At 41.8% G+C, this 123,771-nt stretch overlaps 10 protein-coding genes across 18 annotated transcripts; 2 read left to right on the forward strand and 8 right to left on the reverse strand.

Annotated features, from left to right (window-relative positions):
• The first annotated feature begins 5,677 nt into the window (after positions 1-5,677).
• Positions 5,678-12,031, forward strand: LOC103186294 (neuropeptides B and W receptor 2). Its single transcript, XM_007905215.2, has 3 exons — positions 5,678-5,699; positions 5,954-5,977; positions 11,111-12,031. The coding sequence occupies exons 1-3, from the start codon at positions 5,678-5,680 to the stop codon at positions 12,025-12,027; spliced, it is 963 nt and encodes a 320-aa protein (XP_007903406.2). The 3' UTR covers positions 12,028-12,031.
• A 2,123-nt stretch (positions 12,032-14,154) lies between these two features.
• ncoa6 (nuclear receptor coactivator 6) lies at positions 14,155-31,827 on the reverse strand. Of its 8 annotated transcripts, none has more exons than XM_042341776.1 (15): positions 31,735-31,827; positions 28,182-28,455; positions 27,648-27,803; positions 27,074-27,172; positions 26,356-26,499; positions 25,086-25,829; positions 24,477-24,626; positions 22,721-23,798; positions 22,027-22,154; positions 19,016-21,484; positions 16,653-16,715; positions 16,270-16,335; positions 15,560-15,596; positions 15,255-15,418; positions 14,155-14,628 (listed from the first exon to the last, which is right to left on the reverse strand). In XM_042341776.1, exons 2-15 carry the CDS (start codon positions 28,408-28,410, stop codon positions 14,576-14,578), a joined length of 5,580 nt encoding a protein of 1,859 aa, XP_042197710.1. In that variant the 5' UTR covers positions 28,411-28,455; positions 31,735-31,827; the 3' UTR covers positions 14,155-14,575. The 8 variants fall into 8 exon arrangements, with proteins under 8 accessions (XP_042197710.1, XP_042197709.1, XP_042197706.1 ...); XM_042341775.1 differs by having other exon boundaries at positions 19,007-21,484; XM_042341772.1 differs by having other exon boundaries at positions 18,506-21,484.
• Positions 31,828-34,588: 2,761 nt separating this feature from the next.
• On the reverse strand, positions 34,589-50,510 carry LOC103186292 (glutathione hydrolase 7). Of its 2 annotated transcripts, none has more exons than XM_007905213.2 (16): positions 50,325-50,510; positions 47,906-48,099; positions 45,579-45,805; positions 44,708-44,859; positions 44,076-44,193; positions 42,372-42,439; positions 41,498-41,571; positions 40,432-40,625; positions 39,681-39,768; positions 39,119-39,246; positions 38,501-38,589; positions 38,084-38,236; positions 37,377-37,491; positions 36,935-37,072; positions 36,261-36,360; positions 34,589-35,678 (listed from the first exon to the last, which is right to left on the reverse strand). In XM_007905213.2, exons 2-16 carry the CDS (start codon positions 48,081-48,083, stop codon positions 35,515-35,517), a joined length of 1,986 nt encoding a protein of 661 aa, XP_007903404.1. In that variant the 5' UTR covers positions 48,084-48,099; positions 50,325-50,510; the 3' UTR covers positions 34,589-35,514. The 2 variants fall into 2 exon arrangements, with proteins under 2 accessions (XP_007903404.1, XP_007903403.1); XM_007905212.2 differs by lacking the exon at positions 50,325-50,510 and adding an exon at positions 49,108-49,238.
• A 2,852-nt stretch (positions 50,511-53,362) lies between these two features.
• cyldb (cylindromatosis (turban tumor syndrome), b) lies at positions 53,363-63,306 on the forward strand. Its single transcript, XM_007905211.2, has 14 exons — positions 53,363-53,476; positions 54,395-54,835; positions 55,449-55,581; positions 55,973-56,130; positions 56,545-56,713; positions 56,810-56,954; positions 57,592-57,705; positions 58,024-58,103; positions 58,578-58,644; positions 58,798-58,927; positions 59,470-59,578; positions 60,140-60,258; positions 60,811-61,015; positions 61,554-63,306. Exons 2-14 carry the CDS (start codon positions 54,401-54,403, stop codon positions 61,727-61,729), a joined length of 2,040 nt encoding a protein of 679 aa, XP_007903402.1. The 5' UTR covers positions 53,363-53,476; positions 54,395-54,400; the 3' UTR covers positions 61,730-63,306.
• A 1,414-nt stretch (positions 63,307-64,720) lies between these two features.
• rab5if (RAB5 interacting factor) lies at positions 64,721-69,687 on the reverse strand. The gene is given in 4 exon segments (NM_001292510.1): positions 64,721-65,252; positions 65,685-65,814; positions 66,650-66,753; positions 69,543-69,687. Coding segments are annotated over 4 exon segments (378 nt in total). The 5' UTR covers positions 69,645-69,687; the 3' UTR covers positions 64,721-65,210.
• Positions 69,688-71,158: 1,471 nt separating this feature from the next.
• On the reverse strand, positions 71,159-72,987 carry tp53rk (TP53 regulating kinase). The gene is made up of 3 exons (XM_007905207.2): positions 72,918-72,987; positions 72,117-72,390; positions 71,159-71,739 (listed from the first exon to the last, which is right to left on the reverse strand). Exons 2-3 carry the CDS (start codon positions 72,367-72,369, stop codon positions 71,261-71,263), a joined length of 732 nt encoding a protein of 243 aa, XP_007903398.2. The 5' UTR covers positions 72,370-72,390; positions 72,918-72,987; the 3' UTR covers positions 71,159-71,260.
• A 2,704-nt stretch (positions 72,988-75,691) lies between these two features.
• Positions 75,692-77,215, reverse strand: LOC103186288. The gene is made up of 2 exons (XM_007905206.2): positions 76,911-77,215; positions 75,692-75,750 (listed from the first exon to the last, which is right to left on the reverse strand). The coding sequence occupies exons 1-2, from the start codon at positions 77,188-77,190 to the stop codon at positions 75,725-75,727; spliced, it is 306 nt and encodes a 101-aa protein (XP_007903397.2). The 5' UTR covers positions 77,191-77,215; the 3' UTR covers positions 75,692-75,724.
• A 2,948-nt stretch (positions 77,216-80,163) lies between these two features.
• Positions 80,164-87,385, reverse strand: LOC103186305 (solute carrier family 13 member 3-like). Its single transcript, XM_042341955.1, has 12 exons — positions 87,275-87,385; positions 86,629-86,894; positions 85,973-86,130; positions 85,406-85,454; positions 84,641-84,802; positions 83,432-83,518; positions 82,773-82,877; positions 82,325-82,422; positions 81,836-81,933; positions 81,021-81,182; positions 80,602-80,739; positions 80,164-80,268 (listed from the first exon to the last, which is right to left on the reverse strand). The coding sequence occupies exons 1-12, from the start codon at positions 87,383-87,385 to the stop codon at positions 80,164-80,166; spliced, it is 1,539 nt and encodes a 512-aa protein (XP_042197889.1).
• A 3,514-nt stretch (positions 87,386-90,899) lies between these two features.
• slc13a3 (solute carrier family 13 member 3) lies at positions 90,900-102,105 on the reverse strand. Its single transcript, XM_007905204.2, has 13 exons — positions 101,809-102,105; positions 100,576-100,841; positions 99,924-100,114; positions 99,167-99,224; positions 98,284-98,469; positions 97,563-97,688; positions 97,152-97,238; positions 96,654-96,758; positions 96,288-96,385; positions 95,580-95,692; positions 94,666-94,827; positions 94,335-94,472; positions 90,900-91,711 (listed from the first exon to the last, which is right to left on the reverse strand). Exons 1-13 carry the CDS (start codon positions 101,917-101,919, stop codon positions 91,529-91,531), a joined length of 1,824 nt encoding a protein of 607 aa, XP_007903395.2. The 5' UTR covers positions 101,920-102,105; the 3' UTR covers positions 90,900-91,528.
• A 724-nt stretch (positions 102,106-102,829) lies between these two features.
• On the reverse strand, positions 102,830-118,412 carry LOC103186287 (solute carrier family 13 member 3). Its single transcript, XM_007905205.2, is given in 14 exon segments — positions 102,830-105,171; positions 106,859-106,996; positions 107,394-107,555; positions 108,296-108,408; positions 109,162-109,259; positions 109,393-109,497; positions 110,641-110,721; positions 111,311-111,350; positions 111,353-111,438; positions 112,429-112,614; positions 113,886-113,943; positions 114,989-115,167; positions 115,795-116,060; positions 118,048-118,412. Coding segments are annotated over 14 exon segments (1,878 nt in total). The 5' UTR covers positions 118,231-118,412; the 3' UTR covers positions 102,830-104,988.
• Between the last annotated feature and the right edge of the window lie 5,359 nt (positions 118,413-123,771).

Below are 123,771 nucleotides of genomic sequence, written 5' to 3' on the forward strand. Positions count from 1 at the left end.
ATCACAAATCCATGGTATTATTGATTGATTGACGGATGGGTGGATTGATTGCGATGACCCATTTCAGTAAATGTAGGTTTAATCAGTACATTTTGGAGCACATGATGAGAAACTGTGTAAACCATTGTAACCTATTCATGTGTGCACCAAACGTTTGTGTCTTTCTGAAGAATGCAAACCCAAACACCACCGATTAATACGCCTGGTAAATATATTCAACAGTTATGATCTCATAAAACTATTCTTGTATCAAAAAAATCACAGGGGTGTGGGATACAGGATATGGTTTGAATTTTTAATCTCGACAAAGATTATTGTAATAAATGTAACTGCCTGCAAACAGGATCATTAGCCTGCAATCTTTCTTTTTGCAATGCGCTATTTTTGCTTCTTTGCCTGCACGCAAACAAATCGCTTCACGCAAACTATGTTCATATTGCGATCTTCTCGTATGACGTCCCTGCTTTCGTTCAATCTACAAGGAATGTAAAATGCTTGTTTTTTTAAAATAACCTGACAATCTGTTTCGATGGTAACTTTTTATCCGAGACAGTCCAAAAAGTTAATACTGACCATCAAATGCTCTTAGGGAAAGAGATCAGAGCTGTAATTGAATAAAATGATGCAATTAAACATTACTGACAAGGCATGGTTTCAATATAGGCAGCCACTAATTTAACAAGTGAAATAGTGGAGCATGTAATGAAGTGTAGAGCCTTGAGCTTGATTCATTACACTGGGGGTCAAAACTGATCATTCATCTTCAACGCTGTAGGTCTCTTGTGCACACAAAGACAGAAAGATTTTAAATAGAAATTTGAGCCACGCTTACAGAAACTATCTTGCATAAAAACTGGCTGCCGCATTTTGCTCATAAAATATACGGTCCATTCACTTTACAGTATATTCCGTGAAGCGCTTTGAGACATCGCAATGACGTAATAAGGCGCTATATCAAATGCAAGGATTATTATTATATATAACATTTTTAAATATTTTTGCAGTGATTTCCTTCAGAGTTTTGTAACAATGTTTGTTGCAGTGATTTTTCTGGATTGCTTACCAGAAAGTAGAAATATCAGTGCTGAGAACACTTTTACCACTTTTAAGCATCAGCCATTTGTGGAACAGGTAGCGCCTAAGCCAACTGCAGAGCAAAACTATTCTGTCCCACCAGTAAGGCGTAACGCATTCCCTAGCCTTGTCAATTGCTAATCTAGAATTAGAGCAGAGAGCTAAGTGTGGGATCCGCAATCACAAACCAATACGAGATAGTTTCTCAGGTAAGAATTGAGACAGATTCTTGACAAGAATACCACGAAAGAGCCATCATATCAACTGTAAACATGAGCATGCAATAAAATGTAATAAAAGTCTCTCCACTTTACAGTATATTCTGTGAAGCGCTTTGAGACATATGTCTCAATGGCGTGATGCGATAAGACATTATATCAAATGCAATTATTATTTTTATTATGGGTTTCCAGACGTGAACCGTTACCTTGGAACTCTATCCCAAATACATCTGTTGTCTGGAACTCAACGCCAAAGTTCAAGTGTGGATTTGAAGTATCACTTGCAGAACCAAAGCTGTCAGGGAGTGCATCAAACTACAGAAAATCTATGATTTGCCTATTGGGTATCTCAGTGCAATTTCTTCATGTCTATCTGGGCTTTCAGCAGCCATTAAGGTCAAATTCATGAGACATTTGTCCTCGTTATAATTGCCTCCAGTTTCTCCCTACCTCCAAGGGTTATGCCACTTAATGTATCAAGAGCAAGAACTGCCGACTGCATTTGTTTTACAATCTGCCTTGTATCATGTCATCAAATTAGTTACACTGATATACACCATACCTCACATTTCTCAGCAGTAATCTTCCCAATCCCTAAATGGCTGGAACTCTCTTGACAGTATGTCTGCCTTCTCGGGTCAAACTTACTTCCACATCAGGAGCAGGTTCAGATATTCAACTTGCCTTTGTCAAAGTAATTACTAACCACTATGAACAGCAGGATCAAACCTTAGGAAACTACTAGTCACAGCTTCCCAATTAGAACCATTATAATTAAGAATTACTCGCAGCTTCCCCTGATCAGGTCAATTAGTAGTTCAATTTGTAACTTCAGCCCAGATTCCATAACCTTTCACTTAAGCAATTCATCTTCCTGTCAATTTTTTCCTGAAATTCGAGCTATATGAGATCCATCAGCCTGACACAACTCTGTCACTTCTCAAAGAATTCCAATAAATTTACTTGAGACGACCCAATTTGCTGTACTCCTGTTGGTTTAGATTTATTGCCCTTATTTTTGTTGCAAGGCTCTCTTGATTTATTTTCATTATATCACACTCCAATATCTTCTTCACTGGAGATGTTAAGCTAATAAACTGATAATTTCCAGACTCGTGATTTTCAATGTGATTCAAATCACAGTCAGTGTAATTGTCTGCTGAACTCTTTGCACAAACTCTTATGCCCGATCAGTTAAAGAAACATCTTTTCGCCATATTATTCCTAATTCCACCTCCATTTATTTTAGTTTGCTTCATCATTTTTTGGCAGAAGACTATTTCAATGGCAGATTTCAATGCTAATCATATTGTTTTCATAAACTTGGGTGAAAATTATAATGATTCTCAACCCCAAGACTGGTGTATTAAGTAACTCCTTTATATTCTCTGTTTCCAACAATCCAATACCATAAACAACCCTTGCATCTCTTTTTATACTTCCTTGACATCACTATGCCAAACGAATCAGAAAGTTGTCTGTTCAATTTCTGTTCTGTTCTGAGCTGTCTGATCTCAGGGCAACAATTGCTGCCCTACAAATTTGCCTCAAAGACCTTGTGAGCAGATGTCTCAGAGAATAGGATTGGGCAGTGGAACGACCTGCTGACAGTGCCACGTAATCTTAATTCAGCAGAGAAGATGATTTACAAGGACTTGATGCTACATTTCTCTTAAATTATACAGCACAAGTCTTACGAGTAATAAATCTTCAGGCCAGCTACATAACTAGAAAACACACTCTCTGCAACACAATTGCATATTTTGCACATTTATCTCAACTGAAGACTGTGAAAACTTTGGATCATTCAGGAGATAAGCAAGTACCAGGAAAACAATCTGTTGCTCATTGCTATTTGTAGCACATAATTCTCCCAGGCTGCTGAGCAGAGATGGTTAGACAGACCATTTGGTGTAAAACATTGAATTCTGCAGCTAAACAATAAATAATACTCATTGCATTTAGTGTAGCACCCTTTCTCGTTGGGAGGACCTGCCAAAGCGCTTCACAGGATTTACTGTGAAGTGGAGTGACTGTGTATTTGTAGGCGAACACAGCAGCCTAATTATGCACAGCAATGTTCCACAAACACCCAAGGAGTGAATGTCCAATTTTATTTGGGGGATTGTTGGTCAAGATACCGGGAGAAACTCCTGTCTCTTTTCGAAAAGTGCCACGCCATCTTTAACATCCACCTGAACAGACAGACGGGACCTTGGTTTTATGTCTCATCCAAAGGACGACACCTTCAACAACGCAACACATGCCCAGCACTGCATTGGAATGTCAGCTCGACTATGTGAATTGGCGTAAAGCTCTTTGACGCTGTTTAACATTAAAGACGCTGTAAGTGAGCTGCAATAGATGTGCAACTAAACCTCGGCTGAGGAGAGCAATATCAGCCAGGGTCTCCCTGCTCTTGATTGCCAAGCCCTGATCACTGCTGCAGGTGGATTTTGTGGATCCTGGGTCAGGACTGAGTAGTGCATGGCACTCACTGCCAACCTCACACGTGAAGAATGGCCACTTGATCAGTTGACTTGGTGTCTGTCACCAGTGGACCTCCCTTCTCCCTATCGCCACGCACATACAACTCTGTTCCCTGCTCCCTCGTGTACGCATCCACCAAATCTTTCGTTAAATGACATTCTTTTATGCCACACAAAACAGCTGATTCAATTGCAGTCACAGAGAGTTATGTGTGCATGGTCGCAGTGAGCTTTCAGGAATCATTAATGGTTATCACCCACTCACCAAATGGAAAGCATCTATAAGAAACAGGCATCATTTTAGACTAGCGCTAATTGGCGTGCTTCTTCACAGTGGTTATGAATATTCATTTCAGTTTATCATAAGAATTTTCTTCAATCACATTGTGACATTGTGAATGGCCGAGGGTTCGTTTCAAGTTTACGACTAATTCAAGTCGAGAGTATCACATCAATTCCAGAGCCAAGTGACATGGATAATAAATATGCTTCTTACATATTTTCTTTCCGTTGGCAATCTAGACTATTGCCATCAAATTAAAATAATCTAAATAGTTTTGTATGCGAAAGACACTTGCTTGATGTTATGATGCTGTGGTTAATGACTGATACTGAAAGCTAATGAAAGATGTATTATATTAAATGAACCCATTGGATTTCATTTATATTTAAAGCTACACTATGTTGTTACGAATTAGATTATAAAACAAATTATTATTGAGCAAACATAAAGCATTTTGTTGGGAAAATTAGTTTATTCCCCAAGTTTGGTCCAATATGAAACATTTTAAAAGGATCTGGAAACAGAAAAATGCAAATGTAACATTCTTTTAATTGTGTTGAAATATTAAAACTAAGTCTTAACTCCTCTCCCTAAAGTTAATCAAAGTTAAATAATAATAATATCCTCAAACTTTACAGTGAAATAGCTTGGATGTGGTAGACTAATGTATAAATGACAATTTAGGCAAATGAAACTTTAATGTTACGTTTGAATATAATGGTTTATTGCTCTCAATAGAATAATATTGTTTTTATTACAAATTTAATGGAGAGACAGATTGGAGTCATCAGTTGTAATGGCCAGGCAATTAGTAGGAGCTCTTTGCTTGAGGCATAGCGCCATTCCCCATCACATGCTGGTCAGCAGGAGCAGTACAGTAATAGGATCATAATAATCCTTGTATTCGATAAAGTTTTGTCAAGACGTCTCAAAGCTCTTTACAGCATTTACTGTAAAAGTTAGAGACTGTGTATTTATGGTGAACGTAGCAACCAATTTGCGCTCAGCAATGTCCCACAAACCACCATGGAATGAATGACCAATTTTCTCTTTTGCGTCTGCCACTGTGAAGCAATCTGGGATGCTCTCCAGCGTGAGAGTATAATAAATGCATGTATAAACGCCATGCAAATGCCAGTTGTTGTTGTTGAATCACACCAAGGCATCTTTAACGTCTGCCTGAACATTTGAACTATTGGATTCGTAGTCGGGAATCCTACCAACTGAGCCAGGCACCTGATACGATACGATCAAGAGGTTAACTTTGCTGATGTTTGATTTACCAACAGTCAAAAGGGTTAGTGCCATTCTGTTTTATCAGCCTTTCTTATTGTAAAAGGAATTAGAAAGTCAAGAGCAATCTGCATTTGAGAATATGAATCTATAATCTATAAGACTATGAATAATATTATATGAAATGTAAATTATCAGCCATTCGTGTATTAAATAGATCACTACTGACGACTTTCCTCTTCGACTGTGCTTACGGTTACCTCCTTCCTCCGCATCCGGCTTCATCACTGTGAAGCGCATTTATGTAGAGCCCCCTATCCTGCGTGAGGGGCTCTGTAAATACTTTATAACTGTATCTTGTTTTCCATCGTGAGGAAATGGGGCAATTGAACACTAGCGGTAAACATTTAATAAAACCTAACCATAAATCCTCTTGCACATGTTTAGCCCAGGACTGGACCAGAGTATTCAGACTGATCTCTTTTGTGAAACTTTCACGAATAAATAAGTTTTGTTAATCACGTTTTAACATAGCAGATGCACCATGTCTCTACCAGATACATTTCCATGAATCAAAATCCTGGCACTCAGTGCCTTATAGCTTTATAGATAATATATACTGAGAAACACTGCTTAGTTTGTTTCCCAAATAGCTAATCACTCCCGCAGGAATGAATATTGAGACAACATTATTAGGCATCAATATATCATGTCCAAAATGAAGGATGAATGAAATGCTGAGATGCTGTTTTGCATTTGAGGGATTTCTCCTTCTATGTTTTTCATGAGTTTTGCTATTCAAATTCTCCTATTCATCTACTGCCACCTAGTTTTACAGAGTGAGTGCATTTCCCTTTCACACGCCATCTATTCTGATCACTCAATCCACTCCTGTTTGTGGGACACTGCTGGGCACAATTGGCTGCCCACAAAAATATACAGTCAATTCACTTTACAGTATATTCTGTGAAGCCCTTTGAGACGTCTCGAAAATGTGATAAGGTGCTATATCAAATGCAAGGATTATTAGCAGTAGTATTTTCCTCTTCCCAGTTGCTGCCATTCATGTAGTATATTATTTCGGTGATTTTATGTCAGATGAATTGATTTGTTTGCATTGCAAACTTTTACCAATCAAAATCTCTGATTCATATATGGAGCTCTGTGCTATTTCGCCCACCCCACCTCCGCCTCCACAATCGATAATTATCCTTACATTTGGTACAGAGCCTTTCATGTTGAGAGGATATCTCAAAGCACTTCACAGGATATACTGTAAAGTGGAGTGACCGTGTGTTTTTATGGGCAATGTGTGCCAGAGGACAAGGGATCTGCATTTCTCCAATGATGCTGTGATTACTTTCCCTTCCAGTACATTATATTAGCATGAGTCGTGGAGCCGTTTCCAACCATTTGGCTTCTTGGTAACGCTACACACTTATCTGAAGATTTCTAAGTATTCAAAATGTACTCCAATTACACGTTGCCAATGACTGTTATATCATCTCAGTAATGTCGCTTAATCGTATAATAAGTACCTTGTTATAATGCAACCTACCTGGGCTCCAAATGGATAATTAATGTTGTTCAAGCCCATTTAATACATCTACAAATGAAATGTGCTACTAGAAATATCTTTGTGTTTTACGCTTGGAGTTCACTGCGGTTCTAGCTGTGAGGACCTGAACTTCATGACCATAAATTACTCGGTGGCCTTTCATTTTCTAATTATACTTTAATAACATGACATTTACAAATGGCATTCCTTCTGAAATGTCCTAATGACTATTTGGGATTCTTTATAAATGTATATGTCACAGTTTACAGTTTAAATTGCTCAACAATCCAGACTTAATTGTTTTCCAAAAAACAGCATTCTCTTTCTTAAATGGAATTACTGAGTCATCTATCTTTTTCACAGTGAAATAGCTGCTTGCCATTGCTTTAATTAAGCTGCATAAAAACTTCAGTAATTAAATGTTAATTGGTACTGCTTTGTCCCACTTTATTGTCAGCATATGTGTAAAACAAAGCGCAGAATTTGAATTTGAGTGACTAAAATACATTTGAACAAAGAGATGGATCAAATTAAAGGAGACTTTCAACATCCAAACATACTGCTTTACCTGGAATATTGAAGAGAAGACTAAAATGCCATGCAAGAGAATATCCTAAATGTAAAACAAAAGGTACTGGTTATAAGGCTCAATTGTCAACAATGATTTACTGCTTTCAACTTGAACTGTTCTTGAGTCAGTGAAAGAAATACCCTCCATGTGATATAGGTTTGAAAATCCAAACTCTTGATCTTATAAATAAGTCAAACAACAACAACAACAAAATTGCATTTGTACAGCACCTTTCACGTCGGGAGGACGTCCCAAGGTGCTGGACATTCAGTGATTCGGACCCGAGCTGGGATTGGGGAGGGTGGAGGGCAGTGCGGGGGGAGAGGAGAGTGATCGAAAGCACGATCGAGGAGGAGGGTTATGAGATGGGTCTTGAAGGAGGCATAGGAGGGCGCGAGGTGGAGGGACTGCCAAATCTGACCCAAATGCCCACAAGTTCATCAACCTACCATCAATAGCAGCTAATATAATGGACAATGTTGAAAAAGAGTTGTCAGTAAGAGTACTTGTTCAGCAATAGCAGGCTGCAAAGATCCTGCTTGACAAATGTCTTTGACTTTAAGGATGTTGTAAAATAGTTATTAGAAACTGACAGTGATAGACGGTATTTGATCTTCAAGAAAGCTTTTGATGAAGTCCACCCGAAAGAGTTCTAATTAAACTAAAAGCCACAGGAACCTAAGATAGAAGAGACAATTGGATAAGAAGTTGATTGAAAAAATAGGAAACTGAAAGGAATAGTGTTTGAGTGGGAGGTGGGTGCCAATACTCATTGGAATTTCCTTGGGTAGTGCTTAGATCCCTGCTGTTCCTAATCTACATTAATGACTGAGATATCAGTACTAAATGGAAACTCATCAAATATACTGATGACACTGAAATAGGCAGCAGTTAGAGACTGAGCAAAAGAGTGACAGGTGGTTTGAAATCTGCTAGGCAATTGAGGGGACAAGTGGCAAATTCAATTTAACATTGATGAATGTAAACTATCTCACCACAGTGAGAAATGTGCATCACAAGCATATAACTAATTGGATAGAATTGGCAGAGGGTGAGGTAAAAAGGCATCTGGGAAGGGTGATAGAATCATTACTTTCAATGCCAACTGTGGAGTAACAATTTGAAAAAAATCAAACAGGATGGTGGGATATATAATATAATAATGATAGCTGCATTTGATATAGCGCCTTATCATGTCTTCAAGACGTCTCAAAGCGCTTTGCAGAATATACTGCAAAGTGAATTGACTGCATTTTGTGGGTGACACGTGGCAGCCGATTGTGCACAGCAGCGTCCCACAAACAGACGTAGATTGATTGACAAATTATCACTATTATTATTTTTAAGGGGTTATTACCTCCTGAAACGTGATCTACCAATCGACTAACAGCCGGGATCCTACTTACTGATAGGTGAACAGAGGCGTGCGGATTTAGGAATCTTGCCCAACGTTTCGCCCTGCCCGGGAATTGATCCTGAGTGCAAGTGCTCTAACCACTGAGCTATAGGACACCACTATTTTACGGTGAAATTAATTCCAACTAAACTAATGCACAACAATAGGATGGGTCCTGCTTTAGGAACAAGTCACGACTGTTTGACCCATCAGAGCAAAACCTTTCATAGGACCTATCCTAATGCCCAATCTCTCCAGGATGATCAGGTGCACGTTTTCAATGACACTGTAGCGTCTCACTGCTTAGTTTATCTCAGTCCCAAATTGCTCTGTGCCCTCACTCACCACATCAAGACCTCTTATAACGTTGTATCTCATAGCGTCTCAATCGGATGGCTTTCCGATGCTTTTCGCGAAACTGAGCAATGGGAAATGTTCGGGTAAGATAATGCGATTCGTTTTGGGCGCAAATCAGAAATAGTATCACTGTCCATTCTACTTATAATAATAATAAATTGGTCATTTTCAATCTACCACTGTTTGTGGGACATCGCTGTGCGCAATTGGCTGCCGCGTTCGCCCACAAATATACAGTCAATTCGCTTTGCAGTGTGTTCTGTGAAGCGCTTTGGGAGGTCCTCCCGACGTGAAAAGCGCTATATCAAATGCAAGGATTATTATTATTATTACTTCCCCGAAGTCTCCTAAGCCATCCGCACAAACCACACTTACAGCAGCTGCTCAAAACAGCTTCAAACATGTCATCGCTGGACACAGCGCACCTCCTGCAAAGCAAAGTATCAGAGGTGCAATGGTCCCTTTTTTTTTTTGCTTTGCTTCTCTTGAATAAACATGTCATCTGATTCTGACTTGGCGAGCAAAAAAAATACATTAAGATGTACAGTATTTTAAACACACTTCGTTTCTTACACCAATGCACCAATGTTCTTGCAGTGGATGCCTGTAACTCCAGTTGGTTGTGTGTGTGTGTGTGTGTGGGGGGTAGTGGGAGGTGAAGGAAAGTGGTTTAAGGAGAGGGGGGGGTGGGGGGGGGGAGAGGATGAGGTGTTCAGTGAAATCCAATGGGAGTCAGACGTCAGTCGGTGTGACTGAGAGCGCAGCCCTTTCTTTAGACGCAGTTTGAGAGAGGTTCAGGAGAAGGTAATACACGCACTTGAGCTTCAGCAGAAAGAACTGCCTTCGGGACAGCTCACACCTGTGGTCCGAACAGCTCCACAGCTCCACATACCTCTGAGTAGAAATACTTAATTGTCATTACTCACTTATGATGTGATTGTGAATTACTTACTCGACCGCCGAAGAACCAGTGCCGTCTCTTCGCTAAACGATGGCATCTCTGGTGAGTTAGTTCTCTGCCTTTTCTTTTCCTCTCCACAGATCGCACAGTGAGTAGTAACTCCGGGAGTGGGGAGTCCTGAAAAATAACTCGAATGTTTTGCTATGAAGAGCGGTGGCTGTTCAGCACTGAATGGTGTGGGGTTTTATTTGCTGTGACTGTCGGGTCCGGTTTCAGTGGCGAAGGTGATGTGAACACAAATTAGACACAAACTTGTGTTAAATAAAGTAACTGATACAGAAACTTGGATTTGTTTTTAAGGGCGAGTGTGTGTGTGTGTGTGTGTATATATATATATATACATAACAAAAAAAGGAGTTATAATGGAAACCGTAATGGTCTGTGTTTTCCGTTCCTAAAGGTGAAATAATATTTCATTTAAGATGAAGTCGTAAACGGACAGAAAAGGTATCGACCGATCTACCAAAGGACCGACCGACCGACTTACCTTCTCTCTGAGAGCCTTTTGGCACCGGGGAGATGGGGAGTTGCCAAAGCCCTCCCGGGGAGAGCTCTGCCCCTCTCTCCCCGCGTTCCGGCACCGGCGGTGTTCCCACGGGGATGGACCTGGAGTTCGTGCAGCAGAAGCCGCGGATCCCGTCCATCATCTCGGATTGAACCCCAACACCGGGTACGTTTGGGCCAGAAATCCTCCGGGAACACCGGCCCTCGGCCCCGGGGGCAGAGCGCTCTCACACCGAAACCAGAGGCAGTGCCCGTGAGGGTCTGTGGGTTTGTGGTGGTGTTCAGGTGTTTGATTGGTTTCCTGTATTTCAGGGGCAGATACCGACACTCCCCCCCATCCCCCCCCCCCCCCCCCCCCGGAGACTACACCCCCCCCCCCACCCCCACCCCGTCACCATGGACCCCAATGGCTCTGAGTCCTGCCCCGGGCCCCAGGACCTCTGTGGCTTTCCCAATGGCACGGGGGCTAACTTCACGCTGCCGGAGCACTTCCCGGATTTCTACGTCGTCCTTCCGGTCATCTACTCGGTGATTTGCGCCGCCGGTCTGACCGGCAACACGGCCGTCATCTACGTGATCCTCAAAGCCCCCAAAATGAAGACGGTGACCAACACCTTCATCCTCAACCTGGCCATCGCCGACGACCTGTTCACCCTGGTCCTGCCCATCAACATAGCCGACCACCTGCTGCACCACTGGCCGTTCGGGGAACTCATGTGCAAACTGATTCTGTCCATCGACCACTACAACATCTTCTCCAGCATCTACTTCCTGACCGTGATGAGCGTGGACCGTTACCTGGTGGTCTTGGCCACCGTGCGCTCCAGGAAGCTGCCCCATCGCACCTACAGGGCGGCCCAGATCGTCAGCCTGTGCGTGTGGCTCCTGGTCTTCCTCATCGTGTTGCCCTTCACCGTCTTCGCCGAGGTCTACACCGACAGTTTGAACAGGAAGAGCTGCGTCCTGGTGTTCCCCAAGCCCGAGCGCGCCTGGTTGAAAGCCAGCAGGATCTACACTCTGATCCTGGGCTTCGCCATCCCGGTCTCCACCATCTGCGTCCTGTACACCAGGATGCTCTACAGGCTCAGGAACATGCGGCTGAATTCCAATGCCAAAGCCCTGGACAAGGCGAAGAAGAAAGTGACTCTGATGGTCTTTGTGGTGCTGGCCGTGTGCCTTTTCTGCTGGACTCCCTTCCACCTGACCACCATCGTGGCTCTGACCACAGACCTCCAGGAGACATCCCTGGTCATAGGTATCGCCTACTTCATCACCAGTCTGAGCTACGCCAATTCCTGCTTGAATCCCTTCCTCTACGCCTTTCTGGACGATAACTTCCAGAAGAGTTTTAAGAAGTTATTGGAGTGTAGAACAACTTAGAGAGACGGGGGCTGATATAATAATCCTTGCATTTGATATATATATATATGTACAAAAGCAAGGTGCCTATTCAAATTTGGCTGCTCTGGATTCCCCACTAAGTCCAATGTTCATTTTATTTGATAACCAGTGGTCCATGTACATGGTTTAGTAACAGCTGCTCCAGGTCTCTGTCGCCACCTGATGTTAGGCGTTGATTGTACTCTTAACCCAACTTAACAGTGAAGGAAATCCCAACTCATGCAAAGCCCTTATAAGGTAAATGTAGAAAATAATATATTTAACGCTTTATGGAACTGACGACTTGTGGTTAATTGAGCAGAACTGGGTATTAATATTTGCCCATTTCGCATCTAGAACAGTAAAACTGCACATCGCATCAACGCTTTCCAGCCTATATTACAGTAATAGACACCAGAGCTTTATTAGGACAGACTCGGTTTGCTAGCTTAAATAAAAAATATCCTTGCATTTGATAGAGCGCCTTATTATTTCTTTGAGACGTCTCAAAGAGCTTCACAGAATATAAAGTGAATTGACTATTTTGTAGGCGAAACACGGCAGCCGATTGCACACAGCAGCGTCCCACAAACAGTCGTGGATTGAGTGACCAAATCATTATTAAATGCTTGTATTCTGTGATAGGAGATATTCGAAAAGAAACTTGGTTCATATAATGTTTGTTTTCTCTCATTAATATTGTATGTCTGAAACTCATTTTACTTCTGTAGCAACGTATTTTAGGTTGGGAGATTTCCACCAACCCAACATGTGAAAGGAGGGAGCTGTATCTTTGAAACGGAGACACGCACTTAAATGACTTACGGAAAACATACGAAAGAAAACCATAATGCTTGGATCAATTTGAATGTTAGCTTTTGTGTGCATGATAGAAAACACAACATACAAAGAAGGTTGATTATTAGTGCTACGTTTTGCCTTTACATTGTGACTTGTAACGTACAGTATCCCATTTCTTAATATTCAGAAATCTATGTGTAAATCTGTGCCTCTTTACTGCTGGATACCAGTGATGCTTGTATTCATTGTCAGAAATTTTCCAAAGAGCACCATAAATAAATGTCACAGCAAAGATCGGTTTTGTCTTGTTCGGATTCTTTTTTTATATTAAAATATAGCCCTCGGCTGTATCTAATAAAATTAAGCGCTCCGAGGCACTGCCCCTCACAAAGGGCAGCTATATAAATGCAAATTGTTGTGGTTATATTAAAATATAAATCCAGAAACAGAGAATGGCTTCAAAGCTCAGTGAATTTTCTGACACACTGAGAATGTTAAACATCTTTAGCAAATGTTATATATTAAATATATATATATATAATACACACACACACACTCAAAACTGCGACCTTTCCCTTTACTCAGTGAACACTGACCCTCTTCATGTCCCCCACCTGCTTCAACCCATATTATGTTTGCAACAAGTATCTGCCAGCCAGTCCATCTCACACAACTGTTGAGCAAGACCCCGGCTTTTGAAACTTTCTTTTCCCCAGCAATAGGTGGCACTCTTGTATGACAAATGGAATAGTTTGAAAGTTTCTATATTGTATCTTTTTTTAGGCATAAAAATGTGAACTGTCATTCATCCCTGTGTCCCAAGGTCATAATTAGCTAGATTATACTCTTGAATGCTTGTACACTTGTTAAAAGGAAGTGTAACTGAGTGCTGTTGTTTCCTGAATTCAACCATAAAAGATCAAAATACTCCAAGGTCAGTCTCAATGTCCCTTTGTCTCTGTCGTGCTTATATGAACATTGGGCAAATTCCATCATTGATAGGAGTGGTACTCACCTTCAGCTCAGTCTTCCTCCTCTTAAGAAACTTCAGTAAATTGTCCATTCTTAACGAATGCAGCAAATCTCCCATTGTCTGAGACACAAATCTACTTCTAAACCTCCCACAGGCAAAACTCTCTCTTAGAAGATTGTGATTTCCACCAAACCATTCAGTTTCGGCCATCACCCTAACATATGCAAGGTGCGGGTGAGAGGGAGAGGGTGTAGGGAGGGGTACGATAAAGGAGAGAGGTGTTGTTGTAAAAACATAAGCGAAAGACAACTTTAATCTGACTGGAAATTGATTCTGGACTAGACTCAAAACTATCCAGTGGAGATGGGTTTTATTAGACCCTTGTACAAATATTCACATACAGTACTTAAGACTTAAACACTCACTTCAACACAGTCAGTAAATACCAAATTAAAAATAACAAATGCACTACATTCTAACAAGGTCTGTGACAGTGACAAAACATTTACTGGCAATTTACTTTAGCTTTGCAATAGAAATTACCAGTACAGTTAGAATATTCCGGTAGAGTTTTACTGGCTATTCTGCAGGTCTTTACCTTGTTAACAGTTTCAGGATTTAAAGAAATTTTTCCTTTTTTTTTTAAAGTCACATTTCAGTGGGACAAATATTAAAACAGTCTCCTATTCACAATTTCATGCTAAAAAAGTAGCTTGGAAAAAATCTATTTAAATTCACAAACATTTACACTTCACAGGTTTACAATCTTAAGTTTTATTTGGATTTCCTTCGTTTTGTTTGCGTAGGGCTGGTGCCTGTACTGTTATCTAGAAGGAAAAACAAGAGGGTTAATGTAATTTGAAAAAAAATGCAGGTATAAGCATCATAAATCTGTCTTTGGGTTATTTTTATTTATTTGTTTGTTTGTTTGTTTATTTATTTATTTTTACACACACCCAAAGAGTATAGGGACGTAATCTATACAAACCTTTTTGAAACTGACCATTATATTATAACCCCCATCCCCCAAACTCTAGTACACTACACAAGATTAATGTATTTATGAAGCTGGACCACATTGAAGCAAAAGGAACATAACAATGCAAAACTCAATCATTTTGCCCATCCATGTCCTCCCAAAAAATGAACATATTTAAAATGTATTTCTGTACATTATTATAAATTGGAAATCCTCCCCACATCTAAAATAATGAATTATTGCTTAAATGATTTATTAAAGTCACATTTCAGTAGGACAAATATTAAAGTAAGCCAGTAATAAATAAATTACTTTCAGCAATAAAAGTACAGGGTGACCAAAATGTCAAAAGTCATGATACCATTGCAATGTCTCATAGGTCTTAATTAATTTTTTTAAGAAAGATAATAGGGTAGATATCACGACTGTTTGGTTACACCGTACAAGCCAAACTGTGAGCAATAACTACGCTACCTTTTGCTGCGTTCGTTGAAGAACCTGGCCTCGATGGCCTCTTCCTTTGTCCGTTCTCCGAAGATTCTGGAACTGATGGACCCTCTTCACCTTCTTTTTCAGTCTTTGTACTTCTTCTACTCGGACTTTTTGACTTTTCTACACTCGTTTTTACTTCGTTGTTGCTGGAAGTAGGAAGACAGAAAGAGTTTCCTCTGATTAAAAAAAGAACTTTAATGGGAAGAAATGCGAAAGAATAAAAAAAAGTGAATGGGATTCATTTTAAATGAATCCATTTGAATAGGCATCACCGGCAACACACCCACCTCTGCCCAGTTTCTAATCCGGCAGTGGATTCCTCTCCTGCGACAAAACAAAATAAAAAAGTTGTCAATTGGAATGCTTTTATGGTAATTACGCATTAACAGTCAGCTATCTGCACCATTTACTAGTCCTATAGTAAAGCCACTCTGAAGCTGAAACTGAACTAATCCAGATAGATCAACAATTCTACTGTTTTGCTACAAAAAGGTAGTTCCCACAAACACAATACTGTCAGCATGAAATATCATTCAAATTAGCAGTCAGAACCCAGTAATCTCTTTCCTATGTCTGGATTTTTAGGACGAGTTTTGATAAAATTGTACAACACAGTGTTTACAAGACATTCAATAAGGACTAACATGCCACACAGGGAAGTATGGAAAGATTACAGGTGGAAAATTCATTAGAGGAGCAGATAAATCTGGAGTATATATAAATAAATCTTTATAGGTGAGATACAAGTAGGCAAGCCCAATAAAACTAAAGCAAATTAAATTCTGCTTTTATAAGTATGGCCACTATAAACCTTTCAGTTCTCTTTCTTGTAAAACAACTACACAATTCTTCCCAATTGGTTTTAGTTTAAACTCTCGCCTTGAGAAATTCACTGGCATAGGACCTCTCAACAAATCAGAGGGTCTGGCATCCAAGCACTATGTTATAAAATAACTATCGATCTGAAGATACCACATGCAGATTAGGACTGTCCTACCGTTTTTCAAAATGGTCCCTTGTTGCACTCTACTGGATGACTCCTGATCTGGAGCAACTTCAGGTACTGTTCAAAAAATAAGAGAAAAGAGTAAAAAGTGCCTAAAATTCAGGTACTAATTTGTTTATCTAACTCAAATGATATAAACAAACAAAAATATATAGCTCCTTTCACGTTGGAAGGATGTCCCAAAGCGCTGAGAGTTTGAAATACACTGTGTTATACGCAACTGATAGTTATTCTGTATGTCCTGAAACTTGTATTGGAAAAAGATCAGCGCTTCAATAAGAATTCAGTTTGAGTGAAGATTAGTTTAATCATAAAAGTTGCGCATGACAAGAAACTCTAAACACCATCTTCACAGGACCTCAAAAATGACTTACTTGTGGTCAAGGGTCCTTTCTCTGAAGACTCCAAAGTCTCTTTTTTCTCTGAATTCTCTTCACCTGTTAAACAATAGAAATATACAAAAAGTATGGATTGGTGACCATGTTTTTTTTAATGACTTTATACTTGTATTGATAATACAAGAAGTATTTTGAGAAGTGTCTGACACTTACAGAATGTTAGCAGTAAGCAATAAGTAAGGGGGGATGTAAATTTTGCAGTGGGATATTTCACAGGTACATCAGATTGGTTTAACTGCTGTACATATGTGTCTTAATATCTTCATAATATTAATTTAGGGTGCTATACTGTGGTGGTATTCCAACAATCAGAACCTTGCTAATAATGTTCTAAGAAGGTGAATGAAATGAAACCTTGGCACATACCTACAGAGATGGCAAACAGGAGGAAAACAATCCCGTTGTCTTAAGATGACGTTCGTGAAAATAGTTGGAACGAAAGCAAAATAATCAAAGAGAATTAAAACAGGTCACCTCCTGGCCTTCAAGTGGCAGTGAGTCACTTGGCTGAAGGGGCAGTTAACAATTTTTTAAAAATTTTAAATAAAAAACAATGGGAGAAATGGCTTTCTGGGGGTTACCTCACAAATATTCCACATGAGGTCACTGTCAACAGTTTACTCAAAGGTATAGCTTTACATAGGCTGTACAGCACCAAAACGTGCCATGGCCCATTCAGTTCAATTAGTCTGTGCCGTTTTTTCTACACCCAGTGTTGATTCTTTCAAACACAGATTAGATAGTTTTCTTTTAGGAAATAACATTATGGGATTAATACACAGGTAATTCGCGACATATGTTCATACGGGACCGCCAGGAAGGTGGGAGGCGATCTGAATGGACCTTGGTCTTTTTTTGTCTAGCATTTCTTATGTTCAATGTGAGCCTCTCCCTATCCCCTTCCCATACTCCTTCGTTCCCTTCACTCTTGAGCGTAGATTTTTAAAAGTAAGGGAAGATATAGAAAAAGGACAGAGAAATCCACACATATGGTTGCCTTACTAACCATTCAGTAACTTGAAATTAGACAAAGTTTAAGGCACAACCTGCTGATACCCATTTCTGTGGACATGGTTAAGCTCAGAAATATGTGCATTCAATAATCAAAACAATATTCCATGTTGCATTACCAGTATCCACTGTAAAACAGAAAACACTGCGATGCAACCAATGTTGAGGGAAGAAGAAAGGCAGAAAGAAATAAAAGTTAATGATCTGCACACAGTACTGGAAACTGCCTTAAATGTAATTAGGATGATGCTGGCAAACAAATGTCTAAAAATATGACCAGGGGTTTGCCAGAGCTAGAACTCAAGACTATAACCATTAAATGTCGATTTTCCAGGTCATGGACTTAACGAGGGGGCATGGAGGAGAATAAAAACACACGATACTGGAGCTAAACTTTAAATGGTTCCATATATATTTGGTGACAAAAGATAAACTATAATTTTAAGGCTAAAAAAACCATAAATTATCAACTTCAGATTCCTCCTGCCCATTTAGTGGATCAGGTGGACTTGAAATGATCCTGGTTATCTATTTTGAACATTGCTCATGCCCATATTCCTCCCTCATCCAAACAACTCAAAAACTATTTGTTGCACTGCTGAATGTGGGATAATCTTGGTGCAGATTAACTGCCATTTTGGCCATTGTAATATTCCACTACACTTCAAATACAATGTGATGCGCTGGGAGACATTTCAATGGAAGGCGTAAAATGATTCCTAGTCAGAAATTCAAATTGGAAAAAAAGACTGCAAGTTAATATTTACTTAGTTTATAAAAAAAATCCTGCAGTGACATGCAGAGTACCAACTAGATACCTGTATTTGGAAGATGTTCTTTATTTGTTCCCACTCTCTCTGCTGACATACATCTTCCCTCAGACTGTGAGAGTGCAAGACAGCTATCACCAACAGGTACTACAGGGTTCTGGGGAGAGATGGCCGACGTTACATTGCTTTGAGGAGTGCTATTCAATGAACTTGCAGGTGACGAAACAGAAACAGTAGAAGTAGAGCTGCTAGTTGTACCAAGTATGATGTTAACAAAAGTGCCTACGTCTGGATGACTAGCTGAAGGAAGATTAGTGGTCTGATTAGCTTCTGTAGGAGGAGCTCCTCCTTCAGCACTACTGGGAACCGTTGCTCTTTGCACCTGATCGTCAACACCTGGAGAAGCCAATTCAGATGCTGAAAGGTCATCTTTTTTATCAGGGGATGCCTTTTGACATGCCTTGGTCATAAGGAACTGACCAATCTTATCTACCTTCCCTCTTCCTTTCGTGGATGAAATTGGACTTCGTCTACTATTAGAAGAGCTACCTGGGCTACCTGACGTAGGTGACGTTGCAACTGCCGTTGGCTGAGATGAAGCTGGAGAACTTTGGTCAACCACGGTGGCAGAATTCTGAAGAGGCTCACTGAGGGCAGCGTCCACGGCTGGTCTGTGAGGAGAGGGTGACGAGGCATTTGGAGGGGCTGGAGAACCGGACAGAGGTTGAAGAGGAGACGCAGGTGATATCTGAACTGCAGTTCTATTTGTTGGTCCAGCAGTGGAGTTCGTGGAGCTACTGACAGATGATGCTGTGGTGGAGACTCCAGGGCATGATGAAACTGGAACATTAGGTGAGACCTGGAGAGCTTCAACTACAGCAACAGACTTCGATGCTAAAGTGGATGTTGCGGGCATGGATACACTAGGCACTGTGGCTGACTGAGATATTGGAGGTTCTTTCACAACCTTGAACAGAGATGTATTTAGAAAGACAGGTGCCGTTAGAAGTGTTGACTGTGAACTGGACTGTACCACTGGCAGGGCCTCAGATACTATTACTTTGTTACATATGGATGGCAATGAACTGACAGAGGAAACCATGGCGGGCTGGATTTGGGCTTGTGCAGGTGCTGAAACATTAGCTGTGGACCTAATAGGACTGGAACTTACAAAAACTGTAATTTGATTTGAAGCAGAAATGGATGCTGATACCACTGGTGTGGGTATCGTTGCCGGGCCACTTTGAGTCACAGAAGTATTTGATGCTCCTGAATCTTGTTGTGATGTGACTGAGCTGTTCTCACCAACGACTTGTGGTGATGAGACTGATGTGCTCGCGTTTTCTGTAACATTAGGTTGGCCTGACGTTACTGCTTTATCTTTGTCTCCAGAATGTTCCACTGGACTGGATCCAATGGGCTTAACTGTAACGTTGGGTGCACCAGAACTGTCCAGCAACTGATTTAGTGAAATTGGAGCTTCTCTTACAACTGGTGAAGCCACACTTTTCTCATCACTGGACTTGCTGATTTCCAGAGCTTTATTTCCGTTCTTTATTTGAGACTCAGAAACATTACTCTTCTCCTGCTTGCTTATGCTCAGAGGATTACATTCCAAACTCGTCTGTTCTTTATTAATGGAGGCCAACTGTTTCAATGCATCATTTCCAGGTGGATTATGAACTTCCTTGAGGTCTTCGGGAGGGTTACTCCAAACCCTTATAGAAACTGCTGGATTTTGCATACCTGAAGTGCTATTTATAGGATCGCTCGAGTTGCCAGTAACGGAACTCGCCGAAACTGGGCCAGAATTCACTGGAACATTCTTCTGTACATCCATACTCGACAAAAGTGCTGGATTCTGTTGAGGGGTTGAGGGGGCTTTCAAGGCTTTTGCACCTTGCCTGACTGGGATCTGACCAGTTTTTCTCCCAGAACCAGTGCTAGCCCTCCTGCTGGCACTGGGACTCGCTCGCTTCCCAGTTCCTTGTTTTCCTGAACTGACGATCACTGTATCCAGTTTGTTTACTTGTGAAGCAGTGGGAATGGGCGGGTTATTGGAGATTGAAGGCATGCTTGATGGTGCCTGACCAATTGCTTTCAGAGTGGTTGGGTTTAGACCTTGTTGATCAAATCCTCTATTTAGCGGGTGCTGCCGAGGAGGCGGGAGGATATTGATTGGTGGAGGAAAGAGACCTGCAATAGAAGCATTCAGCCTCTCAGGAGATAAACTGATCTCTGAGGGTTCGGTGCTGGATGGTCGGTTAGTGGGAGTATGAGGAAAGTAGGGCCTGGGACTTGCTCGGTTTGGTGTTTTTGGTCTAGAGGTCTGAGTATTCGCAGTAGAGTTCGGGAAATGAAGATTGTGAGCACCTTGCAAAGAAATAGTTGCTTGCTGCTGTTGGCCTGTGCCCTGAGGTGCTGTGATCTGTGAATGTCCTGGTTTTGCCCCAGTAATAAGTACTTGGTTAGGTGGAGGAACAGACTGTGGTCCTGAATTGGTTTGAACAACAGAAAGCGGAAGGTCAGGTCCCATTCCTTCTTGGTGTGTAGGTGGGTTTCCTTCCTCGGTTGCTGATGGAACATTCTGTAGATTTTCCTGGAAGGGCATTTTCCTTAGAGAGTTGCCAGTTTGATGGCCAACTAACAGGGGCATTCTTGGTTTGTCCGGTGAGGGAGGTACTCCAGTTTGGCCAGGCAAACTAACCATGACCGGCATACTACCAGTTGGGGTCATTGGCATTCTTGAAACATCAGGAGTCAAGGGAGTCTTCTGTGGATGTGGGCCTGGAGTCATTGGAATCTTAATGGCCTTAGATGGGTCCTGTTGCTGCTGCTGTTGTTGCTGCTGCTGCTGCTGTTGTTGCTTCATCATTAGCATCATCATCATCTGCTGCTGTTGCTGCTGTTGTTGTTGCTGCTGCTGTAGAGGCTGTAGTTGTGTCTGTTGTTGCTGCTGTGCGTGTTGCATGGGTTGAATAGTCGTAGGCTGCAAAGTTCTCTGATCAACTGCTTGCATGTGGAATCCTATAACAGAACGTAACATTGATCATAAATACACATGTCTACACATGGTAAATAAATATGAAGTTGGTTCCCTACAAGAAATTTTAATTTTTTTATTTATTTCATTTTAAAGTGATATCCTATTTCCTTTCTCAGAAAAATCCAGCATTTCACATTATTTTTAGCCATCGACATTTGCCGATTATTTATCAAGGATCTTAAACATTATTTTGAACGTTGGGAAGATGTCACTACTTTACCTAAAAAGGAAGTTTAATTGATTAGGGAATCAATTTTCTTAAAAGGGTGGGGGAAAAAAAATCCATCGGGGTAACCAATCACCTCTTCTGGAAAATGCATTAAGCATAAATGTCAGACGAAGACAATATCAGTTTTGATATCCCTCCATGGTGAAGTAGCTGGCCAACAATCACCATCTGGGATAGATGCAAAGTGATCGGAGATAGCACCACATCTGGTGCCCCTCCCACCACTTTTCATGTCGTCAGAATCCTCAAGAAAACAGGAAAAATTTATAAACTGTAAAAGAAAATGTATTTTACCTCCGGGTCGACTTGCAAATTCAGGTAATTTATTGGCTACCGGATCCATTCCTACTCCCTGTTCTACTGGTATTTGTTGTTGTTCTGCATCATCCAGACCCTGCTGCAGCTGATGGGCATCTGAAACTCTAAAACAAGTAAAAGGAGTGAATAATATTTGAAAAACACGTTATTTCAGATATAAAATTATTTGCTAGCAGGGTGGCAGGTCGGGCAAGATTGTTGATACTCCAGTACATTGTGCCTCATGTCGGATTCCTAAAGACAAACAATTCTCCATCTATGGCTCGATATCAGCAGTGATCAGCAGCAACCATTGGCCACGAGGGGAAAAAAAACAGCATGGTATCAAAGCTGAACATTAACTTCCCTCCAACACTAAGTATTTAATTATATTTCAAAATTCTTATTACAAATATCTGGGGGCTGACCCCTTGCAAACATTCCATTTTCATGGGGATGGGAGAGATGTTACATAAAATAAAGGAAAATATTTTCCAAAAAATGTACAACGGTATGTCACTTATTAAATAATTAAGGCCGTACTCTTCAAATTCACAGCACCAGCATTGTAACGTGTCGGGACATTTCCGTTATCTAATACTTTCAAATGACTGATAATGAAATGCCCTTGAAAAGATGAAAAAAAAATTTAATGCTATTTTTGTAGAGAGCAATGAAATAATTCACTTACAAATGCTGGGACTGCTCCTCCGGCTGCTGAGCTCCACCCTTCTTCTTCTGTGACCGCGATGGTTTCTTTTTCTTAGGTTTGTTGGCATTCTGGTTGTTCTGTTTGTTGTTCATGGCAAACTGTGCCGACGTGATGTCACTCTGCAGCAGGTTTACAAGCAGCGGGCTGGTCAGAGTGATGTCCTTGTTGCCAGGAAAGCCAGAAGCATTGGGGATCGCCATCTGACCCCCACTCATATTGGCGCCGTAAGTGTTGTTGAAGGGCATCCCAAAATGTGGCCCGGCCGGGTTATTGCCCTGCATGGTCTGCATGTGAGTAGGAACCACATTTTGCTGCATTTGCACGTCAGGCAGCATCTGTGTTAGGTTGACATCATTGGCTGATGAGGCAGGGTCCCCATGCTGCTGAGCGAGGTGAGGTATTGGCGGCCTAAGTACTTGCCCCTGCATTGCAATTCCTTGGGGAGTATTGGCATTCAGAGAGCTCTGTTGAATCATCTGCGTGGAAAACTGAACCATGTTACCTTGCGAGTTTGTGGCGGGTCCCCTCATCATCTGGCCTTGCCCCGCTATTATGTTCTGCGGGTTCGGATTATTGAACCCTTGTTTGTTTCCCTGCACCTGACTAACAACAATCTGTTCGGGGAGCCCCATCATCTGGCTTTGCTGGAGGATGACTTGACCCTGGGGCCCTGTTAGTTGCCCGTGAGTAGCCATTATTTGTTGCTTGGGTGGAGTCATCCTCTGCCCCGTCAGACCAATGCTGTGGCTTTGGGAGGACGCCATCATCATTTGGCTTTGGATGAGTTGCGGACGTGAAATGATCATCTGGTTTGACGGATGTAGACCTTGAGATTGAACATTCAGCATTTGACTTTGTGATGATGCAATCTGTTGGTGCATTCCAATCAGCTGTGACTGAGGCTGTCCCTGTACGTTACCCATATTCCCTTGAGGACCACTAACCGACTGCTGATTATTCATGTTTCCGTGAAGTCCCAGATTTGTTTGCATCACATTCGGTGGCCCGTGAGCCTGGATATTCATCGAATTTTGTGAAGTAGCATTACCTGGACCACCTAGAAACAAAAAAAAAACACTTTATTCCAAACTAATCTTGCATCAACATTTACAGCTCTCTTTCCCAATCCTACCGGGAAACAGACACGAGGAAGAAAGAACTGCATTAGAAATAGTAGCAGAGAAAGGGAATATTCGAGAATCTCAGTGGTTCTAAGAAACATTACAGCAACACACTGCCAGATTACTAGAAGATTGGTTAATCGCGACTTCTGAATTATTGGGGTGGGGGAGGGATGAAATATAACAGTGGCAATGGTATCTCACAACATTCAGAACTATTTTCGAACAAAAACGTGGGATGATACCAGGACTTCTCGAAGTATGTGCTTCTAGATACTTTATTTTTAACTGTCCCTTTATTTGCACGTGAGAGATTATTCTCTCATCAATATATACTCACGACACTCAAATGTCTTTAAAAGTTTCACAAGAGGGTAATGAGAGCTAATTTGACTGGATGGATACAAAAGGCTCCCAATATCAGTTTTTAAATAAAAAATGCTGACTTAATTATTTACCCAGATCATTAGATTTACTAAAATACATTCTTTAGTCATTGGCACCATGCTATTTTTCCCCCCATAAATAATGAGAACTTTCCATTATTTATATTGCACTTGCTAGGAACTAAATTATCCAATACAAAAGCAGCTTTAGTTGTCTGAAGTACCAACCTGTATGTTGTATAGTCTGATTGGGCTGCAGTTGTAGAGGTCCACTGTTAATTGAGGTGCCAGATATAACACCTTGGTTTACCTGGCCTTGGTTGAAGTTTTGATTGGGCTGTCCTACAGAAAAAACTGGTGGAAGGTGTTTTGGCATGTCTAAGGGAGGAATAATAAACATGTTTTTGTTAATTTGATTGCCAATACCTGTCCTAATCAATTCTCATTCAGAAGAATAGTCATCAAAGCGTCTATAAATGTTGCTAATGTCCCTTCATGGAATCAGATATTACACAATAATGGGTTTGTCATTTATCTACAGAAACATAAGAAGCTGGCAGAAAGATGTGGTGGGGGGGGATAGGAAAAAAAACAACTGAATGAAATTTCTTCTCATTTCTGTCGAGAGAGAGAAAAAAATAGAATCTTTTATCAACTATTGGTATTCAATTTATTTCAGGGGGAAGAGACATTTGAGGGCTTTATTAATATACAACAAGTTCCAAGAATATCTGCAAACCTGGCCTAGCATTTCATCCAGTTACTGAATATAATCGCGTAAGACAATCACAATGTTTAATAGCCGAGTTTAACTGAACCAAAAACTGTAATACTTACTTCCCATACCAGAATGTAAATTCTGTGCCACCTGATTTGCTTGCATCATCAGCAAATTTCCCTGCTGAACCATAGGCCCTCGGCTGGGAGAACTCTGGCACACGGTGGGCTGGAATGCCTGAGGGTGGGAGCTGCTCTGTGGTGCTCTGGATCCTATATGCTGTTGTGGCTGGTTCACTGTGGGCGACGATGATGGGGAGCTCTGCTGGAAAGAGGATGGAGATGAGGCCGGTGACTTGTTCGTTAAGTGAGGTTGTTGTAAGGGTGTAGGCACTCGAGAAGGTCCACCTTGAAGGCTCTTAGGGGGCGGCGATGCAAACTGTGGTGAGCTGCAGACTTGAGAAAATGACTGATGGGCTTGAGCGGTTTGCTGGCTTCCAAATGGGTAGGGAGGGGGAGGGTGAGGTGGTGTCTGGACAGTGGCTAGAGAAGGTCTGGTCTGAAGTTGCTGAGGTTGCATTTGTCCAGGGGCTTTCTTCCAGATCTGACTGGCCATGGTTCCCATGGGCCCCTGGGGAGGAGGTTGAAGTCCCCCTGCTGAGGCTTGGTTCCACGTGGCAGCTATGGAGATCTGAGCAGGATTGAATGGACGGCCTCCCTGCTGTTGTTGGTGCTGCTGTAGATTAGCTGGTGCTATCTGTCTGTTCATCGACATTGTTTGCATAGGGTGAGGCTGTGGAGGCAATGATCCAGAAGGGTGACCCGCAGACTGCAGGTTTAGATTTGACAGGATAGGATCCATACCTAAACAATAACAAAACAACACACTTGCATTTAATTTGGAAATTTCAAGGATGTAATATGACTGGAAGTTTATTATTGTATTTTAATTGCAGATATTTAAAGAAAACAAAATATTACATTTGATCATTCAATATAAGTCAACATTCTGCCAGGTTCATCATTTCAGAGATAGCTATAAACTGTCTGTTACAGACTTCCTCAGGCATTGTCAGCTCGCAACTGAACGCTTCAAATAATGCACAAAAGTGTCACATTCTGGAGATAAAAATAATTCACAAATGAGTTTTGCACGATTGTTTGCAATCCAGATTTCAAATGGATATTCCTCTCCTTTCCTTTTGCCCTACCTTTTCAGTTTGTAATTTGGAGCTCCTTTTTCATTATAATTACTATTTTATCTTTCACTCTGCCTTGAACCAGAGAAAATATGCTATTTTAGTGCTTGGGTGTATGAAGGATCCCAATAAGTACATGTTAATGTAGGCACATCTCTCTACAGGGTTTTAAGAATGAACTTCTTCCTTACCAGACTGTGACATGGGTCGAGGAGCCTGATGTGGACCTCGGTTTTGTAGCAGCTCTGAACTTGGTCCACCACCAATCAAGGATGTCCCCACATTGCTAGTCGAAGGGAGCATCACAGCAGATGGATTACTAACTCTAATCAAACCTAACAGAAAGAAAAAATATTGAATTGCAATGCCGTGGAGTTATTTGTTGTGCTGCTCTTTCAAATAATTATTTCAGAATACTCTCCAAATATTTTTCTGATGCCCATTAATATAATTCATTTTGTAATCACTTTTCTAGCAGAACCAATGTGCATTACAGTTCTCAAAACTGTACACCATCTGCTGTAACATAGCATAATTCACTGCATATTAGACTTGATATTAGACTATTATCCTTGCTGTATTTAAATTTAATTTATATCAATTTAAAACATATATTCCTCCATGCATTTATCCCAAAATCATTGAATGTAAAAAAGAGACCAATAGTGTTAACACTAGCACCATGAATGGTACCCCAAAAATGAATATTACTTACTCAGTAGTTTAGGAGAAGGAGAAAGAGGATAAGAAAAGTATGAAATGTTACAGAATAATTCTACCAGATATAAAACAACAGAAAACATTTCTATGGAAAAAGTTCAGGTTTGCTTGCAAAAAAATGCGATTATAGACCTTTCTTTGTGGATTGACTAGATAACGGAATATGGATCGGTAAAATATTTGATTTACCTTGACCTCCTGGTTCCATTCGGATCTGATTCACAGGGCCATTTATCCTGACCTCTTGTCCTCTGTGCTGCACTAAAGCCAAGTTAATTATCCCCTCGCCTGAAAATAATGAATCTCAGTTTAAAACACACAAAAAAGCTTTCAGGACATTTTAGATGTCTTATTTTAAAAGTCTAAAACAATTATGTGAAAGAAAGCCTTTTCCACCCCCCTTTTCTCAGGTTTTGGTGTAAGAGAGAATGCTCTGGATTTTGAATCAGTTAACAGTGTAAAGTTGGGGTAAAGAAATAAAATGTTATTACGCATCAAAAATCATCAAATAGTGTCATGAAATCTTTCATAGCCCCCCACTCCCCCGAACAAGTTTTGGTTAAAAGTCTCATCCAAAAGATGATACCTCCGACAATGCAGCACTTCCTCAGAACTGCACTGTTGTGTAAGTACAGTAAGTACAGAAAGGGAAAGGGAAGTTGAGATTAACAATGATGGAAACAATCTCCAATGCCAACAAAAACTGCAAGAACCACTCCTAACAGAGAGTAAACTTTGAAAGAGGGAAAACAAAACTCAATACCTTCAATCTGCACGGAGAGGATTCCCAAGTCACGCAGCTGCTGGTTGTTATTCTGAGCCATCAGCCGCAATCGCTCCGCAGCTTCGCGGGGAATATTAAACGTTACCCGAACGCTATTCCATGGTTCCACTTTCTGTAGCCTCAATCTCTCAGATCCTGACAAAAACACGTACTTTAATAGCTTTCTCAACACTACTTCGCCACTAACCCTTCAAACTAATGTTGACTTCTGAATTATTTTCAAATACAGTACATCAAATTATAGTAACTAATATTAATACCAGATAAATCTGAAAAATGGTTTTAATCCTAACTTTCCTGTTCTTTTGCTTAATCCAAAATGTTGCACCACAACAGTAATTTTTAAGTAAAACACAACCTCAGCCATTTCCAGTCAACATTACAGCAAAGTGGGTGAGAATAAAAATGACTTAAAAATCTGGGAATATAAAATCACTTTAATATTACTCAATCTAATCAAATAGTTGTTTAACCCATTCACTACTGATGATACGAGTTCAGTTAAATCCTTACCAATATCCAGAAGGCATGGCATGTTGTTAATAATTGTGTCTAATTTATTGGTAAAGTCAGCATCCTTCATGTTCCCCCGAAATGCTATCAACACTGTGGAATCAACATCGCTGACTTCCAGGCTCAATTCTTCCTCTCCGAGAACCAGACCCAGATCCATATCTTCAATTGTCGTTGCCCTCACAGTGGTAAATGTACCTTCTAGATTTGGCAGGTCATCTGAATCCATTCTTTTAATGCTTCAGATTGGCGCAGGATAGTGAGCACAACAAGGCTGGTATCAAAATGAAAGAATTAATAAGGATGTCCAAACATTTTTACAGTCACATGCTTTTCAAAACCAATATTCAAAGCTATGTAAAATATTAATTAAACCATGGCTCTAGGGAATTCTGCGCTCCCGAGCCAGCTTCTTTTAATATAAAATTTTACAATTCATCTATTTTTAAAATAAAATTATCCATTTTCATAATGGTCTTCCTCATTTTTTACATTCCTTCTTCACATCGAACAGTGTTATTCAATCATGTAAACCAGAAAAAGGGAGGCATTGCTTCTTTAAAGGTTCAAACTTCAACAGAAAATGCACTGTACTTTTCTGATCTGCCCACGATACATTACAATTTTTACAAATCTTTGTATTTTCAAATGCAAGGAGTATAATTATAGAAAAGATACCAGGGAAAAATATTGGAAAAAAATTCATACAAAAACTGATATAATCAGCATAAAGCACTTTAACTCAAAGCGTGATAGATGGAATAACTTTGTATGTTTAAGAAAGACCACATTAAAAATGAGCAGTCTTACCAAGACCAAGTACAAATGGAAACCTCCAAAGCAGAAACACATAAACTGGCTCAGAATACCATATCAAATGATTCATGTAGCTGTCTTACAAGATAAACTGTTTATACTGTACTTCTACGCAAGCAGGCCACTGCACACATAGAAATTAGGGATCTCATGTTTTGGAGAATATTAAATTGTACTATTGATAAGATTACCCTCTTTAATCACTTCCCAGTATCTATATATGGCACACAGATTGTTTGTAATCTTACAGCGATGGCATCACAATTATGTACAAATAAAAAAGCACAGGTGAATAGGATTTCAGAAAAATACAAACTCCACTACTGTGACCAAAAAATAATGGTAGTCAGTACCAGCTAGGTAAATTCGACGTACTGACGCTAATTTATCCTGCAGAGACTTCAATATAAAAATATTAGGAAAACATTTTGAAAGTACAATTAATAGAGGAATTCAAAGACATCTGCAAGATCTATTAAATAAAGTTCCTTTCAAAAGGCAATCATCCTTGCATTTGATGTACACATAGCATTGAAAACAGAATGTTGACACATCTCAAAAGTGTTTTAGATGTAATTGCTGTCAATTGTAGTGACTGTGTATTCAAATGCAGATATGGCAGCTTATTTGCAATTACTAATGCCCCACCAAAAGCCATGAAGTGAATGACTAAATTCACTGCAACATTTATGAACCTTCCACAAAATGGAGCAAAATCAAAACACTGTATAAAGAATCAATAACTGTTTCAGTAATTGTACAATCCCCCGCAAAAAAATAATTTTAGTGCACACTTATGCACTGAAATACTACTGATTAGGCTGCCAAAACATTCAGTTAAATTTCCATCTATGCAAAAGTATTTATCAAGAAAATGCAACATAAAAATACACTCACTACACAAGTAACATTCCTGTGAAGGGCTTGGAGACAGTTTGGCAACGTGATAAACTGCTATATGAAATACTGGGTTATTATTGTTATTATTAATATGATGCTTTGATACCACCCTACTCACTTTAACAGTGACACAATATATTCAGAGAAGGTAACTTTCATACAAAAGTAGCGTGGAATACAAACAGGAAGAGATAAAGGAAAATCAACTAAACGAAGAAATAAAAATATCATTTCCAGGATGTGGCATGTTAGTTCTATTCCAGTAAATAAAACCATCAGAAACTGGTGGATGGACACAACTGTCATGCAAAAGTTATTCTGCAAGTTGACATTGTCACAGTGTAAATAAATAAATACATAATAAGAACATAAGAATTTGCTGGCGAAAGAAGACCAAGGTCCACCTGGTTTGCCTTCCACTATCCTGGCAGTCCCTTGACATGTCGTGTCCCAAACTATACACTGTAATCCCCAGATATTATTTTCTAGCAGAAATCTATCTGATTTGTTCTTGAAACAAACAACATTTCCTACTTCCACTGTCTCCCTGGGAGGGGGGGTGGGGGGGGTAAAGTGGGATTGGCACAATCTGTTAAGTGACACACAGAGAGTTTGAAAGCTATACACTGAGTGAGGCCCTCTGTCTTTGCAATGCAGTGCCGGCTCCTCTCCCTCCTGCCTCTCTCACTCACTCCCTCTCTGCTGTCTCCACTCACAAAACCAGCCATTCCCTCCTCCTCCCTCCCTCCATCCATCCCTCACACCCTCTCCTCCCTACCTCTCTCTCACACACACACTCACACTCGATATCTCTCCCTCTGCTGTTGGCCTAACAGACAGCCCAGGTGGGTGGGGGGGGGGGGAAGAGCCCACTTACATAACCTCCCTCCCTCCATCCACTTACATAACCTCCCTCCCTCCCTCCCTCCATCCTCTCCTCTCCCATCCCACGTACAAGGCCTTTCCATTACCTACACACACACACATTCGCCGGCTTCAACACTCCTCCTCCTCACTCTCCCATTCCTCGACGATGTTGTCTTCTTCTTCTTCTTCTTCTTCTGCCTCTGCTGCCACCTTGAACGTGTCCTCTCGTCTCTTAATTTTTTTTATTCTCCCCCCATCTCTCTCTCTATATATATATATAATATAAAAACTTTACCTCAATATCAGAAGGACACACACGGCAAGGGGGGGGGGTAAAAAAAACGACCAAAACTCCCTCCTCTCTCTCCCTCCCTCTCGCTCCTCTCCCCCACCTTCCTCCCTCCCTCTCTCCCTCTCGCTCTCCCCCCCTCCCTCTCGCTCCCCCCCTCCCTCTCCTCCCCTCCCTCCCTCTCGCTCTCTCTCCCCCACCTTCCTCCCTCTCTCCCCCCCCTCCCGCTCTCTCTCTCCCCCCCCTCCCGCTCTCTCTCTCCCCCCCCTCCCCTCTCTCTCCCCCCCCTCCCGCTCTCTCCCCCCCCCTCCCGCTCTCTCTCCCCCGCTCCCCCTCCCGCTCTCTCTCCCCCTCCCGCTCTCTCTCCCCTTCCCTCCCTCTCCCCCCCCCTCTCCCCCCCCCCCCCTCTCCCCCCCCCTCCCGCTCTCTCTCCCCCCCCCCCCTCTCCCCCCCCTCCCGCTCTCTCTCTCCCTTCCCCCTCCCTCTCCCCTCCCTCTCCCTCCCTCGCCACCCGTCAACGACAACAACAACAACAAGCAAACAAACAAACAGACGACAACCACCACCACCACCACAAGAAGAAGAGGAAGAAGAAGGCGGAGAGGAAGGAGATGGAGATGGAGAGAGAGAGAGAGAGAGGGAGAGTTGGGGGGGAAAAAAAAAAGCAAAAAAAAAACCCACCATTAAAAACAAATTAACACCGAACGACTCCCGGCCCCGGCCCCAGGCCCCGACCCCGCACTGTCCCGCGCTCCCATTGGTCCGGCCTCCCATCCTGCCAGTAACGGCCCACCTGATTGGTCCCCGAGCCCCGACCAATCAGCAAAGGGCACTAGCTCGCGTGACGTCATTGACCCCCCCCCCCCCCACCCACCCCATCTGTTGGGCATTGGCTTGACCTTCCTCCTGACACACTGTACCACACTGTATTAGAGCATTATTATGGGGAGGGTTTGGACCCGAGCTAAGGGGGGGGTTGGTGATGGGGGGGTTGGTGATGGGGGGTTGGTGATGGGGGGTTGGTGATGGGGAGGGGTTGGTGATGGGGAGGGGTTGGTGATGGGGGGGGGTTGGTGATGGGGGGGTTGGTGATGGGGGGGTTGGTGATGGGTTGGTGCGGGGGGGGGGGGGGGGGGGGGTGGGGGGGGGCGGGGGTGGAGGTCAGCGTTGGGATCCGGAGCAGCGATGGGAAGGGTAGGGGAGCTGCCAGAGGCGCGGTCGAAAGAGGATGGTCTCGAGGTGTGCCTTGAACAAGGCTCGGGAGGGAGCGGGGTGGCTGTGGGAATATTCGTGGAGCGAGGTGAATGCGTGGGATGGGAATGTGCTGAAAAGCCATTGATTCTCTTATTTTCCCCCCTCTCCCCCACCCCTCCTAATAGTCCCCATATTATAACAATCCTTGCCTTTGACATAGCACTTCATCTATCGCGAAACACGGCAGCCCCCCCCCCCCCCGCCATTCCACACACTGTCCCACAGTCAGATTGAGTGACCAATTTTTTTTCATAATATTATGGGGATGTTTACTGTTAACGTCTTACAACGTACACGAGCTACCGTAGTTTCAAATTAATTGTACATTATAGTCAAAACGTGAGGACTGTGACTGAGTACTTTGTGGAATAACAGGGCAGCCAATTTGCACACAGTGTCCCACCTCCAACAACGTAGCACTCCCTCCTTAGCAAACGTAGGCCTCCCTGTAGAATACAAATTGAATTGAAGTCCTGATTTGTAGCTTGACCCCACTACCTCCTCAATCGGAAGTTAAAGTCAGGACCTGGATGCAATAAAACATTAAAAAAAAATTGTAGAGTGCTATCAAGTGAGCCAAGAGAACACTACTTTTCCAAAGGCAGTGAAAATTGATTTTGGTTCTATCCATTCCCCACACAGATAATAAGATAGGAAATCTTTCAAAATAAACTGAAAATAATAGTAAATTGAAATCCCTATTTTCTCTATAATTCTTAATGCCCTCTATGATTCTTAAGTGAAAAAATAATTTAGAGCTTTCAATTTCTGGTCAAGCTTCTCATTGACAAGGCAGTAACCATGAAGATTCCATCTTAGTTATTAACAAAAACTTTGCATAAAATATACACATTCCAGTTTTATTCAACAAGGTACTTTATTTACAGAGCAAACTGTACCATAACAGCAACTGAATAAGTAAGACATTGTATGTATGGAAACCCTTGGCATTGGTTTGAACTCTTAAGCACTTAAATTAAGCAGTCACATCATTCACCAGTAACAATACAGAGTAATGTATTACTGCATTTTCAGTGACAATCGTTACAATATGATCCAAAATATTCACACTTCACATGTTTTTTTTCATCACCCAACATCAAACAATTATACAGAACACTAATCAAAGTCTATCAACTAAAGTGCAAATAAAATGTACCTTCCAGTGAATGTTTGGTTAATAATTTAGTAAGGGCAGAACCCAAGACTTCCCAAGTAAACCGACAGAAACTAGCCAATCGGACAGGATAATTTCTCTGTGGTTTGACACCAGCTTTCATCAATCGTGTAGCATAAAAGATGGAACCAGCCTTTTGGTGGCCTATTTACCTATAAATTTCCGTCGTTTCCTGGCCACTCTTCCGATTTACACTCCCCCAATCTACTGAAGTTGTTGAATTCTGGTGAAGCAACATCAACAATCTCTGATAACTGACTTTCCTCAAGTTCTTTTCCCAAGTAACCATCCTTTGTGCATAAGGCTAGTTAGTTGAGTGTGGGCTGTCTATTCAACCATTGACCCACAGTTCATCCTCAGAAGCTTCCAGCAGGAATCATTAAATAACAATTGGGACCCTTGGCAGATGTTTTATCTCGCTCACGGTGCTAAGATAATTCAAAACTGCTGCCCTGTTTAAATTGAGCTTATTCAGCAAACATCAGGAAGTAACTCAAGGAATAGCTTTGTCAAAGGGCCAGCATTTATAATGCTGAGTTGACTTCCGATGCATTAAATAATGCACAAGAGATGAGAAATTATTTTTAAGATGCTACTTTTTGAAAGATTAGATGAATCGTATATATTGTATCAGATTTTAATTTGAAGTGTTAAAAGAAATCATCTAAATTATTCAAGGAGGTTTATTATTTGGGGAAGAGTACGAGACGCTGCAAACAATTGTTTTAAAGATTGTAGATTCTCTAGGTGCATCCACTGATGCATTTACATTTACCAGCCATAGACGTAGGGAAATAGCAGGAGGAGGCCATGCAGCCCATTGAGCCTGTTCCGTCGCTTTACGAGATCATGACAGATTTTTTAATCCCATTTTCCTACCTTTTCTCCATATCCTTCTTAATATCCCAAGTACAGTGTCCATCTACCTCTTTTAAACATCTATCACTCTGAATTCCTCTCCGTAAATTTGTGCACCAGTGAGGTGTACAACAGGTTAACACAACATTCGCCCACAAAATACAGTCAATTCATTTTACAGTATAATCTGTGAAGCGCTTTGAGACGTGTAGAAGACGTGATAAGGCGCCATATCAAATACAAGGATTATTATTATTATCTTCAGTTCATTTTTAATAAAATATATGTTTTGGAATAATTAATTTCCAAAGAGCTCAGGAAAACCATTACTTAGAGCTTCATTCTTCTTGGAGGCCAGCCAAAAAGTTCATTAGCCCCCAGTAAGAATTAAAATATTAGGTGTGACTAATTCAATACTATATTTAAGATGGATTTCACCTTAAAGAAGAAAACTAGAGCAATAAAATTCATAATATAAGACAGTTTTGTTGTCACTAGTTATTTACCCAAAATGGGAATATCTAGCTAGTTTGGGTGTGGAGGGTAAGTGGCCACAGGAATGGCATTTTTTAATGTTTATTAACATTTCTTTCTAACTAACTGGGCACAGACTATCTCAAAACAAGCAACCCTACACATACATTGGATAGCCTGGGGTGATATAAGTTTCAACCTTCATTGGCTATCCAAAGATTGGATTCACATGATCCAGGGATACAGACAAGAGAGCCCAAATGAGAATGGAGCAGGGAATCCTCTTGAATGAGAATTGAGAAAATATATCAATGTGGCAAAATGGCTCTGCCTTTATCCAATAGAAGGAATGACTATCTTTAGTCTTTGGCTGCGGTGGGGATACCACTAAGCAAATCTGCAGCAAGCTTTGGCTCTAAGACAATGACCCACAGCGTGCATTTCACAGTTTATCTCCTCTAAAATTCCAGTTACGAAATATTAACAAGCGGTATAAGTCAGGCCATTTTCATTTATAAGCATCAATGAAAACCAGGCTGGGGAAGGAGGGAGGGAGAGTTTCCCCATAGATCGCTCCAGAATTCTACTTCTCCCAATACTGTCACACAACAGTCTTCTCTTTCCCTGCTTATGCCTTTTTCTCCCTTTCATGATTTCATGCTGAACTGAAAAACAAATCGATCTGAAAGAACGTTTGGCTATGAAATCACGGATGCAGCCGCGTCACTGCTTCGTGGGTCCTTTGCACCGGTGATGATATCGTTCACCCTTTTGGCTATGTGAACCGAGGAAAGGATCTCTTCTCTCACCACAACGTGACCTCGATCCTCGAGGAATTCTACATCTTCCTCCAGGAATTCATCTGAAAAATAAAAGGTAGTTTTGATCATTATTGCAGAGTGACAGCTGAGGAATGTTATTCTCCCAAAAAAGGGAATTTCTCCTGCTGTCCTTGCCAGCATTCTCCCAGATAGAATTGGTCATTCGCTTCGTGGCTGTTTGTGGGACATTGCTGTGCACAAATCTGCTGTCGTGTTCGCTTACAAAATAAACAACCCCTACAGTTTACAGTAAATCCTGTGAAGCGCTTTGATATAGACAGTCCTCCCGACATAAAATGCATTGTACCACGTGCAAGGAACACTGATAATATCATTGTATTGTCGGTATAAACATAAAAATTGAAAAACATAAAATCACAAACACAGTCAGAGCGAGTTGTTATACCGTGGAGCCGGGGCAGTATTGTGGCAGCACTGCTGTGCGCAATTGGCTGCCGCGTTTCGCCCACACGATATACAGTCAATTTGCTTTACAGTATATTCTGTGAAGCGCTTTGAGACGCCTTGAAGACGTGATAAGGCGCTGTATCAAATGCAAGGATTATTATTATATTAATGTAAAACGTTTGTTTCAGTTTTTTAAAAGAATAAAAAAAACTTACTGTCGACCTGCAGATTATTTGGATGAAGCTGTGGAGCGAGCCGGCCGAGTGTAAGGCTTTCATTCAAATTCTTCCGGAAGGAAAATATATTCAACAGGACCTGTTCAAACAGAAAAGTGATACGAGTCCCCATTTGCATTGTTATTACTGTACTGCAGATTAAATCAGAAACCGCAATTGCTTTATATCTAATGTTAAAAAACACAGCAAATACACAGCTGGTCGCCAAGAATCTCAAAGAGAAAGCTATTTTGTGAGTGAAACATTTCTTCAAGTTTAACAAGAAGCTTACTATCTCTTTCAACAACAACACAAATTACATTTACACAGAGCCTTTCACGTTGGGAGGATGTCCCAAAGCACTGGACAGTCAGGATTTGGACCCAAGATGGGGGGGGAGGGGGTTGGGATCAGGGAGGGTGGAGGGCAGGGGTAGGAGGATGGAGGATGGCCGAATGGCAGCGTCTTGAAGGAGGCAAGGGAGGGAGTGAAGCAAGGGGACTGTGGGTTGGAGTTCCAAATAGTAGGGCAGAGAAGCTGAAGGAAGCGATGGTGGGCTGGGCCGGGCAGGGGACGTGGAACAGGCCAGAGCCTGCTGAGCAGAGGAAGTGGACAAGTTGATATGGGGATTAACAGATGATTGAGATTAAATTTTGAAGCAAATTACAACTGACCTCTGTGATGCTGCTAAGAGATTTGATTCCACTGGAAGCTCCAAGGGAGAGATATGTCCCACACATGCCTCGCAAGGGTCGGGCGATGGTAGGGAGCAGAAAGGACATAGGCCTTTTACCGGGTTGAATGTTATTTCTCTGAAAGAAAGCAAAGAACACAAGGATGTATGCAATGACCATTTTCACAGACGATGAGGAGAAGAGAGGTAATCCTCTGGTTGCTGTTACGAGTTGGCTTAGAGTTCAATAGCAGCAACAACACCAACTTGCATTTATATACCGCCCTTCACGCAGGGCAGTGTCTCAGAGCACTTAGCGGTGGCAGAAGCCTAGAGCAGAATATTTCATCTGTGAACATGGTCTAAGAGCATGAGGAATTTTAGGCCCTTTGATGCATTCAATAACATATCCTTTAGATTTAATGTGTGTAATGTTTCCTTACAAGGTTCATTGTGGAACTGTCTTGTGTTTTATTCCAGGAGAAATCCAACATCTGGCTGTTCAGCAGGATACCGGAGGTGGTCATAATCCCACTGCCAAACGGACGGTTCAGGGAGCTGCAAAAAAAAAGAAAAATATTTTTATGTTGGATTCCTGCCCTGGGAAGGAGAGTGTTATTTATTTAACAAAATATTATACCCAAAGCCTAAAATTTACTGAACAAAATCACTCGCCTCGAGAAAACAGTGGTGCTACAACCTTGAGAAGAACAAATGCCTTACCTCAAAGGCTGGTATTACTTAAAGCATTCTTTAAATAAGTCAAGTAGTGCTTTAAGGAATTGTACCCCTAGATCTCCAATAGCTCTGCAGTAAAATTCCACTAAATGGGAGCACGCTCACAAAGCATTATGCAGCTATTCACTTAGCAAAGATCAGATCAAAGCAGAACAATAACTTGCATTTACATAGCGTCCTTCACACAGGTTAGTGTCTCAGAGCTCTTATAATATACAATAATCCTTGCATTTGATATAGCGCCTTAGCAGATCTTTAAGACGTCTCAAAGCACTTCACAGAATATACTGTAAAGTGAATTGACTGGATATTTTGTGGGTGAAATTATCAGATTATCTGATAATATGAGAATTTAGGAATAAATGTTATTTGCATTTGATAAAATGATGGGTTGCACTTTTCTGAAGAGTACCTCACAACAGAAACAATGAGGTCATCTGGTCCTATGACATGTACTTGGCTCACTGGATGACCAGCCTCCAGGGAATTGAACTGCATGTAGTGTCCTGGAGGATTAGCCACACTGTCATTGATAAGCTGACGTAGAACATTGGCTTCCGATTTACTGGACACAAGAAGGGAGATGGAGAAACAAATTTCATTAAACATGAATGCAAAACTAAATTAAGAGTTATATTTTTTCACAATTTTTGCAACGATCGTTAAAAATATTACTTTTATGAAAGGATAATGATTTTTGTTTTGCTCCCAACAAAATGTTGGAACAAAATTCTACTTTTTAGAGCTCGGCACATACGAGGGGATTGTGAGCAGTTGCATTTCTCTAGCATTTTTTGTTTCTCAAGCAAATCAGGACTTTGTCTCTAACCTGAGCATTTGCTCTGATGTGTGAGCCACGGAGGAATCGAAGAAGGGGTCGGAGAGGGTGCTCGCCTGAGCTAAAGCGATTTTCAATGACTAAAGGCAACAAGGAGAAACGTTAAGTACAGCAATGATAATGTAACACAGAACACATCACTGACACACTACTCAACAGAAGGATGTAAGTTCACCATTGACATTCACCTGCACTCAATGAATCTTTATTCTTAGCTGGGGTTGAGAAGGTGCTGAGCACAGAGAGCGAGGGTTTCCCTTACATAAAGGGGAACATCACAGAGAATGAATTGACACCCTCTTTGGAGCTCCATCCCACAGTCCCTCCACCTTGCTACCTCCCCTGCCTCCTTCAAGGCAAGTCTCAAGAACCTTCCTCTTCAACTGAGCCTTCGAACACCCTCCTACCTCTACCCTCCATGCCCTCCCTTGATCCCAACCCCTGCTCAGTTCCAAATCCCTGACTGTCCAGCACCTTGGACGTCCTCCCAATGTGAAAGGCACTATACAATTGTAATTTGTTGTGGTTGTTGGATGGAGGGGAAATTCATTTCTGAAAGGGAATGCTCAAGTGCTTTGTACATTTTAATAACTCAGAAATCTCTCCTACCTCCGCGAGTAGATGGAAGGTGAGATTCCTGGCTGCCTGTGTTGTTATGTTGAAACCCTCCATGATGTTGAGAGCAGAGATGAGAGCGGGGCCCACGTGTGGAGGTGGAGCTGTCAGCACGAGGTGACCTGAAAAATGACAGATGAGTTCAGCCTCTGAACGTTATACTTGGCTTCAATGCCCCCTAAGCATAAGAGAAAGGATAGCCAATATTTCCCCTCGACTTGCCCACATTTTCCCTACTGTAAATGTGTAAAGATGGACATCAGGTACTGGCAGGATTGGGCTGAAAAGTAATTCCTTGCATTTGATATTGCGCCCTTATCACATCTTCGAGACGTCTCAAAGCGCTTCACAGAATATGCAGGTAATCATTCAAGAGTTCACCCACCTCCAAAATATACAGTCACCACACATCACAGAAAATCTGTGAAGAGCTTTAAGACCCTATCAACACGATAGGATCTATGTCAAATGCGAGGATCGCTATTATTTATGAAGACCCCAAATCTCAGATCTACATCTGAAAGGTTAAGAGTTCTGACCTAGTAACGTCATGTACCTTGATAAGATCCTTCAACAGGCTTCTCCACAATGACAGTATAATTAGCAAAATCCTCCTCAGACATTACTCCTCCTTTACTCCGAACCTGTAGCAAAACATAGGTCAGGGAGTTGGCGTGTATTATCAAACAGCTCTTATGTCACAATTTTGGCTTTTCTGAGAAAACATCTCGAAAAAGAGCAACTGCAAAATAAAACACATTCCTAATCCACATGGAACGGCAATGCATAAAATCCCTTCCCTCCGCTATTCGCTCCCAAAGCAAGCAATTCCTGGGAAAGATAAAACATAGCCGGAGGTTCAGGAGGTTGAAATAAGTAGCATATCTCAACTAGAATCCTCCTAGTAGGAGAGGTAAGATGATTGATTCTCACTGATTTGTTTGTCTTGCACATCCAAGGCAGACAAATGAGTATTCTCAGTTTGAAACTGATGACTGGCAAAGTCTGTGTTTATGTCAGTTTGACTAAGCCACTGGAGCTCCAATCCTCCAATCCGGTCTTCCAGATTGCTAGACCATATGCTAGACCATATGCAATTACTGCATGTAATTCCCATGCAGTGAAATTAAATCTGTAGAAAATGCTCGCGATAGGAATCTCCCCATCACAATGATGCTCAGATGCGTTACACGGTAATGTGGAGTCAACTGTACCTCGACTGTTAAAGAGATTCAAAGTCAGGGTTGTTGCCGGAGTATGAGCATTTTTAAAACAGGATGATTTTGACAAGCTTGTCGTCTCTTTACCTCAGAAACCATCTCCTCTGTAACGTTTGTGTTGTAAAATGCCGACGTTCCCTCCACGCCGACTGCGTTCAAAACAGCCGCCAAGTCAGAGCGTTTCATGAAGGCTCCTGGCTGTAACGGCTGCCCGTACGGCAGGAAGGTCTCACGGAAATTGTCGGACAGGTTTTTATCTTTCACTTGGTTGATAGCTTTGGCTGGAACAGAGCAGACGTGGGTAAGGTTAAATCAGTGGAAGAGTGAAGTTGTTGAGTTTTTGCAAGGAACAGTCATTTACTCCTATCCCCCCTCATCCCGAAACACATTTTGATGATATAAAATTCTGTACAGATACTAAAAGACTGTTATAACAATATAACTCTTCATATGGATAGCTGCAAGTTTTAAGCTAACTGAAGCTTTCTTGGTGGTTTCCATACAGAACTAGAAAAGAACTTCCAGGGCAGAATGCCAGATTCTTCCTTCTACTCTTTCTTTTGAGACCCTCACCCACACACAGTCTCTCTCTCTCACACACACACACACGCGCTCTTTTGCTTCGACTCTCTCACAAGAATTACAATGGAAGACATGAACATAATGTCGTTTTGACGGCATGCACAATGCCATCTCTTCCCCTGCTTCCACTTTCCCCCATTTCAGCACAGTGAGCTTTCTGAGATCCCTCTCCTCCTCATCCCTGTGCACACATTTATTTCGGCTCCAAGATTATTTCTGAATCGCAGATCGGGGGAGTGGGGACTAATTGGGTAGCTCTTTCAAAGAGGCGGCTTAGGCACGATGGGCCAAATGGTCTCCTTCTGTGCTGTAGGATTCTATAATTCTATGAATACATAATTGTACCATTTGTTCCAAAATCTCTCCACCTGCCAGTGCTTGCAAACTTCTTATCTTCAGTGAGTCCACCTTAACTGGCTCAACATGTTCTGTCTCTCTAGGATTTGCTTGTTTCTATCAATTAGATTCTTTTCATAAACCAGTAACTACATGCAAGCCATTTTAGGTTACATGGCACAGCAACTTGCACTAATTATTTGCCACCAGAAAAAACGTGACCTATCCAACCTACCAAGTTCCTGGGTGATGTTGAAACCTTCTTTTGCAACATCTGCTGCAGCAGCCATGAGCTTGGACCAGGAGATTCTGAGGAACGAAAGAAAAATAGGAACCGTTGGTGGAATGGTACAGATGCTGCTCTACACAGAAAATAGCGAGTGTTTATGTCAGTGTGACTGGACCCACTGGAGCTCCAGTCCACGGTCCTCCAGATTGCTGGACCATATGTTCATGCCTGTAATTCCCATGCAGTGTATTTCTGACCTTGGCAATGCCAACATGGGATACTGCCAGTTACTGATATCAACACTACAGTTCCTGATGTCAAAATCATCTTAAAGTGAATGGTCACAGATCTGCTCAACTCCCTCTCATTACAGTTCTAATTCTCCTTGCTGTATCACATGTAAAACATCAAAAGATAATACAGTGAACTCTAGGGGCAGAAATTGAGGCTGCAGCATTACAATAAAGTGAGATGCTTTGCATTGATCCTTTGAACTCTTTGGAATCCAGAACTAACATTAATGGAGCACTGCCCTCCCTTCTCAACACCTCCCCTACACACACCACATTTCCAAAAATCCTCTCCAACCTTGGAATTAGCAAAGCTGTCCACCTGTACAATTCAGAAATGGTTTCTGAGGAAAATGCTACAGCACATATACGATAAAACTCTATGGAATTACCACTTCAACTTTGAATGCCACCATTCTAAATGCCTAGTGAGAAACTACAGTATATAAGAATCACTCCATAATAAAGAAAACTCAAATACGGTTTCAATCACTTCAAAATCATACATTGTGTGTGGAAAATGAGAAGAAATCTATATTGACCACGCTGATAACAATCATCTAAAGAGGAATAGCACACATGGTGTTTACCTGCCATAGAGCTGATGAGCTTGGTACAATCCTTTTAGCATACCTGGGATAGCCACCAAGAGACCAGGCTGCATGAACAAGGAAAATAAGACATTTGTTAGAAACCATGAAGCTCTGTAACTACCATCACCTACTGACAAAACCTACTGTAACTCCAGTTCTGATGACAGACTATCCACCTGTCGCCAGAACTGGAGGGTTTTGAAAATGAAGACCAGGATCTTGAACGGTATCCTCTGTGTGATGGGAAGCCAGTGGAGTCGGGCGAGGATGGGGATGATAGTGTCGTGGAGCCTGGTGCGGGAGAGAACACGGGCTGCAGAGTTCTGGATGATCTGCAGCCTGTGGAGGGAGGAGTTGGGGAAGGGAGGAGTTGGGGAGGCCGACAAGCAGTAAGTTTGTATAGTAGAGCCTCAATGTTATGAATGTGTGTAGGAGTGTCTCAGCGGCCTGGGGTGTGAGACAGTGGCGGAGCTGAGTGATGTTGCGGAGGTGGGAAAAGGTGAAGTGGGTCATGGCACGGATGTGGGGTTTGAAGGACAGTTGAGGGTCGAACAGGATGCTGAGGTTCATATTAGCTCCATGAAATGTGGAGTGCATCCATGGAGGGAGATGCTGTCAGTGCCCGAAGTATGGAGGGGCTGGCGGGAGCCAAGTAGGAGGGCCTCGGTCTTGTTGGCATTCAACTGAAGGAAGTTAGCTCTCATCCAGGATAATGACTAAGCCCCAGCTCAGTGTAGGATAAAGAAAAGTGAATAAACTGGTTATCATCATTATTTCTGCAATCAAACTGGGCATCGTACAAAAGATTCAATATCTTAAGCAGAAATTATTGTACTAAACAGGAAACCATTAAGTTGCTGTAAATAAATCTGGGATTGGTATTATAAGGATCATAATTAACAATGGTTTCAAGTTCTTCTGAGTCAATGGCATCTTTACAAACAAACTGGTGGTACCTGATAATCCACAGCAGTGATTAAGAATAACCTGGGAGTTTAGAAGTGACGCTAGTATTAAGTGCCATTTTGAATGCATTGTGAAACAGTAATCATTACTAACCTTAAAAGGTATAAACCTTGGCAACCATTCTAGTATAGAAATGCTATATGTTGTCAATTAACCATCAAAGCGCAGGTGCTATAAACACTCCCTTTAATTTTAAAACCGGTGTGTTACAGAACACCCTCTGTAGATCTCCTGCGGGATTAATTGTTATAAGGTCAAGTGACATTATTAATGTTTGCCAGTCGGAATGACTCTCCAGCACCTGGTTTGGGGATTTTTTTTGTGTTCCCTTGCTGAGGAACCTCAGTTGTAATGTAAGGTAGCCTGAACAATTTAAATTCAATTCTCAATTGACCACCACAAAAAACATAGCTTTTTCCCATCATTTGAACTGTTCCTTTACACAGCTTTGGTTAGATACACCTCCTTATTTGGGGAAAAAGAATTATTGAAAGACAAGATCTTGTACAATTTAATCTTCAAGTCATCTTTCACCCCCAAAATATACAGTCAATTCACTTTGCAGTCTATTCTATGAAGCGCTTTGAGACATCTCGAAGACGTGATGAGGCGCTATATCGAATGCAAGGATTATTATTATCATTTTGTTGGGGTACTGGGAATGTAGAAGTAGCTATATGCCCTCATAACACATTTAAAAGCTATTGATAACAACAGCAAGTAGCACACACGCACCTTGTCCTCCCCATTATGACTGAACATCTGCTCTTCAACCTCTGCTGGGGCCGTCTCTCTGAAGTCCAAGATGAAACTTTCATTCTTCCTGATATCATGAACCAACATCACTCCACCCCTGCAGGAAAATGTCATCGTCAATCAGAAGGGATACACAAGTCAGTTTGTTATGGATCAGCTAGGTGTGTCTGGCATGTGCATTAATCCCTCACCAGATTTGTTCCACAGATATAACCTACCCACACGTGTAAATGGCCTAGTGTCTTGAATGGAATGCGCACTCTCCACTGGAGGAATGCAACCTGCTTACCTAATTCCTAAAAGGTGAGGCCCAAGGTTTGGGGACCCAGAATGCACATTTAGCTGGATTTTAACCCACTATAGCCACACAGCTCTGTCTTGAAGAGTTAACAGGGGTCAATTGCCTCCTTCAAGGTCTATTTCAAGACCCTCCTCTTTGATCGTGCTTTCAGTTGTCCTCCACCTCTCTGCCTTCCCCCACACCTACCCCACCCCTCTCCCATGATCGGTTCCCTGGCCCATGACTGTCCAGCACCTCGGGATGTCCTCCCGACGTGAAAGGCATTCTCTAAGTGTAATTTTGTGGTTAAGTTGCTACGAGGAGTACCTACCCTCCAATTCCCGAGCTGTGGGGGTGGATTATTCCTGAGCACAATGCAGACACTATAGCTGCATCGACCGAAGAGCCATCACGGTTCAGTATCTCAGTGCCGAGAGCGGAACATCGAGCCACATCTGTGACCACTGTGCCCTGGTGAAAAATCTATAGCGAAAACAAGAAGGGAACGCGGAGTCATGACTCAAAGATATCTTTGAGACTGCAGAGACATGCAACGAATTCCTGAGCATGTTACATCCACCTGTGGGATTTATATATTACAGCACTGTCTATTCCGATCAATTATACACAAAGAATATATGAAAGAAGCAGTCATCGGTTCACATTTGACTTGCGATTAAACCACCTAGAATTTTTGTAAATACTGGTAAATATATGTTTTGTGGTCAACGATTTCTTAACACCTGCTAAGACACAACTCTGATAGTGTCCTCCCGACGTAAAAGGCTTTATACAGACATAATTTATTGTTCTAGTTAATGTACGCTACACTTGGAAATGAACCAATCTACCAAAATATTCATTTTATCATTCAAGGCACGGTTAGATTTAACCTGCAGTTGAAGGATTGCGTTTAAAATAGAGTTGGATAAATCTTGGAAACTAAATAATATTGAAGGATCTGGGGAAAGACAGGGAAATGGGATTAGGGTAAATTAGTGCCAAATTCGCCAACATAATATACAGTCAATTCACTTTACAGTATATTCTGTGAAGCGCTTTGCGACGTCTCGAAGACGTGATAAGGCACTGTATCAAATGCAAGGATTATTATTAGAAGTATTAATATCCGGCTGCAGCACAGACATAATGGACTGAATGGGATTTCTGTGCTCTCATCCTGCTTATTCCTATCCTCTTACCTGTGGATCTCCAAAGTATATTTGCATCACCAGCGCCACAGTCACGCCAGTCGCGAATGTCAAGCAGGCAGTGATGATGACAGTCAAGCCATCCTGGCGGCAGGTGCAGTCGCCTGAGAAAGGATCCTTACTCGTGACTCGCAGCGGCGACATCTCCTGGCTGCCCATTTCAGAGGAAGAGGACGGCAGGCGCCGGAGTCGAGCGGATTTCAGGAAAAGATCTGGATCTGCACGAGGAAATTAAAAAAATCATATCGTATCCGCTGTAGGGTAATTACTGAACTCCTTACACACAAAAAAAATCAGAGCTAGGAGGAGATGGGATGGAGAAGGAGAGAAATGTAGATAGGATCATAGGAACAGAAGTAGGCCATTCAGCCCCTTGACCTTGTTCCGCCATTCTATAAGAACATGGCTGATCTGTACCTCAACTCCAATTTCTCGCCTTTATCCCATATCCCTCGATACCCACAGCTAACCGATATCTATCCAACTCAGCCTCAAAAAAAATGTTTTTTAAAAAAAAGGGGTCAATTTCTAACTTCAATCAATGTTGCAATTGTACTGAACACTCAATGGCAAATCACTGCAATTTGGGCAAATGATATAGGTCTTAATAAATAGAGGGATTAGGAATTGAATTAATAAAACAAGGGTTTAGGAAGAATGCCTTAGCCGATTAAACCATTGCCTGGAGTGAAACAGGCATTCAGACTCATAAATCCTGGCTCCTGAGTCCATGATGAGTTAGCTGGTTTCAGGAAGTAAAGCAGGAAATACACTTCAATTGTCCTCAGTGCTTTTGGGGGGGAAAAAAGGGTTGTACTGCTCTGGTTGCTATTCAGCGACTCCCTGTTAAAAAGAATATATGTTTGTGTTGCATCTAGATGTTGGGTAAGGATAGGACTGGTCTCATTTTGTCAGTCCTCCTCTCCCAAACACACACTCACAGCGCATTTCAATGCATATCAGTATCTGTGCCAAATGACAACATCGTGATAAAGAAATGAATGTGCAAACGGTTATCCAAATTATCCATCTGTCCAAAGCAGGAATCATCTCTAATCTGTTCACTGTCTTGTTGATATAATCACTGTAGCTTTACTGTAATGTGTGTGCAATTGGATATTAAAAATTAATCCAGTTAGTAGTTTTATATATATATTTATACACATATATACCCATTCTCCAGTATATGTATACATACCCAAATCGTAATTGACAACTTGCATTTACTGTAGATTTTTAATTAAATGTGTAATACAAACCAAATCAAGAAGATAAAATTTGGAATCCAGTGTAATCTTTCGTATTTATATTGAATTACCAATATCCAAACATGCTGCTGACTTCCAGAGCCATTTTAACCTCGGATCCTAAATGCACCTGCGGGGCCCCCTCCCCAAAACATCCAAATGTGGTGGGTATCAGCAAACAGCTCTTGGCTAATTAACCAGGACAGTAAATCGGAATGGATCCAGTTCAATGCATATGCAATGGGTTTGGAGTCTCGAGTCCCATTCGAAGGCGCAGTGAACGAACCCTCGTGTGATTGAACGAATATCGCGGATATGTCCCTGATGTTCGTGAACACTTGGGACTGTGTGCACTCACACACCATCGCACACCGCCGTCATGTCAGCTCAGAACCCGGACCAGCTTCCAACTCTTGAAGAGTCAATTTCAACAGCTGTTGAACTCTCCATATTTACAGCTAACATCGCAAGACATTATTTTCCCCACCCACCCATTCACCCACCCACCCACCCATTCACCCACTCACCTACCCACTCACCCACCCACCCACCCATTCACCCCACCCACCCATTCACCCACCCACCCACCCATTCACCTACCCACTCACCCACCCATTCACACACTCACCCACCCATTCACCCACCCACCCACCCACCCATTCACCCACCCACCCACCCATTCACCCACCACCCACCCACTCACCCACCCATTAACCCACCCATTAACCCCCCCACCCAACCGCCCACCCACTAACCCACCCACCCACCCATTAACCCCCCCGTGCCTGTGGGCTAGTGCCACCTCGGCTCATATTAATGATATGAACCCGAATTCCCAATGATGTCTCACTCCACTCACAAAAATAAGTAACTTTGGGGGCAACAGCAACAGCAGAGATCACACCTGTACGTGGGGTAAAAAATTATATACATTATATCTGAGTGGTGATATCTGCCCTATTACCTGAAAATAAAAAAAAGCGTCATTCCTGTAAGACTTATGAAGACACTGTAATGGCATCGAGACAGTGGTCGCCCTGTGTGACTGTGTTGGGTGTTAAACCCCTTTACCTGCGGGGTCCGGGTCGCCCAGAGAGCAGTCGTCCTCCTTGCGGAATCGCAGTACGTTTTCCGTGGATCCCGCATCGTCTTCTGGCAGCCGTGGGAAGCTGGTGATGCTCATGTAGTCCACAGGAGAATAGGCCCCGAGGTTTGTGTCCTGTCCGGGCTCTGTCCTGTCATCCGCCATAATCCCTTCCCGGTCACTTGCAAAACATCGGGGGCGTAAGATTCGTGCAGAGCGAATGCGATTCGAGTCAGAAAAAACCTTCCTTTCTCTGTGTCGGTGTCTCTCTCTCTCTCTTTCTCTATCAGTGTGTGTCTCTCTCTCTTGTGTGTGTGTCTTGCTCTGTGTGTTGCTCTGGGTGTGTGTGTGTTGCTCTGGGTGTGTGTTGCTCTGTGTGTTGCTCTGGGTGTGTGTGTGTTGCTCTGGGTGTGTGTTGCTCTGTGTGTTGCTCTGGGTGTGTGTGTGTTGCTCTGGGTGTGTGTGTGTTGCTCTGGGTGTGTGTGTTGCTCTGGGTGTGTGTTGCTCTGGGTGTGTGTGTGTGTGTGTGTTGCTCTGGGTGTGTGTCTTGCTCTTGTGTGTGTGTTGCTCTGGGTGTGTGTGTGTGTGTCTTGCTCTGTGTGTGTGTTGCTCTGGGTGTGTGTGTGTGTTGCTCTGTGTGTGTGTGTGTGTGTGTGTGTGTTGCTCTGTGTGTGTGTGTGTGTTGCTCTGTGTGTGTGTGTGTTGCTCTGTGTGTGTGTTGCTCTGGGTGTGTGTGTGTGTGTTGCTCTGGGTGTGTGTGTGTGTGTGTGTGTGTTGCTCTGTGTGTGTGTGTGTGTTGCTCTGTGTGTGTGTGTGTGTTGCTCTGTGTGTGTGTTGCTCTGGGTGTGTGTGTGTGTGTGTGTGTTGCTCTGGGTGTGTGTGTGTGTGTGTTGCTCTGGGTGTCTGTGTGTGTGTGTGTTGCTCTGGGTGTGTGTGTGTGTGTTGCTCTAGGTGTGTGTCTTGCTCTTGTGTGTGTGTTGCTCTGTGTGTGTGTTGCTCTGTGTGTGTGTTGCTCTGGGTGTGTGTGTGTGTTGCTCTGGGTGTGTGTGTGTGTGTGTTGCTCTGGGAGTGAGTGAGTGAGTGTGTCACACAGGTGCGGGGACTGAAAGGGTTCCCCAATGAAATGTATGTAATGGTTCGGTTCGGTTCGGTCGGTGTACACAGGCGGTGTACACAGGAGGAAACTGACCCGTGAGGCGGAGCGCGCAATGCACTGTGCGGGAGGAGGAGGATGGAAACCGACCCCACAACAAACAGCTGATGGATGAGGTCGATCTCCTGATCCCTCGAAAACACCAGAGAACAGACCCCCCCCCACCCCACCCCACCCCCAGCAAAGGAAGGCGGGTGTCGGCAGTCTGCACACAGTGAAGTGGGTTTGAAATCAAACCGCATCGACCATCACCAAACTCACAGCGACACCGCTCACGGTTTGGGCACCGAAACACAACGCAGCCCCAGGACTGCGGATTGTGATGCGCTGCGTTGTGTTGAGCGACGCGGATTAAAGCTGTGTCCCACATAATTTTTTTTCCCTTTCTGCCCCCCACACCCCCCCACCCCTCCCCCCCCCCACCCCCCCCCCCCCCCCACACCCCCCACCCCTCCCCCCCCCACACCCCCCACACCCCTCCCACACCCCCCCTCCCCCCCCCACACCCCCACACCCCTCCCCCCCCACCCCCCCCACCCCTCCCCCCCCCACACCCCCCCACCCCTCCCCCCCCCCCACACCCCACCCCACACCCCCCCCACCCCCCCCACCCCCCCACCCCTCCCCCCCCCCCACACCCCCCCCCACCCCTCCCACCCCCCCCCCCACCCCTCCCTCCCCACACCCCCCCCACCCCTCCTCCTCCTCCAAACAAATGCTCACCATCACTACAGCTCAAGGGGAGGGAAGGGAGGAAAACACTGGCGTAATCTTCCTACTGCACTGCAGAGGATTGACTGACTGACTGACTGACTGAGCTGCCAGTGAAGCAGATAACTAACAGCTGTTATACAATTCCTCCTCCTCTGCGTTTGCCACAACATTTTTTTTTAAAAATATGTATTTTAGGATTGTAAAGCGGCAGCGGTTTGCACGGCTGTGTGGTGGAGGGGGAGAGGGTGCATTAACCCTGCGCTTTCCGGGACCATTTTAAAAATCGAGGGCACCAGTGAAAGCGGATGAAAGCTGCTCAGGACAACACGGAAGTCTGACGGCTGCTCTCGGAAAATGTGTCAGGAAAGACGTGCAGCGCCGGGGATGCAGCAGAGTGGGGGCTATTCGTGCCCCTGTCTGAGTGCACCTCCTGCACACCCGTGCATGCATCTGCTTCAGATAATAATACAGGACCGAAACACGACTGTAATCGTTAACACATCATTAGAGATATAGATACTGTGTATAAAATGACTCACCGGCCGGTTACAATCGATCGATCAATCAATCAATCAATCAGTGGGGAATATTTCTTCCTAATGTGCTGAGGATTGTGAACCAGATTGCTCACTGCGCAATGCAACGATGTGGGGCTCGGATTCCACCCAACAACGTCTGCAGATTCTCACATCTTCACACCCCTCTGCGGGTGGCTGGAATGGGACTGCTGTGGGTCCGCAATTGCGATTGAAACAATCGCCAATTGATCGATCGATTTCTCAGACGTGATGTCTGCTATGTGGATTCTTGGCTTTCCCACGTACAGGAAAGCCACACCTACAAAATGTCTGTTATGTTTCCCTTGTTCCCTCCCCACCTCCCCTCCCCTCCCCCCAACACACACACAGACACACACACTTACACTTGGAATTGCAGACACATTTAGCTGTTTCTCCTGTGTTCACATCAACAAACGGAGACGTTTAACTTAACATGACTGGAAACCGAGAAAGTGGTACGTATTGCATCTCCGATTCTTTAAAATATATACAGTCAATTCACTTTACAGTAAATTCTGTGAAGCGCTTTGAAATATCTTGAAGATGTGATAAGGCGCTATATCAACTGCAAGGATTATTATTATTAAAGATCTGGTTTTGAGAATGAAGGATATTATCATTTTTTTCCTCCTTGAACCTTATGACAGCATTTCATGATAATAATCATTGACATCAGTTAATTGGCTTTCTCTGGGACTCTGTATGTGAAATATAAAATAAGTACATTATTGGTGGCTGGTTTTTGTGACTTCTGCAAGAAATAGTAGCATCATCTCGACACTCCACCAGTAATTGGAAATGAATAGCTCTCCTTCAGTTAGAATGGTAAAATGTGGTCCCATCTGCTGGTTCTTATGTAAGAACATAAGAAATGCTAGACAAAAGAAGAACAAGGTCTATCTAGTTCACCTCCGCCTTCCTGGCGGTTGCATGCACATATGTCCCGAGCTACCTATGTACTATAACCCATAATGTTATTTCCTAAAAGAAAACGACCTAACCTGTGTTTGAAAGAATCAACACTTGCTGTTTCAACCATTTCCCTAGGGAACTTGTTGCACAGGTTCCCTATTCGCTCACTGAAATAATGTTTGTGTGTTTTTTGTGACTTATGCAAGAAATAGCATCATCTAGACACTCCATCTGTAATTGAAAATGAATAGCTCTCCTTCAGGTGGAATGATAAAACATGGTCCCATCTGCTGGTTATATAAGAACATAAGAAATGCTGGACAACTGGTGAAGTAGTGTTTTCTTCATTCTCATGACACTCTTGAAAAAAAAGTGATTTTTTTCTCAGTGTCCCACTTCACATTCACATCCTCAAGATAAAATATTTATTCATCTCATGACTGTTTGTGGAATCTAGTTGTGTGGAAAATTGCGGAGTGGGGTGGGGGGGAGGGGCGACAGTTGTGTTTGTCTATAGCAGTCATTGCTCTTATAATACTAATCCTTGCATTTTATAAAGCATCTTATCACGCCGTCAAGACGTTTCAAAGTGCTTCACCAGCAATTATTCAGGACCTCAACTGGAAAGTACACATTGATATGTGTGATTGTCAGATGAAGCCAAGATTAGGCTTGACTGTAATGATCAAATAGTTTCCCAACATCAGTGTCTATGTGGGCTCAAAATATCAATGAACAACAAATAATTTGTCGTTTTATCATGCTGAAACTTTCCAAAACATTTCAGAGTAATTGCTCTGGAGAGTAATATCTGATTTTGTATGCAGGTGAAGAAAGGTCACTTCAATCAACTCCTCTTCAGAACCACCTTCCAGTTTGGGGTCTCATTGTGTCTTTATAAAGCGCTTTGAGAGGTACCGTACTCCCTATGTGAGAGCTCCTTTATAAATGCAAATTGTTACAGATACTACCATTTCTAGAATAAGACTTAAAAAACTAGGTTATATTATTAAGACAAAATGCATGGAGTCCAAGAAGGGATTAGGGTGGATAACATCAACAACAACAAGATTACATTTGTGTAGCGCCTTTCATATCGGGAGGACGTCCCGAGGCGCTGGACAGAGTACAGCATTTCAGGGGTCGGGGGGGGGGAAGGGAGGGGAAGGGGGGTGGCCGATGGCATGGTCGAAGAGGAAGGTCTTGAGGCGGGACTTGAAGAAGGCTAAGGAGGGGGCGAGGTGGAGTGATTGGGGGATGGAATTCCAGAAGTTAGGGGCAGAGTGGTTGAAGGCTCTCCCGCCAATGGTGGGGCGGGTGGATCGGGGGGACATGGAGCAGCCAGAGCCGGCTGAGCGGAGGGAGCGGGCGGGTTGGTAGGGGGTTAGGAGGTGGCAGAGGTAGGGTGGGTCGAGGCCATGGAGGGCTTTGTATGTGAGGACCAGGATCTTGAACTGGATCCTCTGAAGGATAGGGAGGCAGTGGAGTCGGGCGAGAGTGGGGGAGATGGGGTCACGGAGTTTGGTGCGGGAGAGGACACGGGCTGCAGAGATCTGGATTATCTGCAGTCTGTGGAGGATAATGATATTATAGGAGGAGCGAACATTGACACTAATACAATGAGGTGAATGGATTCTTACCGCTCATTCAAAGTAAATACAACAACCCAAACAAATTACATTTGTTACCCTACAGTACTCAAGTGGTTTGTTTGTTTGATAATAATAATAACACTAATAACAATAACAATAATAATCCTTGCATTTGATACAGCGCCTCTTGGAGACGTCTCAAAGCGCTTCACAGGATATACCGTAAAGTGGATCAACCGTACATTTCGTGGGCGATAACTTGTTTGGGGTGGGTGGGGGGGGGGGGGTGGGCATGTGTGTGTGTGTGTATGTGTGTGTGTGTGTCATGTTCCCATTCAGTATGTGTGTGTGTGTGTGTGTCATGTTCCCATTCACAAAAAAAAACACGCGGGAGGGGGAGGGGCCTGACCAGGGCGTGGGAAAAAAAAACTGGATCTCGCGAGATTTAGCAAAGGGGCGGGGCAACGCTCTCGCTCCGATCTGCGCAGGCGCGGGTCGCTAGGCAACGGGCGGGAGGGAGGGAGGGCGGTGAGGCCTCAGCGGGAACCTCGGGTTGATTTCGTGGCCTGGAGTCCAACCGCCGGACACGGGCTCGGTGGGCGGCGCGGCACCGACAGCGACGCCGAGGTGGGTTGGGTTGTGTCGTGTTTGCGAGGCCGGTCGCTCGGTCCCAGTCCAGTCCAGTCCGCCACCGGGCGGGGAAACCTCCGGCGGGGGGGCGGGGTTTGAGTCGCCACCAACTAGGCCGCTGGGACCTCAGGGCGACTTGAACAGCTACTGATCGATCCCCTCATCCTCCCCCTCACTGCATGTGGGCCTCATATTTGCTTCAACCGGTTGGTCTGTATATCCAGTGTGTGTGTGTGTGTGTGTGTGTAAAAGAATTTTCCCGATTTGTTGCTGTGCACCACCTACCTGTTCGCTCGCCTCTATATAAAAGAGAATGCGTGTGTGTGTGTGTGTGTGGAAGAAGCTGAGCAGCTCCACGGAATAGCGTACTTACCGTCCGAGGTCCTGGCACACTCGCCAGAATCTGACCCTAATAATGATAATAATAATAATACCGATAATCCTCGCGTTTGATATAGTGCTTTTCACGCCTCCGAGGCGTCTCGAAGCGCTTCACAGAATGTGCTGTAAAGTGAACTAACCGTATGTTTGCGGGTGAAAGGCGGCAGCCGATTGCGCGCAGCAGCCTCCCCGCAAACAGTCGTGGATTAAGACTCGAGGGTCGGTACAGAGCCTTTGCCTCTGCTGAAGAGTTCAGGACATGCCCCTTCCTGTCTGTAACGCTCAATCCACCCGGTTGCTGCCTTCCGGGGGTATTTTGTAAACTTCAGTGAATTAGATAAAAGTAATCGCACTACATTTGATGCATTTTTTTAAATACACCAACACCGTATTAAAGCCACAGACTTTTTACAAACCGTGAGTTTCCTGCTGCTTATTTTGAGATGCCAGCGGGTTAAATTCACACACGTTAGCGACTTTTTTTCAAAAAAAAATGTTTGGATGCTCCCTTCATCAATATGTTCTTATTTTCAGAACCAGATGAATGAAGCATTGGTACCCAACTGCAGTATGGGTGGAACTGGAAAAGATGGACAATATTTTGTGGTGCTAAAGGAATTCTTGGCTGACAAAAAGAAGATTCCTAAAGGTTCAGTGGTCCGAAAGATTAAAGAACATTATGTGGTTCTGGATCTAAATAAGCCACTAATGAATCTATCACATGAGAAGGCAAAATATTTGAAAGAAATCAGCAAAGATGATGCGGAAATGCTTTTTGAAATTTCAGAACCTTTTCAACGATATGAGCTCTTTCAAAATGAAAAACTCTTTAAATCTATTGCCCGAATAAAAATTCATGACATAGTTCAATTAAAACCCCCCAAAGGTCCACTCATGGGAATTGTGAAAAATGTTAAAGGTTCTGAAAAATCACATGAACTGCTGACTGGATTGCTTTTTGAAGTGGAGATCCTGGTAAGCAGCAAATATTGGAGAATATTAATGGGGGTGGAAAATATCAGAAATGTGCAAGAAGTGGCACATTTTCTCAGTGTTATTACAATTTAAACAATTCAAGAAACTTCAGAAGTTGTACTTGAGGATTATCGGGATTATTGGGAATTATTTTCTTTTGTTTTCTTCCAGTCTTAAGTTCCCATTTACAGTTGTATTCTCGTATTCTCCCCCCAAAAAGATGATGGAAATGAAATCTTCTCAGGCCTCTGGCACTAATGCTCTGCTTGCTGTGTTTGTTGTTTGTCTCATCAGCATCTGGAGCTCCACTCTGCCCTCCTCTACAGTGGGTTAACTGAGAATGGGAAACCCAAGGTGCAGAGAATTGTCAATGGGTTCTGTGTGTGTGTGTGTGTTGGAGATTCACCTCACTGTGACATTGACAATGGAAGCTTAAAAATGTAAAGAATGTGTTTCATTCAGAAGATTCAGTGGTGGTGCCCAACTTGACAAAACACTTTTTTTTAAACTTACTATGCCACTGTTCTCCACCTTTCTCTAAATGTCTGATATCGTCGAACCACATTTTTCACTTCATTAATTTTCACACTAATTGATTTTTTTAAAAATCCAGCCTGAAGACCGTAAAACAAGGCAAAAGGGTAAAGTCATCAATGTTGATGCGGGAGATATTCTAATTGCACATAATGCTGATGAAGGAGAATCAGAAAGTATGAATGAAAATTATACCAAACTACACTGTGATGGTAAGTGTAAGCAATGTGTAATCTAATGTTTTATTGGAAACTTAGTGACATTTGAGTAGACTTTTTTTTACACTTTGGACTCACAATTTTGACTTAGAACAATAACATCCGTTTGGCCTATTTGAGTGGCCTTTTCACCTACATAATACTTAGTTGCTACACTTTCCAGTATATTGTGTAAAGTGCTTTGAGATGTCCACCTGACATGAAAAGTACTATATGATATGTAAGGACTATTATCATTTTTGTCTTGTTTGGGAAGACTAATAGCAGGACAAATTGCATCCCAGCAAACCAGAATAGAGCAATGAGAAGAGAAAAGGCAAGATATTTTTTGTTTCTAAATCCGAGCATTCCAAGGAGCACTACACATCTACATTTGTTGTTCCAGGGAAATCAGGTCCATTTCTTACTGAGAATGAGGAACTTGATCTAGAAGTTGGCTCGATGGTGCAAGTAAAATGGTTGAATGGTGCTACAGTCTATGGCGTTATTAGATGGATTGGGGTTCCCAAAGGTTTGAAATGTGATTTTGCGGGAATTGAAATGGTGAGTATGGAAGTAATGGAAACGTTTTATAACTGAAAAAGTGTCTGTACAATTGTTGTTATATTATTTTGGGTGGAAATAGTGGACCATAATAGTGACTTCATTTGAGAGTCCACTTTGACTCCTGGCATTAATTTCCTCACTCTCCCACACACCAATATGGAAAACAAAATAGGATTTAACTTATCCTGTCGTATCATTCTGAAGCAACTTTCCCAGTTTTCTGGATTTTGTGATGTGTTATTACAATATCGTTATTGGAATGTCAATATACATCCTAAATGACTATTAATAATATTTCTTAATGTGCATGGAATGGGCTTCCATTGCTAATTTATTGACTTTTGGAAATTTGAATATTTCAAGAATATTTCAAGAATTATTTTTTTTGGGGGAAAAAATGTTTTTCTTTAGGACTATGGATTAAACGAAGGTACTGATGGAACTCTTCATAAAGAGCGTTACTTTAGTTGTGATCAATACAAAGCCATTTTTGTGGAGCTAACCAACTGTAAACCCGATGCGCGCTTTTTAACCAGGACACCAACCAAAAAGCCAACCACTCCGCAACACGTACCACCAGGTGAATGTCTTTGCTTTTTTAAGCAAAATTCTTTGTGTTTCTTTGGGTCTTGCTTCCATGTTGGACAGAATTAACGAAATTGCTGTGTTTGTGTAGAAGCTAGGATATTTGGTGAAGAAATGACCATAAATGAGGATGTCCCACCAGTCCGAGAAGACGAAGCACTACGTCTGATGAAAGGGAGAATGAAGGGGATTCAGGGGCATTATAACTCTTGTTATTTGGACGCCACAATTTTCAGGTGCAGTCAGTTGCCCTAGTTTTGAGATATTTGTGTGTCTGTCGCTGTGTTGGTCTTGGTTTTGAGTTTGAACCTGAGTTTAAATCCAGTGATGAATGATGGAATGGGACTCTCCTGTATCTAATGGCTGTAAAGAGGTTTGTGAAGTTGGAGGTAGTTCTGAGGAGAAAAGCCTGACAAAAGCCCGACAGGTTCCAGGCTAGTCAGCCAGTCTGCCTTACCCGAGGGATTTGTATGTGTAAATGTGCCCGAAGACCAAGATTCCAAATCCCAGTGGGTAGTGCAGTCCTATCTATATGGTTGCCATGAGTTCAGGAGGGTTAAATCATCTGGGTTATTCTGCCAGGTTGGTGTAGAGAATGAAAAGAATAATACATTTTAACTTGTTTTCTTAAAAAAAAGCAAAAACATTCTGTTAAAAGAATCCCCCCTCTCCCCAGCCTCCAGCTGTTTGAGGGAGGCAGAAGCCAAGTGGAAATGTTCTATTTCTCATAAAGATAACTAAATGACTTGTGTACAAATATTTTTTAAAGCAATGCTGTCTAGAATAAATGAAAAATGCATTTATATTGTATAAGATCAGAACTGTTGCCTTCCTATTGAAACAAAACTTTTGATTTTCACATTTTTCTTCTAGCTTGTTCACATTCACGCCAGTGTTGGATAGCATACTTCATATGCCCCTAAAACAAGAACATGAGGTGAACATTCAGCGTACACTGAGGGAAGGCATAATTAACCCATTGCGAAAGTGAGTGAAGAGCATATTTTCTATGCTTGTGCTATAATATATCTGTCTTTTGTATGCAAAAAGAATAAGCGTGAAGAATTCTGTGTTTTTGGGGTTGGGCTATGGTTCCAGTTTTATCAGCTTGCAGAATTTAACTAATGCTATTTACCTGTATTAAATAGTCCTAACAGATAAGTCTTGGACCTCCTTAAAAGTACACTCTTGTAACTTCACAAGATATGATTTTGAATTGTAACTTTCTGAGTTGCCCCTTGCTGTGGTTTAAATTCGGAAATCCTATATTCCCAGGGATTAACAGGGTGATCTTTCTGATTTTAGGACTGGAGTTGTGAATTCAGACAAAGTGATGAAGCTGAGAATGTTGCTAGGAAATCATACATTCACTTCAGACGAGAAAGGTCCCTTTTAACTTAAGCTTTTAGTTTTAATAGTAATAATAATCCTTGCATGTGATATAACACCTTATACCATTGAGACGTCTCAAAGCGCTTCACAAAATATATTATAAAGTGGATTGACTGAATTTCGTGGGCGAAACGTGGCAGCCAATTTTTCAATAAGTCAAATTCTAGTAGCTATTGTTACTGATTGAGACCTTTATTTAAACCTTGAATATTGTGTATACTTTAATAAAACACTTGGTTTAAAATTTATGGTAGAATTATTTCTTAATTTGTTTTGTTTGCCTCATTAGTTGCTTCTGGCATTTGCCCTTACATAATTTATGTTTACCATCAGAATGTTGATGCAATCTTAATCATCTGCTTTATTTCAGAATTTTGTTGAAACTCAATAACTATATTAAACTATATCAATCTCATATTGTCTTTTAAATGTGAATGCTCTTCTTGACTTTGAAATCTTTCATTTAGATCCAGAAGAATTTATCAGTGTCCTACTGCATGAAATTCTGGCAATTGATCCATTGCTAAAAATAAGGTACTTTTTACAAATAACTGTTTGACCAGGTGGTTGCTAAATAGTGGTTACTTTAGCAGGTTTGACTGTATATAGTAACACCTCCAGTTTTCAGTTTCCAGCAGTTGAATAGGTTTATTTACTCTTGTTTGATTATTCCCTTGCATAACTCAGGTCAGACCAGAAGGTTCAGGAGAGCAACTGCTATCAGATAATCCTAGAGAAAGATGAAGAATTGAAAGTACCATCAGTACAGCTGCTGTTGGAGCGGTCTTTCATCTCTTGTGGCTTGAAGTTTGAAGAAGTAAGTTCAAGTTCTTCACTAAACTTATCAGTTTGTGTAATTTACTGTTAGAAGCCTGAGTGTACACACTATTCCTGCCTCAGCATGGGTTCTAATTGCTCTGTGATGACTCCTGTGCTTTTGGGAATGTCAGACCAGATCAGGGAGGACTGCATTGATCATCATCAAACTAACGGCAACACCAACATCACTCACAGCCTGTGCACAACTGTGATACTCTCTGTCAAAGTCATGGAGTAAAAGCTTTTGCTGTCTCTTTAAAGAGGGAAAATCTGGGGCCATCAGCAGCCTCTTGTACCTCAGTAGACAGTTGATTTTGACAAAGACAAATTGTGCACGGCACTAACAAGTAGAAAGATGAACCAAGTTGTTTTGTAATCTACATTAATAAACCTAGCGTTTGATATAGCGCCTTTCACAGCTGGAGGCCATCTCAAAATGCTTCCCCATATTTTACTGTAAAATGCAGTGACTGTATGTTGTAGGCAAATGTTTTTTTAGTCTGATTCTGAAACTATTTCTGATGACTGCTTTTGTTTCAGATCCCATCATGTCTTTTAATTCAGATGCCAAGATTTGGGAAGGAATTCAAAATGTTCCCCAAAATCAGGCCATCCCTGGAGCTAGATATCACTGATTTGCTTTCAAACAGTAAGTACAATCTTTGCCATGAGACAGCAAGGCCACAACTTGGCGTTACACTTGGCGACTTGTGAATGTGTAGTCAGATTGGTAGTGAGCACTAGAATATCACAATAATTAACTGACAGATATTGATGTAACAAATTTTGCAGGACAGTAAAATGGAAAATTGTGTTTTCCAAGTAATCTAGACAGTCACTACGCTTCACAGGATATTCTGTAAAGCACTTTGGGACGGTCTCCTGACGTGAAAGGCACTATAAGGAATGTAAGGATCATTATTTGAAAAGACTTGTGTTGCAGTGGGCCTGAATAAGTTTTCTCCATATATCAGAACCGATTAGCGAACTTACTCTAGCTGTGTTTACATCCCTCCTTAATTTGATTATGCCCATGGACCACCCTGAGTTGATAATTGGATACAGATGGATTTAGGATAAAGATGTTGTAAAGTTGACCCAATTTGCAAAGGCACACCCAATCTCTGCAATTAGCTGCTACTACTGTTGCTCAGATTAGAAACCATGGCAGTCTGTGTACAAGTAACTCACCACATCTGGTTGTTTGCAGCCCTGAGACATTGTTTCATTTGTGGAGGATTAGCAGAATATGAATGTGATCAATGCCTTCTGGACCCTATTTTTAAACAAGGACTAATAAAACAGTACTGCAACATTTGCAATATGCAGGTAAGAATTTTCTTTAAAAATTAGATAACAGTTAGTTATGTAGAGACTGGAAGCCATGATTTAGAGCACATTTCATCATTGAGAAGTGGGCTTTAGGATGAGGGGGTGAAATTCTCTTTGCTTGTTCTGTATTATTATAACTGCCTTAATCCACTTTCTAGTTTTGCTGGCCCATTGTTCATATAGACCATGATGTGATCCTAAAGATTTCTATCGCTCGTGTACACATTCGCAGCATCACACTTTCACAGCGCTTTATTTCTGAGGCTTGGTATTGAGGCACATTATTTGGGTACATCTGACTGACTTGTGCTGTGCATGGATTGATATTAGTAGTGTGTGCAAGAAATAGAAAAAAAATCTTTGATCCCAACATAATAGATATTACTTACCTATTTGCACAAATTAACTAACCAATGTTGCACACACATTACATCAAACGACAGATGTAAATGTATTTGCATTTTAGATTGTAATACCTATAGAACGCTTTTGTAATATCTTGCCCTGAAGCTTCAGTATAAAATCAATCCACATGTGCCTCTCCAACAGGTTCATTCTCACATAAAGCGGAAGGAGCACCAGATCAGAAAGTTCCCAAGTCCAAATAACTTCTCGGTCAAGCCTCCTTTTCCACGACACAAGATGGAACTGTTTGCAGTACTTTGCATCGAAACCAGCCACTATGTTTCATTTGTGAAATATGGGCCAGGGAAACGATCGTGGGTTTTCTTTGACAGCATGGCCGACCGAATTGGTAATTTTTTTTACATTTCTTTTCAATGAGAATTTTGAAAAGGCCTTTTTCAGCACACAACTCTACCAGCTCCCTGCTTCTCCCTTCTCTTCCTCCTCCTCTCCATTCATCTACATCTGGGAGATTATCTGTCTATAATAGGGAATAAATAGGTAGTCATCTGTTACACTAATTTTCACCTCTAAACCTTGGTTATCAAGTCTTGTATAAGGGATTTTCTTCCCCTCTCTATTCCATTTCCCCAAAGGGCCAGTTCTAAGTACAACTGAAGAGTTTCAACTCCCATTTCTTTTGGGTGTGTGTTTATGACAGACAACGCCCCATAAATTGTACTAAATTGGCAGCTTCACTCAGATGAGAGGAGCACAAGACAAACATGGTATATACACTAGTGTAATGTGGATAATTTTCTACGGTTGAGTAGGAGTAGAGGGACCAACTAATCTAACCCCACTTCCACATGCTCCAAAGCTCTCTGTCTGTGAACTGTTTGATGTAATGTTTTGCATTAGTGAAACTCCAATGTTCTTTATTTTAGATAATGAGAATATTCCAGAAATAACAGATTGTCCACAAGTCGGTGATTATTTAATGATACCAGAGGACGAGCTGCTTCATACAGACCTAAAGCAGCTTGATGGATTGGCCAAAAGACTCTTCTGCGATGCCTATATGTGCATGTATCAGAGCCCCAAGATGTGCTTGTATAACTAATGTGCAACAGAAACTAACCTGATGGTAAACCAGCAGCTTATAAGAAGTAAATGGCAATGTGTTTTCAGAGTTTTATATTTTTGTGGAGCGTTGCATTTAAAGAAAAATTACACAGGAGTTCAAAGCTATATAGCCTTTCAGTTTTCACTTGAAAATGAAATTCATGGTTTTCACTAAATGTGTAGAAAATAGAATGTAATGTGCAAACATTAGAATGTGCAGCATAATTCTGCCATGTTCAATACGCAAAAGCAGATGCACTTAGCCATGGCAGTGTTGACTGTTTAAGCAACAGAACGACTTGGGTAACCGCTCAACTATATTTGGAAAGCTATATTCTGTCAGAAGTGCAGTAATTTGAGTTGAACTATACATAAATATTATAATTACACCTACACAGGCACGTGTTTGTTTGTGTGCACTCAATGTACTATTGTCACATTCCCATAAATGTACTTTTACTAGGAATAATAGATGTAAGTTGGACTATGGAATTTGGCACCAACTAAAATATTAATGAAAACTAACCTTAACCTGACTTGCTGTAAATCAGCAAATTAATTTAATCACTTAAATAATGCTTTATATTAATTAAATTAATAAGGTTAAATATGGTTTGTGGTAGTTCAGGTTTGATGTTCATGGTTCCTTTGCGGTGAACCATCTTATTGCACTTTCATCAATCGTAAGTTCTACAAGACAGGTTTATGTTGTAAGAGTATAAAGGAAATTAATGTTATATCAGCAGTTCTTAAGCAAAAACAATGTGTGTGTGTACTTTTACCTAATTTGTAAATTATATTATTGAATTTATATTACTTATGCTACACAAACTATTGCACTAAGGTTTGTATTATTTCATGTTATTTCATATTTCATTCAGGCAGATTTGCATTTCTGATTAGCTGCTGGACAGCTTGTTCATGCTTTTGCCTTCAGATTGATTGCTTGTAAAAAAAAAAAAAATCATGTCCTCCTGGGTAAGATTCCAATAATTATACTGTGCTATTTGAAATGTAAATTCTTTTATAAAAATATAATCTGGGTATAAAATGACACTTGCTTTATTCAAGTGATACAACAGCCTTTGTAGATTATCTTTGCACGCTGTAATTCGTCACGTTTGGTAGTATTTCAAGGCAGGTGGATTCCAGATGTCTTGTACAACTCAGAGCAATGTATTCTTAAGGATCAGCAAAATATTTTCTGATACTTACACCTGGATTATTGAGCACTCTGCCTAATACATTGATATAGTGGGAGTTGGGGGTTGAGAATGTAAGCAACAAATTGAAACTTCCCTTATTGTTTTTGTAATGCATAATGGTGGGGGTATGAGTTACTGAGCGAAAATGAAACACTTTACGGGCTTGTTGCTTTTCTTTAGAGGAATTTAATTGTCACTTGGTCTTTTTAAGATGCTGTTTTCTTCCGCTAAAGCAATTACAATTGTGTATATAAATACTGTTATCCTGTAATTTTACAGTGAGATTTTATTTTGGTGATACATATGTACATATGGTGTATCTTGATCTTTATATTCTAGATTATACTTGTATTAAAATGCTTTACCCAGATCAGCCTATTCAGTCATTTTGAAATCTTGTGATCTCACATGTACTAGCAGATGATCTTTTAATCCTGTCAAATCTATAAATTTCTTTTAAATGCTTCTCAAGAGTGGGAGAATGGAACATTTCCCATTAGGTAGCCTAATTAGCATGTTTTAGCCATAAAATCCTGTCCCTTTATTTGTATGGTTCAATGCCACCTCCTCAGTGCAGTTACTCTGAACAATTATAGATAATGTGTTTTATTAAAAAAACTGCAGTCTTTTATCATTCACATCCATATGCAACACATATTTGCTGGACCCTCAGCCTAAAACTTGCATTTCAAAGGAAGAAATTTATGGAAGCAGCTTATATACGACAACTTTCTCCCATATTCATTTAACAAAATATGTGCTATTTAAATTGATGGAAATTTGCCCATTTGGATAATTGCCTGTTTTACTGAGCAGTACACCGCTGTAGTTATCCCAGAGTGTACTTAGAAATCACGAGTTCTGATTGTGGAGAGCAAAGAAAAGTCTTTGCAAACACAACTGTATGGCACAAAATTTATGCAGTGAAGTGTTCAAATCATTGCCAGAAACCTACCTCATTATCTGCAGCCTAACGTTTATAAAAAAGGCTTCTTTTGCACACTGGACCCAGCAGTACACTGCACACCATGCTAATTGATCAGTGACAAAATGGATAAATGTCATAACACAATTGCAAAGTTTTCCATTTTAAATACCGTCTCAATTTTTCTCATATGCTCAAGAGCACACACATATACACACACTGATGCTGAGTTGATGAACTTGATTACTGATCAATGCCTCAATCCTTTACCAATCAAAACAATCTCTAGGTAATTCCAAAAATATGTTAGAGGTATGCCATGAAATTTATTTTAAAAATTATCAAGACAAGTTTGTTTAACAACTGCTAACAAACCCAGAAATCAAGCAATTTTGAAATGCAGCAAACACTCACTTATAAAATGAAGCCTACATAGTTCAATGCTAGAAAAACCTGCAATTTTGAAGTAGAGCAGTAAAATATATAAGCAGACTTTTAAATCAAGAATACTGGTTATTCAAAAATAGATGTTTAAGCATTGGGAAACTTAAAATACTAGAGTTATAGGATAAAGTTAAATGTTAGTACTAATTTCTGTATTCATTTGCAGTATTTGTTGTACTGGTTTTGTCGAGCTTAAAGGATACAACAATGACCAGCGAATTGTGTTTCTACTGGTCCTGTATCTCAAACGTTGCTTTTTGAGAGCATGCGAGTTCTCAAAGCTTTGAAAACATTGCACAACAAAGCTTGAACTTGTGACACGAACCGAGGAAGACAGGAGCTCGAGCCTGATCTGAGCATCAAAGTTAAATCACGAGAAGCTGAAACTTTGTATTTAAATCAGTTACGAAACTTTGCTGGATTTTAATTTTAATACCACCAAGATGCAATCATTTTCTGTTAGAAAGTTTGAAATACAAACTCTTGAAAGACATTCACATCAAAAATTAATAAATGTTTCACATCCAATTTTAAAGGTATTTTACATTAGTTAAATTAAAACACACGTTAAGAGTACCAACATTACAGGGCATGATACAGGGAATCTCCTTATTGATATGGTTGGCATCACACTTCAGCATGACTGGAGCTCTCAAAACTGTTGTTGCAGAAGAAGTCCATGTCTTGTAAAATTCCTGCGATATTCCATACATTAGTACGGTCATTAAAATGGCCTTGAAGGGAATTCTGCTTCCTGCAAGGTATCCCATGTTTCTTTGTGGTTCCCGTGATTTTTGTGGTACAAAAGATTTCAAACAATTGCAAAAATCAGTACATTGTTTTTGATTTTCTTTTCTCTCCCTGTAATTTAAAACCTGACAGGAATAGACGGCAGTTTTCAGTCTTCAATCAAAATGTATCGCGGTGTAAAAGATTATCCAAACAACCTGGAGGGTGAGGAAAAACATAGCAGGTGAGAATTTCACCCTAACATAAGTTCTGTTCCTAAAAATGGCCAGTTCTGTCATCCATGAAAACCTATAAGAAGTCTAGTTAAAAGAAATAATTGAGAAAAGCACAATTATTAATTTTAACAATATTTAGGCAACTAAGTATTATAGACTTTGACAACGTTCAGCAAATTCATGCATACTTGCAATGATTCTCAATAAATGTTAAACATTGATACACATTTTCTATTGTAATTTACCCAAACTTCTGGAAGAAGTCTGTCTTGTCTTTTCTCTCCACTCCACACACCATTTTCAAGCTAAACAGCACAAGCACCTGACTCATTCTCATGTCTCTACTGATGCCTATCCTTTAGTTGGCAAGTAATGGGTGTATTTATACTGAACATGTAGGAATCAAAGAATTACCAAAAATAATGCAAACGATGTCATGAACCCCTCTTTTGTTAGTTCCCATGTTCCTCCATATTCCTCTTCATCTACTTGCTGGAAGCTGTTGAAGTAGAGATATAGGACTCCGGCATTGATCAAACAAAATCTACAAAAGGCAACAAACAAAGCATTTAACCAGACATTGCACTGGAAACTTGAACATTTAATCACAAGTTGACTCTCACTGTCACTAACTGAACTGCAGGTATAAACTTTCTAAAACACAAGCTTTTAACTGGAGAAACAATATCAAGCAGAACACATTAACGTTTTGCTGCACTCCCTTTTTTTTTGCCTTACAGGAGAACTGAACGTTATTAAAAGTGTTCAAAACCCTCCATTATTCAAAAGGGTAAGAAGCATTTTTCCTTAAAAAGCTGGCATGTTTTGTTCATAACCTAACAATAACCTTTGACTGGTATTATACAAAGATGAGACAGAGGGCTAGGAACAAATTATTTGCCTCTTGGTCTAAGAATGGTGGATAGGAGAGGACTTGAGAGAAAATTAGAAAAATAATTAAAATACTGTGGGCGAGTGGAGGTGGGTTAAACCTGCTCAGGCCACTAATTGGTTTCCAGGATCATCACAGCCTCAGAGTAATTTATTTCCCGGCTTACCCATTTATAACAACAACAATCTTTGCATTTGCTATATCGTCTTGTCATGTCTTCGAGACATCTCAAGGCACTTCACAGAATATACTGTAAAGTGAATCGACTGTGTATTTTGTGGGTGAAAAATAGTAGAGGAATGTCACATGCATTGTACATGTTCATGGGGTGGTGAAGGGAAAGAATGAATAATGAAAACAATTGTACTGTATTTCCTCAAATTGTACAACGCACATGTAATAAGCACACTGAGTTTAACATCAAATATTTTACTCCCGTTATTTCTAATAAAGGAATACTAATTTTGTTCACTACAATGAGACTTACATTGCTATTCCCAAGAATCCTTGAAGTGGAACAATTCCCCAGATAACACCTAAAATAACTGCAATTATTTGGCGAAACCAGTAGATGACATCTAGAAATTCATCCTGTAAAGCAGAGGATAAAAAATAAATCAAATTAATATTTGTAGACACTCGAGCACACTCTTTGCTGCCCTAGCTTCAAACTTGCAATACAGATAGAATGCTGGATCAATTAGAATTACTTTAGCACAAATTAATTTCTGAGTTATGATTTTTTTTCCAAAAATCCTCCGTCCAGAAATCTGCAACAGATTAAGAAATGCTGGTCATGGGATCACATCTGACTATACAATATTCACTGGTTAGAGGGTATAAAAAGGGAACCCCTGCACTGTGCACCAAAGTTTTGAATGAACATTTTGGATCCTATCCAATCGCTGCGCTTGTAACAGTAATCCTTGAACTGTTTTACAATCTCATACAAGATACAATTGCTAGTTTTACTGCCCATATTCATTTTTCTGGATTGAATTATATTTGCCAGTGATCACAGGTTTTTTTTAGGAAGATATTGGTTTGCTCCCTCCTTTCTCTGCCTCAGCCCCTCCCTATGAATCCATGTGTTTATAAATATCAGAAATCAGAAACTGGAGGGGTTTCAGGATAGAGCTTTGAAGCACCTGCCTCAATAAATTCCCGCATTTCAAACTTGCTGTCCTGACCATTACCATCTGCTTCCTTCCTTCCTTTTAGCCAGCGGGTTTACACTTACCTGTGCCAAATCATACTTGCTGAGAATACAGGAATCCTGTGCACACACATAGCTGAGCACATACGCTCCATTAATGAGTGCAAAACACAGTTAACATTTTAATACTGCATTAAACTAGTGGATCACATTGTGTTTAAAAAAATCGTTTGAAACCAGTTACTGGTTTTCACCCAATGACATCAATTCCATTCCGAGACTCCAGTAACAGGGCTCAGAATTGGACCAAATGCCTTAAATTGAGATTTATAGTATTTTCAATAGAAACTGCATTGAATCAACATAAAAGAGGTCCTGGAAGTCCAGTCTTGCTCATATAAAACTCCTACCAAACAATTCACCATGCAAAATCATTACACAGTACTCAAAATACATTTCTAAAATAAATACTGCAGCACATTTATATCCTATATAATTGGCAGACAACCATAACATTGATTCTACCATATGGTTTTGATGAGGTGAGTTCAGTTAAATACAATACAAATTGACATTTATGTAGCACCTTTCACGTTGGGAGGATGTGCCAAGGTGCTTGACAGCCCAGTCTTAGCACCTAAATCGAGGAAGGTGGGCAGAGGAAAGATGACCAAAGGTGCAATCTGAGGGGAAGATCTTGAGACGCACCTTGAAAAAGGTGAGGTAGAGTGCGAGCCAGAGGGACTCCAGGATGGAGTTCCAGAGAGTGGGGATAGATCGGCTGACAGCGCAACTGCCAATGGTGGGGCAGGGGGCATGAAGCAGGCTGATGCTTGCTGAGTGAAGGGACCAGCTGGGTTGCTATGGTAAATATTTTAAAGGGAGATTCGAGCTAATATTTTTGTCACCCTTTCCAGGCGGTGTAATATTACAGACGGGCCAATATTAACTTCTCCGAGATTCACCGATAATTGAAAAGGTGGCACATTTCGCAGTATAATCCGCACAACAGTATAGCTTGCATTTAAAATAATTGCAGCTAAGTTTTATCACGTCAATTATTTACCTAGCAGTGGTTTGAAAATACACCAAGAGAAGAGAAGCCACAGGATTCAATTATATATTTTTTAAAAAACTTTCAGGCAGATAAGCTTCCTTATATGACCCGATGACAATTACAGACCTGGAATACTCCACACTATAAAAAACTGAACTTTTTCCAAAAAAAAGGCATCCCTAACATTGATTTACATTTCAAATTTCCAATCCCCCGAACTAGATGGACCTCGGTCTTTTTAAATCTAGCAATTCCTATTAATAACTGAGCTGGCTCTCTAAACTGTCAGCCTGTAGTAGTAATAATAATCCTTGCATTTGATGTAGTGCCTTATCATGTCAGAATCAAGTCTCAAAGCGCTTCACAGGATTCACCGTGAAGTGGAGTGACTGTGTGCAGTATTTGCGCACACAATTTAATAATAATTTGGTCACTCAATCCACGACTGTCTGTGGGACTGCTGTGTGCAATTGGCTGGCGCAATTGTTTCGCCCACAAAACACACAGTCAGTACACTTTACGGTATGTCCTCCGAAGCGGTTTGAGACTCCTGGAAGACGTGATAAGACGCTGTATCAAATACACTTGGGCTACTGTTTATTTTACAGCAACACCGTTCCACGAGCCGCCACGAAGTGAGCGAAAGACCAATGTTACTGTGGTGGGGGAGAAGGGGAGGGTGGCGGGTGAGGGGAGATGGACCGTCAGGACCAAGGGGACGCCGGGAGAGAACAGAAACCCCCCCCCCCCCAAACACACGGTTTCCACCCCCTCCCCCCAAGCGCTCGCGACGGTATACGCCGCAAAGCGCTCGGGGGTCGGGTGGGGGAGAGGGGGGGGGCTGTGTGTGTGTGTGGGAGAGACGTCTTGGAAGACGGGATGAGGGGCTCCCAAATGGGAGCATTATTATTGCACGTCAATTATGAGGATTAATATCACGGTTGTGATGATGATGATGATGATGATGATGATGATGATGATGATTGAACTGCCTTTCCTTTCCCTTTTCCAAACAGTGCTCCGTCCGTCCACCTGTGGGGTCAGTCAGTCAGTCGGTCGGTCGGTCGGTCAGGTCAGGTCAGTTAAATCAAGTCAAGTCAAGTCAGTCCAGTCGGAGCCTGGCGCCGGCTCGGGCCTGGTCCCCTCCCTGAGCCGTTGGCTCCTCACCTTATCCTCCCAGGCCGCGTTACTCTTCAGCACTTTAATCCAGACGGAGATCTTCAAACCGCCGTTGGCCACGACGTGCTCTTTGGATTTCCCTCCGCTCATTCTCCCTCTTTCTCTCTCTCTCTCTGCTCTCCTCTCCTCGCTGACAAACCGCCAACCCACCACCCGGCGCCGCCCCTCACACGCACAGCCCGACCGACCGCCGCCAACCCGCCCGCCCGCCACGGACACCCGCAATCTGAGCATGCGCGACTCCCACCACCCGCCGACCGAGCGCCCCGCACCAGTCACCAGCGCCGGCCGGTCCTCCAGTAGACCAGAGGCCTGTGCGACGTAACGATGCCCGCGTGAGCGCCGCCATCTGCCCGCCCCGCGTTCATTGGTGACCCTGACCACGTGATACATTTAATCTTCCCCACCCCCTTTTTTTAAAAGGGAGAGAATATTGTATGTGCCACAGTTCAAAGTTGACCATTCATTTGTATTGTCGGTAGGACCTTGCTGGCCTGTGGTAGTCATAATGACAACAAGATTCCATTAATAGAGCGCCTTTCACGTCGGGAGGACGTCCCTAGGCGCTGGACAGTTGGGTCAGGACCCGAGCATTGGGGGGAAATGGTCAGGGTGAGGGGAGGGAAGGGAGGGAGCGAGGAGGGGGGGAAATGGTCAGGGTGAGGGGAGGGAGCGAGGAGGGGGTAGAGAGTCGAGAGCGGAGCTGAAGGCTGAAGGTCAAAGAGAAAGGTCTTGAGACCGGCCTTGAAGGAGGAAAGGGAGGAAGCGGCGAAGGCACTGGGGGATGGAGTTCCAGAGCCTCGGGGCTGAGAGGCTGAAGGTCCGGCCACCGATGGTAGGGCGGTTGGAGCGGGGGATGTGGAGCAGACCAGAGCCGGAGGAACGGAGGATACGGGCATTTAAGTAAATAATAATCCTTGCATTTGATATAGCGCCTTATCACGTTGTTGAGACGTCTCAAAGCCCTTCACGGGATATACATTCAATTTCTAATAACAAATTGAGGCAGTGAGATCTCCGTGAATAACATCCTGATCATTTACATTTGTAAAGCGCCTTTCAAATCGGGAAGATGTCACAAGGCACTGGACAGTCAGGGAATTGGACCCGAGCTGGGGGTTGGGATCGGGGGAGTGCCCGAAGGTCAGAGAGTATTGAGACTGCCTTGAAGCAGCAAGGGAGAGAGCAAGACGAAGGGACTGCGGGATGGAGTTCCACCAGAGTAGTATTGAGTTACACCAATCTGTTGTGTCAGAGTGGCAGGACAGGGGTACTCTCCTGTGATCCCCTCTAAACAGTGGATCCCAATCATGTAAAAGCCTTTTTTTGTAGCAAGAAAAAAGCTTTTTTTGTGGCAAGAAGCAGGGAATAATTAACACTGATCTGCAACACTCTGATGTCCCTTGAAATGGTTGGGCAAAGAGTAGCAAACAGATTATTATCTTACAGCAATTGAGCAAAGGAAAAGGCGAAATATACATTCCAAAGATAAAGTAAATATAAAGTGAAACACCTTCTCTAGGTAATATTAATGTCTAACCATTGTAACAAAATAGAAAGTTAAAAATATAGAAAGTTTATCCGTCACAAAATAATCACACAAGTTCAAACAAAAGTATCTTTTTATTTGTATATTACAGATTTGATGAAGGTCTTCAAGATAAAGGACAAAATGAAGCTAAGCTTTAACCAAATAAAAATATTAGTTATCCAACCATTGACCTCTTTCTCCCCCTCTGCCTGACTTCATCAAGTTTTTTGATCACAGGTCCCGATGTCTTAGAAGATGCTGAGTAGCTCTTCAGAATGACTTCAAACACACTCTCTGTGTTGGGATGAGTGCTTAGGAAAGCTTTCTCCAAAACATAAAGGTCAACCCCTTTATCCTCTGGCAGAGCAGAGATAAAACTCAACCCAAAATCTATCATTACCAAGCTCTGCTCATCCTCTGGTTTCTGCAGTAGGATGTTTGAGGTAGTGAGGTCTCCGTGAATGACATTCTGATCATGCATTTTTGCCAAGATCTGCCCAATTTTCTCAGCCAAAGGATAGAGGCTCACCGTTTCCTTTTTTTCCTGCCAAGTTGATGTTATATAATCACGGACACTTACAGAGCCAACTAAATCTTCAAGGTAGATAGAGTTTGAATTGTAATCCACAAAATACACCACAGGAGTTGAAATACCTAAAAGTAAAAATGAAAAAAAGATAACTTCTAAAATTTAAAACAACTATTCAAAATAATAGTCAAAGTGGGATGGGCTTTAGAGAATTTTGTGAGCTTTTCCCTGACTAAAACATTTAAAAATGAATCTCAGTTCAATTCTTTCTGCCATTCTGCTGTCTTTCATCAGTACAAAACATCCTGAGGTAATTTTAATCGTTCCCTTAATAACAATCCTTATATTTGGCCTTGCAGTGTCAAGGAGGCACAGGGAGCCCTAGTCGCAGAGTGAAAGTGCACGGTTTGTGGCTTGGATGAGAGCTTCTCAGTATTGTGAGTAGGATAGGGACCAGACTGAATGTAATTCGAGCAACTACTGAATTGCTACAGACACTTACCAGCTTTCCTGCACCTAAGTATTGATCGTACTTCCTGAGCTGTCCTGCGATGTGTAAGTTTCTTGTCTAAAGCAGGGTGTCGGTAAGATTTTGAGAATCTTGCCTTCACAATGGTGGGCCTCCCCAGGAAAGTGACTCTGTAGATTTTGGCTTCTGCTCCCTGTTTGATGATCTGAAAACCTTGAAGGAAATCTTGGACTGAAGGTTTCCCAAATCCGTCCAGCTCATCTTCCTGCTGCAGAGCTTCGGCCATTGTAGCTTAGGAAAGGTGTGACTGAAAATAACCGAAAGGGAGAACTGTAACCCAAATAGAATACTGAATTACAACAACAACTTGCATTTATATAGGGTCCTTCACGGAGCATAACATCTCAGGAGTGATTGACGGAGACGGGGCTGGATGCCGAACAAGTGAAAATCAGTCTTAACAAAGATGCCACACAAGACAGGAAGGATTGGGCAAATCCCATTTCATGCAATACAATTTACAATTATTTAGCAGCTTTCAAGACAGGAACCAGGTCTCAAAGCGCTTCTTCACGCAGCCCAAGCCGGGGTGACGGCGGTGGTGAGGGTTGAGGAAGAAGCATAAGATCGTACAGCACAGAAGGAGGCCATTCGGCCCATCGTGTCCGTGCCGGCACTTTGGAAAGAGCTTTTCCAAATCAATCCTACTCTCTCCTCCCCCCCCCCCCCCCCCATAGCCCTGCAAACCTGTCCTCCCCTCAGTATCGAGCCAGGTGGGGGAGATGACACAAAATTGCAGTCAAAAAGGTGCTTTCAGACTGCTTTGGAACTCACAGAGTAAACCTCCTCAACAGAGAGGGAGAGACAGTCCTTCCCCGAAGGCCGCCATCTTGGATCTGGCACCGCATTTGCGCATGCTCGTTAATCGAGGCGGGGGGGGGGGAGAGGGCGTCCGCGCGCGCATGCGCGCCTCACCTCGCCTCGCCTCCACTCGGGTCAACCAACTCCATCGCCAGCGTCGGAGGAACGCCTGGGCCGCCTGAGAGTGGTCCTCCACGATCCCGGCACACCCCGCGCGCCGCAGTGAAGCCGACCCGGGCGCCGCCATGATTCGCACTCGCTCTCCCGCCCGCCCTCATGATGGCAGGTTTTGGGAGGTTTTTGTTGAGCTTTTGGGCGTAAACTCCTCGGGTGACTCATTTTTAAAAAAAAAACATAATAATATTGGGACTGTCTGTGGTCTGAGCTGTCCTTTCTCCCTCATATCCGCGCCACAACTGGGACCGCCTTCCATCACCTCCGGAACATGGCCGGACTACGGCACTACCTCACCCCTCACGCGGCTGAAACTCTGGTCCACACCTTTATCACCTCAAGGCCGGACTATGGGAACTCTCTCCTCGTCGGCCTTCCCGGCCCTCCCTCCACACTGCAGGTCATCCAGAACTCTGCAGCTCGTGTACTGTCCCGCACCAGTGACCACATCACTCCCACCCTCACCCTCGCTCCCCTCCACTGGCTCCCCATCCCCCAGAGGATCGAATTCAAGATCCTCATCCTCACCTACAAGGCCATTCATGGCCTCGCTCCCTCCTACCTCTCTGACCTACTATCCCCTACCTACCTGCCCGTACCCTCCGTTCCTCCGGCTCCGGTCTGCTCCACGTCCCCCGCCCCAACCGCCCTACCATCGGTGGCCTTCAGCCTCTCAGCCCCGAGGCTCTGGAACTCCATCCCCAGTGCCTTCGCCGCTTCCTCCCTTTCCTCCTTCAAGGCCGGTCTCAAGACCTTTCTCTTTGACCGTGCCTTCAGCTCCCCTCTCGACTCTCTACCCCTCCTCGCTCCCTCCCCTCCCCCTGACCATTTCCCCCCAATGCTCGGGTCCTGACCCAACTGTCCAGTGCCTTGGGACGTCCTCCCGACATGAAAGGCGCTCTATAAATGGAATCTTCTTCTTGTTTGATCCCCCCCCCCCCCATTTTGCTAGTCAGTTTTTATTGGAAGGTGAAGCTCTCCGGCCTGCCTCACGCACCCCACCCCCACCCCGCCTCGCTCCCCTCACTATCAGCGGGCCTTCCGCCGCTCTGTCTCTGGAACTCCATCCTGCACTCCCTCCGTCCCACCCACCTCAAGACCCTCTGCTTCGACCGTGCTTTCGATCTCCCTGCTCTGACCCCCCCCCTGACTCCCAGCTCGGGTCCGTAACTGTCTGTCCAGCGCCTTGGGACGTCCTCCCGACGTGAAAAGCCCTTTACACATGTAACTTTGTAGTTGTTGTAGTCAGGAGTGCTCAATTTATTGGCATTCCTGTTCCCTAAATCAGAAGAGACTTTGAGCTTACAGGCTAGGCCAGTAATCCAGTGCATTGCTAGGGAGAGTGCTGCGTTGTCAGAGGTCACACGGTTGAGCAGAAGGCTCTTCAGCCCATCTGATCTCATCCTTGGAAAAACACCCTCCTCTTTCTCTTTCTTCATGCCAGTATCAAATGAATCCAGTGTCCTGGACTCAGCTGCCATTACTGGAAACCTGTTAATTACCCACTAAATGAACAAAAACTTCCTAGTACCTGCACTGGATTGGGTGAGAAAATGGGAGTCTAATGGACTTGAAAAATTAAGTTTTATTTGAAAGTGAAAGTCAGTGCTAAGGAAAAGAGGGAATGGGAATAATGGTTTGCATTTCATCCAAGAATTCTTGCTTTGAAAGGGAAAAAAGTCTTGAGAGAATGGAGCAAAATTGGTCCAGGACAGTTACGATACAGATTGAGACAAGCTGTAAATGCAGATTAGAGTGAAAACACTGTTTATTTATGAAGTAAATTAGAATAGGATGAAGTACAATATAGTTTCTATAAAGCACAATTTAGGTTTAGCTAAAAATAATAAAAAGTACTTTGTCCTGGAAACATGTTTTGCCTTTGATTGAGAGCCTGTACGAGAATTGAGGGGGTAATTTTGCCAGTGGTTAGTTAAATTCCTGTTACAGATTATATAATAATCCTTATATTTGATAAAAACCCTGATTACATTGTCTAAACATGTCAATTATGGAACACTCCCATAGAACTGAATTGAGTGTCAGCCTAGAGTTATGGGTCTTGAACCCACAACCTTCTGACCCAGAGGGGAGAGTGTTTGGTGGATACTAGCTGCAGTGTTCACCCACAAAACTCATAGTCACTACACTTTGCAATATATTCCTGTGAAGCATTTTGAATCATGTACCCTACATGAAGGGCGCTCTATCAAATGTAAGAATTATTATTATCGTTATTTGAAATGATTCACCAGTGGGAAGTTTATATACTTCACTCTTTTTCTAAGGTTACACAGTGCATTGACTCGACACTGTGAAAGTGTTGTTTTTCTGAATTTGTTTTGATCTTCTGATAGAGGTAATTGATCCTTTCTTCTTCCCGTTGTTCAAAGAAAGTTGAGGAAATTTTTCTTTGTGCTCTTAATGCATAGGTCTCTATAAACACTGTTATATAAGCAACAAAGTACAGAAGAGAGATGATGTAGACTATATTGATGTTTGGGGGGGATGTTGGCAACATACAGATATCGGACACAAAGGTGAAATTCTGATGGAATTCGTTTTGTCTTCTAATTATCTCTTCATTTGGAAGGAATGGAAAAATTTTAGACCAGAAATGCGACGCATCCACCTGGAAAAGATTAAATAATATTTAAGCTTGTTTCAGAAAACCGTATCTAAATGTGAAGATATTTAAAAATTCTGAAAATACTACAAAGGGGGGTTGTTTGTAGGAGTAAGCTTTTCATCTTAAATTTCTAAAAATGGAATATTACATTCAAACATTGTTTATAAAGATGTTTGCAGTTAAAACTAAAAATAATAATAAATTGGTCATTTCAATCCACGACTGTTTGTGGGACGCTGCTGTGCGCAATTGGCTGCCGCGTTTCGCCCATAAATATACAGTCAATTCATTTTAGTCTATTCTGTGAAGCGCTTTGAGGCGTCGAGAAGATGTGAAAAGCGCTATATCAAATGCGAGGATTATTATTAAAACATAGGTGATAACTCCAAATGTTTAAGGTAAATGGAGGCTTTAATAACTCCCTGTAATCATGAATGTCCACTCAGCAGATTATATGTTTCAGTTGTCATAATAGTATGTTGTGGTCAGTCTGTCTGCCCAGAATATAAAAACTCCAAGTTTATTCTTTCTTTACATAAAATTGAATTGATAAAATTGAAGGGCAGGACAACACATGATGGTCTCATGCATTCTTTTTCCCTACGAAAAATTTAAAAGCACAAGAGGTGGCAAGGACTGGAACAAGTTATCCATCCTCAGTCTGGCTTTGGTAGGGAGGTGATGGGGTGGATATCTACAAACAACGCAGGTGAAACAAAATCATGTTGGGTTTTTTACCTTGTACGAAAACTCCAGAGTGAGAGGAACATTCGGCACCTCATTCATCCAACTCAAGAAATATGAGGCAAGGTTGAAGAAGACTAAATCTGTTACTATGATAATTATGGACAGCACCATATATGCAGTAATAATCACTATTTTATATGCACATCTAGCAATTTCTTCTGTGGACATTTTCAATCCCGTGGATTTGATTAGCTTTTTAGAAGAGATCCTGTGAGGTATGATTCTTTGATTGTTTGTCTCTACCAGGTGTGACAGCTTACTGGTTATATATACGTTGTCAAATTGTAAATTGGTCAGATAGTTGTTCAGATACCAGGCTGATCTTATAACAAGATAAAAGCAAATACAGGCAGCAAGGGCTCTGTTGGTCCACAAAATGATTGCACTGAATACTTTATCATACATAGAAAACTCACTTTGGATCTGTTTGACAAAAGCTTGTATACTTTCCATGATCACTGACTGATTGATGTCTGGATTGAATGTGAAGCTTGATTTTGATGACAAAAGCTGACGTTCTGCAGATTTCTTGATCACAGTTTTTACATCGTGGCCCAATACCTCTATAGCCGCGTTCAATAATTCGGATGAATTCACAAAGCTCTCGGATGAGGAACGAGTGATGCACTCAAGGACTTTAAGCATCATCTTGATGTTGTCCACAATGTTGGGGATTATGTTTACCGCTACGAGCATGAAGCAGGAAGAAAGGAGAAGATGGCGGCCCTGTTTGGTGCCTAGTGTGGGGACCGCCAGAGTGAACAAGCACCGTACTGGATGGACCAATAACAGAAGCAGGAACGCCACAGCAACAAACACACCCGATATAGCACCAGAAACGTGCGCTTCATATTCCAAAGAAGAAAACATCCAGTTGTACAGCAGGCCGCCATTTATCATTGCGATACCCAAACATAACGCAAAGAGAGTCAGTAGTTCTCTTAAGCAGGCTGGTGTGGGCTTGCAGTAAGCATTCCATGAGAATTGTACCACTCTCTTCACTTTCTCAATCAAACAAAGCAGGAAAGTCTGCAAATCGTAGCTTCTGTTCCTGTGTGGGAGGGGGGGGAGGGGGGAAATAAATAAGATTGCTTGTAGCTCAGATATATCCAAAAGGGACCTGCAGTAAAAATTGTCTTTAAAGCAGTTTCCAGAATGTGACTGGAGTTGTTTAATTTTTAAAGTTCTTGTTAATTTCTATTAATCCCTAAATATCAACTTGCACAGAATCACACTCCTTACGTGTGTATTTGTTCAAAAATATTATTTTAAGTGCGAGAACCATGGAATTAAACTAAAGTTAAAAAGGTTTGCTTGGTACCCAGTCAGCTTTAGAAATATTTGTATTTTAGATCAGTCAAGTGGGAACTTATCTCCTGTTTTTCATTCACTATGTTTAAAAGTATCTTGCATGAACTTTTAAGAAAACATGATACTAAAGACCAAAATATTGGCAAGCAGTCAGAGGCATGTATATATAATGTTGGTTGCGACAGCCTTTCCTGAGAGGAACCTCCCAACTGTGCTGATTTAAACAGATTTGATATATTTCCCTTTTTAAAAATGTCCATCCCTATATACTCACATTCACCTTAAATGGTGCAACTGGCATAATTTTTTAATCTAGTAACTACCATTACTGCAAAAAATCTGGCTGAAAACAGGGCTTTTTCACAATCAATAACACATGCTGTATGTAACTTTCTAAAAGGAGATGGTGGATGTTTTCTTAGTTGGATGTATTGTTTTATAATATTGTTATACTGTAGTAACACAGTATTACTATAGTAAATAGTAATGCATTGGTAGTTATTTAACCTCAGAAGTAGTTACTTATTTTTTATTGTTGTGTTTAAGAAATGAGAAATAAACATGTCTGTCTAGTATATTTCTCATCAATGATTACTCCTGTGTCAGATATACTGTACTATAACAGGACACAGAATAAAGCTTCTCCTACTCTTCCCAAATAAGCCTCAGCACCAGTGTCAGAAAAGTGCTCCCTATTGTATCAGCCAGAATTGTTTATGTTCCACTAATAAAATGTGTGTAAATAAATATGTGAACAGATTTTATCTCTACAATGCTTTCAAAATGTTGTTTACAATTCTCACTTGAAAGTATTTGATGTCTGACGAGCCACTAATTCCACCAGATGGTGATTTAACCAAAGCTCTGGGAAAGTTCTGAAAGTCTGTTTTATAAATGGTGGAAATAAATAATAACAGGTCCCGACTTCTTGGTGTTCAAACTGGGTCACATTTACTGTTTGTCTTTAACACAGAATTAATCAAAAAAAAAGGTAAATACTTACTTGCTTGGGTCATAGGCAGGATGACGAGGCAAAGTCTCTTTCATATCCTGTGTCATCATTCTTAGATAATACAAATTATTATCCCTGACACCTTCAGTGTAGCAAATGAATTCAAAAAAAAATTAAGGGTAAAATTATAACCAAAAAGAGAGTATAACAACAACTTCTCACGATTGAACTTCTCACGACTGAAAGCTAATCGTCACTGTGGGCAGTTACTGTGATCAGACAAACTTCCTCAATATTTAATATTTGAGTCATTTTGAACTTCCTATTTTGGAAGTTTGGGAAACTTATTTTTACCATATATGAGCTTAAGTGAAGACCACAAAATATTCCGATCTATCTTGACTTAATGTATATTTAAGAAAAGTACTCAACAAGGTGCTCGCCTGGCTCAGCACCCATGCCTCTGAGTCAGGAAGTTGTGAGTTCAAGTTCCATAATCAGGATTTGAATTCACAGTCTAGGCTGACACTCCAGTGCAGTACTGGGGGTGTGCTGTAATGTTGGAGGTGCTGTTCTTTGGATGAGACGTTAAACCAAGGTCCCGATTGCTTGACCAGGTGGATGTTAAAGATCCCATGACATTATTCAAAAAGAGAACACGTTCCTCCTTTCGTGTCCTGGCTAGCAATCCCCCCACCCCCAGCCATTTGTATCGCATTTCGGAGCAATAAAGTACTATTAATTATGGATTTGTATTTAAGTATGGTCAGTTTCAACTGTCCCCAAGTGCTGGGATCCCGGAGAAAAGCATTAAGATGGAATTCAACTTCTGCTTCCAAATTTGAAGGGTCAGAAATTGTCTGGCACAACTAACTTTTGCTCTTTTTTATTTCAGATTTGCAGTATTTTTATTTAACCTCTTTTTGATCACCTCCTCAGCTGAGGTGTATGGTGTATGTCCTGAAGAAATCTAGACAGGGGAAATGGAGAGTAAGTAAAACATTCTGTAAAAATAAGTGATCAAGTCGTCAATAATTCCCCCATCCTTCAGGTTTGCTTTCGGTCACTTCTGTTCTCCTTGGGTTTAATGATTTTCCAGTACCTTCACTTTTTGGTATTTTAGAGTTTAGATTTCTTACTTTTCCAGGGACCACATGCATTATATGTCTTGCTTTTTTCATGTGGCTGATCAATTGTGGCAATGCAAACGGTTTCAAATAAATTATTTCAAAACTGGCCTCAATGTGTTGGCTGGAGATGGATCAATAGGAATAAGAGTTGTGGAAAGGGTAAGTTGCCGTTTTGCTAAATAAGTCCATGAATCCTTTCATTTTACTAAATGAAGTAGACATTGTTTTCCAAAGGGGCTACAATTACGGTTTTGTGTTATTGTGTGGATTCTTTGCCTAGTCAGGATAAGTTGACAATTGGAATATAGGCTGACCCCATGTGTTGATTGCTAGGAAAAGTAGGATGTTTCCCCAAACATTCAGGACGATCCCTCCTTTGACCTGGTGAGACAAAAGCAATGTCAGCAACTCTTTGGCTTGTACTGGTTTGGCTAAAAAACGTCATTCACCAAAAATAACTATTGTAAGACACTTTGAGACATTTCAAAGCGAGACACTATAAAAATGCTAATTCTTTTGATCAGTTTTTTTTAGTTTTGTAATATCATCTTTGAAAGTATTCTAAAACTTAAAGGTTAAAATTGATGTAATCACCGCCCCTCCCAAAATAATGTGAAGAGTGTTCAACTGAATGCTTTATGAGGTTAAGTGTGTTAAATCCACAATGATATAAATTCATACCCCTGTAGTAAAGAATAATTGAATGTCACGTACCATATCTTTGACATGGAGCTGTCTTGAACTAAAGGCAATGGTATTTTCAGGGGTTCCGCTTGGCAATGTAAAGGCAAAGGAGGAGCTCACTGTTGCAGGCACCATCAGGTAAAGGGGATGTACCTTCATACGTACGGACTAGAGAAAAGAGCACAGATTACAGCAGGATTCTGTCTAAATGATTATTGTTGAAATCAAATGACAAGATTTTGAAAATAGAGCCTTCAGTGCACCTTTAGCTCACGCTTAACTCTTGACTGAAAAAAACATTTTTTTAAAAATTCCAACCCCTCCTTCTCTTTTGTTTTCCCATTCTCACCAAAAAAAAGGCAATGAATGCTGACTGATGCAAGCATAAGCACTGCTTGGATATTGTGGATCGAATGCAATTGTAAAGTGAGAGTGGGTCGGAAGCTCACCAGTTTAGCCAAAACGGGCAACAGGACTGCACTTGTGACACTACTGTTGAGAAACTCCGTAACCACAGATACCGTCAAGCTAATAAGCAAGACAGCTGCACTTGCTGAGATCTTTTCCAGCGGTTGAAAGAGATCCCCGATCCATACGGACAGCTCTGATTCCTGGCAAGAAAACGCAAAAATACATTCTGTAGGAAATTGTATTAGTTTATTTCTAAAATGGCATAATATGAAAAAGAATTATGGACTAAAAACTGAGGGTGAAATTTTCTTTCTCTTTCTCCCCCCTACCACTCCCAATATGATAACGGGGAATAAACAATAATATTATATTATAAACAATTTAATCACCAAATCATCTTTGCAGAATATGCTAGAGGTTCTTTTCTAAGTAAACAAGTTCCTTTTTTAAGTAAACAAAAGATTCTGGGAGGCTTTATTTTATTTGTTATGTATTAGGTTGCTAGGGAGATGGGTATACATTGACATTTACATTTTCCATTGAAAAAAATGCATGAATGGCAGTTATTCCCATTCAAGGATTAAGATACCTTTTATCACGCCTCTATTGTCGACCAAACACAGATTTTACAATTATTTTGCCTATCTTATCTCATAGTCTCATAGTTGCTTATTGATACATTATTATACAAAGGGAATTTTATTGTTGTGTATTGACTATCCTACTTTGTTGAATGAATTGACCTTCATATGTTTTTTTTAATGTCACTCAATATTGCAGTAGTTACATTTTTTTTCGCCTTTGTTGGCTGTTTAAACAAATTTGGCACATCTTTCAATAGTACAGCAATTACCTCGGTTCCTTTTGCTAATGCAAAACCTCCTCCTAATAATATTAACACATTCCAGGGAACTTTCTTTTGGACTGTTTTCCAGGATAGCAGTGGCACCACTGGTTCATACTCAATGTTTTTGTCTGAATAACAAAGCCAAGAGAAAACTTCAGGTATACAACACTTCTCGTGCCTTGTTCATTCAAGTTATTATGCTTTTTCAACAAGAAACAAGTTGATGTTTACTTATAGTATCATAGCAGTTAGCAGTAACTGGGAGTTAGAGAACGATAAAATAATCAAAGGTGTTCACATCAGTTTTCTGCTCAAGCTGTTGTGATTTATCAATAACATCCTCACTCAAGCGAGACTTGACCTGGTGAGTTGCCTCCAACCATGAACATTTATTGTTAAAGGTTTAAGTGAATAAACTATTAAGTATTGGAAGAGTGGCTCAAAACAAGTTTATTCAATACGCATATACGCTACCCAATAAAGGACTGTACATACCCGAAGGATCAATTTTCCATTTGTAAGTTGGTTTTTGTGAGGGAAAGATGAACAATAAAATAATGATCAAAGTAGAAGCTGCGGCATCTGAGACGTACCTGGGAACCAAAAGACAACTAATTTTGCCTTATACTGTAGTTTCACATAGTTAAGATTTTACAGAAGAAATGCAAGACTTTAATCTTATATTTTCTTGCATGATAAGTTGATCAGTGAGTAATCATCACAGGTGTGCTGCACTTGGCAATAAATTAAAATGCACATTTTTCTTAAAATAATTGCTTAAATAGTCTAAATTTGCTAGAATATGAAAACGTGGAGAGTGTTTTTTCAACACAAAATGAATGCAGAAAAGTGCCTTGCTTTCGCTCATTGCTTCCTCATGATAATGAGGCTTAGACTGGCAACTTTACTGAAGTGGAGGAAGCTCAGAGATTAAACTACTTACTTGGGCTGGAAGATTTTCTCCCACCCCAACATATATTTGGGACTTCTTGTGAAGAGAATAATTACGAACAGAAGGAAAACAAATCCAACAGCCTTCTCAGCAAACCTGCAAGACAAGACACAACAATCTGATCCAGTAAGCACTGTATTGAGGTACGGGGTGACAGCAACTAGAACAACAACATGCATTTATATAGCGCCCTTCACGTGGGGTAGCGTCTCGGAGAACAGACCAGAAGCAGAAAACAATATACAAAAGATGTGACCCATGACTTAAAATAATAACAAATTGGGGTTATATAGTGCCTTTCACATTGGGAGATGCTACAATGGATTCCCACTAGTTTTGAAATGACAGGACTGCCTATTACTTTGAATTAAACAACTCCTAAAGCAGACTGATATGGTTCCACAAATCCTTGCCATGGAATTTGGTTTCATGATTCTAGATCTAAATACGCGACAGACAGGGAGTCACAAAGGACTCCAAAGTTTGATAGATGTAGGATGACCACTAATCTGTTTGCATTAGAATACACAATTAGAGCCCATCCTCCCGACGTGAAAGGCGCTCTATAAATGTAATTTTGTTGTTGTTGTTGTTGTAGAGCCAATACGAAAACATGTCCTTCAATCTAAAGTAAACCCAATCATACATACTTTATTGGCCCCAATTTTTTGTATTCATTATGTATAATAGCCTGCAGTTTGGCTGCTGTTTCAGACTTTTTCTTCTGAATCCAAAACCTAGCGATGGAAATAGAAACAATAAAAAACACTGGTACAGTGGTAAAAATCTTCCACTGTATACTCCTTCCCTCCCTCACTTTCACATAAGCTACAATCACTCTTATTTATAAAAATAGATCCTAATGCCCAGACATCGTGCGGCTGATATTCCTTCTCAATTGTGATTATACAACACTAACAAAGAACCTGGCATTCAAAATCCTCCCATCTCATGAAGGCATTATTCATGCCGAGACATGATTCCACATTAAACCAACCATCAGTGTCTCGCCCAAGCAATCGCTCCTCAAGTGTAAGACACAAATACTAGTCTAGGCACAGTGAACCATTAGCTTTTTACCTGGTATTTAACATATACCCTCACCACCCCCATACTCATACTCAATTTCAAATCTAGTGGCCCCACCCATACCTTCCTTGGAGTCCTCCATAAAGTATTGAGATCCACAGCCAAGCTGACAGTAGTAATAGCAACATGAAAGGTAAGGCAAACAGCAGCCAGGACCCAAAGGTCAATGTGTGAGAGTTTGGGAAAGTTCTAAAAGGAAATCAAATCACAAACATTAGAATCAGGCTCCAGAGTTGTTTACCATTAACAAGGAAGTAACTTCTAGAAAGNTTTTTTTCTAAAAGTTGGGAGAGATTTAGATAGGCAGAATGGATTTGGAAGAGAGTTCCAGAGAACAGGCATAGTGGCTAAAGGCTCCGTCACCGCGAGTAGCATGAAGGATTGGGGAGAGAACCATAGATTAGCCAGGAGAACACAGGGTGCAAACGGGAATGTAGGGTTGGAGAAAGTTGCATCGGTAAGGTGGGTAGAGTTCATGGAGGGATTTGACGACCAGGGTAAGGATCGTCAAACTCAACCCTCCAGTTACTGGGAGCCAGCGTCCTGGAATACTTTGTGAGATAGGGATAATGGGTGCGCAGAATCTTTGTTTTAGATTCTTTTGTTTTAGATATGATTATCAGGGCTCTGAAGAATATTATATGCGAGGAAAATATTATATTATAAATGATCTAGTAACATTGAGAGAAAAAGGATAGGTGGAGGCAGAGGTAATGCATGCAGCCACCCCCCCCCACCCACCCCCACCATATAGTGACATAAAACATTACCTTTTCACCTGACCATCAAGGATGAGGTTTGGTACCGACCCTGTTAGAGTGGCAATGCCTCCGATACTGGCAGAGTAGGGAATGGAAAGAAGTATACCCTTCACTATGTGTTTGTTTTCTTTTCTCACCATTTTTCCAATCGTTTCCTCATCTATTTCCAAACTGAAAATGTAAATGCAAGATTAATCTGGTAACATTTTCCTGATCAGGTCAATGGGTTTCATCAAAGCAGTCTTTGCTAATGCGTTTAATCGGGAATTTCCTTTGAATCTACACATCTGAGAGGTCAGTCAAACAAATCTTGGAATGTGTTAATATTTTAGTCATTTATTAAACATGTTTTCCACAGCACTCACTTACTCTGTTAGTATAGTTGAAGAAGAATGGCCAATTATGTCACTATATTCTTTGAAAGCGCAGAGGAAATAATTATCTGAGGGATCTCAATGATAATGTGTGCAATTGGCTATTGCGTTTTGCCCACAAAATACATAGTCAATTCGCTTTACAGTATATTCTGTGAAGCGCTTTGAGACGTCTCAAGAACCTGATAAGGAGCTATAGCAAAAGCAAAGATTATTTAACGACAATTGACATTTATATAGCACCTATCTTATTGGGAGGACATCTTAAACCATTTCATAAAACTGACTGAGGCTTTAGCAAAGGGGTAAAGGTAGCTAAATCAAGTCAGAAAACCGAACGGGCCAAGGTGCTTAACTAGTACATGGCTAGGACTATATTTTTCATTAGTTAACTCCCTACTTTTCTTGTGTCTCAGTTTGAGTTGACAAGCGGTCCTTCTGTTGAAATACTGAAAAACACATCACAAGATCACAAGATTAGTCTGGATGAAGGCAAGAGAGGGAGCGAGGCAAAGGGATTGTGGGATGGAGTTCCAAAGAGTGGGGGCAGAGAGGCTCAAGCCTGGCCACCGATGGTAGGGCGAGTCGGGTGGGAAACCTGGAGCAGGCCGGAGCGTGCTGAGTGGAGGGAGCTGACAGGTTGATAGAGGGTCAGCAGGTCGGAGATGTAGTAGGCAACAAGGCTGTGGAGGGCCTTGAAAGTGAGGACAAGGGGATTTTGAATTCTATCCACTGAGGGATGGGGAGCCATTGGAGCCGGGCAAGGGCGGGGGTGATGGGGTCATGGTGACAAACCAGAGCAGCACGGAAACCCAATTGGAGGGGCTCGTGAAGAGAGTGGTAGGAGAGGAATGAACGAAGCTGAGAAGCAATGACTCTTTCAAGGACCTTCGAAAGAAAAGATAACAGGCTCTCCAGCCAGCAAAGCTCCTCTGCACAGGATTTGCAATTAGGTTTTCACGGGTACCTGCATTAATGTGGCTGACTGACATATCCGTTGATTCCTCGTCACCATACAGCGTCTTAAGAATTGCATTGGCTATAGGCATCATGGTTACTGTTGTGGCAGAATTATTCATCCACATCGACAGAATACTGGTGGTCAACATCAATCCCAAAAGGAGCCTAAAGAACCGGGACCAAGAGCAGGAATAAGCAATATTAAGGTATGCTTTCAAACTGCTGTTGTTGGCAAACAACAGAGTATGAGTTTTTTTCTTTAGCCATAATAATCCTTGCATTTGACATAGTGCCTTATCGCGTCTTCAAGACGTCTCAAAGCACTTCACAGAATATACTGTAAAGTGTATTTTACGGGCGATGGATCTGAATCCACCCCAAAATATAAAATCCTAATTTCTCTGCACTGGTGGAAACTTGATGGTAATGTTCAGAATATAACTTGGATAGTTCACGTGATCCGTCAGACATTGCCTGCAGTCACTGTCAATTGAACTCTTTAGAGCTTGTGCCAATTCCACCCACTCAGGACTACTCATCCAATTATTAAATGTAATTATTAAATTTAAGGTACATAGATGCGGATGTGTAGGGAGGGGAAGGAGGGTTACGATTACTTCAGGAGGAAGTGACTGTGTCTTCACGGTACAGTACAGTACTTACATAGTTGGTTTAACTCCCACATACATGAGGATATGAAGTGCTACTCTACGGTGAAGATTCCAATTCTCCATGGCCACGGCTAATATCACACCACCCATGAAGAGGATGATGGTGTCAGCAAAGTACTGAGGGCACACCTTGCTGGAGGCCATGATCCCGAATGTAGGGAAGATGACGATGGGGATCAATGAGGTCACTGCAACTGGCAATGCTTCCGTGCACCAGTAGGTGACCATCACAAGGAATACGTAGAGACATTTTGCCTGCTAATGATGTGGTGGAGAGAGAGAAAGAGAGATGGAGAGAGGGAAAAAAATACATCTGGTAAAGTCGTTGAAAATGGCACTTCTCTTACAATCCCATCTCTTGTCACAGCCTAGTTCTTATCACTAAAAGGACAGTAGGATCGTCTTCTAAGTGACAGTAATTGCATTTGATACAGCGCCTTATCCCGTCGTGGAGACGTCTCAAAGCGCTTCACAAAATACACTGTAAAGTGAGTCGAGGTTTAGTTTCGTGGGCGAAACGCGGCAGTCAATTGCGCACAGCAGCGTCCCCACAACAGCGGTGGACTGAGTCACCAAATCATCATCATCATCATCATCATTATTATTATTATTTTAAACGAAAGAGATTAGATGCTTACCTTCAAAGGAATGCTGTATAAAACTGGTAGAAGTATTAACGGGGTTAGTACCAACACTAATTCACGCTTGAAGCGAATGACCCTTTTGCTTATCACTTTGATCTTGTCCATTGTGTGCTCGAGTCCGACCACAGCTGTGTGTGTGTATGTGTGTGTGGGAGTGCTGTGCTGTGCTGTGCACCAACCAGGCGAGGGTTCTACAGGAGCAGCTACAGGTGAGTCAACACCTGGTTGGCATCAAACACCTGCTCTCCCACCCACTGCCCTCCCCACCCCGTACAGCACACACCACCACCCCACAGCACACACAGACACAGGCACTTCACACCCAAGAGTAAAACACGTGGAGCCGAGAAATGAGCTGGTGATCTGCTGACCCCTCTCTCTCTCTCTCTCTCTCTGTTGAGTTGCCACCAACATTGGTCACAAAGCGTTTGAGGCGTGAGTCAAGGCTTGTGGTCAGACGTCACCACAACATGTCCCACCTTTACGTTACAGCCTTTTACTACAGCTTTTTAATAGTAATATATATATACACACACACACACACATATATATATATATATACAATGATGTACTCTTCACCTGTTATGTTCGACTCTGGTGTTCATGTTCAGTACACACAGCGGTTGGTGTGGAGGTGAGGATATCTGACGAGGATTTACACCTTCCAAATCGTGATGAATAATGTTGTTTTCCCAGGGGTGGGGGGGGGGGGGACAACACAGAACTCTCTGAACCTATGGAACCCCCCCCCCCCGTGAGTTCTCTCTGTGTATGTTTTGTGGTATAGTCATTACAAAGATGATGCTTGAGGATTGAAAACACAGTCATCATGATCTGTGATGGACAGTTGGCCAAGGCTGTGATTACTCCAGTCTCCCCTTCATTGCCGTTTTACTTTGAACTTCAGGCACAATCTAAACGATTGTCCTATAGTGTTTTTTTGGTACACGAAAAATCCTCTTCCTCTCAATTTAACTTACATCCCCACCCCCCCCCCCCCAAACCCCCCCAAAAAATGCATTGGTTTCATAACTGATGCTGGAAAAGTGATCAGTCAGTATCTGCAGACTGTTAAGTCAATGTTTGGATTGTAATCAAGGTGGGATTTAACTCCTACGATGCAAAAATGGAAGCACATTCACACTACATAAAAGAATCTGTGTAACATTCCCTATGTCCAGTGCCACCATGTGGCCTCTCTGTACCTAACCTGTAGATATTTCGTTTGGGCCAACATTACCTGTGTGTACTCCTCTACTGTACATCACAAGACATTCGACTGGAACAGTTTCACTCTCATAGAGCTCACTGAGTAGACTAATAAACCTCTGCTGATGAGGGAAAGCTGCAGCCATTAAAGGCACACACTTCAAAATGGGGAAATTCTACAATTAATAATAATAATAATCCTTGCATTTGATAAGCGTTTTTCACGTCGGGAGGACGTCCCAAAGCGCTTCACAGAACACACTGTAAAGTGAATTGACTGTATATTGTGGGCGAACGCGGCAGCCAATTGCGCACAGCAATGTCCCACAAACAGTCGTAAATTGAAAATGACCAATTTATTATTGGTTTTGGTTTTGGAGGGATTATTAGTTATGTTAGGGCCGCAGAATCCCAGGGCACTGCTGACTACACCACAGCCAGCCTGGCAGGGAGTCATCCCACTCAGCTCCTGTTAACCCTACCAGAGAAAGCCCTAACGGGTAGGGTGGTTGTAGCTGGAACAAGCAGTGGGAAAGCTTACCGGACAGATTGGATCTTTACTCAATTTAACATGTAACTGGCAGTGCGAGTGCATATAAGTGTGGACACATAGATTTAGAGAGCTCTACTCAGTGAACGAATAATACAAAGCCATAACTTTGTGGTTGGTGCTTGTATTGCAACAGGCTATTAAAGCTAACTTATTGACTGCCAGCTGCCACAGTGAAAATGGACTCTATAAAAATACCCAGATTCATGATTTGCAATTCTCTTACACTTTCATTTTCCTTACAAATGATTGAACTTCTCTTAATCTTTTTAAAAACTTTTTCAAATAAGCATTGCAAAATTGTTTGGATTTAAAGGATCACTTGTTCAGGAGCTCTGAGACGCCATCCGGCATGGAGGGGGCTATATAAATCCAAGTTGTTGTTGTCTGTTTAAAAAATAAACACTTCCCTCTGTATAATAAAACATTATAAATAGATTGAACTTTGTTTAAAGTTAGTTATTACTGGAATTAACCTTGAAACTTATTTTACTAAGCTCCAGGTAAACAATGATTTCAACAACTTTTGCTATTGACATGAATCATAGATGAAATATGTTCCCCAACTTTGTGGTGTGCGGAATTAAAAGAGTCAATATTTATTGAGTAAGTACAATCAAATTACTAATTTAAAAATAACCAGAAGTCTTCTCATTACAAGTCTGTGAGAAGCAGTAAGATAGTTCTTTTTGGGGCGGGGGGGGGGGGGGGGGGCTGTCTATCTCGGATGTTAATGCAGCACTTGTAGCAACACAAAATAACAGTCGTTTCAAAAGGCTTTTACCTCTTCAATAAAACAAATTCTTCATGTGTCTACTAGTGCTCAATTAACAGGCGCTTTTCATTGCCAGGAACAATATACCTGTACATAATATTAACAATGTGACTGTTCTTAGGGGAACATTACTCGTGTGCAAATGACTTGCTATCACATATTTCAGTAACATCAAGAATTACACCAAGCAGCCTTAACCCCATTAACCACAGAGCCAACAACTATGTGGAGCAGACGACCTCGAGAGCCTATTTGTACGTGGTTTGCAATAGCTGGGGGGACACTCAACATCTCATGAGATGTCAGGCTAATATTCCCAAATCATGAGGAATTCCTTTGTTTGATGTGTTGGGACTGCAATGGAAGGACACTGGTATTCTGCTGATAATTGCAGGAGAAAGGGATTGAAAGTAACGCAGTAATATTAAATTAATTGTTTTTTTTTAAAAAAGAAGACCGGAGCATTACAGGAAATATCAAATAGACTATAGGAAGGCAGGTGTTATCAAAGCAGTAACTCCTTAATTTCCTTTCTCATCCTCTGAAGCCATTGAATCATGTTGGGGTTTGGTTCCATTGGCACAGCAGCTCCCCATAGCGCTGCTCATTGCTGAATCTCCGTAGTGAGCGATGGGAGGTTAGTTGGTGAAAAGGAAAGGAGGGTCAGAGTTGGAGAGTGGAATTTTATAGCCAGACCCAATTATATCTTCATCTGACATATACTGTATTCCGCTTCCAGATCAGATACAGGACAAAGCCGGGCTGATGGGACAACTTACTCGTAAACAGAAGAAAGAATGACACCAGACAGATAACTGTGGGATAACTGTCAGAAGGGAGTTTGTGATGCTGAGGTCCTTGTCTTCTGGTGTTTAACAATAAATGGTAAGTGAAGAGATGAGCTCTTCTGAATCCTGAATTTATTGAAATAATTCATTTTAATACACTGCCTATGAATACTTCAAGACCTCCAAGCTGATTTACCAATGAATGCCTAATAATGTAAAGCATATTATATCTGTTCACCTTTATTGCTTTCAGTCAGCAATGTGTCTGTGCTAAAATCAAGGGCTCAGGCACAGTGGAATGGTTTAAGGGTTTATTGACTTGGAGAAACCTTGTTTGTGAGCATATTAATGGAGCAAGACCAAGGCTGCCTTTGTATTTGCACAGTGATTGTTGCATATCTGAGGCTACCAGCCCCTTGGGACGTCCTCCAGACGTGAAAGGCACTTTACAACTGGAATTTTGTATTGTATTGTACCTTCTCTCCCTCTAAGCTCCCTCCCTCCCTCCCCCTCTCTCTCTCACACTCTTCGAACCCCCTGATCTTTTTAACTTAATTTCATTTTCGAAAGTACAACCTGATAAATACTTCTTACGAATGAGAGTTAAATCAACATTTGAAAATAAAACATGCACACGCACACATCTGAGATATCTTTAAATCACCTTTGTGGGCTTACCATCACCATAAACATAATTACTATTTAAACAGCACATTTAAACTTTTCAAATAGAATTAAGTTTTGATTCTTCAGGGTGTATCTCTCGCAGAGACTCTTCCTGCAGAGTCGTGTCAGTCCATGGCATTGGGTCAGGAATCTTTCTTAAGCAGTTTGAGTAGTTCAATGGTGGTGTATCAACGATGATGGGAAGGTTTGGAACGAGTTGTGTAACTTGAATGGTGGTCTGGATATCAATACGCTTTATATTACAAAGTCCCATTCAGAGGCATCATAGTCCCATTCACGACATTCCCACTGTCCAGAGCTACTGTTATGACTTTAGCCCAGTCAGGGTAAGTATTGAGTTGGAACATGTACAGCCCCCATGTGTTCACAGCAATGAAGAGCACAATGATGCCCATAATGTTCATAACAACTCCAGTCTTCACCTGTAGAGATAATGATAATCTGTTATAATCTGTTATAATAATAATAATCCTTGCATTTGATATAGCGCATTATCACATCTTCGAGACATCTCAAAGCGCCTCACAGAATATACTGTAAAGTGAATTGACTGTATTTTATGCATGAAGATAATGGGAAAATGAATGAGTAAAAGGGGACTTTAGAAATCACCCACCCACTCAAATTTAGAATGAAAGACAGACCCACCCTTCTATATCCCTGGATAGGGTCTGAGGATTGGCCTTTGCTGACCTGGAATAAGTTCGGAGGTTTGGGGCTCGAAATAAATTAATAAAAAAATGGGTCGGAAAAAAAAGAATACAACACATTAGAGACATGGGCGCTTCAGCCCACTGCCACAGTACTGTTCCTGGTCATAACATAAGGCTAAAGGAGCCTGATGTGAGATGCATTGTATTGGCCCCAACAACCAACATAAATAATTTTCCAAACTATCTTCATTCCTTACATGGGAATAACAGACTCAATGATTAAACTCCAGCCAGGTCTTGCTTTTATTTATGGAAACTCCTGCTTAACAATAAATCTTATGTTAGCAACGGGACCATAGTCAACTTGTTAATCAGCCTAACCACGGCTCTGATCAAGCCAGTAATCCAGCTAATCTCCATCAAAAAAGATTGTTTGTGGGTCACTGCTGTGCATAATTGGCTGCCGCGTTTCGCCCACAAAATACACAAATCACTACACTTTACAGTATATTGTGTGAAATGCTTTGAAACATCTCAATGACATGATAAGGCACTATATCAAATGCAAGGATTATTATTTGTAGTAGTAGTATTAAGACATGATATGAATTTTCAACCTCTTGAGTTTTGCTAACTTTAATGGTGATTCGTAGCTCTTTAAAATATTTCTCTCACACATTGCTCTCACCCATGTTAACACGAGTCTGTTAATTGTTCATCCACAGCTCAGTCAGTGTAGATATTGTTTACCAGGAGGGTTAAACACATTCATAATTGGCTGCCGCGTACACCTAAAGAATTTCCTCTGACAGCAATGTTCAATCTATTAACCCATCTTTCTCCACATTGCACAGCTAACCTAACCTATCATGGCCTTACATTTCCTATAGAGAAGTTCTGCATAGAGACCCCATAAACGCCAATTCAACCAAGCGGAAACTCTATAATACAACACTAGCCTCACAGGTCCTCATTTCAGTTCAGACCGTCTTCTTTTATTGATTTCCCCAAGATTAAGTCCAAAGAGCACAGCAATCAAAAAAAAAAGCAATAAAATTGGTCACTTCAATCCACAACTGTTTGTGGGACGCTGCTGTGTGCAATTGGCTGCCGCGTTTCGTCCACAAATATACAGTCAACTCACTTTACAGTATACTCTGTGAAGCGCTTTGAGACGTTTAGAAGACGTGAAAAAGCGCTGTATCAAATGCAAGGATTATTATTATTATTATTAAAGCATTCTCTCCCATGGAATATTTGTTCATGTCAGCCTGCAGCTATCCTTACATCTACCAAAACCGTTTTGAAGGCCCTTGTGCATGTTGAAAGCAGTTATCTTGTTTGTGGGCAGGTCAATAAATGATAGGTCTAACTGCATGGACTTTTTAGGATGATGTAACAGCATAAAATTACATCAGATGACCCACTTCTGTAACTAAGTGAAGAAAATTATACTTTTTTGTAAAGTCATTGGTTAAAAATAACACGATATGTATGTGAGGTCAAAGTATCTTTTTGCAGCACCTTGTGCAGCAAAGCAATCAGGGAAAATGTGCAATCAGGCTTGCCATAAGAAGGAAGAGAAATAGAGGATTAGTCAAATCGTCGCTATTTTTCAACACCTTTCAGATTACAGGACAGCATTATCAAGAACTGGTTTGTGGGTCTGAGGTTGTCGATTGAGGGGAAAGATCCAAAAACGTTTGTGGTTGCAGTGCCCTATACTTCCTAGCCAAGTCTGCGTTACCTTCATCCAAAACCCTGCCCTCATGCTTTACCCTCATCCAAAACCAATGCTTTAAAGTAACTTGGATGAAACATGTCTAATCCGATCAGCACTGTGGATTTACATTCCAGTTTCTTCTGACTTAATTAAGAATTGTTATTGGCATAAAACTGATTATTTAAATGGAGATTAGGTCACCAAGAGAAGAATTCCAACTGTTTATTTGCGTCATGTTCCTTTGCTCACTGACCTCTTTCGTGGCCCCTGCACAGTTAGATGAACCCATACAAACTAAGCCTAAATGCTTGCCACTACTGTAACAGAAATCAAATCATAAACCAAGCTCATCTTGGAAGTCTTGTGCTGTTCACTCTATTCACGATTTGGACAAGACTACCTCAATTAGGATAAAATGTGCCAATTAGGGTTAGGATTGTCACAAACTATGAAGATAGGTAGCTAATAAGGGGGTTAATATTTAATAATCCTTGCATTTGATATAACGCCTTATCATGTTGAGATATCTCAAGGGCGATTCATAGGGATATACTGTAGAGTGGATTGACTGTATTTTATGGACATTCCACTCACATGTCGGTTAGTATATAGTCTTAAGTGGGAGCAAATGTATTCCAGCTCAGGGTTTGTACTAGAAATTCAACGTACCATATCCGTGACCATTAGGTGGCCTGTAGAAAAGGCGATAGAGTTTGGAGGAGTCGCGACTGGGAGCATGAAGGCAAAAGAGCACCCTACAGTTCCGGGAATCATCAGGTAGAGAGGATTCACCTTCAAATGAATGGCCTGTAGACAACAATAAGAGGGAGCAGTTGCATTTCTTATGATGAAAGCTACGCACCCGGTGGATATCAAATACAATTCTATCAGCCAAAGAAATTCCATACTGCCCTCAGAGGGTGCTATACAAATGTAATTTGTGGTTGTTGGTGACTATCCACTCTACAGACACATAATGCGCTGTGCTCAAGAAACTCACCAGTTGGGTAACAATCGGTAGGAATATTATAATTGTAGCAGTGTTGCTGGCAAATTCCGTGAAAAATGCTAGCGTTATGGCAATGACCAGGACAGCTAGACTTGGCGGCAGGTCCTCAAGTGGATGGAGCTGCTTGCCTATCCAGCGTGACAGCCCTGATTCCTGAAAAGTAAAACATTGCAGGTGTTCAAACACTGGGTTAAAGAGTTTAAAACCTGTTCAGACTAACTTAAAATTACTATTGCCGAGGAGCAAGGCCATAGTTCTGCCTTGTTTTCTACCCAATGCAGCAGGAAAGTGATTTATGCAATGAACCCAGTGGAACAATGTTTTTCTTATAAGGTTGTGGGTTCAAACTCCAAGTCAGGGTTTTGAGTTTATTGTCCATGCAATGTCATGTGCCAGCAGACAGGGAAAAAAAAGGGAGTTCATAGACTTTCAGGAGAGGAAGAGCTGGACAAGGGATGAAAAATGGAGAAGAAAGATTTAAGGTGTGTGTTTATGCGGGTGGGGGTAAGCGCAGCTACATTTTTATGGAAACTTACAATTAACTTTCTTTTAGCTACAAAAATACTAAGATTTCAGTAGGGAGTCATTGTCATTGTGGAAAAGTCAAAATACTGCAGGTGCTGAAAATCTGAAATAAGAACCAAAGTGGCTGGGAACACTCAGCAGGTCGGGCAGCATCTATGAAGAGAGGAAAGTGAGTTAACTAATTGAGTTCTGATGAAAGGACATCGACCTGAAAGGTCAACTCACTTTCCTCTCTCCATAGATGCTGCCCGGCCTGCTGAGTGTTCCCAGCCACCTCTGTTCTTATTGTCATCGTAGACTTAGGTTAATTACATATCAGGATTGAGCTGTCGTCAGTTTTTGAGGCAAACAACAAATAACAAATAAAATAATGCATGTACCTCACACCCTTTTGCCATTGCAAAACCTCCTCCTAAAAGCAGGACCACATTCCAGGGTAGGTTTGCTTGAACTTTTTTCCAACTTAAGAGGGATGGATTTGGAACATTTGCAGCTAGGTAAAGAAGAAACATTGGCAATAAGGAGAGAATAGGTTTTAAGGAAGGTCTGTGTTTAGTTGCAGCAACAGCAAATAACTATCCAGAGTGAGAATGTCGCACTCTGAATGATCTCTGGAACCATAGGAATTATGCATTTATAGAATGTAAACCGAGGAGGTAAGAATATCTGAAGTTAGGCTCAAAATCACTAAGTGCTTGGTTTGCTTGTTAATGTTTAAACACAAATAATGTGATAAATGAACTCATTAATGTATAACGTTATCCTTGGTAATATAGGCAAACAATTGCTCAGTCTGTGTTTGTAATTTTAAACGGGTCCTTGTACCATATTAGCAGGTTTTTGTTCTGAGAACTGTGCTCTGTAACTCTGCTGATTACACTGAATAACAAACCTTTCGTACTGCTTTCAGCCATGCAAAGCGCTCCAGATTATTATGCTTGTATATTTTCTTTCTATATAAAGCACCCGGCTTTGTTCCCAACTCCTTATAACTTCTCCTGTATAAAACATATGTCCCAGATTCCATTCTCTTTGGCAGATTCCCACACAATTCCAGGGCATCTATTTGATTCAACGAGTTTACATACCTTTTGAACTAAACCACCATTTCAATGATGGTTTTTGAGATGGAAAGGCAAACATTATAATAATCAACGACAATCCGGTTACTGCATCTGATATGTATCTACAAAATAAATTTTGGAAATAAAAGAATCAGTAGATGGAGCTGAAGTTGTTGTTTTGTAATTCAGCTCAGAAGAGTTAAAGATCTATCTTTAACATTTACTGTTTATCAACAATCTCCCTTTTCATTCCCTTTTACCTCTAGCAATATGCATTTTACTTGTTGACACAATTCACAAAGTACACCGTTCAAATTCTAAACTAGCAACGAATCCTATGACATTCTAAGTCATCCTTAACCGCTTGACTGAAATAGAAAATCCTCTTACTCTTGGCCAAAAAAATGGGCCCAGCCAGGAATGAATTTGGGATCCCTTGTGAAGAGAAAAATGGCAAAAAAGAAGAAAAAGACAGCGACACTCCTCTCTGCAAATCTGAAAGGTCAATAAATCCAGTGAGTAGCTTGGGACAACAACAACAACAACAAGATTACATTTGTATAGCGCCTTTCATGTCGGTTGAGGGACATCCTCAACATCAAACTGAGATTTTACCGAAGCTGCTTTGAGAAGTCGTATGATTTCATTCTGACCAGCAGTAAGTTTACTTTGGCTGAATAGTGGTACACACAAGGTATTTGTGATGAGGCCAGCTCAAACAATGCCAATTACAAACAATATCATATGCGGACAGCATCGATACACTAACTGATGCTCAACTTTGAGAGAACAGAGAGAATATGCATATCACACAAGAAGCTGTCGGTATAATTAACCTGTTACATAACATACTAAAAAACAGATCACTGTACATCTACCCATACATACTTCATTGGTCCCAGTTTTGCATAGTCGCTCTTTATCACTGCTTTCACTCTGTCTTGAGACTCTACATTTGTGTTCTTTCTACAGGACCTAAACGTAAGGGGCAAGGAATGACATTGTAACAGACAGACTCATAAGCTGAGCTCATCTATCATTGTTTCTGCTTATCCAAGGTTTTAATTTCCATCTATGATTCTTTTGTTTCTCATGGGTGCATATTTCGCCAACAAAATACACAGTCACTCCACTTTACAGTGAATCCTGTGACATCTTGATGATGTGATAAAGCGCTAAATCAAATGCAAGGATTATAATTATTATTATTATAATTAACCAACTTGCCCAGGCTCAGTTCCAAGATATACAAGGAAGACAAAAGCACATAACTACGTATACTTCTATTCTTTTTATTACCTTAGGCTGAGTCCACCGTATAGGAAAGCGATCCACAGCCAAGCAAAGAACAGGAATATGAATGCAAGCGGGCAAGCAAACATAAACCACGATCCAAAGTTCACCAAGTCACAGTCAGGGAAATAACTGAGATGGAGAAAAGGGTAAAACATATTCTAATATCTTCCCATTTAAAATCGAAGTGAAATCTAAAAGTGCCTGCACCAGGAATGGATTTCCCCTCCCCTCCCCCTGCATTCCCTCAGCCAAACCTAAAATTCAAGAATAACTTGGATCTATATAACGTGCTGCATATTGGATAACGTTTCGGAACCCTTCAGGTTTATGCCTATGAGGTATGACAAACCTTACAAAGTTAGCCTCATGTGTACAGTCAATTCACTTTACAGTATATTCTGTGAAGCGCTGAGATATCTCAAAGATTTGATAAGGTGCTGTATCAAATGCAAGGATTATATTATTTTCAATGATGTATTTCTCAAGATGAAGGATTTCTACCGCTCTCGCACTCAGTATCAGAAGCTCTCCAGGTCACAGATGCAGAGTGAATGCAGAGGATCCCTTTATTCCTCTTCACCAACATACAGAATCTACCTTACCCTCAGTATAATAGCAAGCTTTGGTGGAGTTTGCCACAGCCATTTCCTCACCACTCACGTTCAGTGGTTTCTCTGAATGAGGCTAACGACCGAGGAATAAAAATCCCCATCGACATATTTACCTCTTCACCTGGCCAAGTAGGATGAGGTTTGGAGCGGTCCCAGTTACTGTAGCTGTCCCTCCAATACTGGCAGCGTAAGGAATACAAATAAGGAAACCCTTCCAGAGTTTCTTTTGCTGCTCCTGTTCTTTCTGCTGGGCAAGCGTAAGGTTATCATCTATCTCAGGTAGCTGAGGATGCTTTTGGCTGCGGGTGGGAAAAAAAGGCATAGATCAACTGCATTTGATTCAATGGTCGTGCAAGAAGATCACCAGAAGTTATCAGCAAAAGCAGTACTATTGTTACATTGATGATGAGCACCTTCTAAACGTGGTCGGTTGTCGCTAAATTTCATTCAAACCCCACATAGGCCACAAAACTTGGAGATAAAAATCCACTTATGTAAAGTAGTGCAAATGAATAGGGCAGCGAGATGCACTTGAGAGGTTAGTTGGTAAATGTACTATTCAATGTGGAACTGATTCTTAAAGACTAGGAAGGTTCCAACTTCAATTCTTCTTTAATCCTCAATTAGCTTTTGTCAGCAGACATGAGCATTGAAAATCCCACCAGTGCCCCTGAGCTGGGTGGGGTGAGGGAGAGGGGTGTTTCCGTGTGGTTAGCAAACGAGAAAATAATTGGTATTTTTCCAATTGTCAGAACATGTTCATACTTTTCCATTCGACTAGTTTTCTGTTCTTCTGATTCCAACATCCTATATCTACCCTCAACCTTATGTTCAGCAACCAACCCTAGTTATACTAAGTGGCAGAAACACATTTATACAGTTTATGCACCTGTTGAAATTATTTCCTCATGGAAATAATACAGCAAAATAAATTTCCTCCAACACCTTGTTCTCTCACCCTCAGCTGTATAAATTTGTATGAACTTTATGTCGTACCTGTCATCAGAAATCAAAAACGGCACTGCATTTGATATTGGCTCCCTTGAAATGACATCTGGGGGGAGAAAGAAATTAATCAAATGATTAAGCACAAATGATTAAAATGTTTCCAACTTATAAAGCACACAACCTTTTAATGAGGTCTGTCAACCTTGAAGTTTAAAAGTATAAAACCCAAATCTTTAGATTTGTGAGCGGGTGGTTTTCACCTGTTCCAGAGCTGAAAGGCCCCCAAGACTCCACATGTCAAATATGATTGTTGTGGACCTGGATACCTCTGGGTTATGGGAAAGTGCATAGAGCTTCCCATGCCTCCGACCCCTCCATTATAATCCTGATGTCAATTATCGTAACTGAAGCGCTCCTGGAAGCAACCCACGTGAAGGGTGCTATATAAATGCAAGTTGCTATTGTTGATGATGATGCTTTTATCACTCGGACATATTCTATCTGAACACCAGCATCAGTTCATGTGCCACAAAACATCATTCAAGGGCGGAATATCACACATGTGAGATATATAACCCAAGATGGCTCACTCTATTAAGAAGGCTTGTTCAATTAATGGAGAAATTGTTCGCTCTGCAAGTGCCTCTGCATTTCTCTCCATCGTTCTTGCACAATCAAAATGAAGTTGATGAGACACACCCTTAGTGGGAACCAGGGCTTGAACACGAATGCCAGTGTATGGAAAACAACTCAAACCTTAAACTTGGAAGTTTCAATCAGTCCCAAATCAAATAAAAACGAGTACCTTTATGAGCTAAGCCATCTTCATCATCGTTCTGCTTAATGGCTTCACTATCATTCTGCTTCATGGGATCAAAATTGCCAAACAAGCTCTTGAGCATCGCAGTAGCTATTGGCAGCATCATGGCTGTGCTGGCCGTGTTACTGAGCCACATTGACAGAAAAGCTGTGGTTATCATCATCCCCAAGATAAGCCTAAAAAAACAGCAACAAAGAAAACAACAACAAATTACATTTGTCGGGAAGATAGTCAATGATATGCACCCGAGCTGGGGGTTGGGATCAGGAGGGGTGGAGGGCAGTGAGGATTAGGATGTGACTGAAGGCGTGGTTGAAGAGGAAAGTTCTTTCATTTAATTTTAGACCAGTAAGACCTTCCTTGGCTACAGTGCGGAGGCCCGAATGGATATGGGAATAAAGCCTCGCAATAGGACTGAATGAATACCTTGCTTTGAGAGCAGCCCAAAAATAATGCAGCCGCAAACAACTAATTGTTGAAATCCCCTCCCATTATTGCCCGCTTTCAATACTTGACAAGACTACAATGTTTCTATACAATGATCCATGCCTGTCCATGACTTACAGTGACAATAAAGTGTTGACAACAATTAGTAGCATAACTGAATGAATGGAACAGGTACTTTGTTGTTACTTACATGGGTGGGCTCACGCCAACGAACATCAGGATGGAGAGGGCTATTCTTCGGTGCAGGTTCCACTCCTCAATCGCCAGTGCCATGATCAGGCCACTTATGAAGAGAACATTGGTGTCAACAAAGTACTGAGGACTGACCTTGGCAGAGGGCAGGACCCCCAGGAAAGGGAAAAGGCAGATGGGAAGCAGAGATGTTACGGCAATTGGCAATGCTTCCGTGCACCAGTATGTGGCCATGAGGAGAATTACATAGAGGCATCTTCCTTCCTGTGGAAGGTATGTGAACAAATCCAAAATAAACTTATTTGGGCTTATTAGGTTAAACAATGATATAGTTGAATAATGAAGCACTATTCCCATGCTTAACATCCAGAGTATTATGCCAACACTATGTATTATTGGCTGCAACATCTTAAGTAATAAATAGTGTTGTTATCCACTGTTATCATGCACTAAATATAGAGTCAATTCACTTTACAGTATATTCTGTGAAGTGTTTTGAGACATCTCGAAGACGTGATGCAAGACAATACAAAGTTACATTTGTAAAGCGCCTTTCACATCGGGAGGACAGCCCAAGTCACGAGCAATAATAAGCAATAAGGCGCTATGTCAATGCAAGGATAATTATCATTGTTACATAATTCTGACAAAGAAATCAGATTATATCATTCACTGAATGAGGCTGACAATGACATTACTGTTATTTGTACATTAATTATTGTATTGTTTCAATAGTTGACAAAGTCAAGCTTTTGCAAATATTTTTGTTTGATTGGTTTACAACAGCAACAAATGTCGACCACTTAATTTCACTGAAGATATTACACTCCCAATGCTGTAAAAGTAAAATTAATGCAGATTTAGATGTGTAAATTTCCCAATCCCAAATGTGTACTTGTGGTTAGAGCACTCGCCTTGCAAGCGAGAGATCTGGGTTTGATTCCCGCCAGGGTAAAACCTTGGGTAAGTTTCCTTACTCCACACCTTCCTTACTCCTTACTTGAGGGATAATAATAAACAAAAAACAATAATAAAATTGATCACTTCAATCCACGACTGTTTTGGGGACATTGCTGTGCGCAATTGGCTGCCGCGTTTCGCCCACAAATATACAGTCAATTTACTTTACAGTATATTCTGTGAAGCACTTTAAGACGTGAAAAGTGCTATATCAAATGCAAGGATTATTTTTATTATTTGTTGCACAAATGTTAGCAATGTTCCAGCTTACCTTTAAAGGCAGAAAGAATATAATTGGTAAAAGCAACACAGGCATCAAGAACAGCACTATGGTTTTGCGAATGCTCCAAGCTTTTTTCGCAATCATCCCAATCTGTACCATGTTGCATTCACTGCCTTTGGCAAAGTCTCTCTGTGCTGAGTCTCTGCCTCTCTCTCTTTCTCTCTCTCCAACTTCGATATCAAAACTCAACACGTGGGACTCAGAGAGACTTTATCCAAGTAAGCCTTACCCACTTTCTGTCTGCGAGTGACCTGCCCTTTCTCGAGTACAAGTTGATTTACACCTAGGGAATATGCTCTGTGCATGTGCTGTTCCATTAAATGCTGATGTAGGCATGTCAAACAATCACAAGATTAGCTTCAGCAAATGGAAATTCCTCCTAGTTTATACAGATGAGTGCTCTATATTTGTAGGCTGGTAACTGAGTCCGCTGAATGCATCACCCAGTTCACTAATTAGACACTCTCCCACTTTTCTGTGCAAGAGTCTGGCTCGCGACTTATCCATTACTGAGACACTCCAGTTAAAATCTCTTTTGACACCCTGTCCGTCTGTAACTAGGGCTCATTCTCTGATCTGGGTATATTCCCTCCTCGCTGTCTTGCAGACACTCTTACCTGACCCAATATCGCCCCTATATTCTTCATGAAGTGTCAGAAGGAGCATTGCTATATGTTCTATAAATGTACAGTAACTCCACTTTACACTGTATTCCGTGAAGCGCTTTGAGATGTCTCGAAGACGTGATAAGGCGCTACATCAAATGCAAGGATTATTATTATCCTGTGAAAAGCTTTGAGACGTTTTGACAATCTGATAAGGCAACCATATAAAATGAGGTCCAATGATTATTATTATATGAGACTGTTTACCTGCACAGAGTAGAGAACATCATCTTGAATCAAGCTGATACTGTAACCTAACCTGCAAAGTCGATTATGACTGCAAAAAGTGGAGGTAAACACGAATTCCGTTCCCAGCAGGAACCCACCAAAAATCCACAAGAAGGCAATATCGCTTCACTTTATTTTTTGTATTGACTTTTACAGCCGGGCAAATAGCACGATTATAAAAGTGCTAAAGAATGTGTAAATGTGATGGTTTCTTTATGTACCTAGGACAATCATTTCACTGAACTCAAGGCCAGGAGTTAAATATTGGAAGAAAACAGGAGATAAATATACGATGCTAAAGATGAATAATTACCAGAATATAATTGACGTTGGGATACTTTCAAAGTGGTTTTAATGTGATTAATATAATGACACAGATGGGCAATTGAACAAGTAACCTTTGATTCAGGTCAACTTAATTAAAGTAATTGCCATAAACTTAATTTGCCAATTTCCCCTCTTGCAGTTTATTAACAGACTTCTAATATAAGGAAGCCTGTACTTCCCTTTGAGTTTCAACTCCTTACCCCTAAGTGGTTTCAAAAGCTGTTAATGCTTGCACAATAGCCTCCTGAACTCAGGCTTCCTCATGTGATTAGATTTTCAAAAGTACAGCTGACCATAACTCAGAATTTAACTCTGTGCTTTCCAAAGAACCATGCAAGCACAATGCAATAAAATATAGTAAATGAATTACTTTAGACACAAAGATGATGTGGGGAAAGATGCAATTGCTCAAACATCCATTTGCTTACAGATATAGCAACAGCATTTAGTTGGGCTCAACCTGAATCAGAATAGACAAATAATAATTAGCAGTTCTTAAAATGCAACTGTCCAGATTGAATAGATAAAATACTTAATCAATTGAACAAGTCTGCACTTGTCATGGTATTAACCTCGAGAGGGCTTGAATACAGATGAGTGGATCATCTTTCTCTCTCTCTTTCTGGTTACATCAGGTTTAATAATGGTTTGTGGAATTTTGGACACCTCAATCCATCCTTAACTTTTCTTGGGTTCCCTTTGATTTAGAGTTGGTACATTAGTTCCAGCTCGGGATATCCTCAAACCTTATCTGATTAATATCAAGACCCTGTATGGAATAGTCAGATACTTTTCCTTTCTCTCAAATCATTTTCTGGTTAGTACAATGATAAGAGGTTTGACACATCTCATTGATTGCAAACAATCTACATTGATTCCTAAATACTCTAAACTGTAATTGAATGAACATTTCTACCAAACTACTTTTAACATTTTGAGTCATTTACACATGATTTTGAGTTGTTTAAACCAAGTCCATGTACACAATATTGGCTTAACGTGATCAATTACATGTGAAAGGACAAGGTTGGCAATGATGACCTTTTACTGGAAGACTTACAATACAATACAAAATTACATTTGAATAGCGCCTTTCACATCGAGAGGACTTCCCAAGGTGCTGTACTTATATGGAAGGAAGAAACCAGACATCTGTGGAAACTGTTAGAAGCGTGTGTGGTGTCCATATGGTAAATATGGTGAGAGAATCAGCCATTCTGAATCCTGTAGAAGCAATTAATGTAAGCTGCTCTGATATCCGTGAATCTGGGAAATATCTATGCATTTTGATTTTTGTTTGAATATTCTTATCGTCTGTTTCCAACTGCACTCAGCATCCTTTTTAATTTTGAACCACACTCAAAACATCCAATCTTAACCCTGCAAGAGTCCACAAACTGTCATAATCTAGAAATATTTTTTAATATAATGCATATAAATACTGCCTCCAAATTGATTGACTTTTGAAGTACTTTCTAGGAATGTAAAACAAACATAATATTTGTTCACCTTTAATGCTTTCAGCCAGCCAGCTATGCAGTTGTGTTAAAATCGGCAACTAGTATATTTGAATGGTGTTGGTTTCCTATGGAAGCTATAACTCACTAATTAAGAAGGAGCAAGGTTGTCTTCTGCTTTTCAAACTGGGAACAGCAGTGTCAGCTTTATACCATTTCAAAGAATTGATTCGTAGTGTATTTAAAGATTGCTAATGGGCTTTCCATCACCACACATATAATTACTAATTAAATAGTGAACTTTTCAAATAAAATGAAGTGTTAATTCTTCAGGGTGTATCTCTCGCCGTCTCTCTTTCTGCAGGAGTCGTGTCAGTCCATAACATTCAGGTCAGGAATCTTTCTTAGCAGTTGGAGCAGTTCAGCGATCAATGATGTTTGGAACGAGTTGTGTAACTTGAATGGCGGTCTGGATATCAATACATTTTACGTTATAAAGTCCCATTCAGAGGTACCATAGTCCCATTCAGGACATCCTCACTGTCCAGAACTAGTGTCATGGCTTTAGCCCAGTCCGGGTTAACAGCGAGTTGGAACATGTACTGCCCCCATGTGTTCACAGCCAATAAGAGCATAAGAATACCTATAACGTTCATTACTATCCCAGCTTTCACCTGTAGAGACAATTATAGTCTGTTAATATAATGTCAGTTTCTTAGATATGTCATTAAATGAAAACAGTTCTTTTGGTTACTGATACAATTCTGATGCTAAATCCAGAGGGTAATGGGAAACATGTGAGTTAAAGAACACAGAGTTTCACAACTCGCCAGTGCCATGAAGTGGAAGGACAGATTTGCAATTGCTCTTATCGAGTTCCCGATGAATCAGTGGAGACACTGATTAGGAAGCTGCTGGCAAAAAATGTACAAACAAGATGGAAGGTGGGTCACCCTTACGTTCCTATGTTTCGCCCACAAAATATACAGTCAATTCACTTTACAGTATATTTCTGTGAAGCGCTTTGAGACGTCTCGGAGATGTGATAAAGCGCTATATCAAATGCAAGGATTACTATTATTATTATTTGCAGTTGCCACATCCAAGTTAGTGATCACCTGGTTTACTCGAGAGGAGTAGGGCTCAAAAGAAAAGGATTAAAAAAAAGAGAGAAAAAGAAAACAACTCCCACCGTTCCCATTTCCACGTTACAGGACAGCCAAAATGAATGGTTTTCAAAACTATCTGCATTCTTTACACGAACACAACAGATCAATGATTAAATTCCAGCTAAGTCTCTCATTCATCCATGGAATTCTCCTGCTCATTAACAACAAAGCTCTTAGCAACTGTAAACAACTTACCGTTACCTCTAATCAGCCTGACCACAGCTCTGATCAGGCCAATAATTCAGATAATCTCCATTGCCTTTCCTCACCTCAATTCCCAATTCCCACACTATACCCTGTTTTGCCAACACAGCAGCACGGTTTTGTATCTTGAGTAAGAAACCATCCCATGGTTTCCTATGGAAATTCCATTCCAGCTTGTAAAGAAATACTTCTTGGTTTCACTACCACAATTACCCTGTGGCATCTTGTCCCACTACCTCAGCATATATAGCTTAGGGTTGCATTTACTTTCTCTATCCCTTATACTTTCGCTATCTTATATACCTTTGTGAAGGTTAAACCCTCTGAGGCGCTACCCCCATGAACATAAAGGCTATATAAATGCAAGTTGTTGTTGCGGTAAATGCAAATTATTCTCTGCGTGGCAAAGAAGCCGTGTTCTCGGTTGCTGGGTGTGAATCTATGCCAGAGGCAATACCACACACAGTGACTCTTGGTAACAGCATAACCTGCTCTAGCCTAATCCACCTGCTAAAACAACGCGGTGCCTAAAAGTAACTTGGATTAAATCTATTTAATCTGGTCAGTGCCATGGATTTACATTCCAACTCTTGGGCTAAAACTTGAGAATTTGCTCCGACTTAATTAAAAATTGTTAGAATAGCGCTGATTCTACCAGAAGATCTGGCATACGACTTCATCAATGATTTGGAGGAGATTATAAAAATGAAGAACAGGACCTAGTAAATATGTCCACAATATTTTCAAGGCAGAGGTGAAGAAGGACAAGCATGCTTCCATTAATTGAAAATACCTTTCGTACTTTTGGTTCCCAATCACAACCCAATGATAGAAGGTGCAATGATTCCAGGAAGGGAGAGCACTATGGAAGAAAAATCCCATTCATCTCAATGGCAGTCATTAATATAGTACGGTTACGGGTCACTGTGTTTGAGATATAACCTAACCCCATCATTTACTCAGTGTTTGTACTAGAAAATCCACGCACCATATCCATGACCTTTAGATGTCCTGTAGCAAAGGCGATAGAGTTGGGAGGTGTTGCAGCTGGCAGCATGAAGGCAAAGGAACCACTCAACGTTGCTGGGATCATCAGGTAGAGAGGATTCACCTTCAGGCGGATGGCCTGGAGAAGAGGTAAATTAAATGGGAAAAATTGTATTATTTGTAATGAAGGCTCTCCAGTGCATAGAAAATATCATGTTATTACTTAAAGGAACCGAAGAGATCATTTAAACCAGCTGTTCCAAAATGCGATTTAATATGATTGCTTATCATCGTGAGAACGTGGGAAATTTATGATTTAGGAGTAACTTCAAACCGGTTGATCTCATTCTTCTACAACATTGTCTTCCTGTTTCTTATAAGTATAAGTATCCTGACCCTTCTTGGTAGCCAATTGCAGTTGTTGATTGCCTTCTGTCTAAAGAAACGCTTCCTTACATTTCTCCTTTCACATCATGTAGTAACTGTCCGCCCCCAGTTGATTAACACAGAATAAAAACTATATTCAATAAACTCACCAGTTGAGCCACAATCGGTAGGAATATTATACTTGTCGCAGTGTTGCTGGCAAATTCAGTGGAACATGCTACTGTTATGGCAATGACCAGGACTGCTGCACTTGGCGGCAAATTCTCAAGTGGACGGAGCTGTCTGCCTATCCAATGGGACAGCCCTGATTCCTGGAAACCAAAATATTGCAGGTGTTCAAACACTGGATTGAAGAGAACCTGTTCACATTAACTTGAAATTATTGTTACCGGGCAGCAATGGCACATCTCTCCCTCATTTCCTACCCCATGCAGCAGGAAAGCAATTTACACAATGAACAGTCTTGGTTCAGTGGTAAATTATTGTCTCAATCAAAAGGTTGTGGGTTCAAACTCCGAGTTAGGGAGGGCATAGAGTTCATTGTCCAAGATGATTCTCCCAACATAATGCTGGTGGAGTGCTATATTTCTGATAAGATGTTAAACTAAAGCCAATTTGTCCAGGGAGACATTGAAGATATAATAACTGTTCAAAATTAAAAGGGAGTTTCTCCAAGGAATCTGGTCCACAATCCTCCAGAATAATTGGCCATTTACCAAATGACTAGTTGGCACAAATGCCAGGTTTTCCTACTTAAACAAGTCACACTTGATGGTGATTACCTGCGAAGGGCTTTGAGATATTTCAACAGGCTAAGACAGTTTAAAATGAAAAAGCTGATTTCAGCTAGGACACCATTTAAGGTACTACAGTTGTCTCCAGCACCAGCGAAAAATGGTGGGGAAAATAGCTGATACAGAAACTCATAAGGTGGTATTTTAACTTTTAAATTACCAAAATGTCACTAAGTCATCCATTGCCCGTGTGGATTTAGACTACTAATCCTATGCCGAGATTAATTTGTGAACAGAAATTTCGGTCGATTATGTACCTCACATCCTTTCGCCATTGCAAACCCTCCTCCTAAAAGTAGGATCACGTTCCAGGGTAGGTTTGTTTGAACTTTTTGCCAACTTAAGAGCGATGGATTTGGAACATTTGGAGCTGGAAATAGAAAGTCGAAAAAAAATAAGATAAGTTTTTTGCAGCAAGAGCACGCACAACCTCCAAGAGAAGAGAGGCCAGGCTGTGTTACACACTGGAATCATAGGAATAATTACAACTGGAGAAGGTAAAAAGGTTTAAGTCGAGGTGAGAATATCTGAAATTAGGCTCAAAATCCAACCACACAGTGCTTGGTTTTCTTGATAATGTTTGAACACAAAATAATGTGAGAAACAAGCTAATTAATGTATAACGTTATCCTCGGTAATACAGGCAAACAATTGCTCAGTCTGTGCTTGTGTGTTAAACTAGCCCTGGTACCATATTAGCATTTTTTTCTGATAAATGTGCTGTGCAAACTCTGCTGATTACACATAATAACACATTGTTTGACCTGCTTTCAGCCATAGAAAATGCTCCAGATTATTACGCTCCTATAGTTTCTCTTTTTACATAAACTCCTTATAGCTTCCGTCTTCTCAATTATGGAGGAAATTTCCACTTGGATTTAGATTAGGCTATTCATGTAACATTTTAGAGATCTTAGCAAATTTTTATAGACAGCCTTAATTTAGAAGCCAGCAAAGTTATTTTAAGAAAATAACTCAAGAGCTATTTAAAGAAAACTGACTTCAAAAGTAAGACTAAATTCAACAGTTTGCCAAATTCTCCCCAAATAGGTTCAGATCCTGTTTACCATGCAGAGTCACTCTTACCTATAAGTACATAATTTGATTCAACTAGTTGACAAACCTTTTGGATTCAACCACCATTTCAGGGATGGCTTCTGAGATGGATAGATAAACAACATAAGAATGAGTGACATTGCGGTCACTGCGTCTGATATGTATCTGCAAAATAAAACATGGAAACGAAGGTCAGTCCACCGAGCTGATGTTATTACTTACTGATTTACTTGTGCAGCTGGAACCGATTAAAAAATATATCTTTTGCATTCTAAAGGAGTCATGTAAATCCTCTTACCCTTTTGGGAAAAAATAAGCCCAGCCAGGAATGAATTTGGGATCCCTTGTGAAGAGAAGAATGGCAAAGAAGAAGAAAAAGACAGCGACACTCCTCTCTGCAAACCTGGAAGGTCAATAAATCCAGTGAGTAGCTCGGGACATCCTCAACATCAAACTGAGATTTTACAGAAGCTGCTTTGAAAAGTCGTATGATTTCATTCTGATCAGTAGTGAGAGATTTACTTTGGCTGAACAGTGGTACACACAAGGTATTTGTGATGAGGCCAGCTCAAACAATGCCAATCACAAATAATATCACATGCAGACAGCATCGATTCACTAACTAACGCTCGACTTTGTGCACAGAGAGATGAGCGCAAACTTCCTTCAGCTGAACATTGATAAGACGGAAGCCATACTCCTTGGCTCTCATCAACGTTTAAAATCTCACAGCTCAACTCCTCCACCGACCCGACCTCCGCCTAAAACTCTCCAAAACCGTACGCAACCTAGGGGTCAGGTTCGATCCCCACATCTGATCCCTCACCGGCACCGCCTTCTTCCACCTCCGATGCATCGCCCATCTCCGCCAATACCTCTCTCCGAAAGCCGCTGAAACCCTGGTTCATGCCTTTGTCACCTCTCGGCTGGCCTACTGTAACGCCCTCCTCGCCGGTCTCCCCTCCACTACCATCCATAAAATCCAAATTATTCAAAACTCTGCCGCCCGCATTCTCACCCGCACTAAACTCCGCTCCCCGATCACCCCAGTCCTGGCCAGACTGCACTGACTGCCTATCCCAGAGAGGATCGATTTCAAGATCCTCACCTTTGTATTCAAGTCCCTGCACTCCTCTGCACTCCCCGACCTCTTTGACCTCCTCTCTCCTCAAAACAGTACCAGTTGCCTTCGTTCCTCCGGGTCTGGCCTCCTCCTCGGCCCCCGAGTCCTCTGCTCCACCCTCGGCGGCCGTGCCTTCAGTCATGCCCTGAGGCTCTGGAACTCCCTTCCTCACTCCTCTCTTCCTATTTTCAGGTCTCTGCTGAAGACCTTTCTTTTCGACCGCGCCCTTGGTCACCTTCCCCCCCACTGCCCCTGGCTCCTCCGGGATTCGTTACTGTAAAGTGCTCTGAGACGCCGTCCGGCATGGAGGGCACTATATAAATCCAAGTTGTTGTTGTATAGAGAATATGCATATCACACAAGAAGCTGTCGGTACAATTAACCTGTTACATAACAGATCACTGTAAATCTACCCATACATACTTCATTGGTCCCAGTTTTGCATAGTCGCTCTTTATCACTGCCTTCACTCTGTCTTGAGACCTTTTGTTCTTGCCGCGTGACCTGAATATAGGGTGATGAGGGGGAGATGAACAACACTGTAAGGAAAGTCCTGTTGTCTGAGTTCATACGCCATTGCTTCTGCTGATGGTTTCAGATGATTACAACAGTGGTTTGGATAATAATAACCCTTCTGCCTATTTGATCTGTTGCTTCCACAATGCCAATCCCTTTGTCTTCTAAGTAATTCTTATCAATTCCAAGGAAACATATTACCTAAAACGTAAATTTTATTTCTTTACCTTTGATTGTCTCAAGTTCGCATGTTCCCCATATGCCATTTTGATCAATAATTTTTATTTTATTTCATGCCGTCATTTTTGAAGCTAGTTGAAATCTCCCCAATGTTGAAATATTAAGTAAAATCCTGAATTTATAACCCTAACCCTAACCCATTGAAGAATGATATCCATGTTAGTAGCCTATAGCTGTACGAGCAAGGTTTACTTCAGCCATTGATCTTACCACGTGTGTTCAACTGCAGCTTTATCTGGTCGTACAATTTGCAGAGGGACAGAATAATTACACTTAAACCCAATATATACAAGAAGGGCTAAGGGTCATGGTCGTACAGTTTTATTCTTTTCCTTACCTTTTCAAGTTGAGTCCTAGATACAGGAAAGAGATCCACACCAGGCAAAGAACAGGAACAAAATAGCAATGGGGCTGGCAAACAAAAACCACAATCCAAAGTTCACTGAATCACAGTCAGGGAAATAACTGAAACAAAGGGGGAAAAAGTGGGTCCATTAATGTGAATAACTAATATGAAATCAAATCACATTGTTTAAATTCAATTACAGTCACTAGGAATCCAGCTCAAACAAAAGCTTGGTAGATTGTGGACAAATGTGTTTCCCCTGAAACAAGAAAGCCATTTCACATCGACTATTTCGTATTGTTCCTGTGAAGCTAAAATAAAATACAACTGGAAGCACTCATGAGAATCTCTCACACAACAAACATGTCTCAAATTCCGTTTTGCTGTATTCCAAGTTCATTAGTAGTTTTACATATTCACATTTAAATCGAGACATAATGCTTAAATAATCTGCGTATTTCGACAGTGTAGTCATTAGCAGACATTTGGAAGGCTTTCAAGGACATCCGATGAACTTTCCTGATGTTGTGAGAGTTCCTATAATATCCCTGGGAAACCTCTGCAATTCATGTTCCCTCTGAGCTTCCACAATGTCTCTGAGATTTTGGATTGTTGACATCACTTTTCACAGTACAAATTCTAAAAAAAATCTTCTTCCCTCCCCTAATAAAACATCAATTCAAGAACATAAACAGCGAGAGCCCAATATTTACCAACCTTCATATGTTTAGCTTTCATCAATTTTCAATGATATAAATCATTTTCATTTATGTAAACTATTTTCAATGTGTAAATAATTCAATTAGGTAAACAAATTTCTATTGTGTAAAATGGGCGTGTCTGTTCTGGGGAAGGCAACATTTTCCCCACTCTTGCACTTAATAAAAAAATTGGATTGGCCACTTAATCCACAACTGTTTGTGGGACGCTGCTGTGTGCAAATTGGCTGCCAAGTTTCGCCCACAAAATATACAGTCGCTAGACTTTACAGTATATTCTGTGAAGTGCTTTTCTCATCAACCCTGCAGAGTGAGCTCAATGCAACATGAACTGCAAAGCCTGAATAAGGCTAACAATTGAAAAAATTATCTCTATATAAAGTGTTTTACCTTTTCAGTTGGCCTAGCAGGATAAGGTTTGGAGGGGTCCCAGTGAGTGTAGCTGTCCCTCCAATACTGGCAGCATAAGGGATACAGATAAGGAAACCCTTCCAGAGTTTCTTCTGCTGCTCTTGCTCTTTCTTTCGGACCAGTGTAAGGTCAACATTTGTTTCAGAAATCTGTAGGTGGCTTGAGCTTGGGAAAGAAAATGGTTTCTTGTCATAGGAAATACCCTTGGTTTGTTTTTTTAATGCTCTTGCAAAATTATTGTTGATGATCACCCAATTATCAGCAAAAGCAGCATTATTTATACAACAAATATTTTAACAATGCAGTAAGTCAATAAAAGTCACCAACCCTGTTGAGTTATATGCAACAAAAATTAAAAAGAGAAGTCGGGTTATGTAAAGTACATAAATAACTATCTCAATAAGGCAGCCTGAGAAGTCAGTTGGTAGTGATTCAATCAGACAAGGAAGGTTCCAACTTTGTACCTAGTTTGCCCTGGGTTAGTAACAGTAGGATGTTCCAGACAGCCTCAGTACTCCTGGCTTGGGGTGGGTCAGCAGGTCATGTCAGATTTCCCATTTCTGATCTATGTATGGGATCCTCCTGAGAAATGCATAGGCGTAGATGTCAGGCAGGCAAGAACAGCTTCAGGCTTGGCTGTGAGGTCTGGCACAAAGATTGTCAATCCATTATCTGGATGAAGAAAGCCCCCTTGCTGCAGTGAAGGAAAGCAACCAACACATATTGGAGTCCTGTAGCTCAGTGGTTAGAGCACTCGCTTTGCAAGTGAGAGACCTGAGTTCAATTCCAGGCAGAGGGCGAAACCTCGGGCAAGTTTCCTTACTCCACACAGAGCCTAATAATAATCCCTCCAAAAAACAAAAACAATAATAAATTGGTCATTTTCAATCCATGACTGTTTGTGGGACATTGCTGTGCGCAATTGGCTGCCGCGTTCGCCCACAAATATACAGTCAATTCACTTTACAGTCTATTCTGCGAAGCGCTTTGGGACGTCCTCCCGACGTGAAAACCGCTATATCAAATGCAAGGATTATTATTATTGTACTGAGCATCAGTTTTAGTCAGCAACTTCAAGAAAGAATGTTACATTTTCTGTGTAACAGTCAGCAGCAAGTTGTCAGGTTGTTTTGCACACAGCTGTTTACCAACTAAGAAAAGGCTTTCTCCAGTTTTGAAGGAACATCTACAGACTTTTCATGTAGACTAGCTTCGTGTTTTGCTGATTCCAACATCCTATATCTACTCTTCAAACTGAGTTTCAGTAACATGACAGCTAATTTGTACACAGAGTGGTATTAGTAAATCAAAAACAGTCACATCTGTTGGAATATGTATCCAAGGGAAATGACACCAATATAAATTGCCTCTAACGCCGTAGTATATTTCATCTGTGGAAGCTTCATTTTATACATTGATATGGACTTTTATAGTACCTGTCATCAAATACTGTCAACGACATCTGATTTGATATTGGCTCCCTTTGACAGACATCTAAGGGAGAAAGGTGAGAGAGAAATTAATCAGATGAATAAACACAAATTCCATTTGTTTCCATTTAATAAAATGCACGCCCTTTTAATGATGTCTGTCAAACTTTGATTTTAATCCCATGCTTTTAGATTTGGAAGCAGGCAGTTTCTGAGAAAACTAAGTACAATTTCAGGCTCATGACTAACCAGGAACTGGCTTGAGACCTGTCAACCTCAATTCACAGAGAATGTTAAGAGCCAATAGGTTTGTCATGCCAGCAGACTGAGCTGGATTCAAACCTGGAACCCAGAGACTTTTAGTTAAAGAAACAAAACAATCTTTGTAATAAAAGGATCACATGAGCTTTTGGGGGAAGTTTGTACTACAGTTCAAACAAATAAATAAATAAATAAATAATGAATAAATGAATGAAAGAAAGAAAGAAAAATAGAAATCCATGAAGAAGTCTTAAATTATTCCTAATTTAAATATTAATTTTACTGTCGTTTTAGTTTTTCTCTTTTCTCTTTTATTTATAATTTTTTTTTCCTTTTTGTTATGATAGAGTGCTTCCCCCGCTCTATAAATGCAAGTTGTTGTTGTTTTCTCCTTAAGTACAGGATATGCAGGATATCTCTTACCAGGCACTGAAAATGGTCTGGAGACCTTCTCTCAGGGATTCACCAAACACCACCCCACTGCCAGCTGTGACTGAACTAGGATGGCTGACCTGATTTCACCCTCCCTTGTGGGAAAGCATCTGGCGTTGAGTCAATACCTATCCACTCTCACGTACAGAATCACTGAGTTACAATTCTGAGATTTTCTGTCCAAGCAGTACAAGATCAGAATGTCAATGCACTGGCAGTAATAATAATAATAATAATAATAATAATCCTTGCATTTGATATAGCGCTTTTCACGTCGGGAGGATGTCCCAAAGCGCTTCACAGAACACACTGTAAAGTGAATTGACTGTATATTTGTGGGCGAACGCGGCAGCCAATTGCGCACAGCAATGTCCCACAAACAGTAATATACACCGTCCAAGTAAAATGAGGAGTACCTTCATGCTCCAAGCCACCTTCACTAACGTTATACTTAATGGGCTCAGAGGAGGCTTCAATGGTGCCAAACAAGCTCTTGACCATCGCAGTACATATTGGCAGCATCAATGCAGTACTGGCAGTATTACTGACCCACATTGACAAAAAAGCTGTGGTTATCATCATCCCCAGCATCAACCTGGAAAACAACAGCAGCGCTAAACGAAAGATTTTCATTTTTTTAAAACAACAACTCAAATTTATTCAGCGCCCTTCACACGGGGCAGCGACTACAATGGGCAAACATCTCAAAGTGCTTCACAGCTGGTTGTTGCCAATTGTAGTGACCGTGTTTCTATAATAATAATAATATAATAATCCTTGCATTTGATACAGCGCTTTTCACGTTGTCTAGATGTCTCAAAACGCTTCACAGAATAGACTGTAAAGTGAATTGACTGTATATTTGTGGGTGAAACGCGGCAGCAAATTGTGCACAGCAGTGTCCCACAAACAGCCGTGGATTGAGTGACCAAATTATTCTATTTTTTTTCTTGAGGGATTATTATCAGGCGTGTGGAGTAAAGAAACTTGCCCAAGGTTTCGCCCTGCTGGGAATCAAACCCAGGTCTCTTGCTTGTGAGCTACAGGACTCCACAAATAAAGCGCTTTACCACATCAGAAGGACGTCTCAAAGTGCTTCACGGGACAATGGAGTGGAGTGACTGTGTATATTGTGGTGAAACGCAGCCGGCAAGTTTGCGTTCAGCAAAGCTTTTACTCAGCAAATTAATTCAACAAACGCATATCCTGTTGCTGTACTTACATGGGTGGGCTCACGCCAACGAACATCAGGATGGAGAGGGCTATTCTTCGGTGCAGGTTCCACTCCTCAATCGCCAGTGCCATGATCAGGCCACTTATGAAGAGAACATTGGTGTCAACAAAGTACTGAGGACTGACCTTGGCAGAGGGCAGGACCCCCAGGAAAGGGAAAAGGCAGATGGGAAGCAGAGATGTCACGGCAATCGGCAATGCTTCCGTGCACCAGTATGTGGCCATGAGGAGAATTACATAGAGGCATCTTCCTTCCTGTGGAAGGTATGTGAACATTCAACACTTTCATTTGAGTTTGGGAGAATGCTCATTGCTGAATCGGATGAAGAATGTCATTGCTGAATATTGACTCCTGCTGTGTTTTACATGCAGTGTCAACATCTTTTCCCTCCTCCCAATATAATTTGTTTGGTTGGCTCAAATACAATACACATTATACGTACAGCAATACAAATGAAGAAGACATGAATACAGACCATTATGGGCTGTTACAAACTTAATAGTAAAACAAAATAACTGGCTGCCAATATATCATCTGCAGCTATCTGGAATGCTGTGAAAATAAATCTCTTCAGCCCGTCTATCTAAAAACCTTGCCTCTGTAGAAATGTTTTGTAACTTGTATCCTTTACCCATCTATTCTGTAAATAACAATCTCCTTTCCTATCTCTGCCATTGGATTGTTGTGCAAAGCGTTGAAACAAACATGTTATTTTTCTATCAGATACAATAGTGTGTGTCAAAAGATTGATGTAACTTTAACAGGCGGAACCTGCAACAATGGTGTTATCTTTAGTGTGTGGTTGCTTATTGTTTGGATGTAGCTTATTCCCCATAGATATGAGAAAAGGTCTATTATCAAATATAATTTGCTTACTGTTGTTTCACAGAAAAACACCTGAACTTTGCCTTAATTACACATTGTTTGTGTTCACTTTACTTTATTATCAGTTGGATCCCTGTTTTTTGGCAGAGGTATTTCAGATAGTGGATGGAATTGCTCAATGGCAATACAAACACACCAAATCAGAGGCAGAGAAGACAGGGGGGAACAGAAGGCAGAAAATGTGTGGTGGAGAAAATAAACCGCATTCAACGAAAAAGGAATTTTGGCGGAAAATTAAACTTATCTTTAAACAACAAAGTTGATTTACATGCAGAGTAAATTCTAGCAATGAACAGGCGGGTGACCTTGGTTTGAAAAAGCAGGGAGCAAAGCTGCCTGATTGTGTATATGCAACGCAGTCGCAAACTACATGTCAAAGGTTCGATGTAGGACTTAAAATCGCCGGTCTCCCATCGACTACCATCCATAAAATCCAAATCATTCAAAACTCTGCCGCCCGTATTCTCACCCGCACTAAACTCCGCTCCCCGATCCCCCCAGTCCTTGTCAGACTGCACTGACTGCCTATCCCAAAGAGGATCGATTTCAAGATCCTCACCCTTGTGTTCAAATCCCTCCACTCTTCTGCACCTCCCGACCTCTCTGACCTCCTCTCTCCTCAAAACAGTACCCGTTGCCTTTGTTCCTCCGGGTCTGGCCTCCTCGTTCCCCGAGTCCTTCGCTCCACCCTCGGTGGCCGTGCCTTCAGCCACTATGCCTCGAGGCTCTGGAACTCCCTTCCTCACTCCCTTCGTCTCGTCCCCTCTCTTCCTATTTTCAGGTCTCTGCTGAAGACCATTCTCTTCGACCGCGCCTTTGGTCACCTTCCTCCCCCTCCCCCTGGCTCGGCCCCAGGATCCGTTACTGTGAAGTGCTCTGAGGCGCCGTCCGGCGTGGAGGGCGCTGTATGAATCCAAGTTGTTGTTGTTGTTGATACCATTTAGATTCCGGAAATATTTGTTTGTTCACAATAAACCAACCCTGAGGTTAATCGACCGGCAAGTTGATTTTAAGTTGTTAAATGTCTTAAGCCATTCCGCCCACAAAACACACAGTCACTTCACTTTACAGTGTATCCTGTAAAGTGAAGCACTTTGAGACATCTCGAAGACGCGATAGGGCGCCGGGGTTACCATCATTATACGATGATGACCGCGATTGTAAACCGCAAGAAGGTAAGATCTGAGCAGATCATTATTTTTGGGGGGAAAAATTAAAAAATAATGAATTTAAAACATTTAATTTGACCCCCACCCCACCCCACCCCACATCCCACACCCCCCCAAAAAATACAAGCAAACAGAGGCGTTGGGTTACAATTCTGGTTGCATTGGACCGGATCCTTCTGTGCCTTACCTGAGGAGGCATGAGGAACAGGACTGGTAAGAGCAGCAAAGGAGAGAGGAGAAGGATGAAACTTTGGCGAATGCTCCAAACCTTCTGAGCCAACAGCCGACACTGGACCATGTTCTGCTGCTCTGCTGAGGGCTGCGATCTGTGTCTCTGTCTCTGTCTGTCTTCTCTGTCTGTCGTTTCCATACGTGGCTCCCACTCCCCAGCCCTGCACCCAACTCAGCAAATGGGGATGGGGAGGGGGAGGAGGGGACGGGGGCTACAGTAAAGTCACTGATAGGGAAGTCGTACAACGTCTGGTTAGTGTACAAGTTATCACACAACAGCTGCTCCACTCCACACTGTCACTGTCACACACACACACACACAAACACCTCCACACTGTCACACACACACACACACCTCCACACTGTCACACACACACCTCCACACTGTCACACACACACACACCTCCACACTGTCACACACACACACCTCCACACTGTCACACACACACACACACCTCCACACTGTCACACACACACCTCCACACTGTCACACACACACACACACACCTCCACACTGTCACACACACACATCTCCACACTGTCACACACACACACACACCTCCACACTGTCACACACACCTCCACACTGTCACACACACACACACACACACACCTCCACACTCACACACACACACACACACCTCCACACTGTCACACACACACACACACACACACCACCACACTGTCACACACACAACTCCACACTGTCACTGTCACACACACAACTCCACACTGTCACTGTCACACACACAACTCCACACTGTCACTGTCACATACACAACTCCACACTGTCACTGTCACATACACACACACACGCACCTCCACACTGTCACACACACACACACCTCCACACTGTCACACACACACACACACACCACCACACTGTCACACACACAACTCCACACTGTCACTGTCACACACACAACTCCACACTGTCGCTGTCACACACACAGCTCCACACTGTCACTGTCACACACACAGCTCCACACTGTCACTGTCACACACACACACATATACATACAGTCTTTGGGTGGGTGCCTCATTTAAAAAACAAATTCATTTAAAACTGAGAAACATAGTTGTTGTTGTTTTGCCTGTTTTTCACACAGTTTTGAAAGCAATATGCAAAATTGGCTCATCTGCTGCTTTCCATATTATTTAATCAATTGCATTATATTGGATTGCTGGTGAGCCTTGGGCTACTTTGGGTGTTTTACTTTCCAGCCACTGTGGTCAACAATCAGAGCTGGGACTGTCAGTGAGGAGGGGCGAGAGGAGAGACCAGATGGAGAGGTTACAGCCAACCAACAAGTCAGGCAGAGAGCGAGGCAGGAGACATTCCGTGAGAGAAGCAGACACGTGCCGTTGTTCAAAGCAATAAAAACTAAAATAATCCTTGAATTTGATATAGCGTCTTACCGAGTCTTTGGGACTCAAAGCGCTTCACAGGAGGTACTGTAAAGTGTAGTGACTGTATATTTTGTGGGCGAAACGCGACAGCCATTTGTGCACAGCAATGCAGCTTGTTTAGTTTTGCCTTAGAAACACATACTGTTGTGCCTGACGGTATCGCTCATCACTTTATCACTTTTGGCTGGAAGTTTCAGGGATTTGGGGAGGACAAGTTTGCAGGACTATGGGTGGAGAGAGTGGGAGTGGGATTGATTTGGATAACCGTTTTCAAAGAGCTGGCACAGACACGATGGGCCGAATGGCCTCCTTCCGCACTGTATAATTCTATGATTCTATGAATTGGCAAACTCCTTCAGGGAATAATGTTAAGGGCATTAGAGAGATACAGAGAAAGAGGAAGAGAGATACGCTCCCACGCTCCCTACACACTCCTTCTTTCAGTTCCCAGTATTTCATGAAAGAAGAAGAGCTTATTTGAGTCAAGTTCCAGATGGTTTGAGTCAATGCCAGAGAGAGAGAGAGAGAGGAAAAAAAGAATGCTATTTTTTTAATCTAAAACAAACACTTGTAAGTAACTCACTGTAAGAACGCATGTGTTTTTGTGTTTGGTTAGAATTGCCTATCTGTGGCTTTCACATTTCGCCCACTAATTATACAGTCAATCCACTTTACAGTATATTCTGTGAAGCGCCTTGAGACGTCTCAAAGACGCGATAAGGCGCTATGTCAAATGTAAGGGTTATTAATATTATTATTATTGTTATTCTTATGAATACGCTTGCAGAGGGAGTGCTGGTGAGCAAAACTCCCCCAAAGTGATGTGATTGGAAACCTGTGTGGAACTGTCAATCTCCCCAACTTCATAGCCATGTAAGTCAACAGAGCAAATGTGGGTCCTTTGTCACGCACCAATTTTGCATTATTCAGTACAACACAAGAGTGCGGTTACTAGAATTTTCCTTCTGTCTGTTGCTTTGCTCTTTCAAGTGCAAGGATTATTATTATGAATAACAGTCATAGAATCATAGAATCATACAGCACAGAAAGAGGCCATTCGGCCCATTGCGTCTGCGCCGGCTCCTAAAAGAGCAACCCCAACTCAATCCCACCGGCCCGCGCTCTCCCCATAGCCCTGCAATCCTGTCCTCCCCAAACACCCATCTACGTCTCTCTTTTAACGTAGTTATTGAATCGGCTTCCACCAGCCTTTCGGGTAATGCATTCCGGATCCCAACAACTCTCGGGGGTGAAAAAACCTTTCCGACCCTCTCCTCGGTTCCTTTTACCGACTATCTTAGATGGGTGTCCTCGGGTTACTGACCCACGGGCCGGCGGAAGGGAGCAGTTTTTCCCGGTTCAACCTATCAAATCCTCTCCTGATCTCGAGAACCTCTATTAAATCCGCTCTTAATAACAGTAACAGTAATTATTAGTACTGTTATTAACAGCTAACGATGTCTGCGCGTAACAGCCATTCCAATCACTTTGCACAGAAAGTATCAATTAGGGACGTGAACTAAACATATAAATAGATATTTTTGTAGATGTATATATATATATATATAAAAGAGTAGTGATGCTCTGACCACTCGGGGAGGCAGCGGTGTGTATCTGAGGATTCAATTCAAGGTCACACGATCGCATCTCCAGGAGTCACTGTGTGGCCACTTTTGCTGCGTCTCTCTCTCTCTCTCTCTCACTCTCACACACTCTCTCACACACAGACACAGACATTGGCTAAAAGGGAGAGAGCGGAAGAAAAAAAAAGTTTTGTGAATTGTCAGTGGATTTAGTGGAACCCGCAAACTCTCGTCGAGGGCGGAGCGGGTACTCGGATTCACTCGGTGTGGTTCTTGCAGAGTGTGAAGCACCCGGAGTCCGGGGGGCGGCTCAGTGCTCGGATCAAACCTGCGGGCGGTGGGGGGTTGTTTCGGTGACTTAGAACCCAACGCAATTAAACGGTTCACAGTACGGAGTCGGGACTCGAACCCCAGTCGCTGCTGCAGAGGATGAACGATGAACAGAGCCCCAGAACTCTCTCCTCTCCTCTCTCTCTCTCTTTTAAACTGTGGCTAAATCCGTTTGGCCAAAGCCCCAGTGCCTCACCCCCAGAGCTGCCCCACTCCGGGAGGTCATCCTTCCCCCCTTCCCCCACCTGCACACCAGTGGGTTTAGACACCAGAGGGTTTGACTTTGACTTCTTTTTGCTGTATATTTTTGGACCCCTTTTGGTTTGCAAATGTCTTAGTGCTGTAATGCAGTACCTGCCCACGGTTTGATGCAGTGTATTTCTTTTCAGTGCGTACATACATATACACACACAATGTAATAAAGTACTGTACGCAACGATGTGTAGAGACTGTATATAAGTTGTGACAGTACAGAGGGAATTGCATTCCAATGAGGTTTAGAAGCTTCCGTTTTAAGATCGTGTTGTGGTTTGGGTTATTTGAGAGTGTTTTTGCAGTTGCTTTTCTTAACCAATAGTTCAGTGCAATGCATATCTGGGACACGACAACTTAGCATCAAATTTGATTAATAACCTTTAACCATTATATATATATATATATCTGTGACATTCCAGTTGTATTCAACAAGAATTCTTGCATTTGATACAGTGCCTTTCCTGCCAAGAGGATGTCTCAAAGAGATTCACAGGATTTACTGTAACATGTACTGACTGTGTAAACCCCTTCTAGAACTCGAGCAGCTGTAACATTTACTGTATAAACACTCCCTCTGTATATTCACTGTGAAATCAAGATAAGTTCTAGAAATGCTTTTAGAAATTAAATCCTCACACCACAGATATTCAGATAAGGTTAAAATCAGCAAAAACAAAACAATAATTTAATAGTGATATTATGAATAATAATAAATAACGGACACATCTCCGAGTAATCTTTTAGTTCGCAAAATAATAACACCTGGAAATATTTAAGTGACTTACTGTCACCGCGAACAATTATTTTTGAAAGAAATAGAATTGCAAAATTTCTAGAAACCCTGGTATTAATTGACACATTCACCGTGAGTCTCGTGTTTCTATTTTATTCTTTCAGGTAAGAAATTGAGATCCTGTTCAGGTGTACGTTAAGGATCCTATAGCAACAACACGATTCGAACAGAGAAAGGAAACTCTCCTGGTGTCCTGGACAACAATCCTCCAGATAAAACTGATCATTCATTTTATGGCTTTTGGGGAAATTGCTGTTTGTTGGATATTGCCGTGTGCAAATTGCCTGTCCCTTTCGCCTACAAAATATAGTGACTTCACTTTACACCGAATCACAGAAAGTATACTGTGAAGTGAATTGACCGTATACTTTGTGGGCGAAACGCCACAGCCAATCGTGCGCAGCAGCGCTCCCACAAACAGCGGCGGATTGAGTGACCAAATTATTACTATGGTTTTTTTTTGGGGTGGGGGGTGGGGGGGGGGGTGAGATTTAAAACTTATTTTTGTTTGGAAGCGCTGGTAACCGAGGCGCGTGTGCGCGCGTGTGTGTGTGGAGTAAGGAAACTCGCCCCAACTTAAAGGTTGTGCCGGGGAATCGAACCCCGGTCCCCCCTCCGCTTTGCCGGGCGCGGGCGCTGACCACTGAGCTGCAGGACTCCCGCGTAAAGATTAACCCGAACCGACGACAAATGACATCAATTGTGTTTAAATGGACATTGTGGGTGGGGGTGAGGGGTGAGGGATGGGGGTGGGGGGTGAGGGGTGGGGTGGGGGTGAGGGGTGAGGGATGGGGGTGGGGTGAGGGGAGGTGGGGATGGGGGTGAGGGGTGAGGGATGGGGGTGGGGGTGAGGGTGGGGGTGGGGGTGAGGATGGGGTGGTGGGGGTGAGGGTGGGGTGGGGGTGAGGGATGGGGGTGGGGCGAGGATGGGGTGGGGGTGAGGGATGGGGTGGGGGTGAGGGATGGGGGTGGGGGTGAGGGATGGGGGTGAGGGGTGAGGGGTGAGGGATGGGGGTGAGGGGTGAGGGTGGGGTGGGGTGAGGATGGGGGTGGGGGTGAGGGTGAGGGTGGGGGTGGGGGGTGAGGGGTGAGGGAGGGTGGGGGTGAGGGTGGGGGTGGGGGTGAGAGGTGAGGGATGGGGTGAGGGATGGGGTGGGGGGTGAGGGGTGAGGGATGGGGGTGAGGGGTGAGGGTGGGGGTGGGGGGGTGAGGGTGAGGGATGGGGTGGGGTGAGGGGTGAGGGATGGGGGTGAGGGATGGGGGTGGGGTGAGGGGTGAGGGATGGGGGTGGGGTGAGGGGTGAGGGATG

The sequence above is a fragment of the Callorhinchus milii genome, unplaced genomic scaffold, assembly GCF_018977255.1.
Source record: "Callorhinchus milii isolate IMCB2004 unplaced genomic scaffold, IMCB_Cmil_1.0 Scaffold18, whole genome shotgun sequence".
Taxonomy (NCBI): Eukaryota; Metazoa; Chordata; class Chondrichthyes; order Chimaeriformes; family Callorhinchidae; genus Callorhinchus; species Callorhinchus milii.

Excerpts from the sequence above, each read along its gene's own strand:
- LOC103186294 (XM_007905215.2), top strand. The coding sequence starts at position 5,678 with ATGGGGCAATTGAACACTAGCG. Across the intron at positions 5,700-5,953 it reads GGGGCAATTGAACACTAGCG|CTAATCACTCCCGCAGGAAT; the intron begins GTAAACATTTAA and ends TTTCCCAAATAG. Across the intron at positions 5,978-11,110 it reads TCACTCCCGCAGGAATGAAT|GGGCTAACTTCACGCTGCCG; the intron begins ATTGAGACAACA and ends CCAATGGCACGG.
- ncoa6 (XM_042341772.1), bottom strand. The coding sequence starts at position 28,410 with ATGGATTCAGATGACCTGCCAAATCTAGAAGGTACATTTACCACTGTG. Across the intron at positions 27,173-27,647 it reads CCTCTCCGTGCAGATTGAAG|GCGAGGGGATAATTAACTTG; the intron begins GTATTGAGTTTT and ends CATTATTTTCAG. Across the intron at positions 15,597-16,269 it reads AGGGACCATTTTGAAAAACG|GAGAGGAATCCACTGCCGGA; the intron begins GTAGGACAGTCC and ends GTTTTGTCGCAG.
- LOC103186292 (XM_007905213.2), bottom strand. The coding sequence starts at position 48,083 with ATGGCGGATGACAGGACAGAGCCCGGACAGGACACAAACCTCGGGGCC. Across the intron at positions 37,073-37,376 it reads ACAGTTCCACAATGAACCTT|AGAAATAACATTCAACCCGG; the intron begins GTAAGGAAACAT and ends GCTTTCTTTCAG. Across the intron at positions 36,361-36,934 it reads CTCTTAGCAGCATCACAGAG|GTCCTGTTGAATATATTTTC; the intron begins GTCAGTTGTAAT and ends CTGTTTGAACAG.
- cyldb (XM_007905211.2), top strand. The coding sequence starts at position 54,401 with ATGAATGAAGCATTGGTACCCAACTGCAGTATGGGTGGAACTGGAAAA. Across the intron at positions 57,706-58,023 it reads ATAATTAACCCATTGCGAAA|GACTGGAGTTGTGAATTCAG; the intron begins GTGAGTGAAGAG and ends TTCTGATTTTAG. Across the intron at positions 58,645-58,797 it reads GATCCATTGCTAAAAATAAG|GTCAGACCAGAAGGTTCAGG; the intron begins GTACTTTTTACA and ends TGCATAACTCAG.
- tp53rk (XM_007905207.2), bottom strand. The coding sequence starts at position 72,369 with ATGGCCGAAGCTCTGCAGCAGGAAGATGAGCTGGACGGATTTGGGAAA. Across the intron at positions 71,740-72,116 it reads ACTTAGGTGCAGGAAAGCTG|GTATTTCAACTCCTGTGGTG; the intron begins GTAAGTGTCTGT and ends TTTTACTTTTAG.
- LOC103186288 (XM_007905206.2), bottom strand. The coding sequence starts at position 77,190 with ATGCTCGTAGCGGTAAACATAATCCCCAACATTGTGGACAACATCAAG. Across the intron at positions 75,751-76,910 it reads TTTTGTCAAACAGATCCAAA|GTGGATGCGTCGCATTTCTG; the intron begins GTGAGTTTTCTA and ends AATCTTTTCCAG.
- LOC103186305 (XM_042341955.1), bottom strand. The coding sequence starts at position 87,385 with ATGGACAAGATCAAAGTGATAAGCAAAAGGGTCATTCGCTTCAAGCGT. Across the intron at positions 86,131-86,628 it reads GTGGGAGTTAAACCAACTAT|GCTCCTTTTGGGATTGATGT; the intron begins GTAAGTACTGTA and ends CCGGTTCTTTAG. Across the intron at positions 84,803-85,405 it reads CAAACTGAGACACAAGAAAA|TTTGGAAATAGATGAGGAAA; the intron begins GTAGGGAGTTAA and ends TTACATTTTCAG.
- slc13a3 (XM_007905204.2), bottom strand. The coding sequence starts at position 101,919 with ATGGTACAGATTGGGATGATTGCGAAAAAAGCTTGGAGCATTCGCAAA. Across the intron at positions 94,473-94,665 it reads TACCGATTGTTACCCAACTG|GCCATTCATTTGAAGGTGAA; the intron begins GTGAGTTTCTTG and ends TGTTGTCTACAG. Across the intron at positions 91,712-94,334 it reads ACCTAATGGTCACGGATATG|GTGAAGACTGGAGTTGTTAT; the intron begins GTACGTTGAATT and ends TTATCTCTACAG.